This window comes from Lepisosteus platostomus, chromosome 7, assembly GCF_059453375.1.
Source record: "Lepisosteus platostomus isolate fLepPlt1 chromosome 7, fLepPlt1.hap1, whole genome shotgun sequence".
NCBI lineage: Eukaryota > Metazoa > Chordata > Actinopteri > Semionotiformes > Lepisosteidae > Lepisosteus > Lepisosteus platostomus.
The window spans coordinates 54,814,819-54,958,997 of record NC_142617.1 but is presented as its reverse complement, the minus strand read 5'-3'; the positions used below and the strand labels follow the sequence as shown (position 1 = coordinate 54,958,997).

The 144,179-nt window shown below is 35.6% G+C and overlaps 1 protein-coding gene and 1 long non-coding RNA gene across 5 annotated transcripts; one reads left to right on the top strand and one right to left on the bottom strand.

Annotated features, from left to right (window-relative positions):
- Positions 1-26,489: 26,489 nt before the first annotated feature.
- insyn1 (inhibitory synaptic factor 1) lies at positions 26,490-77,429 on the bottom strand. 3 transcript variants are annotated; one of them, XM_088641291.1, is made up of 4 exons: positions 75,782-75,856; positions 58,156-58,201; positions 55,570-55,612; positions 26,490-27,388 (listed from the first exon to the last, which is right to left on the bottom strand). In XM_088641291.1, exons 3-4 carry the CDS (start codon positions 55,603-55,605, stop codon positions 26,657-26,659), a joined length of 768 nt encoding a protein of 255 aa, XP_088497417.1. In that variant the 5' UTR covers positions 55,606-55,612; positions 58,156-58,201; positions 75,782-75,856; the 3' UTR covers positions 26,490-26,656. The 3 variants fall into 3 exon arrangements, with proteins under 3 accessions (XP_088497417.1, XP_088497416.1, XP_088497415.1); XM_088641290.1 differs by lacking the exons at positions 55,570-55,612; positions 58,156-58,201 and adding an exon at positions 77,293-77,429 and having other exon boundaries at positions 75,782-76,708; XM_088641289.1 differs by lacking the exons at positions 55,570-55,612; positions 58,156-58,201 and having other exon boundaries at positions 75,782-77,315.
- LOC148659246 (uncharacterized) lies at positions 48,461-83,234 on the top strand. Of its 2 annotated transcripts, XR_015940378.1 has the most exons (7): positions 48,461-48,557; positions 50,838-50,923; positions 51,836-51,927; positions 77,312-77,425; positions 78,965-79,324; positions 81,328-81,424; positions 82,849-83,234. It is a non-coding gene; the product is annotated as an uncharacterized LOC148659246 (long non-coding RNA). The 2 variants fall into 2 exon arrangements; XR_015940377.1 differs by lacking the exons at positions 51,836-51,927; positions 78,965-79,324; positions 81,328-81,424; positions 82,849-83,234.
- Positions 83,235-144,179: the final 60,945 nt, after the last annotated feature.

Sequence of the window (144,179 nt, the reverse complement as noted above, 5' to 3'; positions counted from 1 at the left end):
GCACCTGTCTTATATCTTGATGTCAGTGTAACACTGAATTGTCATGAATTCATTATGATTGCTTCTCTTTCCTCAGACCTCTGTCTGTAAGTGATACAGACAATGGACTGTTTTTGTCAAATCTGATTGTTTTAATCTGCTTATACTGTATCTCCACAGCATTGGTATAGTTCCTGTGCTTCAGTAGAATTTTTTATTCTGATATAAGAATGAATACTGTTGCTAACAGACTTCCGAGATGCTTGTTTGCCTACACTCTGAAACTACTACTTAATGGTAAAGTGATTAGTTTTGCCTTTTTAAATCTAGTTTGCACTATTTGCCTTTTAATCTAATACCAAAATTTACTAAAATATTTGGTCTCATTTTACCATTGTTTTTTAACAAGCATTGTCAATGCTTTTGCTATTTTAACCTTCTTGAATGAGGTTAATTTTCAAAGTTTTGAGAATTTATGAGGTCTGAAGTAGTGCCAAGACGAGGTCAGTCTCTTGGTTTGAATATTTTATCTGTTGTTTATCATATTGTAATTTTAGAATTGTACTATTTTTTGTTAATATGATTCTCCTTTTTTTGTTTTACATTACTGTTAAATGTCTCATTTTATTTTAACAGGGTGCTCAATTTGAAAAGGTACACTATAATAAATATTGATTGTTCCAGAGTTGTTTTTCAGCCCAACACTTTGAGTGAGTTTTCAATTTCTGTCTAAGCAAAGTAAAATGAACAGAAAATAAAATGAGAGCCAAGTGTAGCAAATCATTCTTGCAATACGGGATTTTTATAATTGGTCATCCTGCAAGGTCTATAAAAGCATAACTTTGAAATTGTAATAAAGCTCTGCATTTTGAGTCTGAACTTTTAAAATCAGAATTGGTGTGTCTCACAGTTAAAATGAGGAGTTTGTTGATTTTCCATCTTTTGAATGGGTGTACAATGTTTATTCCTTAGTGGTTTGTGTTTCTCTTCAATTTCTGAAAGTGGCTTTATTTGTGTGGGAATTTTGCTAAAGGTAGCCTCCAATAGATAATGAGCCAGTCTCAAATTTTCATGAATATATTAAATGTACAGTACAGTAATTACAATTCTGTACAATATTCTACCCCTCACTCAACCTTCAGCAAAAACACTGCGCATGCAGTATTTCTTCATGAGTCACTGAGCTTATTATGATGAGAAATAAAACAGTATTCTTTTTCAAAGTTGTAACATGGGTCTTATTGAATAGTGTATATTGAATATCTACACTATAGCATTTTCAGAAGTCCTTAATGCCAAATAGGTCTTTAGAAGACATTTCCAATATCTACTGTACATTCTGTTTTAAGACTGAAACTGTAACTATTGTTACTGCAGACTTTCTGAAAACAATAAAATACTGTTTTATCCAGTCAGGCAAGATAAAGAATTCTGCTTATTTACAAAATCATATGAAATCATATATATGATTTCTCAGTGTTAAAAACATTATGAATAAGAAATTCATTTAAATCCCAAATAGTTATAATGAAAAAATTATTTGAATACTGTTTTATGTTAAATTATGTTATTTTGTGTCCACAGTATTATGACATGTTTAGTACATCTCTGTACAGAGCGCAACACATTGGACACCATTAACCTATAATATCAACTCTAGGTTATGTGATATTATAAAATGTTTATTCTGCTTTGATGGGTTATGGTTTTGCTCAGAATTTTTGTAGGAGGTTTCAGTCTAATTATAGTTTCTTTTGTTACTACCAAGAGCATGGTGAGAGGAACCCAGCATGAAGCATTTATCTTAAATTCTCACTAAACAGTTTTCACCAATATAATAATAATAATTGCTTACACTTATATAGTGCTTTTCTGGACACTCCACTCAAAGTGCTTTACAGGTAATGGGGACTCCCTTCCACCACCACCAATGTGCAGCATCCACCTGAATGATTTTGACGGCAGCCATAGTGCGCCAGAATGCTCACCACACATCAGCTATTAGTGATAAAAGAGAAGAAAGGAAACACAATGTTTCGGCTGTGGAACCTTCTTCGGGTGTGAAGAAGGGTTGTGTTTCCTTTCTTCTCTTTTCAGCATGGAATAAACCTTTTCTAGTTCCTTAGTGCAATTATAGAAACCAGGTTTAAGGCAAATTGGGGTGTGTGTGGTTCAAAATAATTCACAAAATGGAAACTGCAAATTGCAATTTTATTCAAAGCCCTGAAGGTAAAGATCAAGATCAACTTTAAAATGGAGTAAATTGAGATTGAGTAAATGGAATAAACTGAGATGTGTTTTCTATGTAAATGAAGGCAATTTACTCATTGCTAATGGAGACTTTCTGGTTCAATTTGTACTTTCTAGGTTCTATCCATTCTTACAAATGTGCAAATGGACAGTAGCATTTTCTCATTTTTCATCTGCTAGGTCTTGGATAGTCATTCACCCCTCAAAAACGCATTGTCAGTTTCAATCTAGCTGACAGTTGATAGATGTACTGTCTCTTACCCTTTCTCATCTGTGTGTATTCACTTAATTATTTTAAGTATATTTTCCAATATTTTGCATCGATTTTCTATTATGCTGCTTTTGCAGGAAATTGATCGATTTGAATTACCTTAAGGCAAGCTAATATTACGTAGATGAGTGAACTTAAGTAATAAAGTCCATCAGAGGGCTCAAAATAAATCCCGTTATTTTGGTTTATTTCTTAAAGTATAGTAATAAATAAAATCCTATATTTAATCAAATGGAACATTGAATAGAAAAATATAATAACCAATTAAATCAAAGTGCTTATGGTTGGCTTTTATTTGGAAATGAATAAACCATAAGCCTGGCCATATCTCATCTTGTAAGATGTAATCAATATTCTGTATTTTAAGTGTCTGGTATATGAGCCATTTTATGTGCTTGGAAATCAACTGAAAAGTGATGAATTGAAAAAAAATAAGAAATTGACCTACTGTAAATGTACTGGTAAATATATTTTTGAAAATTAATACAAGACAGGATTAATTCCTGCCTAAAAACTTTAAGAAAGGAGAATTATAAATATTACTACTGTTTTAAATTGATAATGTTCAATTTCATAAACTATTCTTTTCACACTTACCTTGATTTTCTTAAAGGAACACGGAAAGCTGGAATGTATTTTTCACTAACAAAGTTTAATAAGATTCCACAATATAATTAGGCTAAAAAATCAAGATTTATTATTCATAGTATATTATGGATTAAAATAATAATTATACACATCTAATGTAGCAACATTTTTAGTTATTACAGGCATAATTGAGTAGACACAAAAGACAAACTGTGAAATGTTTTAAAGATTTTACTTTCCAATCAGAGACTTGCTTTGCTTATATATATTGTTTTTGGCTTTAAAGAATTTTCCTGGAAGCGGGGGGGGGGGTTCCATCTGTTTTTATATTTTTTTGATCGGAAGTTGCTATGGAAACTGGCATTCAGATTCAAAGGTGTTCCTGTTCTCATCTTGCTAAACTGATGCAGAGACATGGCCTCAAGTTCATGGTTGATGATATTGTTCCAATAGAGAAATATGTACTGTAGTTGAACTAGCAAAAACAATAGGATATGTATTAAATCACTCCACAAAGAAAATAATAGTTTTTTTTTTTTTAGTAGTGATGATCAGATTCAGTGCTTTGTTCAAGAACAGTTAAACATTGCCATAAGATTTTGTGTTGATAGTTGTGACTATGTTGAGTTTGTAACTTCAGAGCTTATGAAATGTCAAGAAGGTGATGTTGTAAAGAACTGTACGAGAAGGGCAAACAGTGAGGTTCACAGTGATGAGTCAGAGGTTGAGGCCTAACCAGAGGCAGATGCAGAAACAGGGCTGTCAACTACTGTTGTGAATAGTAGGAAGGGGAAGTCCAGCAGGGAGCCTATTGTTCATGTGGAGGTCAGAGGTTTAGTAATGCTGGAGAAATTACAGTGCAGGAGTCAAAAAGCCAAACTGCTGAAAAAATAGAATCTGAGAAACTTGTTGAAAGTAGGTTTGTGTAAGCAGAAACTGTTGAGATACAACAGATATGTTCAACATAGCAATTGATCTGTGCAAGCAGTAACTGCTGAGAACAATATTTTAGAAAATAGTGGTAATTTCTCAGGTTGCTGGAAATAGCACAGCAGCCACTGTTACTGTAGAGCAGGACAACAGAGGAGAGAAGAGAGGAGAGCTCAAATTGCTTAAGAGGAAGAACAAATTAAAGCACTCTGAGAGTTCTGCCAAATACAGTTTTATCTCTGAGATGGGCAAAGGTATTAAATTGGTGACTGGTGATGTCCCAAACAGATTTCCACAGAAGTAAACATTGTGTGGGACAACACAGACATAGAAAATAATATGAAATAAACTTGTCCATGAGTTTTAAGCTGGTTTCCAGTCAGCAATTTTAAGCAGAGTACAGTGTCCAGAGTATGTGAGATGTCTTGGAATAAATTAATGTTAAATGGGGAATAAAAATAGTAGGTTATTTTCCTGTTCGGATTGTTTCTTAGTGTTGTGACCCTAAATGTCTAGGGGGTAAAGGGTATAACATTTAGGATAATTTTTGGATGCAGGTGGGTTATGGTGAGGGACTTAGGAAGCGTGATAGCAAGGGTTGGTGCAAAAAGTGATTATTTTAAGGTGAATAAGTGTCTGGTACGTAATAAGACACAGTAACACACAGGGTAAGGGAACTAGAGTGGCGCCAAAGAAAAGAAAACAACAAACAAAATGGAACTGTGTGTAGAATGTACCCAATTCTCCTCTCTTCTCATAACTTGTTTTCCTTTTCTGTGATTTTGCCCCTTCTTTTCTTCTCCTGTAAAGCAAAATTTTCAGGTTGGCACTTTGAATGTCAACAGATGGAGAGTGAAAAGGGCAGCACTTTTTGACTATTACTGAAAAAGATTAGTATATGCCAGCTGTACGTTTCTACAGGAGGCATGTAAAACCAGTTTAAATAAGATCTATTGGTTAAATGAATCAAAAGGCAACAATTTTCTTTGTCAAGGTGTAGATTTTATTACAAGAGTTGTCATTAAATTTCCTTTAAGGTTAATAAACTTTTTAGTTACAGTAATTATAACTGGGTGAGAAATTGTTCGAGCCAGTACAGGAAGTGTGAATTTTATATTGAAAGTACTTTATATGGGAGAGAGTTATTGTTTTTTGTTCACACTCTGCATGGTGCTTTAGATGAATGTGCATCATCAATAGGAGGGGGTTTTAACTGTACTGAAAATTAGTAGTTTGACAGAAACAGCTCGTAGTCTAATCCAAGGACTGTTAGAGAACTGCCCTCATTTCCTTCTACCTACTGTATGATTTAGTGGATGTGTATCAGTCAATTCACATTAATGTCAGCCAATATACTTGGACTAAAAATAATCCTTGGAGGCTCTCCTTAGCTAGGCTTTGTAATGACTGGGCTGGGAGCGGCTTGCATTCCCAATGTTGCCCCAAGTAACCAGTGCATTTGTATGGGCTCCCAGCCTCGCCATGAGCGAACTCGCTGACGACGCATCTTCCAAAGGCCACACATTTTTTAATCAGCTGAATACTCCCTCTAAATCAGGTGATTGAGCTTACCACTTATTTAGTGCTTAAACATTTAAATTAAATTCCATTTATTTTTATATAGCGCTTTTCACAGCAAGGTTGCCCCAAGGTGCTTAAAAGCCTGAGATCTACAATGATCTAAGCTCTTGGTACTAAGCTACGCAGTACTTTAAAAAATAATCCGACAAATACCTTTTTTCCCCTTAATCCATGAACACAGAGAGATCAATCTGTGTTTACTGCTTTTTTCTAGGCTCGGATTTTTCCTATCTTTTTTTTTTCGTTGTTGTCTCCTCCAAAGCTACAGCTCCCCGGTCTTTTCCGTTTCCATTTCCAGACCATCTCATTTGACTGGGTGCCTTTGCATTATTTAGACAGCTTCACTCAAGCCAGCCTTTCCATTGCATCAAGGCAGCCTTTTTTCAACTCAGAATAAATTCAGACAGCTCCATTTTCAATTAGCCTACATTTTTTCATTATTTCTCATTAAGCCTTGCTCCCATCAAGTCTTCCCAAAGAATCCCTAGACTTCAGAGTTAACACACATCAACTATAACGTGTTATGATCTACCTCATATATTCTAGCAGTCTCATATAATCAAACCACATTTATTCTCAGATACAAGTAATTATGCATTTTCTATCATGAACTAAACATTAAACATACGTTTGGAATAATAGTTCAACTCTTGGGAATTATAACGTGAATAAAGAAGTTTATACTCAAAAATATGTTGCCCACATGTCTTTAATAATTTAAACTTCCCCCTGGTAAGACAAACCTTGGAGAATTGAGCTGTGGTCCAACTTTGCCAACTGTTCTGTGCTGGGAGGGTCCCAACTGAGGAAAGAGAGGAAGCTTTGTCTTAAACTGTAACTATAGCCAGCAGCCATATCACCCTGCAACTCACAACTGGCAACCCACTGAAGCTAAGTAAGTGTGAACCTGGTCAGTACCTGGATGGGAGACCTCCTGGGAAAAACTAAGCTTGCTGCTTGAAGAGGTGTTAGTGGGGCCAGCAGGGGGCGCTCACCCTGCGGTCTATGTGGGTCCAAATGCCCCAGTATAGCGATGGGGACATTATACTGTAAACAGGCACCGTCCTTCGGATGAGACGTAAAACTGAGGTCCTGACTCTCTCCCAGGGATTTAATGACCACAAAATCCCAGGGCGTTTCTCAAAAAAAAGTCCCAGAGCATTTCTCAAAAAGAGTAGGGGTGTAACCCCGGCGTCCTGGCCAAATTTCCCATTGCCCCTTACCAATCATGGCCTCCTAATAATCCCCATCTATGAATTGGATTCATTACTCTGCTCTCCCCCCCACTGATAGCTGATGTGTGGTGAGCATTCTGGCGCACTATGGCTGCCGTCGCATCATCCAGGTGGATGCTGCACATTGGTGTTGGTGGAGGGGAGTTCCCATTACCTGTAAAGTTCTTTGAGTGGATTGTCCAAAAAAGCGCTATATAAGTGTAAGCAATTATTATTATTATTATTATTACACTGGTTCTCAGCTCAGCCAAAGTTACCGTGTTGCTGTAATCTGTAATCTCTGTAATCTCTAAAAACTGTGCACAGTTTTTCTTCTTGGGGTCTAGCCACAAGGTAGGCAAAAGGGGAACTTGGTTGATTGGCTATAGCTTTATTCAGGATATTTAGTTGATCAGGTAAAAATAACAGTGGGTTGGCAAATACAAGATTTCTTGTCTTTCACAGAGAATTTCCTGTACAGTATCCTGTGGTTTTCTGACTAACTCCCTCGGCTTGGCATCTTGGAGATGTTTATGTCCTGACTTGCTTGCACTCATATGGTTGGGAAAGTCATATTGCCAGTTCAGTTGGAGAGATTAGAAGCCAGATAATGTACAGTGAAAATGAGGAGGTTCTTGCTTTTAAGGTACAACATCACAAGTTTGTGATTGGCTAAGATGCTATCAGGTTTGGTTCTGGTAACCACCTTGAAGATCTTAATTCCTGGATCTTCCTTTGAGTGGGATAGCGACCTTTGAACTGCAGTTTTGGGAAGAAACAGCCTATTGAGTAGCTGGAGCCCACTGCGCTACATATCATTATACTGTTCAGCCCTTATAGCCATATACCTCTGCAATTTAGACAGAGGCACCAGGGTGGTCAAGGCAGCACAAAGATTCTTAGAAATCTTTAATAACACTAATTGTAACTGAAATAATAGGCCTTATCCCTACATAGATATTCCTTACCTTGACAGAGTTCTAGAGTCATTTAAGGGCTACTGGCAGTTTCTGGATTTTAAAGTTAGAAAACAGTTTAGCAGACTTGTCAAACATACAGATTCAAGAGGCAGTAGTGGGCTCATATTGTTAAGTCTCTCACAGATAGATGCTCAGACAAAGTACTTGGAGAAAGAATATAAATGTGCTGTCTGTAGTCAGGAGCACGCTATCAGGTGTATGAGCCTGCTGAGGCCCAGAAATTGCCTGTGGATTGTACTCTCACTTGTTAAAAGCACAGGCTGTGGATGAGACAATGGTGGACTAAGTTTATCGAAGCCCTTGGCATCGATATACTACCTGTCGCGTTTAACAAAACACCATGACCTCAGATTGAAGGAAATCTACTGTCTTCAGGTAGTGCATAAGAGACAGTGAACACCTGCTTTTTTGCAGAAGAGAAAAAAAACTTACCAATCCAGGGGATTGTTGGTTGGTAGCTTCCTCACGCCCTTCCTCCTCCAGTGCAATGCATAGACAGCAGAGGTCATTAGGCTCTCGAAGCTTCAGTTTTCTGATTTTTTAATTGTCATCTGACCAGTTGTCTTCCACCAACTTGTCTTCAAGTGACTGATGATGGAAGGACATTCCCCAAGCTTCTGCTAAAGTTAACTGGACTAAAACTATGCTTTCCTGATTAGGAACAGGGGAAATAGCAAACTCCCAGACCTGCCTGGAAGACTGCAGTGGACCAGACAGTGATTCCTATACCAGTTTTGGAGGTTTCTTGCTGCTTTTTTGCTACTATACGTGAGGGCCGTGTTCAGTGTGGAGGAGGAGCCTTGGATAAAGGGCAATGCATTGCCTTAGTAGTCACAGCTGTTCTGGTTGCCTGAGGATGAGCCACAGCTGTAAGGGCTCTATAAAAGCACACTGGACACCCCCTGAAGAGAAGAGCAGGGCCACCCCCGGAAGGAGAGGAACATTAAACCAGCAGTCCCAGAGGGGATTGTCTGGATGGCGTGAGGCCATCGTTTTTTCTTCTTTTTCTTTTCTTTTTTTTCTTTTAACCTGTCCTGTATTTCTACCAGTGCAGGCTGACCTTTTTCCACAATTTGAAATTTTTTTTTGGCCTTGCACTCCCTGCTTGCTCTTCCAGACTTGACCCCGCTAAACAGAGTAAGTCCAGTCTGGTCCCCACCACTTTACTTAACGGCACATTTTTCTATTTTTTCCTTTTTGTTTTCTTTCAGTTCTCGCTTACCTCACACCGGTGCCTCCGTGCCCTCAAATGAGGCGTCGACTTTTTCCGGTGTTCGCTGCGGCTCCCCCCACACTCACCTTGTTACACTGTCCAAAGCATTTTCTTAAATAGCCCACCTTTCAAATATTAACAAGAGAGATTGGTAAACAGATTAATGTTTTTTTTTTTTTACAGGGGCTGTCAGCCCTGAGTTAGAATGCCCGGTGTTAAAGCTGCAGGTCACACCATCTGTGGTGCAGAACAGTGACATTTCTGGAAAATATTTGAGATTATTTAAACACACTAATAAGAACATAGGTAAGATCACAATGGATGAATTTGTACTGTGTAAGGCACCACTGCAGAAGGGAGTGGGTGATCTACGTTGGAGAGTGCTACACACTACTGTATATTGGTAGCTTTCTGTGTATCATTCAGTTCCATTTGGCAGATGCATGTTTGTATTTTCATGTCACTTCTCACTCCTTTCTCTTGATTAGGGATATTGTTCAGTGACTGTTTTTATCTTTGAAGTAAAGTGCTGTAGGAACAGAAACAAGAGTGCAGATTGCAAATTCCTTTTGGTCAGGTCAAGCTGTCAATTTTAAAGAGCATAAGGAACAAAGAGACAGAGATTCTTACTGGAGATGATTTAGTGGTTTTTAAACTGCTGATATCTTCATGGGCCTGTTTTGAGCTTACTTATTCCAAATTGGTTAATCATTTACAGATACATTTGATTTTTTTGGGGACATAGGGAATGTTTTGAGAACAGAAATCTAATCTACACATTTTCGTATGAACCGACTGGTTTTTCTATATCCAATTATTCTGTGTAATATAATCATGTAGTCGAGTCAACAGAATTCTGAATTCTGCCTGCATTATCAAACTAGACTTTCTGAAGCGAGTGAATTCACAGGAAAGGTAAGAAAACCTTCTAACAATTACCTTCTTCTTTACTATTATTATTTAGTATTATTATTTACTATTTACTGGATACTTTATATATTGTTTGGAATCATGTTCTAAAAAGGCTAAAACTGTATTTAACAATGAACAATTAAGAGAGCCGAAGCACACTTTCTGAAAAACTTTAGTTCGTCACATGTTAAAAGTTCATTTGAAGCATGAGAGATTTTGGAAACAAGCTAGACATTAAGGTTTGTAAAATATTCCCAAAATTTCCAGTTCCATCTTCTGTCTCTTCCCACTCATTCTACAGAGACATTTTTAAGGCTTGAAAATAACTGAAATTAAGCAGTGGGGAGAAAATAGCTTCAAAATAAAATACTATTTAGTCAAGAGATTGAAAGGGGGACTGAGCATATGGTGTCAGCCAATAGAAAATAGGAATGCAGATTGAAAAATACACAACAAGAAGCTTGACAGATCTTATTTATTGACCCTTTTTTGTAAAAAAAAAACAAGTAACTGTAAATCAAGCCCTCTGGTAATTGGTTTCTTTGTTTCAGGGACAGCTTAGCAAAAACTGGAAGTATTGTGAAGTACCTTCTTTGTAAATGAATTTCAATTAGTATGCACTAAAGAAGAAAATAGTGAGGCAGCATTTAATCAATTATGAATGCTTCATTGCTTTCAACTTAATATTAGACAGTGTTCCCCACTGTGCATTCTAAGTACACTCTGATTTTAAAAATGAAGCTGATTACGATTATTTTCCCACACAATTACAGACGATGAAATCATATTAGACTCACAGAACATGATAAAAAGAAAAAGTGGGCAATTTACTGAAATGATGCATGCCTATATACTGTATGTCTTCCAGAACATTTACAGTACCTGTACATCTATACATCAGCAAAGGCATCCTTTGGTTTACAGGGTCCCCCGCATCCTATTCAGTCCCAGGTTTCCCCCTTCTCAACATGCTACCCCCAGTGTCCATTTAGCCCAGCGTTTTCCCCTCTCAAGCTCTGCTGCTTCTGGTGTCATCTCCTCGGCTCTGGGTTTGTCCAACAACCTACCTCTGGCTTAGACAGCAGGCATCCTGTGATTACACTATCCCCAGCGTCCAATTCGGCCCTGGGTTCTCCCCTCTCAGGGCCCGCTGCTCCTGGTGCCTTTTCGTCTGACTTGGGTCTGTCCAGCATACTACCTCCGGCTCAGTCAGCATGCATGCTGCAGCTTTTATGTCCGCTTTCTCCTTTAACATTATGTCCATATTTCCATGTTCCTTCTCTTTTTCTGCATTTTGCATCGTTTTGGGATTCACTTGCTTCTCTTGGGGTCAGAGCAGCCCTGTGTTCTATCCTCATCCCCTGCTGATTCTAATGTCATATTCTCTGTCCCTGGTTTGTCTAGCTGCCTATATCTGTCTCACTTGCTAGGTGTCCTACAGATTTTAATTTTTGCCTTCTCTTTTTAATTTAATGCCCATTTCTGTACCGTGCCTGTACATTTCTGTACTGTGCCTGTACATTCCTTCCATCCCTGTTTCTGCATTGGTGATTTTTGGGATCACTTGTTTCTTTTTGGGGTTTGAGACTCCTCATCCTATGGCCTTAACCTACCTCTTAACCAAAAAGGTTGAGCCAAAACCTGGCATACTGTACTTAAATACTCAAACACATGCAAAGTATTTGAATCTTGGATGGAGTTGTGCCTTGTGAACTGCTATTTTGTTTTCTTTTTTTGTTCAAGAGAACAGTGTACAAATGTGTATAAAAATCCTACTTAATGCTTGCAATTAAAATACAGTATGACTTTATTTTCTGTAAATCATGAAAGGTAATAGGTTAAGTTTATTTCGATGATCTGACATTCTAACATTGTTGAGGAAACAGAAGAAATTGTACTGCAGATAAAAGGGTTAATCCAGGCAACTATTTGTTTATGTGATTTCTACTGTTCCTGAAGAATATAAAGTTGTAAAACTATTAATGCTTTTTTTCTAATTTTTCAACTTGCAGTAATCGTAAACATATCCTCTACATCTGTGTAAAGCATGTTTCACTAAGTGACTTTACATTCTTAATAAGAGTATGGGTGTCAGATTGATATTGAATAAACATAGTTACTGTATTGCGTTAAAGTTAGTGAATGATAAGGGGATAAACAAATATTGCTCATTTATTTTTATGTGTTTTTGTAGTTATTGGTTTTGGAGAATATACAATATTGTGAACAACAAAATGTTTTTGTTTTGTGATGAGATAAAATTAAGTAAAATAATATAATTCTAAAGAAAATGTTTAAATGTATTTCTATCTGTGAAATAATTTAGTAAACAACAACATCAGTTATTCTTATAGTTATTCCTGATCTGCAAATGTTTCTTACAGGGGCTGTAAATCAAGATATCCAATTCAAAATATACTTTTATTTCTGAATAGTATGTACTGTACATTTGTCATATACTGTTTAGAACAACTTAACAAGCATGCTTTTGATTAGTGAATTTTGACTTATATACAGTATAAATCAAAGATTTGGAAATAGAAAAATACCGCAAAAGCTTTTTGGCTTGCTATCGCATGCTTCCTTTCAGATATGATAAAGTTGATGTCCTTAACCAATTAACAGATATGTTATAATATAAATGAATATTATATGGGAATACAGTAAGTAATAAATTAGCAAGCATAGTACATAGCTTTTATATAACTTCAGTTATTGTCAAGAAAATAAATGTAAAACCTCAACATAAGATAAGAACAAAAAATTATAGTTGCTATGGAAAAATCAGGAACAGCCTTGAAATAGTCCTCTGTGATTTTCTGTATACTTTGTTGTGTGTGCCAAAGTGTACTTGCTGTGGTCCCCTTCATTGAGTGTGATTTCCTCGCTGGCTGTCTCTCAATAAATCACCTCCGGCATAGAAATCTTTCTGTGTTTAATAACACCATTTTGTTTTGACAGTTACAGATATCAGGTGCTATTGTTACTGTCAGCCATTTTCTCCCCATGGGGTTGGCAGTGAAATCCAAGGTACTGAAGTGATTTTTAATTCCCATTGTTGTTTGTGAGGTGGGGGTGGGTGAATCTGACTGAAAACAAATAATGGAGCAAGATAAAACAGAGAAGGAGTAAACCATAAGAGTGAACAAACAGACGTTTTGCAGTTTCGATACACTTCTCTTGCATTCAACTAGCTTTTGTTTCTCCTACGTTCCAGGTCTTCCTAGAGTTACCATGTTTATTTTTTTGTGGATATGTCCACCTTTTTGGGATTCTCATCTCCTTTTGTGGAGGCCAATGTTGACAGAACTGTGATTCTGTCGTGAAAGTAGTGTTGTGCTTGTGCAGATAGCATGTTCAGTAGCTGTATTAATCACTGGAGAGTAAAAGCAGAACCTACAGATCTGTCAGAGCTATATCTGTTACTGCTCAATGTCAAATGATACAGTAAATGAATTGACCATTTTATGAACATTTGAATATGTTCAAAATCTGCTTAGATTAACTGTAGTTTTCTGTGTTAACATTATGTGACAGAAGTTAATCATTCTCTCCCCCCACGCACACACCTCTGCTGAACAATGGTCCAGCATACAACTTTGGGTAGTATTGTCTTTTTAGGATCTAAAATATAGAAAAGACAGAGATGAGCTACTGTACCACTCGTTAAAACCACCTACTGTATTAAAACTAAGCTTGGGTCTGGTTATTGTAAGTTTTTTAGGAAACATACTGTGCATGTTTGAGAGAGTTTTTTGTAATGTAGAAGCCACAGCTTCAATATAAAGACCTGGTTTTCTTAATAAGCGACTTAAAAGCTCATATACAGTGTCACGATTGTATCTGAGCTGTACCCCTCCTCCTTAAGGGCGCTCCAGCTCTTTTCACTTTGGACTTAATCTGTGCACCTGCCCCTTGTCCCAGCCTCCTTCCCGTTTCTCAGATTCGCAGATTCTCAGTCAGTTCCGGCCTCTGCATTTGATTTCTGCATCGTGCGTATCTATTTCGTATCTATTTCGGATTGTGTAGTCCGCATAGGGTCCGGAAAGAACTGTTCCGTTACATACAGTAGCTACAATATAACACACAGAGCCACAAGTAAATTTTTACACCAGCCACAAATAAATGATGTTTGCTCCTATTAGGACAGATTTTCCTTTGTATTAATGCAATAAATCACAGTCTTAAACTTAGAACCACAGCCTCTATACAATACAACTAAAAGACTGGCAAATAAATGAATTAGAGACTGGGGCAAAAAATGTCTTTGGCATGATGCATTGCTTTGCTCACTCTCTCAGTGGGTTGACATATAGACAAATGAGAATATGCCACACACTTCTTCACAACACAAGACAGTATTAATATAGCAACAGGAAGCAATAACTGTAATTCTACTGTGGTAATTACAGTAATTAGGTCAGTCTTTAGTTCCACTGTCCTTTGCTCTCTGAATTATGGGTACAGCAGAGTTAAGAATTCAGAAGCTTTAAGGCGTCCAAATTGTCATGCAGTAAGTGCCAGTCATTAGATGTCACCAGAAATTAGATGACACTATATATTCAAATTCAAATCAAGATATGCAAGTAAACAAATACCTAGTCATTAAAGGAAAAAAGCAAAAGCTGTTGTATTTGGTTATTTAGCTTAATCTATTTACTTGGATTCTGTGTTTATTATGAAGCAATTTTGAAATCATGTTAAAAATGTTGAATTACAAGTTGCCCTATTGATAATGAAGTAACAAAACATTTTCCTTTTTCATGGAGAAAGAAGACTGATATCAGCAAATTATAAATATGTATTTTTGAACAATCTCACTTTCTTGAATGCTCACTTTGAAGCCGCAAAGTAAAAATACATTTAGATTCACAGCCTGTTTCACCTAAATTATACATGCTTTTGTACAATTAAAAAGATTTGGGAAAAGATAATAAAGATAAGAACCATCCATTTCGAATTTTGTTACATTAATTAAAGGCAAGAGGATTAACAATAAAGAACCTTGTAGTGCAATAAACAAGCAGTCACATAGATAATACTGTATATCAGACATCAACAATAGTTATCCAGTTGTCATCTCTGCCATGATATTACAGAACATAATGGGATACTTTATTGCAAGAAACATAAAATACATAATATTTCAATTTCCCACTTTACTAACGTTTCATACAATACAAAGAATTTACCTTTCTGCTGCTGTCATTGTCATGAATGTCTATTTTTATTGTAAAAATGTTTATTGATTTTTAATTATAGTATCATACCACATGAGGAGACTCATAGTAGGAAAACAGGCTTTAAGAAGGGACCAGATTACAGATGCACCCTACAAACAAGTCTGGAAGTTTATGATCAGATAAGATCACTTTATTAGCCATATACAATTGCTTGCATTATGAATTTGTTTTTTTGGCATACCCCAGCTTGCTCTCCATGAGACACACAGACAGGGAGAGAAGCTTGGGGTCAGAGCGCAGGGTCAGCCTTTGTACAGCGCCCCTGGAGCAGTTGGGGTTATAATATAGTGCAATATACTGTAACTCTTATAATAAACTGTAATTCTTATCTAGCTCAGCAACAGGAGTGGCTGATGTCCTGTTTGAGGACATGTGTAGGTAGCCCTAAGGCTACAGTCTAAATCTCTGTGACTATTGGTAAGGTAGCAGCCTGCACTATAAATATGCTGCTGTTACAGTGGTAGCTCAGCTGTTGTTCAGCCCAGAGGTTAGCAGAGTAGCTGTAAGACTGAGATCTATGGGTCCGTGGCCAGAGTGGAAAAAAAAAGAGAAAAATATTGGAAAAAAATAGAACAGCTTGCACTGTGTCAAAGTGGCTCTTGTGTCAACAGTAAAGACTTTCTTCAGCCCGTAGACTTGTAAAGTAGCCGTAAGATGGGGGTTGCTGTTTTGGAAAAAATAGCTTGTGCTGGGCTAAAGTTGTTAAGTTGTTGCTGTGGAAGTAGCAGAGCTACTCGTCAGCCTGGAGGCTGGGATTGTAGCAGTTATAGCTGCAGTTTTCACCTGGAGGCTGGCTCAGCAGTATATCAGCCTGTAAAGGGCAGAGTCTGATGTGGAAGACTAGTGCAATTCATGTGCAGACTTTCCTAATCATCTCCTGGTTTAGCACTCTATTTAGAGAGGCCTGAAGCATAGTGCACAGCCTACTCCGGTAATTGTCGGCATCTCTCATTTTATTTTAAGCAAATAAGATAACAGTCATGTTTTCTATTAATACATTTTTACACAATATTTATATTGTGCTGTAAATCTGTTAAGGGGGAGACAAGGCTAATAGTTTTATAGTAGGCTTATTAAACCTGTCTCATATAAGTTTCATTTTATAAAATAAACTGCCAAACTCAGATTGTAAGCACTTACATTATACACAGTCTCTTTGTAAACACTGTTGTGTAACTTAAATTTAATGTCATTTTGAGTTTCTCATGTAGATACAGTATGCAAAGGGTGAAATAAAATAACTTTATTGGTTGAAAGAACAAAATAGTCATCACTGCTTTGATTCCCTTCACTGTGGTCTTTGATTTTGTACAACCCTGTACAATATTGCTTTTTTTCTGAGTAACATTAACTGCTGCTTGTTTCTCTGCTTTAATGATGAGAACTGATGTGAGGTATTTAGAGAAAGGTCAGTTCCACTTAGAAAAACAAATCCTGCAGACAAAGCAGTGAAAAAGATATTGAACTGCCGCATTTAGAACAGACCAACCATAAGGTCAAAGTATGCGACCTAACCTAATCATTTAAAAATTTTAAATAAACAACCCAATTAAAGAAGAATTGGGAAGACCATCTGAAACATTGTTCAGGAAAAATGTGTTCAAGACTGAATAGGTCAGAGAAAATGGAAGGAAAGGCAGGGGATATAAAGCAAAAGGAAAAAATGGTAAAATAGGAAAATCTACTTTACAATTTTACCATGCAAATATACTGTATATCCCACTGTTACAGGATACATAAGAATTTAACGGCTTCTGAGGTTATGGCATGCAGGTGCATGATGTCATTCAAAATAATCCAGCAGTTTGCAGCAAGGATCTGACCACAATAAACACAGAATTGGTTATGTTCAAATGGGTGTGTCAAATAGCTGCATCAACATGCATAGGAAACAAAGGAACAAGTAAAGACTCATTCCATGCTATAGTATAAAGAAAAGAAATGAGGTACGACAGTTGGCTGTGGAGTGTCTCTTTTCTTTTCAGCATGGAATAAACCATTACCTGTTTCATGTTGGCCTCTTTCCTCCTGCATAGAAAGTTACTGAGTTCTACGATGTGCTACCTCTTACTTAGAGCAATAGATTTTGTCTAATTAGAGTTAATCACACAGTGGTTGCCATAGTAGTTATTTTCTGCACTGCAAGTGTAATTGAAAACACCTGGGTGGTGGCCATTTCATTGAATGTAGCATTAATTTTCTCTTTGATTTAGTGATGGAAAGTAAAATTATATAGTGCTCTAAAGCCATTTGCTTGCAAAGCTTACTATTGAATAATATTAATAAGCTTTCATCCCTCTGCTGCTACTACTGATGGTGTGAGAATGTTTAATATTATTTTTGCAAGCATCCTGACTGAATAAAGGTTAATGCAATAGCATTCCATGCATGTCTTCAATAAGTGGAGTTTATAACAAAAGTTCGGGAGGGACGACAACAACCAAGTTCAATCATACTTAGCTGTCAGTAATTAGCAATCGCTCCCAACATCCATTCCTCTCCCAAAATGCTATAAATACCTACAAGATCCCTATCTCTCTCTGTTGCATGTCTCTTGCATCCCACCTCCACCCCATCTCCACCTCTGAGGTCACCCTGCATGGGGGTCCTGGTAAGGCATAGAAAATTTAAAAGCAAACATGCAATAGCCTGCATCTTGTGAGAATAGTGTTATAGCAATAAATGACAGATTGCGATAAGAGCAGAGTTTTTTTATGTTGAATAATGTTTTGTGTGGAATGCCTCGTTAATATGCAATCCAGGGTATACTACATACTGTACAGACACTAATTCAATGTAACCTGTACTGTTCTATTAATATTTAGAATAATTATTTCAAGAGAACACAATTTTGTGTCCTAATAGACCTACCTTCTGTCAAACGGTGGCTGGGTAAAAGTGTTATTGTACAATGTTGCTTGATTTCCGCTTATGTCACAGTGTGAGGCTATTTAAGGCTAGTTATGGCAACAGTTGTGAGCCAAGAGTGGTTCACAGATATTTGTAGATGTAATCAAAGAAATGTCCCTTGCCTTCCTGGCTGACAAAGCCAGTTTATTTCAAATAAAGTCACTTTTGCTTAATCTACGCATACTCTGCTCATTGTTTAAATAACTAAAATGTTGGGCTGAAAGTTGCTGAACAGATTATTATATTTTAATACCTAAAAAGGAAATGTAATTAATTAACCAAATGTATTACTATAGTCTACTAAATTAATTTCACTTACTATACCTTTAAAGTTGTACTTAATGGTATTCTGAATCTATGAAAATGCATTCCAAAAGGGTCCAGGACTTCACTCATGTTTAGTAATGAATTTGATCAATTTTAAGCATACTGATTTACAGTACTTGGCTATTCATTTTTTTTAAAATGTAAACTTGTTGTCACCTTTTCTGTGACATGATACTGTAGCCTACTTCAGAGCTTGACTAAATTAACAACAGCTGTGTCTCTCCTGGTACTGGCCGACTGATAGTAAACTTCCATTTGGATAAGGTGCAAAGGCATACTGTATCAATAAGGACAGGGGTTGGAATTTAGGGAGATTTTTTTTATAATTAAACATCTATAATCCCATAAGTTATGCAGTAATTCTTATCATTTGTAGGTCATTTAGTTAATTGAAAGCCTTATATACGGTGATTCATTCTGGAAAAAGAAAACAGGATCGAGAATAGTGAAGCATCAATGTACAGTATTTACTACAGGTAAATATAAAAGGAGTTACACATTTGATTCATCTAGCACATTTGGTAGTTAGTATCTAATTGATCCAAGGATCTCATCCATCTTTTTTTATGAAATGAGGGTTTCTGCAGTTTAATCCTCAAACAAAAAAATTGTAGGAATCCAAGGAAATTAATGTAGATTATGAACTGGTTAATGAACCTAACTGGCACAATGGCTTTAAAAAACATTAAATTCACTCAATTAAGCAACTAATGAACTCAATTAATTAAAAAAGAGCTCAGATGGGACCGAAACTAGGAGACCATGTGGGCCTTTACAGAAATAATTCCATATGTTAATTCAAAACTGATGTTTAATTCTGGTTTTCGTAGAACATACTGTATACTTTTAAGCTTACAAAACAATCCCTACATGTTGTTGATTAGTTGCAAAGTGCCTAATTGCCTTAGTGGGTGTCTGTCTTTGTGTAAATTCTGAAGAAAATCATTTCACCAAAAAAACTAATAATTGAAGGGCATGTTTCTCTTTGCATTGAATTTTTCCATATATATTTCAGTTTCAGTTCAAGTGTTTTAGTTTTTAACCATTTAACTATCACTTGCTGGTTTTACTAGAAATTGCTCGCTTTCCCTTGGCCTCTTAAACAATTGCTACAAACAGCATTTAGCAAAAACTAACAGCAAAAACTAAGAGGTTGCCAAAATTGTGTTCATAAACTTGACAGGAATTTCCTAATTTTCAAAATAATATTTATTTAATACTGAAAGAAGGACTTTGTTAAAATCAATTAAATTCATTAAGTTAGTTTGTGAGGAAGGGTACAGTAGGTATAGAAAGTATTTGTATAATACATTACATTACACATTTACAGGAAAATTATTTGAATTGTCTTTATACATAAACCTAGAACCTGTGAAGTGAAAATAAAACTATATTACAGCTGTCTTTCTAAACAGCATATGTTAGAAAGCGAATGCATTGTTGAAGTAATGTACAGTAAATTACTTTTGCTGCTCTTTGGATAATTCCTTTCAAGTACATAAAAGAAAGTGATGCTTTAGTGTCCTTTATTAATTTTTGGTGAATTTGTATTTCTATGTTATTATTATTTCTTTCTGACAGGTATAAACATAACGTTTCTTTAAAAAATGTTTATTCATGCAGAACAGTCATGGGTTCAGTGTAGCTTTCATTACTACCTATATAATCTGTGCTTGCATAGATATAACATTTAATTTTCATAATCTCAGGGGAATACTGGTAGTGGTCCTTTGAGTTTCTTAATAACCTTCATGAAAGTATACATCATTTGAAAATTGTCCTTATAGGTCTACATGTCAGACAGAATTCCAAGAATAATAACTTATTCAGTTAATCACTAAACTCAGAAAGATTCATGTTCTTCTTATTAAATATTAAGCTGACATATGTCAGCTGATTGGGCCATATCATGTGCATACAAATGTTCTCCAACCAACATGGTTCTGTCATTGTGAAAACCTTTTTTTCTAGGTTAGGGATTTCTAATCAGGATCTTAGGGGCCCACAAACCAGATGGATTTTGCTGCAGCTCATCCAGCTGTTACAAATCTGAACCCTTAATTTACTTAATAACTGATTTATTTGAACTGCTATTAGTTCCTAAGCATGTTTGAGGTAGCTTCTTTACTACTGCATTTCATAGGTAAAATAAAATCCCAGACATCCATCAGTTTCCAGCTGCTTCATCGAATTCAGGTTTGCAGTTTACACAGAGCCTATACTGGATAGCAATGGGTGCAAGGTGGGACACACCCTGGATGGGACACTGGTCCATCACAGTATGCACACAGACATGCACACACTCACACTAGAGCCAGCTTTCCCAGACACCAATTAACCTACCAGTACAGTGTGTCCTTGGACCGTGGAAATCCCAAACATTTGGGTAGAAAAGAAAATCTTGCAAATATTCTCATCAACCAACATGTTAGTGTAATTAAGGCTTCAATTAAGATAATTAAGCTTTGCTGTAATGAGAAGCAGCAAGTGTGGTGTTGCAGGATCAGGATTGTGAACCCCTGTTCTTGGTGGCAGCTCCTGTGCACAAATTTAGAATTAACAGTTCTAGAAATAACAATTAACTTGTTGAGTAATTTAGAGAGTTTGTTTCCCATTCATTACTTGTCAATACCCTCCTGCACAGTTAATAATCTGACTTTTGGAATAACATTGAGAGACCTATACAAAATCTAATGGTATACCCTAGATTCAACCCTATGAGCTCGTAACTTATAAATACTTCCTTTACATAACCCAACTTCCTATTTATTTTTATCATAAAACCCTTTAGAATCTATTTTTATTTGCTTATAAAAAATATGTGTTATACTATTTTTTTTGTAAATTGTTATGTGACTGAAAAAAATGCGAAAGAAAGCAAAATCCGGTCACTATTAAATAATGGATGTGGAAACATCCATTAATTGGTTTGCAACTGAATAATGTTTGTACTGAATATGTGTGGTCTACCACACAGTATTGGACAGCTTGATTCATTTTTCCCAAATACATTGTTGGATTTTTTGTCAGTAGGATTGCACACAAATATGTGACAAGAGCTCTTCTCACAAAAAAATCCCATTTCATTCCTCAGAATTGCTTATCAAGGCAAACTCGTTTTAATCTCATCATTAATTATGGAGCACAGACTTCCTAAATAAATGTAGTACTTAAAATACATATCCAAATAAGTTTGTAACCCTGTGAAAAGTCTCCTGTCTGACTTAATGTGAAGCTGCAGAAGATCTGTGCAAACATGTACATTAGCAAATACAAGGTCATGGTATTCTTGCATAAACGTACACCATAAAATGTCTTGAAATTGATGGAGAAATAATGTTTTGCTTTCCCAGTCTTTCTCTTCAAAGACAGTTGGTTTATCAGAGGAGGCATAGTGCATTATTTGGGTTGGAACCATTGTCAATCCCTGTCACTGCGCTCTGTGTGTCCAATGCCATGTAATTGTTGTAGCAGATTACATTTTTTTGAGTAATGTGTGTTCTGTGATTCATTCTTCCAAAAATTATCCGGCCTTTCTTATTACAGAAGAAATTTATTTCCTACCTCAGGAAGAATATTAGTGTTGACCAGAATATTAATAGGAGATTTGTCACTTGAAATGAAACACAAAAATAAACAAGAACAGCTGACGTCTGGTCTGGAGCTGGCCAGATGCTGGTAAATGCCTTTACATCTTTGCTTCGGCGTATACAAGACGAGGGGCTTTGGAGCACAATTTTTTAAAATGAATTAAATTCAATTCTTCTGTAATGGGGGTCAACATAATGGATTGTTTCTATAATACAGTGGTCAGTGGTGGGTGCAATGTGATTGGACTGCGGGACTGGGATTTAAAAGGTCAATTGACCACAGCAGAAAAAAAATGCCTTTTTTCTGTCTGAATGAGTAGAGTCATGCAGCAGAGACAGGACTGCCCCTTTGAAGATTTTCAAAGGATTGTAATGCATTGTTTTTTTTTTACCCCTGAACTCTGTGCCATATGAATTGTTAGTCCTTTACATTAATTTTGTTTCTTAGCTTTCCTTTTCAAAACAGAAGTCCATTAGTATACTGGGACATACATGCCTTGTATATTTGGGTGCAAATGGTGCTTAAAAAGCTTTATTATCCACTATGTGTGCAGCTCAATGTGTTTGTGAGGAGTGGAAAAACTGTTCTACTTCAACAACTTAAGAGTCCAGCAGAATTTAAGCTGTTCTCATTGTCTATTATGATTATTAACTGCAGCATTTTTAAAACATTTACCAAAATCTTTTCCTGATATTCATTCAGCCCAATTTTTTAAATACTGATTTAAATTTGTACTACGAACACATGATGAGGAAGGGTACATACAGTGCCTAGAAGATGTTTGTGAACTCTCAAAGTCTCCTATATGTTATACATGAAACAATTAGACTTCATAAAAGTTTTAATAGAAGATAAAGATACCCTGATTAAACTTATATCTCGATTATTTAATTAAAAAAGCAAGCCAAAAGTAAATATCTTTGTGTATAAGTATATGATTCCTTAGATTCTGTAACTGGTGAACATCCTTAAACAGCAATGACTCCAATTAGTTGTTTCCTGAAATTTTGTTTTTCTTGAACCTTTTGGAAACTCTTTCTATATTTCTTCTCAAAGTATTCTCTAATTATTATTTTTTGCTTCACATACCATTGTGTCTTAAACAATATTGAATAGGTATAAGCCCTTTTAGTTACAGTACTTAAGAAACCAAACCCTTTTGCTCAGCACTGTAGCTCTTGTTGCATATCCATTAGAGATATTCACCTGTAATAAACTACAGGTCTCACATCATATTACAGAAAAGTTAGCCCCAAATTAAGAAACACAGTGTTTCTCATTGAAGTTATTGCAAGACTACATACTGTATGACAGCCAAGTCACACGAGTCATTATTTTGCTCTGAGTTAAGCAGACCTGGACAACTTATCCTATCTTATCTTATCATCCATGATAGTGAAATTGTCATTTCTGTAGCACCTCTTGGAGAATCATGATCACATTCAGGTAGCAGCATAACCCAGGGTCACGTTTTATGTTTACAACTATCTCAAAGGTCTTTATTTTATGCATAAAAATAGTTAATATACGATTTACAACATTCACAAATCATTTGCTACACATTAGTTTTATAGAATTTTAATAAGATTGATTATTTTTTATTATAAGTCACAAAAAGTATCATAATATTTGTAGGTTTTTTATCTATAGTGCTATGTCTTCATTTATACCTGTAGTATATTTATAAGGTGTGTTAAGAGTTTGACTAATTGTATAGACTTTGTTCTGTGAAACCAATGTGAATGTGCAGTAGGTGCTCTTCACATGCACTAAAGAAGCAAAATACCACTTGTTTTTGTTTGAAAGTCATCCAAGTTTTTAAAGTGCATTGTGCAGTTATGTTATGTTGAGAGGTGAGCTTATTTTAGGACTGCAAAATCCTTTGAGTCTATCAGAAAATTGATAAACTAGACATTAACCCATAGTTTTACTTTGTACTGAATTTCTTTATTTTTGTTTTTAAATTAGAAACAAGCTCACGGAGTTCAATTTTCTGCTATTGGTGTGGAAATGCCCTATCCCATAGTAATCTAAACTAATTGGCAGTTTGCATCATAGGAAAACTAGTCTCACAGGTTTCAGGATGTACTGTATATCTTAAAAATACATATGTGTGCACTGGTAAATACAGACCTGATTTTTATTTTAAATAATATATAAATTTATAACACCTGAGATTATTTTTAGCTTAATTTGAAAGGATAAAACCCATTTTTTTCAATACTACCATATAAACTTGAACAAAAGAACTAAAGTAGATTTAGACTGTGCTCTGATCATAAACTATGCCCTGACCTAGTTTTTAAACAGGGCACATGATCTTTAGATTTTTCCAGGACACTATACTCTGAAAAAACTAGTCTCATCCTGAGTGATGCTCTACCTGGCCTCGTCTTCCAACTGCTCAATTTATGGACCTTTGACTATCAATAAAACCCACACAATTGGCTTTTTTACATTCCTTGCCAATGCTCCTTTTCACACGTACTGTACATAGTATCTAATATCAGAACGTGACAAGTAATTCTTTAACTTAAAAAAAACATTAAGGACATTGTAGAAAATAAATGACAAGCAGGTGAACCAATTATCAGTATACTAGTCCATAATGGCAATCAATCAAGTCAATTAATGATTACCACTAGGAAATATCTAACAAAACTATGAAACTATGGGATTTACTTTTCTGATGCATTAAGAATTTGTTTTATAGACACAGAAAAAAATAAATGAAGATGATTATTTTTTAATATTAAAATACAAAACTCATAAACCTCTATTTTATTCAGCTTCTAGCTTATTAGGGGGAATAAGCTGTACTGTATTTTACTATCATTTAACAGTATATTATCCCAGGAAATTGTGGCAATAAACATTTGTTGCATTTCTTAAATTAAAACATAAAGTACCAAATGCTTACCTTCATATTCTTGGGTCCGTATCAGCTCAGCACTGTACCCTCTTATCCTATTTAAAAAATTGATTAGAACCCATACCAGGGTAATTTTATTTCCATGACAAATGTTTAAAGGAATTAGTCCACTTATGCTGGTCCTGCAAAAGAATTGTTCTTGACAAACATTTGAATGCACAGCAATTTCTTTTGAAAACAAACTTTTTATGTATTTATTCAACCCATATTAAATCTTGGGGGAAAAAAACCTTGTTTTCTGTGGCCTGAAATCAGTTTTAGTTCTGTTTTTCAAGGGTACACACCAAAGCTCTGTAGCATATTTGGACCAAGATGTTTGGGGGGCATTTTATAGAACATCTTCTTGTGAGGGTAGCTTTGTCATGAGTCAGCAGTGATCTGAGGATGTTATTGCAATGATTTATCCAAGTGTATACAGGATTAATTAAGAACAATCTGTCTCTAGGTGGTGCTTTCTCTCTGTTTGCCCTTCGGCAGGCATTCCATTTCCATTAATGTATTGTTTTTTCCACAGTCTAAATATAGAAAGCCCTGACTGAGTGGATGTGTTCATGGGCTTCAAGATGAGTGTGCTGTGCATACGTGGAGAGACCCCTTGAAACCTTTTCACCACCTAAATTGATGACCGTAGTGTTCTTACTGTATACTGTGCAATTGAATTGAGTTGAGCTCCCTACAAATGGGAAGCTGGAAACCTTGCTTTGTTTATGAGCACTCTGCCTGAAGTTGCATCACCTCTAACAACCTTGCCTCTTCAGAGATATGCTACTGAGAAACATCGGCAGAAACAAAAATAATGTATGCAAGTAAGTTGCCAAGATAAAATATCTGTAAGAAATGTGTTAGTCTCTGCAGGACAAGGTATGATAAGAAGGAACCCTTTACTGACACCATTAAAGAATTAAGGGAAGTTAAACCATAAGGTCACCCTTGCCCCTTTGAAGTACAGAACAGAATCCTTCACATCATTTTTATTTAAAGTACACCCTGTCAGACTTTGTTTCAAGGGGAAAAAAACTACTGAATGTGGGGGGGGGGTTTGAATATAAAAGTTGTTTTGCCATCAGTTGTGGGATTATTAGTGACATCTAAATATGAATCCATTATAAATATATATTTATAAAATAGGTGTTATAGAGAGCATCAGAGAGTGCATTAAGAATAAAAAGAAAACATATCAATATGTTCCCAAATTAAACAGACAACCAAGATATAGGATCCTAAAATAGGATAAGAGATATTAAAAATTACATTATTGCACAGATCCATTAGAATTTACAGATGAAATTATATGAATTTCACCCCATTATTAAAGGGGGTAGGCATTAAAAGAACCTTATCTTGAAGTATATTTACATTCCTAGATAAAAATCTAGATCCCACTACATCAGCCTACACACAGCAATTATTTCCTACAGACATATACTGGAAGGAGGTGAAAAGAGTTTACTGTGTATTTGCCTAAATGGCACATAGTATTTTGCCTCAGCAAAATGAGCTTTGTCTGACACCTCCACCCACCTTGATTTTAGCACTGTTTTAAGAACTGCTCTTTGCTTTCAGTAAAATATTGTAATAGTAATCTTTATTTCCCTGAGCCTCAGAATGATGGTAGTCAAGCAAATTTCTCATATAATATTTATTTATTTTTGTTGGTGTATTAATCTATTTATCTATGTATTTTATTTTTAAATAGTACACAGTCCTTTTTTCTTTTCTTTTTTGGATGGTTTTTCTAGTTCTGGTCCTTTGTTTTCTGTTTTGCTGGGACATAGGGCAGTACTGTTTGGGTGCTTTTGTCTGCGACAGTCTGTGTGCTGCTGTTTCGTAGCACTTTTTTCCGGGAGCTAGGGTTGAGACCTTTTTTCTCAGCTGCTGATACTCCTGATGATGCCCCTCCTCCCCCAGGTGAGGAAGAGGCGTGACAGTTGTAGAGAGTCTGGCCAGAGGAAGGGGGAGTTGGTGAGGCTGTTGGTGGGCTAGGCTCACTGTCCGTCTCTGGTGTCGGCCCGCTTTCTAGCTCTTCCTCCTCATCATCGTCATCATCACAGCAAAGAGCATGGTAGAGGATTTTATCACTGAAGCGTACCCTCTCCCTCGTCCCTGGTGTTCGAGAGTTCTTGTGACTATGTGTGGAACTGACTGCCTCTTCACTTGAGGAATCTGGTGTAACTATCACAGGCCCATTGGGAATGATTCCTCCATTCATCTGAGCATAGGACGCCTGTTCAGAGCTACCTAGCTCCTCCGCTGGCTTCTCAGTAGTAGTTGGGGAAGGAGTCTCCAGGAAGCTGCAGAATTCCCAGCTGTCAGAGAGCACATCTGGGTTCAGGAAATCCAGACGGCCAAAAGCATCTCCCAGCCCCCTCTCACTGCTGGATGTGCTGCTCATGGTTGCCACAGTCCAGTCATCAGGTTCGAGGTCGAAATCAAAGTCTGATGTCAACTTGTCTATCTGCCCCACCACCTAAGAGACAGAAGAGTAAACACTGAGACTGAGGCCAAGACTGTTGAATCAACAGCTGCAAGAAGATTGAAGGGGAAATCATAACTCTTTCCTTTATTAAAAATGAAACTTTGTGCATTCAAGTTTCATTTCACATTTCACCAGAGTCCACTAGCTGCAGCCATTGTTCCTGATGGCAGGCATGCTGGCTTCATCAATAAAATAACCTATTTGTCATGGACTGTCAGATCAGGGTTGTGGGTGGTCTAGTGGGCTCCAAAGGTATTGTATTAGTCATTTTGTTTTCACTAGTGGTATTATGTTGCCAGATGCTTACATTTGAATCATTGTATGTTGCAAACTATATTTCACACAATGGTTGGTGTTATTATTTTTGACATACAATATGTTTTGAAAAAAAAACAGTAAAAACTAAAAATGAGTAGTGGAAGTATAAGGACCTATTCCAAATAAATGACCAAAAACACAGCATATCTATGTTGTATCATATTGTAATGAGGTGATGAACTCTTCCTCACTTGTTGCTAGAAGTGAGAAAATAACATATTTATAAAAATACAGCTTTATTATAGAATTATTATCATAGAATTGAAATGAAAACCTGTACCTTCATCTAAGCCTGAAAAAATAATATATTTTTCCTCTGAATGCTTTAGTTTTTATACTGATGCACTTTACATTGTGCAGTTTGCATATACAAAAAAATAAGAACTTTTCGAGGTTTTATCAAGAATTTCTTTTTTATTAGTAACTTCATAAAGGTCAGTGAGCTAAAGGTGAGCTTTAAGAGTAAGGATTAAATCATAATCTTGTAATATGAAATGAAAGAATGTTAATGAATATGTACATTCTGTATCTTTCGAATGTCAGATAGTGTTATTGTTGTATAAAAGCATGACGACTAGAGCTGATATATTATCATTGATTTATAAATAATGCTTCCTACCATTGTCATGATCGTCATCCCTCCTCTTAAAGGCACTCCGACCCTTCTGTATTTTAGTTGATTACGTGCACCTGCCCACTGTTTTGCCTATTATTATTTAAGCCTGGTGTACCCTCTATTCCTGGCTCAGCAATTGAAGATGGACGCCTTGAAGCCTGCATACAAGTGGATTCAGGAGAGACCTGACGGCATAGGCTTCAAAACGGCATCCTGGCCATCTGAGTCTGGGGCTCGGAGCGCCATGCCTCACTACCCTGTTTTTAACTCCTTGTTCCTTTTCCGGATCTTGGTTCTTGGATGGTTCTCCCGGTACCTGGACCCTGGACTGCACCCTGGATTTCACCCTTGGACTCTTTGGACTTGTTTGCCTGCGCCACTCCCCCTAGCACCGGATCACCATTGTCACACCTGTACTGATCCTCATCGTGTTTTCCGTGTTGTCCTTCTCCACTTACTTCCGGATTATACCATCTGCATAGGGTCCTAAACTACGCTTCAGGGAGCCTGGACCAGCTCCCGTTACACCCATCTTTACCAGGTTATGAGCATTGCCTGGTTGCAAAGTATTTTTTGGATTCCACCCACCTCCTTACTACACCCCATCATCAACTAACATTTTAGTACACATTTTGCATTCTCCTGATGAGATGTGTTTGTGCTTTTAAGCCTTCTGTTGTCTCAGGTCTCGTGAGAGAATTCAAATGAAGCATCAGGGATTAAATCCAGACTCATTCTTCCAGCACATCACCAGAAAAAGAACATTTAAATAAGAATCTCAGAAATCCCAGAGACTACAGTAGAGATAAAAACAGCAGATGTTCTGATTGATTATGCAGGGGCTTTCTAGCAGAGAGAAATACTCTACGTCACACTGCCTTCATATTGTCTCTGAAAAGCTTCACCATACACCAATTTATTAACAAGACACAGATCTCTAAAAACCATACTGTACATATATCTACCAGATCAGACAGTGAAATACACAAATAAAGAAAGGTTAGAAATGGCATACAATTCATAAAACAGTATTTACTCTTTTTTGTTATTATTTGCACATTGATTAGATATAGTGGCATGGCTCTTGAATAGGCTTTTGGTTGTCCTAGGGATAACAGCCATGAGGCAGTAGACTGGGCAGTTAGAGCTCATTGCACTTAAAAAATGGTATTAGTATTTCTAAAGTATCACATTTTAAAATTATAATTTACAATATCATGTATTAAAATATATAGATGAACTATGCCCATTAAAATAATTAAGGTAATTATTTTTCAGAAAGTGATTGATTTAAACTGTGTTGGAATATACAGGTAAATTGTGTAACAGGTAGCATTCTATGTAAAAATACTGTCCAGTAGATGGCTCTGTTATCTGAGTGGTGTAGCCTGTTAAAACCTGTATGCTTTCAAATGGTCACAATAGTAATATCTGCTTGTGATAAGAGTTTGTTTTTAGGGCTTGTGTTAATCCATTGGTGGTACTGTAATACATAGGTTCGACACTGCATTTTATCAAATCTTATATAAAGATTTCCCACATATTTTCTATATTCCCTACATGACTAATTGAGGATACCTGTGTCATACTGTAATTGTGTATTGTGATCGTGGTTGTACTGTAGAAAAGATTAAGATTAAGGAGATACTTTACATACCGAATTGTCAGGAATTTTCACCAACTGTTTGTGCTACCTTTTAATACACTGTTTAAGCATACTCACACACAACAGACTTACACAACTATGAAAATGACCATAATCAGATAAATTAAACATTTTTGTAGGGGTTGGGCCTACTTGGAGAAAGTCTTCCAAAGATACATAGTGACACCTTGAATTTTCAGCCAACCTTCTTGATTGATGCAAAAACACAAACATTTTTTTAACTTATTCAGAAAATTATTCTTTTTTTAATTTTCAATTTTGTTTGTGCACTTTCAGCTAAATGTGTTTTTCAGTTACAGTAATTAGTGTCACTATCTACAATCAAATGTATATGGTGGCACTAATTACTGTCTTACAGAATCACATGAAAGGGATGAGGAATTTTATTCTAAGCATCTTTCAGTAGAAAAGTGTTATTTCTTGTGGGTGTATTACTTGGCAAAAAATGATTCATAGAAAATCGCATTCAAATAATTAAGGCTATGCTTTGAATTTAGGCTGAGAGAAACATATTGGAGACTTGCAAAAAATTACAGGTCATATAAAATCACATTTTGTTTTATAACGCTTTTAAAAAGAAGTAGAATATTCATTTATAAGTAGCTTTACGGGAAATTCTTTATGAAACACTTAATTTAATCATAGGGTTAGGAAATTGTTTTTTTCAGTTAAATGCATAGTAGTCATTTGAATAACAAAATTTTCCAAAATACACCTGTAATCAAACCTTTAATAATAACGTGTCTCATAAAACATTAAAATGTAAGATAATTTAATTAAGATGTATTTTATACAAACATTTCAGCAGAAAGTCCTTCTTTTTTAAAAGGACTCATTTGAGTTCTTTTTAGATTCAAACCATAGTTATTGAAGTTGCGTAAACCCCATTCATTTTAATATAATCTTGTAAATGCATCAAGAAGCTATCTAAACAGAATTGATATAATACACAAAGAATAATAATTTGTTTCAATAATCATTTGTTGCATATTTATATTAAATGGGAACGGGAACACAGTCTGATAGCAAAGCTGTATAGGATAATGTGAAATTCTGAATTATAATGTCTTTTTCATAACTCTGATATACAGTATAACTGTCTGCTGCATACTTGGTATCTTAGAAAACTACACAATTCAAACTATACATTTTCTTGTTACAAACTATCCATCAAAGTCTACAGCTTTTTGCAGTCAAGTGGAGATGGTCCATCACATCATTCATCCATGACAGTCAAAAAACAGGGGAAAAGAAACCAGAAACTACGAAATTCTGCAGGAAAAAAAAAAAGAATAACGCAAGCTGTTTTGCAGTACACATAATTTAATACACTATCCTTGTGGTCATGCTGGCTTCTTTTGAAGTGAGTAGTCTGGTAAAGAATTGCATCTGGGGACTGGATTTGTTAATTTGGGAGTGAATTGAACTCTCGGTGCACGATTATAAGCATGAAGAAAAGTGGTTGTGAGTGTAGCCTAGAGGTGCAATCAATACTCTGTTTAAGCCATGTGAAAACAGTATTTGTGATGGTGAAGCATTATATTGCATATCCACTTCAACAGTTTCTCCCCTAAGCTTCCCCAACATTTTACTAATGTTAAACAATAAATAATTTTAACACTTACCCAGCAGGAAGGATATTTTTGAAATGTGTACTGACCTGTGAAATATCAACACTCAATATTTTGTTATCATGGTTATATTTATGAATAACAAACTGAATTTGAAAGTTTAATCTCATCTCTATATAGGTCACTATAAAATAATCACATCTGTAAATATTAGTTTTAAGCCCATGCTGACATTAGAGCAGTGTTTACCTTCTGGCTGAATATATATGCTAATGCTTAAACACTTCTCAATCGAAAAAGTAGAATTTAAACAAAAAAGGAAGCTACTGTAGGTGGGTGTCAGAAATAAATTCTTTTTTTAAAAATTATATTATGACATTGGAAATTGTCATTCCTATTTTAACCAAATACTGTACATTTGACTGTTCAAGTGTGTATTGGAAGCATAGTCCTGCAGCATCCTGTAAATGTCATAGGCCTTCAGTGATTATTTTACTAGAAATTCATAAAACATTGCAAGTGGTTCCAAAAATATATTACTTGAGTACTGGCATAATCAGACAAGATCCTATAAGTACATTTTAGAACAACATGTTGAAAGTTTGTTTAGGCGTAACTCAAAAAAACAGTTACCACCATTATACAATTTATTTTCAGATCAACACATGACAATTAACGAGTTGGGACTTCTGGGCGTCCTTCCATATGAATCTAATACCCACATGTACTCAATTCTAAACTAAAAGTTTAGAACTAAAAGTTTGCAAATGTCTAATGTACCGCATTTAGCTAATGCACATTTTCCTCTCGTCTTAACTGAGTGCTCTTCCAATCAATTTACTTCTCTTTGGGTATCTTTGTGGGGTAGTATGTATCATCCCAATGCTTGCATCAAATCCCTGCAAAATGGATTAGTCATTTTAATCTTCAAGAGTTTTTCATTTGAAAGTAATTTTCATCTATTTTGTAAGAGGGTGATTTCACTTCTCATTTACCTTCATGTCAGAACACTTTTGGTCTAATTTTCCACCCTATCAAAAAAGGTCATCATAAAGATATTTTATAGCTTTTTTGATTAAGCAGATCTCCATGTCTTCCTGGTGCGACAGAGTACACAGTTATAAAAAATTACAAACGGGATTTTGCATTCCAAAGCTGAACCGTTTTCCACGCATCTGTGGTATTGTGGGAAGGATTTTTGCTTTAGGCGGCAAACTTAGGTTTGTGCTGATATGCTGGATGTGTATTAAATGCAACTACCATTTACCCAGTTTCACAGATTTCACATCCTTTTAATGTGGCTTTTTCAACTAAGTTATAGGAAATCTATGTTTATTAGTATAATTAAGAAAATAAAAGTGATGTCTAAACTGACAAAGCAGCTTGCATGGAAGAATTTAATTCACACTGTGTATTCTGTGTATTCAATGGTGTTTCTAATTGCTGCAATTCCTTGCTTTTGAGATGAAGAACCTATTAATGTTAATAGCAACAGATAATTAAAATGATATAAAATATTCATCTATAATACTAGGACATTTTGCTCATTATAAATGACCAAGTAAATCACAGGAATTCGTAGTACAATCACTCATTGCACTAAAATATTTCAGTGTTACTGTAATCATTCCCCACACCCACACAGACACAAATGCATACACTCACAAAAGGACTATTTTATATTCTTTGTTAGTAATTGCTATGCTTGTTTGCATAGATTCAAACATGAGCAATAAGTATTAAACTGAGTAAATCCTGAGTGTAGAAGAAAAAACATTACATTTTAAGAAGATGCAGACTGCTAAAGATTTTATTATTGTGAAGACTCTACAAAAATGGATAATTGCTACATTAGGATTACTATTATTATTGTTGTGTATTAATATATTAATTATAATAATATTTACCTTCTTGCTCATGATACCTGTATTCTGTATTATGTACATAATACAGAACAAGATTACCCATAATCTTGACTGTTCTTCCTTTTCCATTTAGCATGGCTTTGTACTTAATATGTAATTTGTCAAGTTAGGAGGCATATCAGTCAAGAAATTGCTTAACTGATCTGATTATAAGCACCATTGACTCAGTATGTAATAATCTTGAACCAAAATAGAGCGGGGCATAACTGCTGCGTGATAGTCTTACTTGAACATGAACTTAAATTTCTGTCAATTTGAGCCAGAACACATTTTTTGGATAAAAGATACAAAACTGTTTCCAGACAAATCCCATTCAGATTAATGACAATACACTCTGGGTACAACATAGATTGTGTCACAGGGTCATCTTATAGCATGACCAAAGAAACTCCCATAGAGTTTCCCTAAGACTGAAAAAGACTGAATCTTTAAGTCTGAATTTACTGACATACAGTATAATGTCAATCAATCTTTGTTTTACTGGAGCGATTTAAGTTAAGACCAAATTCTTATTTTCAGTTATGAACTGGTCATCAGGCTTTAGTCTGTACCATATGGTCTACAAATACAATTTAACAAAAGTCAGAAACATAAATCAATAAGGATTTTATCCTGCTTTTGAAAAAGCCTATTTAAAACATTTTTTGTAGCTGTTTCTTTTGCTGTAACATGTTTCAGGCAAGCTGCAAAGAATTATGACCAATATCCAAAGAGCCTTTAGGTTTAGTGAATCTTAATAGGTCATATTATCCTAGATTGTAAACTGAAGTACAGTGCTGTAGCTGTTATGAGTTATGAGGGACTTAATCAATGCATTGACCTGCAAATTAATAAGTACCGATGAGAAATATGTCTTTTGTGTAAAGGGGGCCAAGCAAAGATTGAATAAAGGTCACTGTGGTGTGAATCGAAAGGAGCTCAAGTCCTAAACCGTTTTGCTGAGTGGTACAAAATATTAAGTTCCCAAGAGTGTACTTTGAAACCTTTCTACAAATGACATCCCCACACTCAAAAATGGGAAGGACAGATGTCTGAATAAAAGTGTAAATCAAACAATAAAGATCGGTTAAAAATCCTCACACCCTGGGTTAATCTTAGGTTCAGCAGTTCAATCAAACTCTAAGGAGGAGATGATTTGAAAAGTGTCATCATTGTAGTCCCTCCTCCTTAAGGGCACTCCGGCTCTTTCACTTTGGACCTAAGTTTGTGCACCTGCCCCTTGTTCCAGACTCCTTCCCGTCCCCCTTAAAAGCCAGACACTCAGTCAGTTTAGGGCTCTGCATCTGATTCCCATATCGCGCGAGTCCAGGACCTGTAATCGCCTGGCTCCGTTATGTTTTTAAGTTTCTATTCCTGTTCCCCTTGCCGGTTCCAACCCGGTTCCTGTTTTTAACCTGTCTGTTCTCGGATGGACTGCCTGGCTTTGGACTTTCCCTGTCTGGATTACTACTGGATTGTTTACCTTGGCCACACCTCCCCCGAACACTAGCGCACTTTGGACATGCCCCCCCGTATTCATTCCCGATTCCTGCATGACTTTTTCCTAGTGTTTCCTCACTCCACTCCAGATTGTGTTGTCCGCATTGGGTCTAGAAAGAACTGTTCCGTTACAAAAAGTGAACTTGGAGCAATTCACCTGGCTGAGGAAAACAACAAATCGCCCATAAGGACAAGGCTGTTGGAAACCCATCCACATCCCTTTAATGAGAGATTAGACAGTGAGAACTGCAAGGATGAAGGTGGGGTGTTGAAAGGGGTATGAAAATAAAACATGCAAGTGAGTCAGCAAGAAGCATAATATTTATATGTAGGTAACAAGAAATGGACAAGGCTATTTTTTTACTTTCTCCCAAACATCTATTCACATCTCCGTTCATTGTCAAGTCAAATTTGAAGGTTTTTGTGTAACTCTCCTCCATGTTTATTTGTCAAGTTTCTACTTAAGATACTAAAGGTTTCAGTAAACATATCACTGTGCCTGTTTTACAATTGAATACCATAAATTTAATTCTAACTTAGAATTTATCTAATTTTACTCCCTCTTACCAAGCTGTTATTGGCTGAAATATTTTTCAATAGAGGCCATAGGTTTCCTTAGGATAATTGTATTAATAAACCTTATGTAGACTTGACACCTGAAGAAGGCTCCACAGCCGAAACGTTGTGTTTTTTCTTCCCTTTTCAGCATGGAATAAATCTATTACTAGTTCCTTTGCAGCCTACGCATGCTGACGCAGCTACCCATCTGAACTACTTATGTAGACTTAGTTTTTCTTAGTTTATTGGGACTAATTCCTTCAACAGAAATCTGTGAGAATCTGTGCAACTTTATGTGGTATCCATTAATTTATTTAATGTAGGAAAGCCATATGGCAAGGAAAGAGGGACTTAATCAGACAGCAACAAGCACTCCACTGCAAATTACTTGCAATGCAATTTAAAAACACTGATAATCTATCAGAATAAGCCAAAGGCAAGATCAATAATTCAGCAGGTAACAATGGCAAGGTTATTTTCTTAGTAATGTTCTTAGTAATGTAGCTTCAAATACCTTTTTTTGTTAAAATTTTTATAATAAACCACACCTTTGGAGTCAACAACATGTAGATAAATTTAAATTAATGATTAGGAAATGCAATTTGAGTAAAATGAATGTAAAAGACAAAAATATAACTGCTCATTCAAATCCCAAATTGAAATGGAGTGCAAATGTATACATATACAATATGTGTGTTCAGTTCAGTTTATTTGTTATATGCAATATTGCAAGTGCAATGAAAAGCTTATTTGGATGTGTGCTCCTATACAGAGACAACCAAAAACATAAACACAGAAGAGCAGCAGCAACAACAACCAGTTAAATAACATATACTGTAACTTAAAAAAAGTCAGTCAAGCAGTGTGAAAAGAAAAAAATGCATCAGTGTTTGCCAGTGGTAGGGGTAGAGTTCAGTTATCTGACAGCTTGTGGGAAGAAGCTGTCTCTGAATCTGGACATTCGTGCCTTTATGCTCCTGTAACACTTACCAGAGGGAAAGGGGGGAGGGGGGGAGAAACCAGAATGATTGTTGTCCTTAGCGACACTTCCAGCCTTCCCGAGACAGCAATTTGTAAAAATGTCCACAATACAGGGGAGCTATACTCCAATGATGGACTGGGCTGACCTGATCACCCCTTCTAACACCATCCAGTCAGACAACGAGCTGCTGCCAAACCACACTGTAATACCACATGTGAGCACACTCTCAACAGTGCACATGTAAAATGTGATAAGGACAGTTGAAGACAGACCACATTTTTTCAACTCTCTGAGGAAGTAAAGGTGCTGTTGTGCCTTCTTTGTAGCTCCAGTTACAGGCTGGGACCACATTAAATCTTTATTAATGAAGGTGTCCAGGAACTTGAAACTGCTTACCCTGCTAACTACAGCCACCCCATTGATGTGAATAGTTGTGTTTTCAAAAGTCGATGACCAGCTCTTTGGTTTTGCTGACGTTGAGGGACAGATTATTGTCAAGGCACCACTCCACCAGGTTTCTGACCTCATCCCTGTAGACTGTCTCATAATTACCAGTGATTTGGCCAATGATGGTAGTGTCATCAGCATATTTGTAGATGGAGTTGGAGCTGTGTCTGACCAAACAATTGTGGGTAAACAATGAAAACAGCAGGGGCCTAAACACACAGCCCTGAGGGGCACCTATATTGACTGTCAAAATGGTAAAAAAACGATGAAAGCTTTCCATCCATTTCCATCCATTATAGTCAGGAAATCTACTGTATAATTCAGCTGCATAAAGAGGTGTTAATACCCAGGTCATTAAGCTTTCTGACCTGTCTGGATGGAGCTTTAGTGTTAAATGCGGAGCTGTATTCAATGAATAGCATTCTGACGTATGTGTCTTTATCATCTAAATGAGCCAACTAAGCCAGAGAAATGGCATAGTTGACCTGTTACGCCTGTATGCAAACTGCCAGGGGTCTAAGCACCCAGATACCATTGTGTTAAAGTATTTCATGTCCAGCATTTCATTACGGTAGATGTGAGCGCTACCAGTCTGTAATCATTCTTTAGCACTGGTATAATGGTAGTTTTTTTGTGAAAGATTAAAAATATCCATAAAAACCATTGCCAGAAGATTCCCTTCTCAAACCAAGCGTAATGGGCATGCAGCTTATCCAGGAGAGAGAAATCAGTATCAGTGGATGTAACATTCCTGACTTTAGTTTTATTGTTTGTTATTGTCTGAATACCCCACCACTTTTGGTGCACTTTGCTGTTTAGTGTCCCTGATAGCTCTCTGCAGGTCATACCTTGCCATCTTATAAAGGGCCAAATTGCCAGATTTAAAGGCCTTCAACCGTGCCCACAACTTATTACGGATATCTTTATTAAACTATGGTTTCTGGTTAGGAAAAAAGTTAACTGTCTTTGCAGGCACACAGTCATCCGTGCATTGCTAATAAAGTCAGTGATGACTGTAGTGTACTCGTACAGGTTAGCTGATGAATTTGTAAACACGGCCAAATGCTCAAATTCAAAGCAGTTCTGTGGTACCTAATCTGTCTCCTCCGTCCAGTGTTGTACCGTTCATGTCGACTCATTATCCTGCATCAACTACAACTTGTAAGCCGGCTGGAGAAGCATCAACAGACTGTCCGAAATGCGGGTGAGGGATAGAGCAGTAAGCATCTTTGATGGTGGTATAACAGTGATCAAGAGTATTCACACCAGTTGTTGGGCAGGAGACATGCTGGTAATAATTCAGATTATATTATATAACCTCTTTCCACAGGTTGGCAGGATTAAAGTCCCCCGCAACAATAGATAGAGCACCAGGATAATCAGTTTCATAGCTGTTAATGGTGACATATAATTCACAGAATGTTGCTTTCATGTAGCCTGGGGTGTAATATACCCCACAGACATAATGACAGATGAAAATTCTCTTGGTAGATAGAAAAGACGACATTTTACAATCTCATATTCCATGTCCGGATGGCAAAATCGGTTCGGAATTTTCACGTCCGAACACCAAAGGCTGTTTATCATAAGACATACACCACCGCCTTTTTTACTTACTAGCCGAAACAGAACGATCCATATGATAGGTGGAAAATCCGTCAAGCTGAACGGCTGAGTCAGGTGGCTTTACGCGTGGAGCGGTGGCTTTACGGGCGTAGCGTTGGCTCTGTGGCTAAGGATCTGAGCCTGTGGCTGGAAGGTTGCCGGTTCAAATCCCGAAGAGGAATCCTACTCTGTTGGGCCCCTTAACCTCAACTGCTCCAGGGGCGCTGTACAATGGCTGACCCTGCACTCTGACCCCAAGCTTCTCTCCCTGTCTGTGTGTCTGTGTCTCATGGAGAGCAAGCTGGGGTATGCAAAAAGACAAATTCCTAACGCAAGAAATTGTACAGGGTAATAAAGTGATAAAGTTATGTTACGTTAGGTGTCAGGATCAGCCAGGTCTTGGTCAGACAGAGAATACAGCAATCCGTGATGTCCTGCTCAAGGCTTAACCTTCCCCTTAGCTCATCCAACTTGTTTCACTATTGCTTGAAGTCCTCCCCATCTACCATGCTTCCGCGTCCGTCGCGTTCACCGCAGGTGGGGGGTCCGTATGCAGAGGCACCCGAGATAGTTGATTTAAATTCAAATAAGATATATCTGTGTTTAAGTCAATTTTAATCCAATGTCCAAGAGCACTTGTCAAATGTTAATAATTGCTAAAAAGACAGACTAGGTACAAAGAGCCCACAACACGAAACAGACAAGGATATATCCGATGCCATGTTTCATGCTAAACAAATATTTACACTGAAATTCATGTGCATGAAGCAATATTAAAAACATCCAATCCCCCAATCCTTACTTGCTGTGATGGTGAAGCCTGTAGATCTTCTCTGCATTACTGTACAGTACCTCACCATTGCTTACCCCCTATTCATCTGAACACACCCTTTATTAAAATAAAACACAATAGGAAGTAAAGGAACAAGTACATCCCATGCTTAAAAGAGAAGAGAAGAAATAACGTTTCGGCTGTGGAGCCTTCTTCGGGTGTCAAGAAGACCACTACCTACCTACTTGAACTACTTCACCATAGGAAGTGCTAAATGGGCATTAGGGAAGTGAGAATCTGTTGAAGGTAGGAAAAACTTTTCTTTATTGAGATAGTTTTTTTAGTAGAGGTTTATGGGAGAAAATCACTCCAGCATATGTTGCAGCAGTTAATCATCTGTTGATTCATGGCGATATTTTAGATTTTTTCATACTTCTCTCTTCTGAAACATATTTTATTCTGCAGTGTCTCGGGTTTGTGATGTCAAGTCAAGTTACAAAATTGAGCTTATGTACATATCCCATTTTCTGATTTAGGAAATGAGTCTGTAACCGATCTTTGTTATTTCTTTCCATATTTATGCAAGCCAGTGTGCTTCATACAGAACTGGAGGATTGTAAATGGATTGGAAGATCTGTATGGAGACCCTTTGTGATGGTAACAAGATGGAGATCATCAGGGACACTGCAACACTACATTCAAGTAGAGTTGAGTTTAACAGTGATCTCTGGGGAACAGAGAGCAATTAATCTTCCATCTTACCTCAACTTTATAATTCCAGGAAACAGAATTTAATCAGCCCAGGATAAATTATAGTACATTTTCACAGAATGCATTAGGGTGGCTTGTGTCTCAAAAGGTTACTCATTTTCACAAAAGGGTTGTACATTCGAAATGCTCCTTGTGTTCAGATCTACTATTACCTCAAGGCATTTTGTAGGTTGGAGAGGAATTGTCTTTTAAAATAACTGGCTTTGAAGGACAAACTAACTGGCCAGCTTGGGATTTATGATCAATATTCTCCTGAAATCTTTAGATTTCCAAAGCATTCTGTATGCAGTAGTATTTTAGAAACCGTTATTTGGTTTTATAGTGAAATCCATATTTTTAGTTTGAATTAAATATTATATATTTATTATATATCTTATATATTCAGAATTTGTATACATTCAAAAGAAGCACACAAAATTACATTATATTCAGTGCTTCCATCCATTAAAATAATAATATAAAAAGTGGCAAAGTGATAAGGTCACAATAGTTATTCCAGTCTTTTAATGCATATACAGTATGATCTAGATACAGGTATTTAAAAAGGGAATAAATATGTTTCCCATAGGAAGGAAAAAATAGTGAAGGCTCCATGCATTTTGAATGGAATATCATTTTGGTTTAAGTCGGTATCAGAGATGTAATGCTTTTATAAAAAAAAGACACCAATGATCTGTCATTACAAAACGGCAGACATTTGCTGATTTTCCTGGGTATTAACAATGCTGTCAAATTATATACTTATGTATCAAAAACTCTTTCAGGCAACATGTATTTCTTTTAAATAAAGAGGAAAATGTCCCTATTTCAACTGAGCACTGTTGCAACCTGCTAATCTATTTCTCATTGTTGGATTAATAGCAGGTTGTAATTGTTCATTTGTAAAATGAAAGGCAAATTACAATCGCTACATACAAAGAAAAAACATCTGTCAGGTTTTAAAAAAAATTATTATGTAGTTCTGTTTAAGTGAAATAATTTCGGGAACACTCAAATATAAAAGTGGCAGGAGCAAATTAATGTAATATATGTAGCTATTTTAAGCAATCTGAGAAATCCCTTGTGACTATCTTTTCAGTATTCATACTCTTACTGTACTGTACATTCACAGTGCATTGCTACTGATAATGGAAGTGGTACTGTACTTTACATCACGTTTTAGAAAATGCTTTCTATTACTTGGCATTTTATTTCACATAACCAAATACTTTGACTGAGCTACTTTTTCATTTCACTCTCATAGTCAGCACGCAGAATGTCAAGGAAGTAAGGGCAGTGATAACCTCTGACACCTATTGGCAAAGAGGGAGATTTTTGAGTTGATAAAGAAGTCTGTCTCAACTTTTTGTCTTAACTTGCAAGATGTTGTCTCTCCAAAGTATTTGGATTGTGGGCAACCAAAACTAAAGTAAGACCTAAGAACTGAAAGAGTACAGCATTTAACCAAATAGTTCAAGCTGTGAAGATAACGTTTTGGGTGCAGGTTATGGATTTCCGGTCACTGATTTGAGACAAGGCTATTTACCGAAACCTGGCTTGACCCATCTATACTGGACTCTGCTATCCTCCCGGGTGAATTTCTATCCACCGCCAGGACCTATACCTATGCACATTTTGCACATATTTTATTGTTTTTCACAGTGACTATGATCATATTTTGCACACACCTATGTATTTTTATTTATTTATTTTATTTTATATTTATTTTGTATTACTGTACATATTCTAATTTTTCGTCTATTCTGATGTCTGTTTTTTTGCTTGTCTTGGGCTGCACTGCTGTAACACATCAATTTCCTTTCAGGATCAATAAAGTCTTATCTATCATCTATCGACAGAACAATGGATTCGGGTAAAAACAAGGGCAGCGGGGTATGCTTCATGATAAACAACTCCTGGTGCACAGACGTGGCGATTATCATACCTCGTACCTTGAAAACCTGACACTAAAATGTCGCCCTCTCTATCTACAGAGGAAGTTCACGTCAGTAGTTCTCACTGTGGTGTATATTCCGCCACAGGCAAATACAACAAGGGCACTGGATGAATTACACGGACACCTAAAGAGACATGAGAATACACACCCTTCATCACAGCTGGTGGTTTCAACAGCGCAAACTTGAAGAAAACAATGCCTAATCTGCATCAACATATCAACTGCCCTACACGCGGAACAAACACGTAGGATAATGTTTACACTCTCTTCTGGGATTGTTACAAAGCCCTCCCCCGACCTACTTTCGGCAAATCCAATTACACTTCCAACCTCAGAAAAGCCATCAAAATAGCTTAATACAACTATAGAGTTAAATTAGAGTCATATTATCACAGCTGCAACACCTGGAACATACAGTATGGAGTGGAATATGCACCATTGCAGACTACGAAGCGAAACTCAGCTATATCACATAACAGTCTGCCTTTTTTCCTGATGAGCTAAATTCATTCTATGCTTGGTTTGTGTTCAATAACATAGATCATATCCAGCGCGGGTGTGTGTAAAGTTTTTAACAAGACTAATTTACACAAGGCTCCTGGCCCTAATGCTGTCCCTGGCCGTGTTTTGAAGGCATGTGCAGACCAGCACGCAGATGTCTTCTTGGACATATTGAACCTTTCTCTTGCTCAGTCTATAGTTCCTTCCTGCTTTAAGAAAACCACCATAGTTCCTATTCCTAAGAAACCCAGAGTTAGTTGCCTGAATGACTGCTGCCCAGTTGCACTCACATCAGTTATCATGAAGTGCTTTGAGCGGTTGGTCAAAACATACATCACCTCTTAATTGCCTGACTCCCTGGATCCACTACAATTTGCATATTGCCAGAAGAGATCAACAGATGATGCTATTGCCACTGCCTTCCATACTACCCTTTCACACGGATAAGAAAAGAACTTATGTGAGAATGCTGTTTGTTGATGTTACGACCCCATGGGTCTAGGGGTAAAGAGCAGTAACATTTATGATGGATTTGGATGCAGGTGGGTTTCTGGTGAGGGACTTAGGAAGTGTGACAATAAATTTGGTGCAAAAGTGACTTATTTTTAAAATTGAATAAGTGACTAATACGTACATAGGACAAAATAATACACAGGGATAAGAAACTTGAGCAGTGGCAAAGGAAAGAAAATAACAAACAAAATGGAGCTAGCTAATAAAGTGAGGGAAAGCTGACCTAACTACAAAACAAAAACCTGAAACACTCGGTCTTCTGCGTCTTCTAATGCCCTAGCTTAACCTTCACTAACTACCCAAAACCATACAAGACAAAAGCCACTCACCTGTCCTAAACTAGTGTTACAAATACAAAGACCAACTATGTGTGCACAATGTACCTGACAACCTTAACTAACCCTTTACACAAAAGTTCACACAAATACACAAGTGAACCACGAATACTAATAAGGGAAAACGAGAGTAGACACAAGGAACAGGGTACAAGAGAGCACAGAGGTTGATATAACACGTTTGGGCAAGGTAATGGCAAAATAAAGGATAATACAAACAAACGAAAGCACAAGGAGGCGAACACAAACCAACAAAGCCAAAGCTATACAAAAAAACACACGAAGCAAAACAAATGAAAACGAAGAGAGACGAAGCCGAAGCAAAACGAAGCAAAGCAAAATCGGAGCCGAGTTGAGCTAAACCAAAGTCGAGCGAGAAGGCCCCCTCATTCTGATAACCTCCATGTTAAATACTGAAGAAGATGAGTTCTGATTGGTAGAGAGTTGATTGAAGATGATGTCACAATGGCAATGATGGTGTAGTGATGGACCAATGTGGGGGGGTAGCTGAAACAGGAAGTGGAAAAACAAAATAAAACATACAGACACACACGGGGTCGAAACAGTCGATTACAGCTCAGCATTTAACACCAGGACCTTGGTAATTGGATCCGGGACGTCCACAGGTGGTGAGGGTGGGCACTAACATATCCTCTACGCTGACTCTAAACACTGGAGTCCCCCAAGGCCTCTACTCCTTATTTACCCATGATTGTGTCGCCAGGCTTAACTCAAACTCCATCGTTAAGTTTGCAGACGATAAAACGGTCATTGGTCTGATCACAAATGGTGAGGAGTCTGCATACAGGGAAGAGGTTGAAACCCTGGCAGCATGATGCCAGGATAACAACATCTTTCTGACCATCGGTAAGACTAAGGAGATGATTGTGGATTATAGAAAACATCAGGGAGGAGGTCACACACCTATCTACATTAATGGGAATGAAGTGGAGGGAGACAGCAGATTTAAGTTCCTGGGAGTTAACATCACAGAGGACTTAACCCAGTCTCACCACACCAACATCGTGGTCAAAACAGCACGGCAGTGCCTACTGTATTTCCGCAGGTTAGAGGCGTGCCATCACATATCCAGGCCAACTTCACAGGTGCACTATTGAGAGTATCCTGACTGGCTGCATCACTGCAAGGTATGGAAGCTGTTTTCTCTCCTACCGTCTGGTAAAAGGTAACGAAGCATTCAGTCAAAGACCAAGAGTTTACGGAACAGCTTCTACCTCCAGACAATAAGACTGTTAAAAAACACCTTCAGCAACCACACTAATGGTCTTTGTTAAATAGTCAGGTTCAAGTTCACGTTTATTTGTCATTCCAGCCATATATAAGTATACAGTGGCATGAAATATCGTTCCTCCTGGTCCATGGTGCAAATACAGACAGGACAGACAGGACACTGATATAGTGCAAATTACAAGGCAATACATAGTACAATATGCACAACACACTGGGGGGATTTAAACCTTGTTTCTGGAATCGGAGTGGGTGCAAGTAGATTCCAGGGTGTTGAGGAGCCTGACAGCCTGTGGGAAAAAGCTGGTACGGAGTCTGGTGGAGCTAGCCCGTACACTGTGATATCTTTTCCTAGGTGGTAGGAGGGCAAAGAGTTTATGGGAGGGGTGGGAGGGGTCATCTACTATACTGGAGGCCCTGTGTATGCAGCGTTTGTGATAGGTGACAGAAATGGAGGGGAGGGAGGGAGGCTCCAATGATCTTGTCAGCTGTTTCCACAATTCATTGCAGGGTCTTGCGGTCTGAAGCGTTGCAATTCCCAAACCAAACAGTGATCCAGCTGGTCAAGGTGCTCTCAATGGTGCTTCTGTAGAGAGTGGTAAGAATGGGCAGGGGAAGGTTTGCCCTCCTCAGTCGCCGCAGGAAATAGAGTCACTGCTGTGCTTTCTTGGCTAGGGAGGTGTTATTGAGGGACCAAGTGAGGTCATCTGTAATGTGCACTCCATGAAACTTGGTATTTCTAACTGTCTCCACAGGGAAGCCGTTGATGTACAGTGTGGAGTGATCAGCGTGGGCTCTTCTGAAGTTCATGATTATCTCTTTTGTTTTGTTTACATAAAGAGATAGGTTGTTGTTTGTGCACCAGTCCACTAGTTGCTCCACCTCCTCTCTGTATGGTGACACGGTCAGGTTACATGGTGAGGTGATCCAGGTCAGGTTACATGGACATACAGTTTTCTATTGTATTTGGCACACTGCATGTTGTACTATTTGGACATAATGTATTGCATACACCCTGGATATATAGCAGTTCTATTTATATTGAGTCTTTTTTTATTTTTATTGCACTATTATTATGTAACTTGATTCTGTAACTTTAATTTTGTGATGTTTATTTTTATTTCCCTCTGTTGAGCTCACAGAAAAGACATTTCATTGCCAGCAATTACTGCTGCACGCTGTATTGTTGTGCATTTGATAAATAAACTTTGATTGATTAATTACCTTGGATTTCCCTCAATTGGTGGACACAGCCGGCGGTGTGTAGTTAGAGTTATATGGATTTGCATCATGAGTACTTTGCATATGAAAGTGCATAGTATAAAAGTACAGTATGCAGTACCCTCATATTGTTTTTACAATAAGATGAAATTATAACAGTTGGCAATTCCAGACTATGGCTGTATGAAAAGAAAGTTAAATTGGAAAGTTCTAATTAAAGAAAACAAAAGGTTGAAAAGCAGGTCAAGATCTTTTCCCTCAGTTTTACAAAGGTGTTTGTTCCTGAAGTGAATCAGAACTGTTAGCCGTTTTATGGTTCTAAGTTCAGGTATTTGGTTAACCTACTTGATTAGGTTGATTCAGCTCTTAATAGGCATCATTACTGTACTAAACATCCTTGATTCAATTCAGTGATAACTTTTGCTTAAGAGGAAAGGATTGCTATTCTATGAAAGAGACTAATTATTGACACTTGGCAGATAGGTTAAGTCAAGTTTATTTGCCAATTAGCTTATTTTAACTTATTTGTCTCCGTGCAATAGTTGGAAACTGCTGTCTTCATAGACTATAACTGATTCCCCATTAGAAACTACTGTATAGTTATGGAAGTTGTGGACCTTAGTTGCTTTTGCCACTATGCCAGAGTACACATACAGCTCTCTCCTTGGCACTGAGAACATGCTGCTGAGATGGTCTGATGTCTCAGTGACAGACCACACCAATGATTCAGTGCACCCGCAGTGACTGACTCAGTTCTGCTGAACACCCACCATCGCCATTTAAGTTAATACATTACAAGCAATAGTTACTATGACTGATGTGTAAAGAAGTTACAGTAGATACAGAATTCAACCTACATTTATTACTTTAATAGCTAGAGCTTTAAAAAAATAGACATAAGACTATATAAACCTATTCGTTTTTTTTTAATTCTCCTTTGTAAATCATACTGAATAAGGAAATCAAAATAGTATGCATACTGTTATGTTGAAAATATAATGTAAAAAAAAAGTGATATGTTATAGGCTGTACACTATTTGTATTTGTGTAATTGGTTGTATTTACCTTATTTTATTTTGGAACACTGTTTTCTAATGTAATATAGAGTGCATTACACTGCTTTATATTCAAGTAATACATCGTTTTCTTTTTGTTCTGGTTGTAGTGGTTAGACACTATATACCTCTTTTGTACAGTTAATGTAGGCTAGGAGAGGGATTCATTTTTGGTGATAGTCTGTGATTTTGGTTTTTAACAAGTTCAGAGGGTGTGCTGTAGTTGAAATTGGAAAAATAAATTTATTCGGGTTTTCCCAATGTAGCTCTTACTCTTAGGTAATTAACAGCTTGCCTAATTTAATCTTTTATGAGACTACATTACAAAGTACTATAAACACATTGAAGCAATATCAACAATATCAATGATGCTTATTTTGTTAAGTCAAGATTGAAACTGTGTTTTAACAACTTTTTAGACTGATTTTGGTTGTTTGTATTTTCTTCCTTCTTAAAGACACTCAAAAAACTATTTTTCATTTATATCCAAAGCAATTCATTAGAATAATTATTGTTTGGATAAGGTTTTGAAATGAAATATTTTTTTTGAAAATTTTGAAATCTTTTTTAAATTATTCACAAAGTGAAAGTCAGCTAATGGCACAAGTAATTAGGTTGAATTAAGCTATGTCTTTCATATTTTAATTTATACCAATTGCTTTGACATAAATTATGGAAATATCATTTACTCTACATTTTCTCTCTTAAACATTGACATTCATGTGCTTTCACAGTCACTGTATGATTTTCCAACTAATTGAGAAAAAAAATCTAAAATCTTCATATTGTTTCTGGAAAACTCTCCAATGGGAATGGTGGGACTTTGAATATACAGTTTAATGTGCCTATATGTAAAGGTCAGTTGAACTAAAGATTAAATCTACCATTTAGGTGATTTTATTTATGGTTTATAGACAGGGGTATTTTTGTAATTTCTTGAATTGGAATTAATATTCTAAACAAATGTCAGGAGGAACAATGTTTTTAATTTCTCAGTTACAGTACCAGTGTCACCGTCTCCTCCTTGAAGAGTTTAGAGGTGTGGATGGAATGCAGCAATAATGGCACAGCCACAATTGCAAAGATGTGCAATGGTGTTTATTAAAAGGAACTGTGTTCCCAAAGTCCACACCCCAGAAACAAAGTAAAAAATACAAACTAACCAAGGGGGAAAAAACATAAAGCTATAGTACAATAATATATATATATTAACTGATGTAAAAGAAAATAGATTATTGTAGGCAGCTCCTATTCTACCCCACAACCAACTTTCTCGTACCTCCCCCTTCCTATCTTGAAGAGCTCCTTTTCTAGGTTAAACTCCTCCCCCTAGAATATTCCATTATAAAGCAAAAATTATTTTACAAAATAATAATCAGAATTCTGAAATACACATTTCTCCATTGAGTACACAACTAAATAATGAACATATTATTACCAAAAATAAAATATCATACTCCTTTTATGTACATAAATGTTGTTTAAGAAAATACTACCCCCTCTTAACGGCATCTTCTTACAAATCAATCCACGCATGCGCAACTCTGAAACAGGCAGTTTGAAACAAAGTTTGTGTTCTACAGGTTGTGGGAGAAACCATTTTACGGTGAGAAATCCAAACAACTTATTTATTTGAAACCGGTGAGTTGATCATCATTTTGCTTCATCTCACTTCTAAAACAAAGGAAAACGGTGTTTGGTTTTAGTTAATGTTTAATTTTGATAATACGGGAACAACCTTACTTTACTCTGTGTGTGCACCCACAGAGCAAGTATACTGTAGCTATCCCCAGAATTCCAAACCAGTTTGTTTACGTAGGAAACCAGAGTTATCGCCTTTGTTTAGATAGCGAAAGGTTTGCATTTCTGTACATGTGGATACCTCACGAGTGCCAGGTGATCTGGAAACGGAGTCTCTAGGCACAACAAGACTGACTAGGAACCTTTGGACAGGACATTTCTTTGTATTTGATATTCTTCAGCAAGTACTGCTGAACTTCTGTCACTGACTGTGAGTTATGTTTTATGTGACATGCAGAGACAGTGAATATGTGTATACTGTACATATAGATTTGTGTAGATGTTGAGATTGTCCATGTAATGGATCAACGGTAATGTCTACATTATCTTTCCTCCTTTCTGTCAACACTGTGAGCTTGCAACATCTATAAAAAAGGAATGAAATGATTGGAAAGATTATCAGGGAATGAGTGCATGGAGTCTTCTCAACGGCACTACTTTTCATAAGCAGAGCCGACAGACATCCACAGACCACCAGCTGTGACCAACCAGTTATGACAGATTGGTTGCCCAAGTTCTCAAGTGATATTTATTTTTTTTAACATATTTGGACCATTCTCAACTGCTCCCTTTAAATATTTCAACAAGCCTTCTATGGGAGAACTGTGACTTAAAAAAAAAACTAGCCTGGAAAAATGTTAAGGACAATAAAGGGATTAGCATCACAAAGGACACCTCCAATGTCATACAGTATATCACCTCCAAAATGATATTTTGATACTTTCCGTTTGATGAACAAATGAGTGAGGACACATTTATTTTGATTTTTACAAATGTCTTGAAGATTAATAATCAAAGTTGTAAATTTCCTTTTTCCTAGATTTGTTGGTTAGAAAGTTACCCCTACACATGTTACCGAAAGGAGTATACAGATATTCCAGGTTTCCAACTCTAGACCTCCAGATCTGGATTCCAGTAGGTTTTCTGTCTCACTTTAAATTGTCAGCATCTTAAGGCTGCAGGGAAGGGATAAACTGGTTCAGTTAAACCTTAATTGGATCAATTTAACACTCCCAGTTGAAGAGCTACTGTATATAGAACTTAAGGAGAGATAGAAAACCTGGTGTATTCTAGACTGTAGTTGGGAATCCCTTTACACAGATTTATTTAATTTGCTTCCACTCACTTTGTGAGTGCTTTACTTTAGTCCTGTTTTAATCTGAGTTCTGCATTCACAGTTGCAGGATCTCTTGCGAGACCAAAAGGGATTAGAGATGCTCCAGTGCTGCTTTGTCTTTGTGAACCATCTTAGATACCTGATTGATTTTCAAACCTTAGGAATGGAACACTACCAAGGAAATGGACCCACTAGAATAAGACAGTACTTACTCACCTCACATTACCTATTCAAGGTCAAAAGTTTCTTATCAGGCTTTTCAAGAGAAAATTGAATGTACTGTATATAGTACAGTTTTTACGTATGCTGCACCTAAATGCCAATTAAAATGTGAAAATAAACATTACTTCATAAAAGATTTTTTCACCTTCAGAAGATGTTCGAACTCCACAGGGCAGGGCAAATATAGTATTACAGATGAAAAATCATCCCTGTTTTTCTGTAACCATTGCTAATACATGATTTGCCATATTCAGGAAAAATATTGAAGTGGATGTTTAAAAATGGAAATAAGAATTAAGAGAATATGCTATTGAGCATGGTGCTGCAAGATGGCGCAATGGTTAGCGTTGCTATGTTGCAGTACTGGGCCCAGGATTCAATTCCTGGGGTGGTATCTACATGGGGTTTGTATGTCTTTCCCTTGTTTGCGTAGGTTTTCTCTGCATACTGCAGTTTCCTCCCACAGTCCACAGGCATACTGGTAGGCTAATGGGTAAATTGGTCCTAGGTGTGTGTGTGTGCATTTCTGTGTCTGTATGTCTGCCTTGTATTTAATTCAGGGTGTATCCTGTTTTGTACCCATTGCTTGCTGGGTTCAGCTCCAACTCTCCCGTGACCCTAAACTGTACGAAGCAATTAGAAAATGGATGCATATACTGTAAGGCACTTTACAAATTAATGTAATGTTAAAGTTACAGAGAAGCTATAACAACAACAATAGTTGTAGTAGAATTTTTTGAATGTCATGTACCTTATCTCAATTCCCATTTGTCCATTTTCAGTTTTGTAAGAGGCCTTCCCACCCTGTTTCTTCCACCATGTAAGATGGAGGCAGAATCCTGAATGTTGTACCATATCCCCATCCCAGGTGAGCCAGAGAAATTTTCACAGCCATTACAGCCTGAGAACATTTGCCTGCAACCACTACAGTAGAGATAAACATAATAGCACTTTGAAATATACAATTCCCTCACTATAATACGTGGTACAACCTCTTGTGAAACAGGTGTTGCTGCTTTAATACTACACACATAATCATCTTTTTTAAACTTATTCTCATGTTTATCATATTATTTACACCTCATGCAAGGAGATAAACAGGTAGGACTCTGGATCAAAGCTCTTTATGTATCCATTCAACAGGTACATCTACTGTACTACATACTGTAAGCTTCACTACATTGCCTTGCCAATACCTCTCCCTAGAGGGACCACTAACTTGGGTTAAATTTGGATGTGTGCTTATTGATTATGGTCTGTCTTCCTTAGACAGCAAAGCCTAATTGTGCAACAGTATATTCCTTTTTTTCTACAGAGGTCTGAGACAATTTTAGGATATGTGAACCATGCAAATTTCCTTAACATAAGAGAATAATGTCATGGCTAAATCATGCCACTGAAATGGAGTGCTCACTTCCACTTTTGTACATGACCACAAGCAGTAGAAGCCACAGCACAGTTGAGCCATCTCAGCTAACACAAAGAGGACTTGCAGAAAACACCATGCTGACAAAGGAATAGTTAATCAATCTAATTTAGAATGCTATTTGTGTACAGAATTCCACACATTTTTACAAAATCAACAAAATCACTTGTCAGTAGTTCAATTAGGAAAAAATAAGACAGATACAAATAAAACAATTACAGTAGCAATGCGTTACAGTAACTTGCAACTAAAACACACACAGTAATGTGATTAAAAATACCACAGTACAGTATTTAAACCAAGACTTTACAAAACCAATTCATACATAGTTGTTCTTAATTTCTTTTTCACTAGGAAAAACTGACCTAAGTTCAGGTTCCTGCACTTCAGTTAAAGTGCATTGTGGCCTAGGATACTATTACTGAATCTGTCCCAACAAAGATAAAGTGAATACTCATATTATCAACATATCAAACATTACTTCTCATTTTTAAATAGCCAGTAGTAATGTCTGCAGGCAGCAGCATAGCCCTGACAGCCTCTCCCCTATTGCGTTCTCCCACTATTTGACACATTTTTTTTTTATTTATTTCTTCTTGTCTGGTAGTCTCTATGTGGCAGCCTGTCCCTGGGGCTGTTGTCAGTTCCATTTCACTGCCACATGTATAAAAAAGTGATTTATGAGGTTTACTGTCAAACATCCTCTTTATGTCTCTGTTAAATATCTCTAATGTTAATTTTTTTCCTTTCTTCTTTTTCGGTATTCAGGGTAACATGTCTTCATCTTGACATTTTTAGTATTTTCAAAACAACTTCTTAGACTTGGCTGTGTTTCAAACCATATTACTTGTGTCTGAATGATTCTTTCTTGCATTCATGCCAGTTCTGTTTAGTTTTGGATACACAATCTACCAGACAAAATATAAATTAGGATTAGAAATGCTTAGTTTGAATACCATGTTATTTTAAGTACAAGCAACACAAAAGTCCAGTGTGGACCCTGACATAAGCATATTATCAATTCTGTACAAGCATTCATGTTCACCACACCTGCTGCTACAAGCACTAAAGCACTAAAAATGGCAATTTCAAGAGATTAGAATAATGTGACATAATAAAAGTGGATATCCAAGCCACTACAAAATCATTTTGTGTCACTGCACTAATGCTGTGCTTATTTGCTGTATTGAGACAATCTAATTGAAAGTATTTGAATCATAATAAAGTACAAAGGGGAAAATAAAACTTTTTCTCAAACCTTAACTTTCATGTTACTGAAATCATCCATAATCTATTGCAACTACCTACTGTTCCATCTTGCACGTAAGCAGGTATTTGTGTTTAGAATAGTATAACCTTTATCTGCAATGCAGATACAGCATACAGCAAACACACAGATAGACACCTTATGTGGAATGACATAGCACATCTTACCAGAATGTAAGAAATCAATTTTTCATTTTTTATATCACTTTATTTGTACACTGATTTCCCTTGTAACATCTTATGAGGTTGGATCATAATTGTTAAATGCAGATGATAATGCACTTCATGCATTGGCACACTTCATGCCACCTATGCTCAATTTAATTGTTGCTCCTGCTGCTAGTACAGAAACAGAGGGGAAAAAAGGGGTGTGCATAAAGATTAGTGTTGCTTGGATTTGGAAGGAGATTTTTTGAAACGTTGTTCATTTAATATTTGAAATGTAAGGAGGAGGAGTAAACTTCAAAAGACAAAGAAATTAATGAGAAAGGCTTAGGTAGAAAGGCTTTCTGCCAATTGATTCCGAGATCAAGCTACAGTTCTTTACCCTGTGTTAACATGGATTTCAGAGTTGCTGACTACAGCTGGTCTTTACAACTTTTTACACTGCATCTCCTTTTCCTTCTGGAATTGATAGAACATCAAGATATAGATTTTTTTTGTTGCAAAGTTGCTGCTGACAAAAAAAGAAACTTTTTTCCTAAGTATGTCATGAGTCACATATTATGTGACTTTATTAAAATTCTAATTTGTTGTCTGGCAAAACACCACCTTTACCACAAATTTTAAAAAGGAAAACTATTCCTTTTTTATTTTTATTTAAGCTGAAAAAAAGAGCTTAAAACTACAATGTTTAAAATGGTCAATAAAACAAGGAAAATATCTCCTTTAATGATTAATTCATTTTAGACCATACCATTGCTAGATGTATTCATAGAAAAAAACCTGGAAAGGCAGATACAGTAGAGATGATGAAAATCTATCTGTGCGGGAACATGTACAGTACACACCTGATACATGACAGAGTGGCACCAGGAGAATGAAGAAAGCTTATAAAAATGATTTAATAATATATCAGCATATCCTTCAATGCCAAATCCAGCTCTAACATACAGAAAAAGTGCAGTCTGACATATGCACTAAGCACAGCTCTTTAGTCCATGTTTGCTCTGCAAACAAGTACTAATATTTCTTTCAGATCTTTTTATGTTTGACAGACATTCAGTTAATATACATTTTATCCCATTTATTTTTTCTCTTATCCCATACCTTGTTTTTCTGTATTACAATATATGTCTTTGTGCATGGTACTATACTATATGTGTATAGACATCTATTAAAAACTTAAGCCACCTCGTAGAGTTTCTTGGATCTACCATTGACGGAATTAGACAGATTAATAACGTAGTTCAAGTAGGTAGCTACTACAGTAAGTCTGCATGCGTAAGCTGCAAAGGAACAAGCAAAATTTTATTCCATTCACCCGAAGAAGGCTCCACAGCCAAAACATTGTGTTTCTTTTCTTCTCTTTTCAGCATGAAATAAACCTTAAATGGACCTGATATAATAAAAGATGTGTTGCTTATATGGTCTTATTGAGAAGAAATATAAATGTTTTTTTCTTCTCCTTGAGAGCTGATTAGAAAATCACAGGGTGTATTCTTATTAAAAGCTTACTGTAAGTACACCGTTTTGGGGTTAGCCTGCTGTGAATGTATGACCACCAGCAATTCATCTTTATTGGAAAACGTAGGTTATATGTGAAATTAAGCAACCAGATTCTTATCCCATAGAGGTCTTCTAGCTAAATCATGAACATTGTAAATAAATACTGTAGCAGTATCCCCCCCAGAGGGGGGAAAGCAGTACAATATGGGTAAACCCATAAATAGAACATGGCTAAAGAGTACAAAGGACCTTATAATATTGAGTGAACTGTAAATGCTGTCAATTCATTTACATTCACTTAAAACCTGATTAAACCTGATTTTGTAATAAAAGCTGAATCATCATGACATTTTCAGGAAATATTTACTCCACCTCAAATTTAAGAAACTTCCTTTGAGCTCCAGAGTTAAACAGCAGAGGTTTTACAAGGCTACTATAAAATGACTTGTGCAGCACAGTTTAGAGGTTTTAGATTCCTTACAAAGTTTACTGCCTCTCACTACATGGTAGTCACTAACACTCCCTGTAGGTATGATTAACTACCCAACACTCTCTTCTGTTCAAGAATAAAAATGGTCACTGTCACCTGTAAAGGTCCATGACCCTCAGGTAGAGTCTATTTATTAAATGGGGTTTGGGGATTCAAGGACATATGCTCGGACCTCTGAGACTGGAAGGTATTTTAATAACTTCAGTAGAATTTATAAATCACTGTAGAGAGCACAACCCCTGAAAAGACAGCTAGGACACACTATCTACTGTCAGAACACGAAAACAAATGAGTACTTTATAGCAAGGCGCTTTGAATTCCCACGAGAAAAGCTTTTTTTTGTGACTGTTTTTTTTTTATTTTATTTTAAATTTATTATAAATTTACATAGAATTCCAAAGTAGTGCTAGTATAATTCTAGTCAACTGGAGGAAATGGCAGATTAGATTGTAGTTAAACTAATTGTAGGTCAAACTGGATGGTATTTCAGGCAATTCAAGGACCTCAATTGAACACACACCTTCTAGCACAAGCATGTAGTTAAGGTAGGTTATATTTAGTAGATCTATTTTTACAAGATCTCGTTTTAGACATGGTCTGATCTAGAAATATATACACATGTATCCAATATATGTGTAAATCATATTCTACATATATACACTACCCAATATACTGGCTGCTCTGCAGTCCTAATTGGCATCCCATCTCTGCACAAAAATACAGGTCTAAATATAGAAAATAAAAACATTAAACCACCTCTCCCTTGTACTCCATCACTTGGATAAAAGTTCAACTTTGAAAAACCAGCAGGTTTCCTTATTGGGAATTAATGTGTTTTTTTTTTCAAATAATTAATGGCAAAGTTATGGTCCTGCATATAGTATGTAATTTCCTTTTGATTGACCCATTGGTGCTAAAAAAGTGAAATCTTAGTAGAATTCTTGTGATCTTTTTAAAAAAAAATATTAGGATCAAAGAGTTTAAATATATCCACCTTTATTATTTTGTCTTTCAGCATTAGTACCCCAGCAGAGTGAAGTTAGTTGTAATTACTTCAACAAAGTCTAGACCTTTCCACACTATTATTTCAATTTAAAATCTTAAAGTTTCAGAAAGGTTTTAAAAAAGGAGATGTACTGTGTTTTCTTTTTTTGCTGTGTTTGCAAAAACATGAATTAAGAAAACATTGATGTAACTGCTCAGCAAATTCATAAATGCATCCTTAAATGTCTAAGATGGAACAATAATACAAAAGTTACAACAGAAATTGCTATAGAAAAGACACACTTATATATACATTTTAAAAAGTTGTGCCAGTGTGCAATAAATTCAGAATAAACACTCAAACATATTAGATTGTGTTTGCAAAATATTAATAAAAACCTTCACATTTTACTTTTATTGAAAAGTATTATTAAATACACATTAAATTAAAAACGTTAAGTTTTTATATAAATATATAAATAAATACGTCTGAAACGTATATTGTATACATTTCTAAAAGTTTGGCTTCTGCAAACTTTTTCTAGTTTTCTCATATCACTAAATATAAAGTTTAATAAGGTCATACATTGTAATACAATGTTGTTTTCAGAATGAATATCCATGCATCCTCATATTCTATAACGTGTCATTATTTTGGTCATGTATATATGACCTATTACTGGATAAAAAAGAGAAAAGCCTTCTCCATGAATAACAGGAGATTGATTGCTTGTTTGAGTCCATATCTTTACATTGTAATGGCATCAGTTTCCAATACTGAATCCCACCCTTTGGTCATCAGTATTTTCTAAATGCATTCTTAAAAGCATTGAAGAACAAAATAGGAAAGCTATTGAGGGGGAAAAAATTAAGCTATAATTTAAATTTGTGGGTAGCTATTGAAACCTGTAAAGCTGAAATGGTTTGCATTTTTTATCTTTTGCTCTTGCAGTGGCTTAATTTTTCAGATAAAAAATGCCTCGGGCACTAAACTGTTTTCTCATTGAATTTTCTGGCTGTTGGATGGTCATTCCCTGAGCACTGCTGTATTTATAGTTGTTGGCATCCAAGTATTAAAATCACCATATTGAACATACCGGCTTAAAGTTTCCAGTATTGAACATATTGAAGGTGCTAGCTCTGCAGTCCCTAAAGAGACAATTTTGTTAAATTGACAAGTCTCTGTCATCCAAGTACTATCTTTCACATATTGGATTTGCTGGCACTACAGTTTTACAGTTGATTGTACCAGATTTACAGCCTGTAGGTTTCCAAAACAGAATTCAGCTCAATGTATATGTTGAATTACTGAATCTTGATGTACATTTTCTTTGTTACTATTTCATTTTGTTAGTATTCCTGCCTGTCTGATTGAGTTCCATTACATTAAGATACACAATTGTGTCTGACAATTAATTACTGTTATTTAAGGTTTGAAACCAATATTTGGAGGTTTCACAGAATTTTCAAATATTTTTATTAATTTTATAAAACAAAATATGTATAGTTTGTGTCCTTTTGAGGAAAATGTAAACTTTAAAAGTTCTGTTTAAAAACACCATGTGAAATCTTTTGAATTTGACATTCCCCCATGACATGAAGGAATCATTACTAGCTTGTTTTTTAAACTGCAGACAGGTATTCCATTTTTAATTTCTGCAAAGTAATTAATCATATATGCCTTTGTAGAGAAACAGCATTAATACCCTGGCATTCATGGAATTCATGTAAATATTTATGTGAACATAATTTCCATCTGTTTTTTTTCCAAAATAGTTAAAATTCAGATTATAGAAGTTGTAATTGAGACGTACCTGTAGCTTAAAGTAGACTATCCCTATTATTTTGATTGGACGTTCCTATTACAATGGTATTATAATACCTCCTGTATAGTTTGCTCAATATCTCTAACCATTTGGGAAAAATCATACTGGAACATACAAATGCCAGCAGCAAATCTGTTAGCAGGTTTTTATAAAAGGAGGTCTCAAATTAAATTAGGTGGACAACTAGGTCCACTCCATGATTGTTGTGGTAGGTACTTGTATTGGTTTAATGTTAGCTTTACTTACCCACAGGTACTTTTTAAAGTGTTAATTCTTTACCATGCATAGAGATTTTATTTTAAAAAAATGTTTCTTACCACTTAGGGCAAGTGCTTCTGCAAAAGAACATAACAACTAGATATTTAAGTTATCGCCCGATGAGAGTGTCACACTGCATGTGGAAAACAGTTCTTACAACTGTTGTTGGACCACCTACTTACCAAAGAATGTTGCTTAACCCTTCTGGTGACTGCACAATATGAAATCCTAAGAGAGGGTGAAAATGACCCTCAACTAAATGACCTCTCTGTTAATTTGAAACATTTCTCAATTGATTTATGAAATTACGGATGAAGTCTAGCTTCTGCTTGAGGAAATTTGTTATTCCTCCAGGATGTGTTCTGCAGTAGTTTTTAGGATCAATAACTCCATCTCCTATCTCTAACAGCTGTAGAGACAAAACTCTTTGTGAATTCACAGACTAAATTCATTAAGTTATCCTTATGAATCAAGTGGGACAATAAATTGGATAATATTACTATTAGCATTACTATTATTACTTATTTTTGTATTAAGCATAGCACAGTTAGAATCCACATTTAAGACAAGATAGACAATGATAGGAAAGTCAAGAATTACTTGTACCCTTTAGTCCAGATACTGCGTAAGGCACACATAGCTGAGATATTTTATCCAAACTCATATCCAGTAAAATCTACTGACTTGCAACCTAGTTATGAGAGCTGGTATAGCCCTTCATAATCATATATGATTAGTTCTTATTTTATAAGGTTTAGAGGAAGAGATGTGATAGTTGTGGAGATAGGTTCAGAGATCAAATAAAAAACAGTCTTTGTTGGAGGATTTAAATTAACTAATCTACTTAATTAATTATAGGAAGCTTTGTTTTTCTCTTTTCTCCTTAGAAAACAAAGAGTTGCTAAGCAGTGAGGTTACTGCCTCATGAATATAATCCGTGATCATCTAAATAATTTCTTACTGGTAACAGAACATTTTTTTTTGCCGTTTCTGTCTCTTGGAGAGTGGAAACCATATTGCGCAATCAAATCATAAATTCAAAGGCAAAAATAAAAAGCGGTATAGCAGTGCTAAAAGTAACATTAGAGTGAACTAATTGTCTGTCAGCAAAGAGCTTGCTATTAATAGGCTGGGCAAACGATTTTTAAATTTTAAAAAAAATAAATAATGAGATATAATGATGTGTTCCTGCTTAACTTAGACATTGCACGACTTTAAAACATATAAAAACAGGTTTAGAGAGTTAAAAACCACTTTTTATGCGCGAAAAATGGGTGATTTGTCTTCCTCGTGATCAGCTCAGAGTCTTTGTGTACGCTGTAAGGTTTTTACTTCTTAATTAAACGTTTAAAATACACGAATTTCATAAAGACAACACACGTTTCGAAGAGAAAAAATCCCATTCTTTTCTCTTCCTGGTGTGTGAAACTGATCAGCAGGTCTTTTTTTCCCAATCAGAGGCTCTGAAAATAGCGTACCGCCCACTGCGCTCCGTCAGAGAGGGGCGCGGCACCGAGAGAGGGAGGAGGCCCGGAGCTCAGCAGTACAGAACGAACGTTCTACTGCCTGGAGCGCTTATGGCAGCGATCGCGTCTGCATTTATAACTTAGTTTTTAAAATTAATCAAGCAATATGAACCATCTCTTTTTACTTTTAAGTCACTTAATTATCATTAAGCGTACTATTAATATTCAATGCAAGACAATGTTGTAAATAGGGGCTACATTGTTCTGCTTATTTACTAATGATTCCGCTTTTCGAGAAGCCACTCCCTTTTCCCTTTTCAGTCTGAGATAAGAAACATAGAGAGTGAATTCGATTTTTTTCCTATTTTATTACTTGCAAATTCTGTTATTGTATTACAGACACATTGTTAGCTTATATACATATTTCTTTCCAACACTGTGACTAGATTAGAGAGGATGCCAATGTCATAAGGTGACTTTTCTGCCAAGCCACATTCTATTACTCTTTCTCTATCTTGAAGTGACTAAATATTCTATACAGACTCTAGACACGAATGTGATAAAGTAGTATGAGAGTTTGTGGATGCACTGAAAACTGTAAATCGCCTGAAAGAACTGGTTAAGCTGCCAAGAGGTCCCTGGAATATTTGCCTGGAATTAATTAGTTCTACAGTATGACAGAAACACGGAGGTGCTGTCCAACAAGTCACACATACAAAGTTTTACATGTCGAGTAAAGAAAAGTGGTCCAAAACACTGCAGCATGGATATATATGAATAACATTGGCAGAAGAGTATTGCTACTTATTTAATTTCTATTGTTTTGTGAACATTTACAAACAAACTTTTTATGTAGCATAACATGAAGAAAATAACTTCATTTATTTTGATAATGTACATTTTCATATTTCCCATGGTATTCACAAGCATTTTAAAATGGTTTACATATATGAAGAGACAATACTGTTTTGAAGGACTTGGCAGTTCCTTCACCTTCATGTTAACAGGCAATGAACTGTGAGCTTCCATAAACTGAGTTTGATTAATTCAACTATTTTATCGAAGGAGATCATAAAAACTGCACAGTATTTAGTCTACTTTATTTTCCCCCTGTACACAAATGACCTATACTTGAAGAAAGGCATCAGAACGATGTCTTGAGCGTCATGGAGGAAGACATAGCCGGCTGTTCCTGCATAAGCTAATGAACAACATCAGTACGCATATAAGTGGTCGTGATAATCCTACAGTTCTTTACATATTAATATTAATCTCACCTCCTGCTTTCATAGTTTCCAGTTCCAGTTTCTCTCCTTTAACTGCTGTTAATGCTGCTAACATGTGACTAAGCTAGTAACTAAAATGAGACTTACTACCTATGCCTTGGATTCTGTTGCTTCCCAAAGCTACCTTCTCTGCTTTTTCTGTTACTTCATGAATTAAACCAAATATCTCACCAAACATGTCTCGGGATAATCTAAACAATTTTTATCCTATATCCAACCTAACCTTTCTTGCTAAAATTTTAGAACAAGCTGTCTCAATTTAATTAAATAATCATCATTGTAAATAACCTCATCATACCCCCTCCAATCTAGTTTCAGACAATTACACAGCACAGAACCTGCCCTGGTTAAAGTCACTAACAATCTTGTTATGGTTTCTGGTTCCTATTAAAATATCCATCCTTATTCTTCCATACCTCAGTGCTGTTTTTGACAGTCTTAACTATGACATCTTACTTTCTCTTCTTTAGAGTTTTTTTTAGAGTTCCCGACATTGCTCTTAAATGGTTCAGCTCTTACCTTACTGATTGTCAACACTTTGTCTCTCTTGGTGGGTTTAGCTCTGAAATCGGACTCATTAAGTCTGGTGTTCCTCAGGACTCGATACTGAGCCCCATACTATTCAGTATTTACTGTGCATGTTCCAATTGTCAGCTATTAAGATTACATGGTCTGAATTATCATTTCTATGCTGAATATACTCAGATCTACATTCACGCTATGTCTGCACTTTCTAATTGCACTATGACATAAAAACCTGGATGATTCATTTTCCTTCCTTTAAATTGCGACAAGACTAAAGTCATCACTCTTGTCACTTCCCATCAACTACTGTATATAAAGACAGTGCAATAACTGTGGATGGCACTGTACTTGAATTTCAAATTAAATCTATACTACACAAACTTCAGTATGTCCAGGATTCGGCCGCTAGAACCTGGACAGGTTGTGTGCAAGTGATCACATTACTACTTTCCTGGAGTCCTTGCACTGGCTTCCTGTCGGGTTTTGATTTTTACTTCGGAATCCTCATACTCACCTGTAAGGCTCTACATGGCTTGGCGTCTTAGTACTTATTAAAATTATTATCTTCCTACTCTCAACCTTGCAACTATTGTTCATCTGAATGTGGTCTCCTGTATGTCTCCCAGGTTTGTCCATATACAGTATTTTGAATGACAGATCCTTCTCTTCTTATGACCCAAAGCTCTGGAATTATAATCCCAAAGATATCAGAGAGTCACCTTCCCAGAGTGCTTTCAAATCCAGACTCAAAATCTTCAGAAGGCTTTTATTTAATTGATGCCTTTGTCTGCCCCTTTGAATCTTCTACTGCATTGTAAACCCTTGTTTTTGATTGTTCTTATTCTGTTATCTCCTCTTCTTGTTTTATTGTCTTATTGTAAAGCGCTTTGAGACACTACTTTTAATTACTTTTATTAGTATTAATCCTTTAAATCTGGCCTTTGTCATGTAGGCTTGAATTGTGCTGTGCGGACCTCCAAGTACTTAACAATTACTAACACACTTCAAGTTAGCCTTTTTTCACAAAAATTGTGGATCAGACTGTGACTGCTGAAATTAATCTTCTGTCTCAAGAGCACTTTTTTTTGTCAGTATTTAGACAAAGACTCTGTATTGAACCAGTCCTTGCTAAGATCATTAATGAATATGCCTCTTACTCTGGGGCATTTATTTTTTTTCTCTCTTTCTGCACTTAAGTATAGCCTTTTATATGATCTATGGTTGGATGTTTTAAATCTGATGTTGTACCAGCTGCTCAAGGTGTTCCACAGGGTTAGGTGCTAGGACCTTTAGTAGTATTTGCACTTTGCCTCTTGGTCACATTGTTGCCATGATGTCCTTTGTATTCACTGCTATGCTTATTGTGTATCCTCTTGAAGACCATATCAGATACTATTTTTGCGTTTTCTGCACTTAAGAGACGTAGGTCTGAAATTATTATAAGTATCCAAAAGGACTTTCTTAAGATAAAAGGTGAGTAGTCTGAAGAAGTACACTGCATATAACACCCATCTTCTGTAAATATCACAGTGAAAATGAATGGACTTTTAGGTTCTCTTGCTCACATTCTGTATGCGACACTAAATGATCAGTTAAGGTTCACCTATGCATGTATAAATAGTCAAATTCAAGTACTTAAGGACACAAGTATGAAAATACTTGTGTCCTTAAGTACTTACTCACATTAAGTACCTTAACGTACCTTAAAGTACCTTAATGTGAGATATGCAGATTCAAGGTCTTCTTACTGTTAAAGACCAGGATCCATATGCAACAGATAACTCTTAGGCACAGCATCATGTCTGTGGAACTGCCCAAATTCATTAGAGGCTCAGCAAGTGTTGACTCAAGTTTTAAAACATGCTTAAAGAGAATCTTTACAGTATGTATAATGTAATCAGTTAATGTATAATTTAGTTATACTGTTGATTTAACTGGGTCAGTTTTTTATGCTTTTCATTTTCATCTTTTAAATACTTCTGTTATGTCTTATATGGGTGTGCTGTTGCATAGCAACGTTGAGTTTCTTTCAAAAGCATTTTGTTGCATTATTGATTGTTTTAATTGTAGTGTTCATATTGTTTTGTCTTTCTTTTACTGCAAGACCACTGAACCACCGAAACCATGAACTGCTTTATGAATAGAGTAAAAATAATATAAAAAATGATTATTAAACCAATTTAATGGTTTAAACTTCAATTTGAGCAGTTCCAATTGCCAGTCCCTCTTCCTGTGTTGCTAGAGATAATTCCACATTACATCAGCTTTGTGGGGGTCTAGGCAAAATTTTGGAAAGATGCCCTTCCAGATAACAATTTGCACATACACTACTACTATTCTCACCTTCCAACACAACCTTATTTTACTATTTGGAACAATTAAATAGATTAATTATATAGCTATAAAACTTTTATTAACCAGCTTTGAAGAACACATAATAAGTAACTTACTGTACAAGCAAGCGCAAGAAGTATCCATTTTACAAAGATAACATGTACAGTATTTTAACATTGCAAGTAATAACCTGAAACATGAATCTATTGGCTTCTAGTAAAAACTCCTCAAGTAGTCTACATGTCTAGCTAGAAAATGAGAATTATCTACCATTCACTGATTACATGGATCTGACAGACCCAAACCCAGTTCAAATACAAATGCATTATTACAATGACTTGATGTGGAGTACCTCTTTTAGATGGCTTATCCCTGTCTCCTGTTCTGGACTTCCCTTTCTCAGTTCCAAATAGGTATGTCATTTTGGAAGAGGACGTGTGTCTATCAGTTGCAACTACACGATTTTAATTTTAAACTATCACAACATAGTTTGCAAGGCAAGTAAAGGTGCAATGTTTCATTTAATGTAAGATGTAAGGAAAAATCAGTACAATTTATCACACCATTTACTGAGTGAAATGAATAGCATTCAAGGTGAGATACATTTACTGTATTAACAGTTAAACTACTACACTTACACTCACAACTGGGGGTATTTTGTTGGCTCATATTTGAGCAGTTGCAGATTAACGAACAATTGTTGTGTTGCACATTGAGGGACCCTAATGGTGGCCTCAGGGCCCTAGACAGTCACCCAGATTGCCTGAGTCACTATAGAAATGTAATAAAAAAGCATCAGATATGTTAATTATTGTCACAGGAGACAGAATGAAAAGTCTTAACAATAACACTAAAGTACTGTATATGAAAGGGAAAAAAGAGAGGATTAGTTAGACTTGTATAGGGTCTTCAACGTTTTTGGAGAAGCTAAAGGAAATAAAATGGTTGATCGTACAACTGAAAGGTGTAACTTACATTAAAGCTAAATTTTAAACACAAAGATTCTGCAAAGCACAAACGGCTGCTTTATATGGAACAGGACGACTGCATGACTGCTGCGGGGAAGAATATAACATTCATCATAAAATGTAGCTGCTCATGGAAGTGGAAGATTTCAATTTTTGCTTCAGATTTGATTTTGTATGTTACAGGCCAGGGCTTTCCTCTACCAATCTATAAAGTTTCTGTAAGTTCATTGCAGAGAGATAATATGTTTTAATTGTTTCAGTAAAAATAAGCAAAATATGTAAAAGAAAAAATGAATATCATTAGAGTTCTAATTTTGTACTCAAACTTTTGAAGAAAGAATCTGGCTTTTAAATAGTAACTATTTTAATACTTTGCATTTTTTCTTATCCATAATAAACAATATTGGCAGTACCAGGTCTTTCATGTTTATGAAAGGAGCATTACTTCTGTCATCCACTAGGTGTCTCAATGGCAACTAAACACTATTGGTGGGGAAAAAAAAGGTTGTAAATTTGTCAAGGAGCTTCAGCCAGTTTCCCACAGTTTTGCATCCGCCTTTCAATTCCTTTCATGCTGTTTACCTTTTTTTCCATTCTTAACATCCCAAATGAGGACAGAGGAATGCCTTTTAGTTTGCAGCTATACCAGAAATGCAACTGTTTTTGTCTGTAGTTTCATGACCTTGACTGTAATTGTGGAGGTCACTGTCTTAGCCTTTCCCACATCTTTTGCATCTTTGAGCCAAAGGAGAACATGCAGTAAAGTTGTTGCCAGTTAGTCATAATTTTCCTTTTGGCTGTAACAAAAGCACACAGCGTTAATAATGCACTGAAGTTCACTGATTCCATAACGTGGAATGCAGATCTTACCAGAAAGAGATATAGGTGTACAGCACTAAGAACAGACACAAATCCAACAATGCAGTGACCCATGGCTTATTTCTTTTCACACATCATGCTTTTGATCTGTTTTACTCTTTTGTTTCCTTCGTTTTTATCGTTTCTTTTTATTTATAACAAAGATTTTAATGAAGTGACACACAAAAAGGGTTTGAATGATTTACATACGATATGAATATTTAATGCTAACAGGGTAGAACACTCTTTCTCTTCTGACTGAATGGTAATGATGGGATGTACTAGTGATTCTTCTGCAAAAGACAGCAACAGCTGTTTTTGTTTCATTTTCTTTCATTGCATATCGCCACATTTTTCTATTTCATGTAATTTTTATTTATTGAATATTACTAATAGGAATATTAGAAGAGAAAAAAGAAAATGTATTACCATTGCCAGCTTATATATATACTGTATATATGCTTTTGGCATGTTGTCAGTAAATTTACACTCAAAGAATATTAGAGCAGACAGTGTTTGTGTGCAAGCCTTAACTTCAGTTTCAATATCTGATCTTCTTTAAAGATCTAAATAAAATAGAAAATTTATAAAATTTCTTTTTTTAAGTCTGCTACTTCAGTATTAACGACAATATGGGCCACTTGCATTAGCAATGCCAATGTAAAATATGGATTAAATGAAAATGTTCTATTTTATGGCAACTAAATTACTAAATTAAAACAAATAGCAAACACTTTTTGCAGTGACAAAGGACATACTTGTTTCTTATGATGATTTAAAATAGTCTGACTGTAGCTCACAACAAGTCAAAAACAGATTGTATATATTTGGTTCTATTCTATGTCTTAGCACTTCTCCTTAAAATGAGGTACTGCAGAAGGGAAAACAGTCTACCTGTACCCTTGTGGCTCATGCATAATCTGCAATATTTATGCGAAGGACATTCAAGGTAAAATCTTGGGAAATAAAACAAAAGTGGACTAATTTATTCTTCAGATCTATGCTTGATATTATCTTAATTATGAGTTTATTTTTGCAGATCAATAATAAAATTGACTTGTGTTTTCCTTGGAATTTGTACATAAAAGCAGAGAAAGTACTGTAAGTTAACTCAATCATAAGACTGAGTTGTTGGACTGTTACTGGGTTCACAGTAAATTTTGGTCAAAAGAACAATGGGAAATCTAGTCTCAGTCCTCCACATAAGAAAATACTGTACAGTAGCTTTCACTTCTACACAACACTTTTGCCAAGACTCAGTAGTAGGTCAGGACTGTGGTATACTTGTAAACATATGATATAAGCCTCTTATTGTGATGTACTGCATGACAGCTGGGTCTGTATCTGTTCACAGCAAGCCCTGTTGTCCCTAAAGTTTTATTGTCATTGGTAAGTCATTTCATTCACTCGATAAAAAGAAAAAGAGTTGGGGTAACATTTTGAGTCAGAGGTTTAAAATACTATGAATAATTCCTTAACAAACAAGCTATTACTACCCACAATTACATATTATTAACACTTCTACATTATAAAACAACATGATGGTTGTTTATGAACATATCAGTAAAGGTCAGTTTGTACCAGATACAGATCCTGTGATCAATTAGCTATTAACTGCTTAACTCATCATTAATTGCATGTTTGCTAACAAAAGACCAATTATTCCCACACATAAGAGCTTTGTTAGTAATATTTGAGTGTTTATAGCTTGTTATGGATTTAGTCATTTGTAATTAAAACATAAAAATGTCATTGTACTTAACATTTCTTCACTCTCCCTCCATTTCAGATGAAATGACATAATCATACTGTACTTGTTTGTGTGAATCTTTCCTCAAATGACAAATGTTAAGTCAGTCTGGTCAAAAAATATAAACACATGCAGCACGTGACCTCTGAGGGGCAAATGTAAAGGTCATCATTTCATATTCTGTATGGCTAAATGTTGACAGCCAGCTCATAGTGCAAAGAAAGCTTTCTTCCAGTAGCATACTTCCATAACAACTAAGATTGTTTTAGTTTGTTTCACTGATCTCAGACATTTAAGGAGCAGGGAATTTGTGTTTATGTAGAAAATACAGTAGTTCTGCAATGTAATAATGTTTGCTTGGCTATTTTGTGGAAATATAATGTATACTGTGTTAACAAGAAATACATTGAGAATGAAGTACAGCTGTAAGCATGAAAATATAGTATAACATTGCATGATTCAAATGGCATATGGCATCAAGCTGTGTATTCAATGCATAATGCAGCTTAATAAATCCGTGCTTCTGAAAAAAGTCCACCTTGTGATTGGAAAAATAAGAAACATGATAAAAATTCATCTTTAATAAATTGTGAGTGCTTTGAGCTTCAACACAGCTTCAACATGCAAAAGTTTTTGGAATTGAGAGCCTATATATAAGTATCATTTTGATGTCAAATTCAAATAGTTTCTTTTAAAGAAGAATGTATTTATTTTGAGGAGAATAAGTAGAAATGAAAAACTAAGACATTAAACAGTTTAGAGATGGTTAGCAGCCCCAAAACATAAGCTCTTAACATTGTTTTGGGCAGCTAGGGCTATTAATCACTAAAACAGGATTACCTCATAAAACAAGAACAAAATTAATCTGAGTCTGATGTATATGTATACAGTATGATCACTTATACCCACAAATGTCTGGTTGTACACTAGAACTTCAGAACAGACCACAGATACAGCAATAGATATGTTCCTGTATAGGATAACATTAATTCAGTTACTATATAGTTTGTATGTGGGATATGGCTCTAAGAATAGGTGCCCACTGTGTGTATAAAAATAACTTAATTATATTCAAAGTGGTTATCCATTACTTGGAGCAGGATGCTGTGCATTAACCTTTGCACAAGTGTTTTTTGCAGTTCATTTTGTGAAGCAAATGGTACAATGTGATATCAAACTATTCTATAAATTGTTTACACCAGTGGCAATAAAATGTATGTTCACTTGAAAAACATTACAAAGATAATCCTGTTATTTCAGCATGTTAAATATCGATATGTAGAATTAACCAAACTATCAAGTTTAAAGAAAAACTGTTACAGTTGTTGCCAGCTTTTGTGTCTTAAAGTGCTGCCTACTGGTTTTAGTCATAGCAAAAAGATACAAAAATAAATGCAAATACTCCCATGAGAATTATTGCAACAATTGATTGAAGTTAAAATACTTCATCCATCACAGGAATGGCAAAGTAACCCTTTTACACTGAACTGCTCAAAACTGCATCAAATTGAGAAAAACACAAGCTGTCATTTTTGAACAACTTCATTCTCAGCCCTTGTTCTTTACAAAAAATTGTGGCAAGCATGTTATGTTTTAAAAACAATTTTGTTCATATGACAGATAGTAACCTGGTGAGGCACAGCTTCTCGAATGCCATTTATTGTTATTAAACTGTTAACAGCATTACTTTTGCATATGCACATTTCAGTGGATAAACATGATCCATATAACAAACTAAAAAGCTGCATTTTGTGAAACAAGGAAGAAAAACAACAAGTAATGTATTTGTAATGATAAATATTAATTAATTCATAATGAATAAATGAAAGATATGCATAACTTATGAAAACACTGTAACTTGATATGAGCTCCATAAGCAATAAGATATTACTTCATACGTAACAACATTAAAATATGGACACTCAAACTGAAGTGTTATCAGTGAAGGACATTAATATTAATGTTTGTGATTTTTGTTAGCTTGTCTGTCATGTCTCTAAAATGAAATCATCATTAATATGTGACTGCAATAGAGGGCCTACTAATCCAATGGGTTTTACAGGAATGATGCAAAAGTCAATAATACACTGCATATTTTTCTCTCTTAATGGAGCTGTTATTTTCTAGCCTTTTATCAAAAAGCTCAGGGGGATTACATGCTTGTTGCTATTTACAGTACCTTCAGGTGCACAGCTCACAAGGTTAAAAGTTATTTATTTGTAGAAGCAAGCAACAATGAACTCATTCACTGAGATACTAAACTACAGGGTCATTGTAGTTGAAGGGAGATGTAGTATGTCAAACTCCAATTTACAGGTAAATGTCCTGCTTGACATCTGCTGATCATGTCTCTGTGTCAACAGTTCCTGCCATTGCATTGTCATGACACATTTCTATTATGGAACACAATGATATAATAAAGGACATAAATGTGGAAGAAACGGAAATAGGATAAGTTAACATTTAGATTTTACTGTGCAAATATTTGGTCCTGTAAAATTATACAAAACCTATCCTAGCAAACATTATTCAGTGAAAGAAAAACTGTGCCTTTGTTAGATTTGTCTGTATAATAGTGTTTTGTTGACAGTGATTGTGGTTTCATGAAAGGGTGCTAGGAATGAATTGTACAGTATATGGCCTTCAAACAAGGTTCAGCAGTTTTTCTAGAGGATTGTTTAGTCCTTGGTTATGTCATTCTACCCTCACCATAAGCCTGTGAAGTTTTCTGCATACTGTGCAATCATAAGCATGCAAGGAGTTTTCTAGCATTATAAAATCCCCTCCTAATCTCCAGTAAATTGACTGTTTTCAGTGGTGACTTCACTCAATCCAACATGGTTGGATCAAAGCTGAGCCCCTGCAAGGTGCTGTTCACTTCATGCATTAACTCATTACGTAGTTAGGCATTATTCTTGATCAGGAGGCCATCTTGCACTGTTTAAGACTAATGATTTTAAAGTGATGCTGAATAGTTCTATTTTTGTCAACTTTAATCTTTTATTAAATAATTTCTATCCCTTTATTTTGTTCTGTTGATGCATATTTTTGCACATAACCTGTTACCTTTTTGTTGTTTTGCACATTGCCTATTTTTTTTGCACATCGTCTGTTGTTGTTTTTTTGCACACTGCCCGTTGTCTCTGTCTTTCTTTTGCTACACAATTGTATTGTTGTTGTTGTTGTTGTTGTTGTTTTCTCTTTGTACTACTTATGTCCGAGAGCTAGCTAAATAGCATTTTGTTATACCATATACCATGTATATGAGTGTAATGACAATAAACTTGAACTTGAACTTAAATACATTTACATGGTAAATTAGACATTTCACAAAACAGAATTGACCCTTTAAGTCAATGAACAATCCAATGCTTGGCAAAATCTACTTTAGAGGAAAGGGAAGAGTTGAAACTGAAGGAAACTGAAGCTGAAAGTGCCATTGCTATGGATGCTTGGCATTCAAAAGCCAATTATCTCTGTAGTAACTTTTTTTATGCTTCCTGCTTAGACCTCAAAAAGCCAGAAGGATTATGAGGCTTCATTCTCATGGTCTGTATTCTTAGTGAGATGAAATGAGGATCAAGTGAGCTTTTGCCCTTCTGTCCCTCAGGAGGCTTCTGTCCTCCCTGAGCTTCCTTTATGACATCGACTTTACAATTTGATTCCCAGAAATAACTTTCAAGCAAAACAAAATTAAATATTTTATTCACTCCATACACTCTGGTGAAATGATTGGTGTAGGATCCGTCATCACAGTCACTAGTGCTGCCTGCAATAGGATTTTAACCTGAAATGCCGTGACTGTTAAAAAATAATGTTCAGCTTGTGAAACATTCACCAATTGGATTAATGGGACCCAAACAGCATTCTTAACTAGATGATTGAAATATTTGACTTGGTGCAGAAAAGATGAGAGTTTTTTTTTTTAAATATTGAAGCATAAAAGCACAAAGATTATCGTAAGGCTTCATATAGGGTAATATATAAAGAAATTCTGCAGATCCTATTCTATGATGTTTTTTTTCCTAATTTCTCTAAGAAATGTAATGTCAGTATTAGTATCAACCCCAAAATGTGACATATTTAGGGGAAGGAACTGACTAAAGATTTATTTCCTTCCAAGAGTATAGCTGTGAATAATAAGATTGCCATGTTACAAAAATTGACCTTTAGTTTCACTGTTATCTTTTGTTGCAGTACAATACATCTGTCAGGAATGGTTAAAGTAATATCACTACATTTCTTTTGAGAAATATGTGAGTTTAATATTGGTGACTAATTGAACACATCTACTGTATATTGAGATGGGAATTTATAAAAATGTGAAAATGATCTTACCATGGCCCATTTGAAATAATAATTTCTGAGGATGAATAACGTGAAAGTAATCTTTTGTATATTATAATGCACAGAGGATTAATTGAGAATGAAATTATTGCACCATGCTAAGTTTTTTAATAAAAATTAAAAGGTGGGAGATAGCTTTTTTCTTTATGATTTCTGTGCAGTGCTTAAAGTTATTTAAAAAAATACATTCAAGATTAAAGTAAAAATCTCAGACTTAAAAGCAATAAAAAAATTCTCTAATATTTTTTACACCTTTGCTTGGTGTCTCCTCTTAAAATGAGCTATGTTAAAATATTGTAAATCTAGGAAATAAATTGATGGTAATACAAACTGGTAAAAACAATCAATGATTGTATTTCATCACTATTCTGTAATGGACTGGCAACCCAAGGTATATAAATTAAAATGTTAACAATCATAATTATGTTTCAATACAAAAAGATGTCAAAAGCACAGTTAAGGCAGCTCTTATGTGTTTGACTCCATTCATCCTCCAGTTGTTACATAGTCAAACATGTATAGCAACATATTCATAAAAGCATACTTGGTACAAATAAATTGATTGGAAACTAAAGAAAACACCATTCTTAAGGCTTTGATTTTTGTCATACTGTATGTTATGCTATTTGAGACTTTTCAGTCCCAAAACCTTCATCAAAGAAACTTACAGATTCGACTGAGGATTCAGTTCCTCAAATGACTATAGTTCATTTCTTACAGACCTACAGTATACTACAGTACTTGTGCAAGTACTTTGGTGATTATCAGCCAAATCAGCCTTATACAGCCAAAAAAATATGCAAAAAATATCACAGACCCTTCTTCTAGTTTGCTGTAGCATGTATGGCTGCATTGTGTTTCTCTCCCACATTATTAGAAGGGAGGATTAGTGGGCGTTGAGATGCCTCACCACACCATAGCAACCCAAACAGATGCCAAAGTGGTTAGTTGTAGTTCCCTCAGCTCTGAGGTCAGTAACTCATCAGGAACTGATGAAATGTGTCCTCCCCCTTCATGTGTGGTCCACAGCACAGACGTGGTATGTGAGAAAAGAATCTCAAATTGCAAAAAATAAAAATGGCACTGATATACAGTATCATTTTAGTTGAAGGGTTTCTTAACATTTGTGAGGCCAAAAGAAATATTAGTCAGATGAATTATGTTGAAAGAAGCACCTTAGCATTGAAATCTGACAAATTGTACAACCAAAATGTTAATCCATTCCAAGAATTGTTTTTGGAGTCAAGGTAAATCATAAGGTTGTGAAAACTATCACTTTGCAAGACTATGGTGAGAAGAAGCTTGATGTCCATCAATTGCTATAAAAATATCCAAAGTGGTATTATTGGTTAATTTACAATAAAGAGCAGATTTTGCTGTGGTTCAAACAATTTGGAATAGAAGGATTTGTTTCCTTTCATAAATGCATCCATGTTCTTCATGACTTTGTAATAAAAGCATCCCATACATCTGAAAATACGGATATGCCTAGTAGAATATTAATCTGATTTTGTATAGTTTTTCAATATTTTTCACATTATATTTCTAAATGGGAAGTGGTATCAATTTAAAATGAACTGGACTTTTCAAGCCCTTTTAACTATTGGGTAGGATTTATGCTATATTGTTTATTTCAGTCCAACATTAACAATGCTGTTAAATATACATTTTCCAGTTTAATGAAATACGCTTCGATAATCTCACCCAGACCTTACAAAGTTATGTGATTTACGGAACATAAATTGATTTTGTGCAGCCTTAAAAACCTCTAGCCCGATCTCAACTGGCTGAAGTAAAAAAGCTGAACTGTAAACTTCCACCAGTGTTGCACTTGTGTGGGTAATCCAGTATTATTAGTCATTTTGTTAAGAGCAATTCAAAGTATTTTGTATTGTTTAAAGAATATGCGTGCCCTTAAAAAACCTTTTTTCGTATGTTTTAATTTTACCAAGTCATCTTTTAGTTTTGTCATATTTTAATGTTTTGTGTGATCTTTTTGTTTTAGGAGCTGGATTGTGTAATGTTAGGCTCTACAGAGTAAGACATTACTAGCAGAACAAGGATGTCTATCAATCTTCATAAGAAATTAAAGTGTACTTTACTTTAACAGTCTTTTCATATGTAATATCAACAAGAAACTTAATAGGGTTTCTAAGTAGTGTTTCTCAGTTCACAGTTCTGAGTTGGCAAATTAAAAATCTGAATTTATCTTTTCAAAAATGAAACAAAATGTTTGATGAACCCCTAATATTAACTTCAAGTATGAGACATAAAATGTTACCAAGATGAAATAGGAATAGGGAATAGGGATAAGCAGTCATCAAAGGAGAACAGAGTCAGGGCCATGTAGCAATACACATCAGGACCTAGTTTTAGTAGTAAGCTAAAATGTATGCTCATTTTTTGGATCACAAAAGATCACTAAATAAAGAAGTCTTAATGTGGTTAAGAGAATAGCATTCCTAAAGCACATGTACAATAGATACAGTATGTTTCATACATAGAAATAAATTTGAAAAAAAAAAACCTAATTTGCAGTAATTTGTAGTTATGGTGCAGTTGCTGCAGAATACGCACCAATAAAACTCAGACTTACTTCGAATAGCGTCTCTGACAGAAAATGCCTTGTTAAAAATAACAAGTAATTATCCACTCTTATAATATTTTAAATAATGTTATTATACAAACGGTCAGAACAGGAGCTCACCAGATTCAATTTTTATTTTCTTAAGGAGCAGACACTGGTTATATATTGCTATTATTGTTGTTGTGCATTTAACTGACATATTGCCTTGTTTCCTAAAATAAGCAATGCGTTCTTCATCAAAAAGCTTGCATACAACTTTAATGAGCATTCCATTATCCCATTATCACTGCATACAGCAGTATTTGCTTTCATGTACAACCACTGAGCAGCACATATAACGTGATTCTAAATTTCATCCGTGATAACCACTGTGTAAGCTGGATGCCAAAACCTGTAATGAATTCTATTAAAGTCTAGTAATTATAGCAATTATACTGGTTTCTTCTTCAACTCAGTCAAGATTTCTCCAGCCTCACCCTATCATCCTTATTACTTGAGAGGAGTTAATACTTAACACACCTTTGACAGGCTCTAACACCATGATCAGATGGATAGCTGGAGTTAAAAACTGGCTAACAGCATGCTTGAGCTGGAAGGAAAGTGCAAAAGGGGGAGGGCACCATGAGGGCAAAGAATAAGCTAACACAAAGCTGTAAGGAGATCCTCTGGACATAACAATTAATTAGTGAAGCTTTCATGCTTTTGAGGATTTATCCAACTTACAGGGAATGACAGGAGTCTCCGGGGTAGGATATGACCTAAAATCCTTGTTACATCTTCGAGAAAAATACAGTATATTTGGCACCTTGAAAAAAATGCACTGTAGATTAGTCGCAGCAAGATTCCCCAAGGGCCAAGTTCTCATTTAAATGTACCTTAGTGTATTGAATGGCTAATGGACTAAAATAAGCGCCTCAATAGTTGAACCTCTACTGCTCTGGTAGAAACTTTTCAATAGGCAAGTGTATTTCAGTCCAATGAGTGGCCAGGCGAGTGCTGCATTAATACCCCAGAGGTGGGGAGATAACCTTTAATCAATCTCCTTGTGTTCTGATATGAACTTCCACAACCATCTTAACCTCTTCAGCAAAGTCAAACATTTGGACAAATAAGCAGACAAACTCCCTCAGATTTGCTTAATCAGACACTTTTGGTGATAAACATGAAGATTTGTAGCAACACAGGCTGTATACAATGATGTATCACAGTCATGCAACCATTACAATAATAAAATACATCTCAATTTTACGTCTAATACATCTAATATTTAAAAGTACTGTAGTTAAAATGTTCCCTTGGAGGTTTAGCACTGCTGAATTTGTTGATTTGCAAGGCTGTGAACAGAGGTATTAATTTTGATCTCTTTAACAAAATTTCTCTCTTTCCAAAGCTGTTTTAAAGAATCCATGTTGACACGTTGGTTATGTAATTTATGTGGTGTCGTCTCCTGTTTTATAATTTAACATTAATTTGCATATTGTGAAACTGTATCTTATCATACAGAATGGAAAGAAATGTTACTTATTTAACATAAATGCATAGGTATTAGCAGTAAACTCATTTTTGTGATCTTAGTATACGAAGATGCTCAATATAGTTTTGAACTAAATAAAACAATGCATAAGTCTAAGGCAGTGAAAGTGCAGAACTGCAACCCTCACTCCTCCCCAACCCCCCTTCCTCTTACCTCTCGGAGTTCCCTTGCCACCTCCTTCAGCTCCCTCAGAATCCCCTCTAGCTGGTCAATCACCATCTTCATACGGTTACGAATGTGCTCTCTCTGGCTGGGGGTCTCAGTGCTGTCCCGGGCCTGCTCTCTGCTGAGGGACATCCTTCAAAAGGCGGCAGAGGCGTTGGGGGCAGCCGAGGGGTCCATTTCTCTCGCCGTGAGCCGCGCTGATCCAAACGGGAGCCCCGGCAGCGCAGGGAGATCTCAACATCTTAAAGCTCTTGCCGCAAAGCTTACAAATCCATGTCCTCAACAACATCCAGAGTCTTCGCACTAGTCCAGATCCCCACCATGATATAAAACAATTCAGGAATGCCAAAAGCAATAACAGAAATCCGTTCACTTATGTATGTAGACGTGTCTGTATGTGGAAATCACCAAAATCGGCTTAGTGAAGTTGCCATTTTGTTTACATTGCTATAAGATCATCCTTAAATGTGATAACTTTATTTATGGTGTTTAGCTTAAAAAAGTAAGAACATTCATATTTATTGACTTGAATAAGGAGTTCATTTTGACCCCCTTTGTAGCCTTACCATATTCCAGTTTATTGTAAAAATATATAGCCTAAAGATTCTGCTTTGATTTTTTTTTTTACATTATTATAATGTTTCACTCCTTCTAGCATATATAATTTCTTCTGATAAAAAACATATACCTGGCAGCAAACAAAATGCTTCCAGGGTCCTGTGCACTATATCTTTTTTTTTCCACGATTTGTATTTAAAAAAAATATGTATTTTTTAAAATAAAATGACCAATACAGTATGTTCTATTCAAATAATGTTTCCTTATTGGAGCTCAACATATGTGTCATTCATTTCCAAGCAATACAGCAGGAATCTACAACCCGTTCTTCACCATTGCTTTGTTCCATGTTAGGTGCTAAAAAGAAATGGATAGATAAAAACAGTGAGAGATGCAAACATGCCAGCATTATGCATGATCAGAATTTGCTGCAAAGAAAAAGGAATCCACAGACTGACATCAGAGAGACTTTACTGTCCTTTTCGTGCCTGCTATGCGCATCTTCATGTTTGCTCAGAGCCCTTCGATTTTTCTCGGATGTCAATGACAGAGAAAATTGAATGAACTAAACAGAAAATAAGGGTGTCAGAAACCTGCCTTAGTTGCTAAGGGAATCCAGTCTGGGGTGCGTGCTTCTTCAGGAAGGCAAGTATTGACGGTGCTCAAAAAAAAAAATCCGGACTGAGCCCAAGGGGGTAAATCCCATAACTGTTTCCTTAAATCAAGGGGAAAAAAAGCTGTGTGGAGGAAAGGAAAGAAGAACATTGATCCCACAGTGATGTTAAAGAAAAGAATAGTGATTCCTGCATGGCACTTGAAGATCAGGCAGAGATTTTCTACTTATTTCTTTGTGCTGCAAATACAACAGGAGAAAGACGCATAAAGATCTGTTTTTAACTTGAAAAAAATTGTGTTTGTTAAAATATTTCCCTCGTCCTCACCTTTGTCCTCTGTCTGCAGACCTTGGTCTACATAAGCAGCTGTATCCAGGTTTGCTTCTTCCAGGTCCACATCCTACTGCTGATGAATGGAATGACGAGCTGCATGGGAAGCTGCAAAGCTATAGACATCCTGGTAGTTCTGTTGCAATCTCAATTTCTGTATCCTTCATGCATGCTCCCTGTGTGTCTCTTTCTTACTTGCTGTCTGTTCCCAGACAAAGCTGCTTCAGTCAGGAATAGATTTAATTCAGTGCAGCTTATGGAATTAGGAAGGATGAGGACAGATAGTGATGATTAAAATATAAATATATCCATTTGCGGCTGTTTTTGCTGTAATTCTGCTCTCACAAGCTGTCATCAGGAAGGTGAGCTTGGATTGCCATTGCAGTGACACCTTTGATATTAATGTGGCTGGGAATGCACCAGGCAGGCAGTGTCAGTTGCCTCGCAGACTTGTCATGTGCTGTGTCTCCCCCTCTGCCCTTGCAGCCTGAAGCATCCTTGCTGACTGCCTAGAGAGGGAGGCTGTTGCTCGAGTTAAAGGGGCTCAGCTCTGTTTGCTGCTCCACTGCTTGCGGAGGAGGAGCTTGCTACTTTAAAGGGACAGGGTTGTTGAATTGAAACTGCCTGCTGTCTGTGGATCCCTTGTACAGCACATTAAATAAGAAAGGCAACTGTACTGTATGTAACAGGTTATTAAATAGAATAGAGTCTTGTTTCTCCCATTACAGCGTCTTGCAACAAACTAGCCTACAAATGACAGGGATTATTTAAGATTTAGGTAAATAAATAAAGATATTACTCCGGGGTGATTACCAGAATCTGCTGTATATGAAAAAGACATCCCAGTTATTTCGGAAAATTGTCAGCAACTGATTAGAGCATACCCTAAGGCAATAATTAAATATGGTCTGTAACAGTTTACCTTTAATAGTTCTTATCTGTTTCTATGAAGATAGTATATTAACACTGCTATTAGGTTTAGCCATTTAATAAGATGAGTACACTATTAAAGTATAATGAATTGTGTGCATAATTATTTCCAAAACCACTCAGTTGCCAGGGATTTTAAAGTAGTGCCATCAAAATGTATATAACAATGCTGATTTTGTTTAGGCTACTTTGTTTTGGATCTTGTTTAATAATATCACTCGTGTTTTTTTAAAATACATCCAAAAATTGTAATTTGAGTAGGCTTTTCGATGAGAAGCAGGGAAACTAAAACTTATCATTTAGGTGATATCATCACGCACCTCAATAATTTAAAGAATATCTGTTTAATTGCTGAACTCTATTTAATGTGTTTTTGCAGTGCTCTTTGTAGTGGGCCCTAGATAATAAGGTTTGATAACCCACAGTTCTGAGTAGGCACAGATATAGGATGAGTCTGAACTTCCAAACCCACGTTTGTAGGAAGAATGCTGAAGGCATTAGTGCACCAGTGATCATCATTTCATAACTTACAAAAGATTTTAGTAGAAAGCATGATGATTAATGAAGTGTAGGGGCTTTCACCACCCATGGCTTATCAACATATTAGTTGCAGAACATCTATACTACTGTACCTTACTTTATCATCGCATCCTTATAACCATCCAACAAACTCCTGAATTAGAGCATAACTAATTTTAATATGTGGTTTTCAATTTAATAACAGTTTTCATCCCAACAGCTCCAGATCACTTTACATTGAGAAAAGTCTCAATTCTCCCACTACTGAAGTGCAGCACCCACTCAGGTAATCTGTGCTTGGCAGCCACTATGCACCATCAGATGTACTACAGAACAGATGAGGTGGGGCAGTTTGATATTACTTCAGAAACTGATTTAAATGAGGCCAGATTGTGAACATCCAAAGTGCAAATAAGCCGGAAGGATAGAACTTCTTATGGCTGTGTCCCCAGCCACCATATTGGAATGCTGGATTGAAAATGTTGGTTCAGAGGAAAGAGAGGCACCTACTGGACCACTAACAACACCTACAACAGAAACACAGTTTTCCTGGGGAGTCTCCCAGTCCAGTACTGACCAGGTACAGTTTTGCTTAGCTTGTGACATCTGATGAAATCAAGCTAGAAGGTTGTAATTCTGCTGTATATACTGTGGTCTTTATTGGTTACTTGCAGCAGGAAACCGATAAATAAAGTTTTTATTAGGAGCTCTACTAATGCTTTCTTAAGTGTTTGGCGAAAGAATATTCAAAGACCTTTTACTTCTTACATACTGTTCTTACATGGTTCCATTGAGGAAGAGTGGCTGTCTTTTAGTAATATGTAAATAGTGTCCATACATTTCCTAAAAACTATAATGAAATTAATGAGTGTGTAATTTTGTTTTTGGTTGATGTATAGTCAACCAGTGGTAAATCTATTTTTTGCTATTCATAAATAATTCAGACTCATTTTCTGCATCAATTATAGTTTAATTGACTGAAATTGCTAACATTATTTTAGAGCCAAATCCTGCATTAAATTAATACCTCAGTCCCACTGGTGATCTCTAACTACGAACCAAATCTTTGATTAGTAGGTTAAACTTGTGTGGGAGTAAGAGACAGCATTAAAAAATATTGTTAATGTTTTATTACCATTTTTATAATCTAGTGCGTGTGTCAAAGTTTTGATTTAATATAATCCACTGACCTTCAACAGTCTACAACAGTTGAATAACAAAACTAATACATTGTTGTATGTAATGAAGATATTATTAAAATATCTAGAATGTTTTACACAGCTAGATGTGTAAAAAAATGGTTCCATGAAAATAACATCAGCCTGACCACAAGGGAGAGAATTTCCAGGGAAATTTTTACGTCAGAACTTATAAATCTGGCCTCCAAATTAGCCTAGTCATGCATATATGTTGATAACAGTTTCTTCACCTGAGCTCTTGAGTTTTGTGGCTCCATTTAGAAGCTTTGGCATTATTATGCTTAGCACTGATGATATCTTTTTGGTTTAATCGTTTGGGACATTACATTCACTAGGAAGCCAGAAAAGGTCTGCACATACTGTATGGTGTGTTGTGTTTTAGAACATTTATAGATTTTACCGTTTCCCTGTTGTGTATTTGGGGAAATAATTTAATTTGTAAATTTTGATTTTGTCTGAATTATAATATTTTCCTGAACATAACAAAAGAAAATAAGCAATTCTGATCAAATTTTGAGCAGAACTACAGTATTTGCTAAAAGCATAATACTCTAACCAGTTTTAAGTACTGTATTTATGTTCAGGTACTGTACATATCTGATAATTATAGATATATTTATTCTATTTTAGAAAACTTGGTCTATTTTATTTTAGAAATATAATTTGTGAATGTATGTATTATTTTCTGAAAGATATTATCCACATCCATGGTGGCTGCCTTATTTTGTGAACAAATAGGTATTTTAATAATAAGACAGTAACAAAAAGACAAAGGCTTTTTTCACTCACTGACAGTTGATTTTGTGGAACTTTAAATGCAGCTGAAACAAAAACAGATTACCATTGGAACTATTACTTATTTTCAGGTGAATTCTTCAGAGAAAAACATTTATCTATGATCATACAGATGGAAATAAAAATGAAGTGCTAAAATATGGAATTGGCCAATGTGTATTAAAGATATAGAACTTGGTAATTTAGCCAGTGTTCAGTTTGTGTTCTTTGTTTGTTATATACTGTATGTAAGAGAAGGGTATGTAGTATGTATGAAGGAATAAAGGGACATGCAAACTGTAAATGAAGGAATAATGTTACAGTATGATATGTAGTATTAGTGAAGGGACATTCATTGAAGGGATGAAGTGGGTCACTTGCCATACTTCAAAGAAGAAGTATAGTACCAAACTTAAACCCACAAAAAATGAAACATTTTGAAATCTGACAAATTTGAAGATTATTTCTGATAATAAATATAAGTTTGAATAAAGTGCTAAGTAAACTTTATGAACTGCAGTATGTTGCTCAGCTGACATTAAAAAAAGAAAGTGAAGTGAAGTATGTAATACAGCCTTCTCAAAAAACCAGTCCAATCTGTTTCATTCAGGCGGCAAGGGGAGGATGTATGGGCATGATGTCCTTGATGTTAGCAATGGCAGTTTTGTAAAATCTACAGTTAATTTCAGAAGAAAAACTAAATAGAGGTACGTAGGCAACTGTTATTTTTTCTTTAATGTTATAACTTGACTCTAGAAGGAAATTTAAGGGATAAATTATCTGTATAAGCATTTAAAAATTTATAATGGATATTTTTAGTAGTTACTATAAAGACATTGAAAAAAGCAATTAAATAGCTCCCCATCTGCATGTTAATGTTTGTGGCAGATATTACCTACACTTTTAAAATATTTTTAAATATGAGGGAATATAATATAATATTAATTATCTTAATTTAATATATAAGCTGGTTTTGATTTGTGTACTTTTGTGCAATTGTTGCTGTAAATCTTATTTTCAAAGGCTAAATAGATTGTACTGACACCTTTCTATTTATGCTTCCTGTGGCTACATCTATAAAGGATGGATCAATGCCATATTGCAAGTTTTAAACATATTGTCATTTGTATGATAATGGCATACTGCAAAATGTGATGAAACTTTATTAAGGTATAATGAAAATGCATCTTGTTTAGATATAAATTAAGTCCTAACTTTAATATCACTGTGTATCAGGTACTGTAGATAGATCAGTTTTATCAGTAGTATATCAAACATTTGTTGACATGGTGTTCACAGCCAAGCTTCAAAATTGTGCAACATGTTTCCTTAATGTCCACAAAGTGGCACTGTGGTGTAGTTAAGTAACTACTCTATGCTTCTGTTTTAAGAGATGGAAAATGTGCAATAGTGGTTTGCAAACTATGGGAACAGCCAACAGCCACGAATTGTGCTTCATGGTCTCAAAAATACAAACGTTGTTGTGGGTAGTACTTTTTCACTTTAGCTAAATTTAATTTTAGTAGTTCTATTTGGCAGTGGATATGCTTTCTTTTAATAGGCTTTAGTGATGTTTTAATAGGCAACTACAGTATATATTTTCAATGTCCCTGTTTATATATACAGTATTATTATCCTTTGCCATGCATTTCCAACTCTGAAAACAAAAGGCTTTCTTAGTTGAGGTTTGAATTTCATTAAAAACAGACCTTTCTCACAAGAAATTAATAAAAACGATCACCTTAAGCTTACATTGTTCGCTGTATATAATAAATGTGTAGTGTTTTGATTGAGAGGCATACCTGACAAATTTAATGAGATGATTTCAATGAGTATATGATTGTTCCTTCACTTTTCAATAGCTCTAGTAAAAAAAATGAATTACTGTAGGCTTCTTTGCTATGGTATATTTTTAGGGAGTGATGACTGATGAAGTGTGAAAATTGCATACAGTATCTACTGGCATAAATGAAAGCACAAAATACTGAGCAGTCATTTTGAAGCTCTCTGTTTACACTTTCATAAAGTGATTCATGAATGCCATTCTGCTACATTAAAATAATTAAGGACATGGGAAAACTATTGATGAGATAAGATCACTTTATTGACCATATACAATTTCTTTTATTAGGAATCTGTCTTTTCGGATACCCCAAATTGCTCTCCAAGAGACACACAGACAGGGAGAGAAGCTTGGGGTCAGAGCGCAGGGTCAGCCATTTATATGGCACCCCTGGAGCAGCTGGGGTTAAGGGCCTTGCTCAGGGGCCCAATGGAGTAGGATTCCTCTGCCAGCCACGGGATACAAACCGGCAACCTTCCAGCCACAGGCGCAGATCCTTAGCCGCATCGCCCCTGAACAGTCACTATATTTTATATATTTTATATTTTTTAATAATCATTAAAATCACAACAAATGTTATTGATTCTAATACTAATTTTTGTTGTTTTTAAGGATATTAAAATTATCTGCTAAAATACGAAATTGGCCAGTGTATATTAAAGATGTAGAACTTAGCCAGTGTTCGGTTCGTGTTCTTTTTTTGTTATATGCTGCACAACCAGGAGAGTCCTTTTTTAACTGAATGATTCTTTACACAGGAAATCAGAGTTCCCTAAAAACCACAGAATCACAAGTTCTCCTAACAGGGTTCAAATATTTAGCTCCAAGCTGATGTTGCTAGGCGAACTGGAGCTGGAGCTCTCACCTTCCCTCTTCTCTTGTATTCTCTTTCCTCTTCCTCTCTCCTCTTCCCCTTTTCTCCAGTTGGCTCCCTGTTATAAGCTGTGTTCCTGGACTGTTGATTGACACTTAATCATTTGCCCAGGACTTAATTAACTAAAGGTAAACCAAGGTAAACATTACGATTGCTTTGATCACTTCATCTGAGACCACTGCATCTCAGCAAACATCCCCTTGCTTTGGAGCTAGAAGCATTCACGCCAGGTATTCCCCATTGTATCTACATTCACTTCATGAAAATATTGTATAAATAAAATATTTTATTGTAGAGTAAAAATGTTTTTTAAAATGTTAAACCTTATAAAGGACAAACAAGCTAGTATATTAAGAATGGAAAGGAACAAGTAATAGGTTTATTCCGTGCTGAAAATAAAGAAAACACTGTTTCGGCTGAGTGAGTGTTCTGCACACCTGAAGAAGGCTCCACGGCCGAAATGTTGTGTTTTCTTTCTTCTGTTTTTAGCTTGGAATAAACCTATTACTTGTTCCTTTGCAGCCTACACATGCTGACGCAGCTACCCACCTAACTATTAAGAATGAATGTGATGTCAAAGGAATCCATGTCTGTTATACTATTGTAGGTCTAAATAACATTTAGTATTTTTAATTTAATATTTGTAGCATTTTTGTGAGAACAAACGAATCTGTTTTTTACTGCAAAATAAATATAATCTAGACATTTTCATGAATTTAACTAATTACCTGGACTGAATTAGATAGCCCTGTGAGTTACTGTAGAAGCCAAGATTGATTTTATGCATTTACAGTATAACTAAGCATATATAATTTTAATGTTCATACAGAACATTTTAAGAAAATGTCTTTAAATAATATCAGCTTTTTTAAAGAGATAATAAAATCAGTTTCATTTGTGTTATGAGAGTTGGTGTATAGAATGTTTTGTTGAGAAGAGAAGCATTCATTTTTTACATAAAATTATGACGAAATGAATACATTGCCTTGTTTTCCATATAAGACAACATGTGGCAAACATAAGAAAATTGCTCATAAATATAGCACGAATCAGAGGCACATACTAAGAACATTAATTGCTTTAGCTTAGCGACCATTTGTTATTTTAAATATAGTACTGCAGTACAGTCCTGTATATGATGGATCACAGCAAATTCTCAGTAAACTAGCTCTCTGGGACTATTTTCCTCTAGATATCTTTATTATAAGACAAGTTAAAAATATGTATTTATTTTAAGAATGTGAAAAATATTTTATTTACACGTGAATAGAGGTAAACATACTGAGATAAAAACATTGTCACAAAGAAAATGCTGACCTTACTAGACTGGTTATGTTCAAAATAGAATTTGCAATAGATAATTCTCAAATCTTGCCATGTGTTCAAACTGCTTATAATTATATTTTGTATTCTATGATGAATAGAATGGTACTACACAATTATACAATTCATAAATTCTGTCTTAGTTGCATTTGTCACATGGCAAGCAAGAAAGGCATCAAAAGGCAACTTTCTAAATTGTAATGCCAAGAGTATACAGTGTGATACCCATGCACTTGTAAGTCAGTCTCTGGGGATCACAGTGATTTCAAGTCAATTGGTTCACAATGTGCCTGTGCCACAGCAATTAAAATTAAACAATTGGTGTCTAGTGATATATTTTCTGAATAACGTAAAAAAGATCATTGTGCACAGTCATTTTGCCTTTTTGATTCTCGTTTTTCTTAATGTTAAGACAAATGTACCCATTGTTTGGGAATTTCTTTCAAGTTACATTTTTACCCTATTAGCTGTTAATCTTTTCTCATGCACAGAAACAACAGTTTATTTTTTATTGCTCAATGTATTTATTCAATTACTTTTCTCATACCCCCTTCTTTCTTTTTCTGTCTCCCTTCTCCTTACAGATGCTAAGCATACACTGTTACTCAGCGCCCTGCCTCAGTGCTGATGTATATTTGGGTAGCATTTGCCAAGAGCAATAAACAAATGTAATAGAATTGCAGAGGGTTAGAGATAGCAGACTGCACATCCCTGATTACCCTGCAATGCCACCAGAGTGCTAACAAGCCTGGGCTGCTTCATTGTGTATTCGGCGCAAGTGCCACCAATGTAGGTCATCCCTGCAACAGCCACCACTTTCCGAGGCATGTATTATCCAACCAGTTTTTATTTTTTCACTTGGGTCTGGTGTCACATCTTAAAGAAGCACCCGCCTTGTTCCAAATGTGGATAGGTGGGACTGACATGCATGTGTTTACAGGTTTCTATGGCTGGGCACAGATAAGGTAAAAGTATTTCTAGAAACACGTGATTGGTACTAATTGGAGGTAGACACATTTTGTAGAGAAGGAACTTTGTAATTACTTTACCCCCATGATTGTAATCAGCAGGTTAAATCAATACTTCTCCTGGATAAATGTGTTTATCTATGACCTCATAGATTATAGCTAAATTATCCTATTGGACATTTGATTTGCTATGTACAGTATGCTATACAGAATATGCTTAAGTGTGCCTCTATAGTCAGGTTTTCACTTTAAGATGGTTTAAACTGTGGAAAAAGCTGGACAGGCTGAAGTATCCACGTGCTTGATCCCAGTGAAGGCTAGAGGAGAGAGGAGAGCTGGGGAAATCGCTGTGTAGAGTGACATAGATTTCTGAACAGGCAATGCGCTATGTATTGGACTGATCAGACAGTGAAGGTTCAGCGTAGCTAAACAGGGCATGGCAGGACAGGGGAGTTGTGTCCAAGCAAAGCTGAAGGACTGACATGTGGCATAATGCCGCTGGTCTGGTTCAATGTTGAGCCGGAGTAGTGACTGGAGACAGACGGGAAGCTGGCTGGCAGTGCGGTTCAGAATCACAATCATACAGACAGGCTGAACCTGGCAGATAATCCTTCACTAGGCATGCTGGTTGAGCTGAGAGCACATCCCTGGCATAGAAGAAAGCTTAATGACAGAGTCTCTGGACTGTAGGCTGATCAGGGTTTACAGTAAATATTTATACTGTAAACTATAGTGATGATAGTCATATACAGTAGTGATATAGTGAGCTACCTGTATAGTGATGATTACCCAGCAAGTGGGGGCAGGTGCCTGGGACGGCTCCCTGCATGAGTCCTCATGGCACCGGGAGGAGACCTAGGGCTCTGAGCTCTGGTCACCCAGGCGTAACAATATGTCAAGACAAGTTTGTTCGATCTGTGTACATTAAGCATAAAGCTGAAAATCTATAATATACGTACATATTTCAATTAATATATCTAAAAAGTCTGTTTTACTAAACTTTCTGTATCTTTTTCAATCAATCCTTCTCAATCCACCACCCTCTTTTCTTAATTTACTATATTAAAGAAAGCATTCACAGATTTTATTGTGAATAATAAATGTCCCAGACAATAGGTTATCTCTATTGTACTTAACACATGATCAGGGAGGGCTATGACTATCAAATTTTAAGTAGTATTACTGGGCACCCTAAATTCGAGCTGCTACAGTATGTTCTACTTTAACAGAGATTGTACATCTTCCTTGATGCCAAATGAATCGCATTCAATATCTAAGGTTTTCCTGAATCTATACATTTATTCCTCTGACAGCTGGAAATGGGAAAAAAAGTACAAAAATATCTTTCTTAACAACACATTATCTTTCTGCCATGAGGCCGGAGATTTTCATCCCAGGAGATCTGATCCCAGATTCAAATTGTGGTCAAGGTAAGGCATTAGCCAGGTACTAGATCTTAGAAACACTTAGAACATTCCATGAACCATTTTTTAAGTATGATAAACTAAGAAATTATATTCTGACAGGACATAAACACTCACTGTACCAACTTCCTTTATCCAGCTCAGAGAATCTTGCCTCAAAATATTCAAACAGATTTTGTACTTGTGTACAGTATAGTGTACTGCTTGGAAAATCGAAAGAATCATTTGACTATAGGCTTCAGTCTTGGAAGACAGACCTACAGGAAGACATCTCTGAGGAGGACTGGAAAGCAACTTGTTTAAAATTCAGACAGAAACTGCTAATTCTAACCTAAAGCTTTTACAGTATAAGTGAAATGGAAGATTATATATCACACCATATAAACTTAATCAATTCAATCCTAATATTCCTGACTTTTGTATAAAATGATTGCCAGCAGCCATATCACCCTGCACGTTACAACTGGCAAACCACTGAAGCTGAGCAGGTGTGAGCCTGGCCTGTGTGTGGATGGAGACCTGGGAGAGTTAAGGTTGCAGCTGGAAGAGACGTTAGTATGGTCAGTAGGGGGCGCTCACCCTGTGGTCTATGTGGGTCCTAATGCCCCAGTATAGTGACGGGGACACTAACTGTAAAAATATGCCATCCTCCAGATGAGATGTATAACTGAGTTCCTGACTCTCTGTGGTCATTGAAAGTCCCAGGATGCCTCTTGAAAAGAGTAGGGGTGTTACCCTGCCATCCTGACCAAATTACCCATTGGCCTTTACTAATCATGGCTTCCTAATACTCCCCGTCCATGAATTGGCTTCGTCATTCTGTTTTTCTTGGCACTGATAGCTGGTGTGTGTACCGGCAGACTATGGCTGCCATCTCATCATCCTGGTGGATCCTGCACATTGGTAGTGGTGGAGGGAAGTACCTGTAAAGCACTTTGAGTGGAGTGTCCAGAAAAGACTTCTTTGGGTGTCTATTCTTATTCTTATTATTATTAAAGCAAAGATGACAAAGTCACATTAATTAATTTCATATGGAAATGTCAAAAAGTTGGTGTTTTGGGGGAAAGGTATTGCATACAGTTTCACAGACTATTATTAATAACCCCAAGTTATACAAACATAATATACTGTATAAACAGAAGAAATAAATGACTAATGATGACTAAAAAAGACTTCATTGGTAGCAAAATGGGTCTGTCCAAGATAACTTATTTCCTCAAATTAAAAAAATGGGAATATAGAGAAATTCGGAATACATTCCTAATTTTTCTAGAGAATCACAAGGGTAAAATCCTGGGGGAAGGAAAGTAATGGTCTATAATAAGGGAACTAATTTCTGTAATGTAATATACAGTAGTATTACAGTGGATACTGCACATGGATGGTGATTACAGTAATTTAAGTATTGTACACAAAATATTTATGTTAAAGAAAAATAAACATCAGTACAACTTGTCATTATCATTACCAATGTACAGTATGTGCTATTTGTAACTGGTCAAACTACTTAGATTTTCTATCACATTACCCTTTTATTTTCTTATTCTTTTTTTCAGTATTTATACGAACCAATAAAGATATTGTTTTTTTTTAAATACAACTGTCCTTAAAGAATTCAAGTGGCTCAAATGAACCAACAGATACATGCTCACCGAGTTCCCAAATCATTAATATCTTTGTAAAACCACCTTGAAGAGGTTCTCTTCCTGACTTTGAAAACAGGGGTTGGATTCTGAAAGGACAATCCACCATTTGTTTAAATAAATGTTATCATGAAATCGTAGGAATATGGAGCATGCCAAATTCCCTATTCCAATCCTGATCCTTTGTTTGGTCTCCCACCTCCTTTGCCTCTCCCTGGCAGTGTGCCTCATCCAGCAGGAAGGAGGCACTGAGTGCCAGTTGATCAGTCTGCCGCCTGCATTTTCATTTAGCCCTTTATTGTTTATTCATTTGAAACACCATTGTTCTTTCCAACAGCTGAGGGGTGACACAGCCCATGCAATAATGCATAACATCAAGGATTAACACAAATATAAAACATTTGTTTGCAGGTATAAACTGCCACAGACTCAGATGATTGTTCAGATTCATTCGAATGAATGTGAAGCAGCGGATGCTTACTTTCTCTTTTCTCCGCTCATCCTCTGGTTTGTGTTCCTGTTGGCATCTGGAAAGTGTAGGAGCTTCGTTCACTTGGTTGTCTGTGTGTTTTTTTTGTTCTATGTGGGAAACATCTGAGGAAAACCAGGCAGCTACTGTCCATGGTGTTGTTGGTAGTCTTCCGTCTCAGAGACGATCAGGAAAATGTTCTTCTTGGGTCAAAATGAAAGTATGCTGATTTTGCAGGGATGTGTGATAAGGTGAGCTATAACAATAACTAAGACATATAGAAGTCAGTGCTTTTCTTGCCCCTTTCTCATTAAATATTTTAGCTAGTACAGTTTTTCCAGTATTCTCCATAGTTTGACCCTGACAGGAATGACTTACACAGATACAGATGCATTAAAACATATTAATTGCCTGAAGAAGTCCCATGCCTGTTCAATTAGGATTCTTCTATCAATTCCCTGTTGAGAACTGACACCAATAATAAACCGTCTTTAGACAATCTTAATTACGGTAATTCACTTTTCTGACTAGCTTACATATTTTCTCTGCTCACTGCACCATATCTGAAAATCTGTGCTTTCAATGCTTTTTTACAGGCATTACATGATACATAACGGATCTGATTGCATTTTGAGTTAAAGTAAATTAATTTTTGTATAGGGCATTATATATTTGTTCTTTTGATGCAGCTGGACTGGTATACATTAGTTCAATAAATACGTACCAGTACTGGTCAGGTTTACGTTAACCCAACATTCACAAATACTATGTGAAATAAACATTTTACTACCCTTTTACCACAATTGCATAGCACCTAACCAGACATTATGAATTTGTGGAAAATAATTTTTTTTTTGAATTATGTATTTTAATTAATTTACTATTTTATCTGTCCTCATATTGTTAAGTGTGTTTGATAGAGAATGCATTATTAATTAAGTCATTTTAGGTTAAAAAGAATGAAAATGAATATATTTACTGTATAATTGGAAAAATGTTAATTACAACTAGCTGAAGCAGTTGTAGATTGTATATCGCTTTATAACATGCAGTACTTTAAAGTTTTGTTAGTGCATTAGAGTTACTTGAGTGCTAAAAATTATAAATTATCTATTTTAATACATTATTTCTGTTGCTTGTTTAAAGAACTCTACAATATATTTAGGCAAGACTTAACTGTACAGTCTAGAAATTGTTTTTTGCCATATTGAATACTGCTTGAAGCACTTTTTATATACAGTATGTGTTAGTTAATATTTACTAGATGCATTTCATTTTGTATACAGTAGCTTTCTGTTGTAAGTAACAGATATATTAAAAATTAAATATATTCTTTGATAATAATCTGCAACATCATTCATTCAGTGTGTTGCCTGTCGCTGTCATTCAGTTACTCTACAGTCCATGACAGAGGAGAAACTGTCAAATGCAAAAGTCAGTAATTGATGAGCATATGATAGTTCAAACATTTGCAGCTTTTCTTGAAAAAAACTATTTGCTGTATAAGTTATGTCCAATTCAAAAGCTGTGTTTGACACAGTCAGATGTTTATTAGTTTATTAGATGGTTATTAGAACAGTATTTGCCAAATATAATATAATTAATATACTTGTTTAACTCTTGAAATTCGTGAAATTATTAGCTTGGGAGGGATAGCACTGTAAATAAGCAGTTATCAGGTTAATATAATCATATTCGTGGCATGTCAGTTCATAAACATGTAAAGGTTTATTCCATGCTGAAAAGAAACACAACATTTCGGCTATGGAGCGCACTTTGGATGTGTACACATTGTGACGTAGCTACCTACTCGAACAAGTCCATAAATATGTCTTATATAGCCTGACTATGATGGCTATTTCCATGCATTTTCAGTGAATAGATAGCTATTTGTCAATTCTGTTGTCACGTGTCTACATATCTGGTTGAAACTAGAAATTTCAGTGGGTTTCCAGGAAGTAGCCTGCCAAAGCCAGAAGTGCCTCAGTAGGCTTAGGAGATGGTACAAAAAATATAGAGAAAGCAGAGTAACTGAGTTTCTTAATGGAGCACTCCTTTTTATAAAAAAAACCAACGCATGTTACAGTGGATATACATGTACAAAAAAAAAAATCCCTGCCACAGAGAGGCTTGTAGCTGTTCCTATTTGTGCTGTGTTTATCAGTTCTATTAAGTTTTTGTCGAGACTGCAACAAGGCTTTTAATTTATATGGCATGACTCAGTATACAGTATGTGAGTGAGAGAGTGTATATATAAGAGTGGCAGGTGATTTTAAGTTTATTACAGTTCAAAATCCAGTGGAAAAGAACTACTTTTCTGTGGATATTATTGTAATACGGCAAGTCATCTATGAGAAATGGGTCCATTTTCCACGTTCCTGCTATTGACTTGTAACTGCTTCTAAATATCTGTCATTTCTGCCATCTCTCCTTACTTTTTGGCCATTGGTGGTTTGCCATGTCAATTTCTATAGAGAAAGAAATCATATTCAGGACAGATAACTTTATTAAAGCAACTCTTTGCTGTCTTTGGAAAATTTTGATTTAATTTGAAGGAAGTTCTCTAGACCCCTTTTTAAAACATCAAACTAGTTCTAGCACAATTCGCTCTTCTGAAAAATGTCTGATGTGGTATTGCAAACTTGCAATTGTAAGATTTGTTCTGAAAAAGATGTAACCAAAAAAGAAAAAAAAACTCAAAAACAGTATCACATCAAACTGCTGGCAAGAAGGAAAGTTGCATGAGAATGAAATGCTTGTCTTAAAAAAGAAAAAAGACAAGATTTTGTTTCAAGAAGGAGTTTAACATTTTCTTTCCAGTTAAATGTTCTTTGTAGCCTCTAGAGTAATGGCTCATCCCTGTAGAAGGGAGGTCTTCATGTTGCTAGGGCTGTGCAGACAGATAAGAAGGCTGTTGAGTCAATCCTGTTTCACAAGGCCAGGTGTTGATTCAGGGCCATTCATCAGTCACACACAGGAAAACACTTCGGCCCTCAGGTACAGGCATTTTGGAAATCCTTGTACCAAGGACAAGCACGCAAAGCAACACAGGACTATAGCAGAATGAGATTTTGCAAACATACTGTATATTTATGTATATTGTATGTAATACTTACAACTTAAAGCTAGATTTCCATTGTTCTGCATTCTGCTTTTAGTGCTGTGGTGATGGAAAACAGTGCTTGTGTTAGTTTGACTATTAGGGGTGAAAGACAGTAAATGTGAGCTAAAACTAAAGGTAAAGCTAAAAATGTGAGCAAAAAAAAACAACAAAAACAACTGTGTTGAAGGCATGAGCAAAATCTACAAGGAGTCCTGGTATTGAAGTAATACCAAGTATTGAAAATCCTCAAAGCCATCGACAAGGTCAACCCAGTGGACTTCTTCAGAACAGGGAAACACAAACAAGAATGCAAGTGGAAACTATGTGGAACTGCAAAACCTGAGAATACAAAGCACTTTATGCAAAGGATTGTGGCATTATTGAACAAGCTATTCAGTCACATTGTTGAAGTCGATACCTCGGTTCTTTGATCAGTTAGCTACTACCTATGAAATAGACTAGATAGACTGCATAGCCCCCGTTCTGTTGTCACCTTTCTTATATTTTCATGCTCTTGGAAAGATACAAAATTATAGTATTTTGGGCAGAAGGTAAAAGTATTGGAGAAATTACTGTAGATACCAGAGGTGATCTCAAGATAACACAAGCTGAACACTTGTTCAGTCTAGGTATTATTAAAAGAGAAGATATGAACCTACTTCTGCACATGAAAAGCTATGTAATTTGACAGTGTTCATATAAAATGATTGCATTCCTGAGGTGATTCCACTGCGTGCATTGATATATTCTACATAAAAACTACAGATATACTTTTAGAACCTATATCAATTACAGGATTTCACACATGTTGTTTATGTTATACAGTATATTACCCATTTCGTGGTTTCTAAGTTCTGGAATTGTCTGACACAATTTTAACAAGTTTTAGTCAAAGATTTGTAAGGAAAAATTATACTGTTTCATGCATGGTGATGTCATTGGCTTACTTTTTATATATTTTAAGCACCATTTAAAATCACCAGGGGAACATTGTGTGCTGCATGAGATTTCACATACAGTATGTTGTATGTGAGCTCTTGTATTCTCTCAGTGATTGTATCCACTTAATTAAGGCAGGTTTCTGTGGTGGTGTGGCACTGCCTTACTGCTTTTAGATCCAATGTTGGATTGCAGCCTGGGGTTTCTTCTGTGTTGAGATTGTGTATTCATGTAGATTTTTCTTACCAGTTTCTAAACACCTCCAAATACATGTGCTCTAGGTTTGTCTGTCTTTTCTAACATTTTGCATTTCTTCATGGCCATACATTGGACTGGTGTCTCATCCAAGGCAAGAGCAGTCACTTGTCTCATGTGTCACACCTGCATGCACTGACCCTCACCAGGAGAAATAACTTTCTGATAATGTATGGATGAATTATCGCAGTCAATTAGTATTTTAAATTAGTCAAGGTCAGAAAAGCTAGGCATTAATCAGTTAAGAGAATGGAGTCAGCCATTACCTTATAGAAACCTCTTGAGAGCATTATAGCCTCAGCTTTTTATACTGTCAGCTCATCCCTTGTGGGGCTAGTAAACATGGTGACAGTGTGTGCTACTTGTGACTGTCAGATTCTGTTCTATTCACAATTGAAATGTTTCCCTTTTTGAAGATCACATGAAAGAAGCAGGGTGATTATAACTAAAAAATTGGGGCTTCAATGTAATATCTCCTATCTGGTGTGTGAAAATACATTCTCAAAATTAAATTAACAAAAGTTTTGACTATATATTAACTCTGAAGGTGGGCAACTGTCACTAAGAATTGAAAGAACAACACTTCACCATTATCACAATAAATGTTCCCTAACACTAAACATCATACAGTAAATACAGAAGGTTTTTGAAACATACCAATTGACCAATAACACAACAGAAACAAGACAAAGCATGTCAAAGAAGTGTCATTGTTTTTTCATGAATAATAAAAAAGCATTATTAATGGAAAAGGTGTTGAAAAAAGAACGAAACTATATGTGCCATATGACAAAATATATTATTGAAAATTAATACTTTAGGTGAATGTTCCCAGAGTGAGATAATGACAATAGTGCATCACTTATGTGAGTTTTTTTATTGTTTGTTTTATTATTAAATTAAAGTTAATAAAAACATAATGTTGTATAGGATAGTAGAAAATATGAAAACTTTATGAATGAGCTTTGTCAGTTAAACTCACTGTTCAAAAGTGAAGCATTCTCGGCAAAGACCCCATATAAGAAACTCAGAGATCTAGGCCTAGAGGACGCATTCACCTGTGTAGAAACAGTATTTGTCTTTGCATGGAGCTGGATTTAGCCATTTCAAACTGCTCTCTTTATCAAAAGTTGTTATCTTTATTGAATTATTTTAAATCTTACCTGAGCTCAATGTGGAAGGAAAATAATCTTCCACATAGTGTTTGCATTGAGTAGGCATCAATATTTAAGAGGAAGTTTAGTCCAGATTCATACCCTCGAATTCCTTTTAGAAGACATAAACTGTTAGATGTCATGAAACTGTGTAAAAAGTATGATTAACCTGCACGCATATTTTGGAACTTTTGACAAAGTATCAAAATACTATGTCAATACAAAATACTACTATACTGTATATACTGTATGTTGATTGGATGGAGACCCAAGAAAATTCTTTGCCTTGAGTCCACCAAAGCCTTAATCCAATCCTGCTCAGAACTAATATAAAGAAGAAGGCTCCACAGTTGAAATGTTGTGTCTCTCTTCTTCCTTTTTCAGCACGAAATAAACCTTTACTTGTTCCTTTGTTAAGATTTGTTAAGCTACTCGCTTGAACTAATATAAACATTATACTAGTGGGGTGTTCTCTCTATGAATTGCAGTTGATCTTGGTTGTGGCTAAAATCTGACCATAAACCATTGACCTGTTGAGAGCCATATATGCTTTTTGGCCACGCAAATGGAATCAAATAAAGAAATCAGTACAATAAGTACAAGATAAAGCCAATTTTAAACTGAATGTTGATCTGGTGCCTTTTTATAACTGCAAGCATCATGAAAGGCAGCGCAAACTACTTGAAACATGGAAACTTGGGCCAGCAGCATACAGAGCCAGTGTATTTGCACATTGCTTACCAAGAAAGGCCACAGATCCCCTGCGAGCCTGTATTGGATAAAGCAGCTAGAAAATGGATAGATGGATATTTGTTATAATATAAATGCTTGTTCTCAAAATCTTTATTTTAAATTTTTGCCACAGGTGGTACAGTGATGGTACAGTTGGCATGTTGGCTTATAACACCAGTGATTTGATTCTAGGTGTCTGTCTGTGTTGAGTTTACATATATCCATAAGCTCACTTGGGTTTTCATGAGGTACTGTAGTCTTAAACCTTACAGACACTTGCATGTTAGGACTGATCAGCTACTTTGAATTAACATATGGATGTTTGAGGGGGATTCATATATGAAGGGTTTGCTCCTAGCACTACCATTACTGCCTATGTGACTATAGAGAAATAGAATCGATGGGTTAGAATGAGGTGAATGGCCTCCTGTCATGTGTAGCTTTGTTTTCTGATGTAACCAACATTAAAATGCGGAGTTCTGAGCAAAGGTCAAGTAAAGGAACATTTTCTTACTCAGAGAGGTTCTATTTTAACTTACTCATCAGTCTTAATCACAAAATATCTGTTCTATCTGTAGACATACAGAAAAATAAGAAATAATGCTCTGTCATCTGGTTTTAAACTCAATTTATGCATAACGCATCCTTCAGACCCCAGGAGAGCAGTTTTAGTTCTGTTTACCCATTGAAGATGAATTAAGCATAAACAATGTTTTCTATGCATTTAGTTAACATACAAATCACCCTTCTGCTGAAATGTAACCAGTCTTCCTAAGCTGACAATCTTTTTCACTTCCCTGGACATGAAATGAGGATGTGAACAGTATAGACTGAGCTTTAAACACACATTCTCAGAAGAGCCTTTGGGTACACCATCACCAAGGACAAGATATAAATAAAACATGGGTATGTAAAATGAGACACTTCGTACTGCAGGCCATCACACAGTAAGGAAGATTAAAGAAGTGAAAGAAAGAAATCATCTGTAATAATGAGGAAAGATTAACACATTACAGTAGAAACAGAGGTCTTTCTCTGCTTCTTCTTTTCCTCGTTTTTCTCATTACTGTACGTGCCTGAGAAAATTGTCCTTTTGATAAGAATAGCTGCAGTTTTTAGTTGATCTACTGTACTCTAACACAGGCATAATCAGCAACTGTCAAGCCTTTAGCGGATTTTTGCACTTGAAGAAAATAAATTTCAAATTTCTTTGGAATTAATTAATTGATTCATTCACCAAATTATCATATATCCTTACCGTAATCACTATCTTGTTTGTATTAGGGGGCAATTCAACTGAATACAGCCATTTTTGCAGTACTTTTCTAATTTTTTTCCGCCAAAACACACTTTTATGTGTAGTGAGCACATTGTTTTCCTTATTTTTCTATAACTGGCTTATTTGAATAAAAGTCAACTTTAAGTGCAGAATTACAACCTGGAAAATGCCAAGTACAAAAGTTAGCCTTAACCTTTGTTTTGCTGCCTTCTGAATTGGAATTGCTTACCTCACAAAATCTCTTATGTTCAGAGTTTGACCTGAGGGTTTTATGTTATGTCAGAGGGGGACTGGTTCTGCAGTACAATTGTTGAGGAAAATGAAAGGATGAAGGGACTCCTGACAGAAGGGAAAGAAGGGAAAGAAAATCTCCACTCTCTCAAATCATAACGTTAGTTTAAAATTGCTTAGCATGCAGGGTTTTCAATTTTTGTGAGCAGGCTGTGCATGTACAGGGTACGTAAAGAAAAGCCTCTTGATATCTCAAGGTTGTTATGGCGATAAGGTATGTAGCTGGTTGTCTTGGAAATAAAAGGCCTTTAGAAAACGCTAATGATAAATACAGAACCAGAAATACACTTTAGAATGGGCTCCCAATGGCACTTGCATAAGTACTTTTTTTTTGTGTGTGGGCAGAACCCCAATGAAAAGTAATGAGGGCAGAAGCTGCAGGAGTCTGCCTGAGATCACATATGTTTATTCATTTGTGAATATTGAAGAGAAACGGTAAGCCTTGCAGCTTTCCTTTTTTTCTGTTACATTTTGACTGTTTTTTGAAAGATGAATTTATTTGTGTTAACCCTTTGACTGTCACATAACATAAATATGTAACTAGGGAGAAAGAAAAGCTTAGAAATTGTAAATAATGCTTTTACCAGTAACAAAAGACGGCCACATAGGAAATACAATTTTTATAGGAAATTGTAAGCTTCAAGCTGGCTTTTTTATCTTTCTGGTATAAAAGACTGATAAAAAGCACAGACACCTGTTGCAGAGTTTAACATAAAGCTTTGGGGAAAATAAACTGAATGATCAGTGAACACTACCATGGTCTGTAAATAATCTTGTGATAGGAAACGACAAAAGCAAATTGTTACAGTTTCTGTTTGCGATTCTCAGTGCACGCAATTCCCGTGAACAAGAATTCGTTAAATTATTAGACTGGAATTTGCTTTATTACAGACAGTAGTACTTAATTTGGAATTTGCAAATTGATAATTACAGGTGAGAAAATATCTCAACTTAAATTTTGCTCCTCTTCATTAAAGATACCTCTAATTTTTATCTATAAAATATATTGTATGTGTTCTCTCAGAACAAAAGCACTTTACAACACACATAAATGTTTTTCAGTTGTTTCAAAGGCTTGAAGATACTGTACTGTGGAGTTCGTAAAATATTACCTAATTAAAATGTATCACTTTAGGATACTGTACCAACCATAGAAAGATCTTAAATCATGAATGTTTTTTCGTCGCCAAAACACATTATACATCCACTTAGCTATCTACTTTAGCTAATACAAGGTAGTAGATCCTATCCCAGCAAGCAATGGGTGCAAGACAGGATAGGGTTCAATTCCATTACAGGACACAATCAAACACAAACATGCACACACTCACACAAGGGCCAATTTTCCCATAAGCCAATTTACCTTACAGTATGTCTTTGGACTATGAGTGGAAAAACTGGAGCACCCAGAGGAAACCCATGCAAACATATAAGAAGAAGACAAATTCCATGTAATGCAGATAGCACCCCAGATCCGGAACTGAACCAAGGGCCCAAACAACACACTTGTTTATGAGAAAAATGTATGTCAGAAGTAAACTAAGCATTTTTTTTAATAATAATAAACTACTGGAAGCTCATTCATTATATCCTTGATTCCTAGGTGTCCACGACTTGCCGACAGCTAGGGGTGCCAATCAGTGTATTCTGTCAGCATTTGCTCACAGTAATCCTGAGATACTTTCCTTGTTGAGTTTACATCCTGCAGTAGACGTCCAGTGCTTGTCATGCTTGGGTATTTTCCAGGAGTGATCAGCAGAACAGACCAGTCTCATTAGCATTATACGGTTGGGATAATATAATACTTTGATCTTGAATTTATTTATTCAATTTCTTATTGAACAATACTACTGGATGTCTTCAGTGGGTACACTCAACAAAGGTTTGCGATCTTTTACTTACTAAACCGCAACATTAACAAAATTGCCAAAGCTGTCCATCACTGCATTTGGAAACTCAGTTTCATGTGTTTGGCCAGTGAATTGGAAGCAGTTCACAATTCAACATCACAGGCATCCCTTCGGAGGATAAACCCCTCCATTACCACAATTTGTTCATTAAATCTGACATCTGTTAAAGTAAAGTCTGTTAAAACGAGGGTTTGTTGTAATGTCATGAAATATCATCCTTGGCTAAAACCAAATTAAAAGGTCATGTAAATTTTTGGTTTAAATACCAGAACATATACAGTATACTGACTTTCTCTGCTGTTGAATTTTTTTAAAAATACATTTACGCAGAAAACTAAGATGTTATGAACGTATAAACTGTTGTTTTCTATTTTGTACTGGTGGGACTATTTTATTTCATTTAAACACCAATACATAGTCAGGATTTTTAGACTCTTTTGTTAGATATTAATAATATTATTATTAATAATAATAATAATAATAATAATAATTGCTTACACTTATATAGCGCTTTTCTGGACACTCCACTCAAAGCGATTTACAGGTAATGGGGACTCCCCTCCAACACCACCAATGTGCAGCATCCACCTGGATGATGCGACGGCATCTTCGGTTGCATCTTCGGTTGCATCTTCTATTGCATCTTCGGTTTTAACAGAGGTATTATCTTCACACTCCACACTTAGTTGATTTTGCTTAATTTGGCTCAAGAAAAGCTCACTGAACTTTGACTAGTTTCATATAGTCATATTTATTTGACGCTGATTGCTATTCTCTCACTCGTCCATTCTGGTTAAAGTTGTTTCTCTAGCTTTTCTGTGAATGCTCCACTAATGCTTCCTTAACTAAATACTTTATTAAAAAATATAGAATGGGCAGAGTCATTGTCATGCCGATATAGTAATCTTTTTTAAACATGCTACGCACATGCAAGTCAAGAAGTTTACCTAGGCTTTTATTTAGCTAAGAAAAGTAATTTTTGAAAGAATCCACTGTATCTTGAGCATTTTTTCCTGTATTAAATTGGGCCTTGGTAAGAGCAGAGTGAGAACAGTTTTTTTCACACATCAGAGTAAAAGTGTACCGTTTATTTTGCAAATGTTCCAAAACTCAGAAAACCTAAATTCATTTAAGGTGTGACAGTAGTTAAGATATCAGAAACCAGAAGATATTCCCAAGTGTAGAAGTGGCAAGATCACAGGAAAGACTTACTCTATTAAACAAAGAATAATGTGGAAATGAAACTAGGCCATGCCAGAGGGCAACATCTATGGTGATAGACATGAAAGACATCTTTGTAATATGATTGAATGACTTATGTACTGTATTTAAATGTAATAGGTAGTATTTTGCATATCTACAATTCAGAAAATAAAGGAAGAAGGAAGATCTTGTCACTTAATACTTGATTATTTAGGATAGTAGAAGACATTCATTTCTGTATTGAACAAAAATCCAATTTTAAAGTTGTTGCAAGGCCTACGAAGTAGACAAAACCTTTGGCAATCCAAAAGTTCTTATTTAATAATATATCTTTGCTTTGCCCAGTGAAAACCTTGACAGACTTATTCACCTTATTGCTTCTCCCTCTTGTTTGAATTTAAAAAACAACAACAGCATAAGTACCTAATGTTATTTTCTCTGATATGGTTTGGACTAACGTGAAAATTTCTGGTGAAACTCCTCTACATAAAACGTAAAACATTTTTGCAGATGCATTGCCTTTCCCTACTGTTCAGACTGACAGACTCATCTCTAGGGACTATAACAGTGCTGCCTAAACTAATCGGACATGAAATGTTATTAAGCTGTGAGTCGGTGATCCCCATGTGGATTGGATCAGTCTGTTTAGATTGTCAGGAGCTGAATCCAATCTGCGCTGACAGCGTGCTGTACGCAATTACTGGATTCTGGCAAACTGTCATCTGCTTTACCTTCTTGACCTGGCATTTTGTATTTGTGGAATATGATTCCCTTCACCCTAGGCTGCAATATCTCAACTATAGGAAGAAGAATCCTTTAAACCGACACTAATGATAACAGAAACTGAAAAATGCAGTGCATTCCAGTCCTTACAGTTCCTCACTGAAGCTTGTGCTGGATAGGTAACCCTCCTATCTCTCTGAACCTACTACTGTATATTAAATTATGCTTTTCGTGACATGATTTTCAACACTGCACATATACAGTAGTACCAGTAGGTGACAGTCTTGTGAGCTTTATTTTATCTGTATACAGTATATGGGACAGGGGGGACAACAATTCATACAATTGTTTATTATGTTCATAGAAACCACAAACTTGAAAGGGCTTTCTTGTATGTTTATGTATAAGAGCAATGAACCCTCTAGGTCATGCCAGCTGTAACAATTGCTAAAGATATAACAGACATTGTGACATTTTACGAAAGACACCTCATATCCCACCTAATGCATTGAATAATTAGGTGATTTTAGAACAGTCATGTTTTATTTCTATTTCTTCTATTTTTAGTGTGAAATATAAAAAGTCTAAATGTGAATAAGAATATATTTTGTTCAGTACATTTGTTTTGTATGTCATCAATCATTGCTAATTGATTATATCTTGTTATATAATCTCATAATTGTAAAAACTGTGGTTTTTCTTCGTTAACCTCTACTAGGTCCTTGGTAGGTCACACACTGCTCTGGTTCCCCAGACAAGATCTCCCTCTGCCATAACTGTAACACTATTAAGCCTTAAAGAGTTCAAGCAAAATCTCTTTGTCTTTTAGATAAGATGGAAACAATTAATGAACATCCTTCGAATTGTAAATTTGGATTGTAATTCTTGTGAGATGTGATACCCCTACCTTACTGTACCGTACTGGCCTATACAGTATGTACAGAGGGTCTGCTGCTTAAGTGATGGGGAATATCTACTGATAGAGAGCCTAGAACAACTAATTGTATACTTATTATATAATTGTTTAGGTGTGAGAGTGTATCCTAAGTCAACTATGTCAGTAAAACCTTGATTTGCAAATAGATAATTTAAACTTTGTAAAGCCACATCAAATCTTTTTAGAAATATCAAATTTGTTCTTCTGGTATTTTGTAGGTATCTAACAACAAAAGCTAAAGCATTACAGACCAAAAACCTCTAAGCCTCTTTATTTTAATGGGTTTAACAAAAAAAAACAAGAAACAAAAGATCAGGTACGGTACACTAAAGGATTGTGCCGGTTGGGGTTGTATGGGTCCTACAATTGTCACAAATTAAATATTCAACTTAAGGGAAAAGAATCTGTATTTAACATGATACGTAAATTTGTAAGACGATGTATCCAACTAACACTAACTGCAATACATTTATTTCAGTTTCAGTGCATATAGAGTATAGTTATTTCTGAATTTATTCAAACATGTAAATTTAAGCAGAGCTGTTGAAAGCCTCAGGTGTTTTCAAATACAAAAAATTATCAGGTGAAAGTTCCTTTATTTTTTCATTATAGAGCTGGTTTTGCTTACACTTCCATTTAACACATTGTAAATTCCTACACACTGCATGGTAGGATGAGCACTACTGTTACAAAGGTGATGTAATGATTCCTCAATAAGAAGAGTTTGCAAACTATACTGCCAAGACAGGCTCTGTCTTAGCCAGGAATAAGCTGCTTTCTGTTAGATCAGTATAAAACTCAAATAATTTGTCTCAAATTATTTATACATCCAAAGTTCAGTGCTCAGAGATATACTATTCCTGAAGTAAACAATATATTTTTTCAAACATGACTTTAAAAGCTATAGGACAGGGAGTCATTAGATCTTTCAAGTTAGACTGATTTAGGTCTTCTGCTGGTTTTAATGAGCATCACCTTGCTGATGAACAGAACCACATTGTTTGTAGTTTTACACTGTACTGTCTGACTGCTACTGAAGCTTGAATTTATTTCAGATGTACTGTATCTGTAATAAATGGCATCCAGTACCATAACTAATGTAAGTGTTCGATGATGGAGTGCAGTGCTTTATCTAGGTTACATGTATTAAAATGTATTTGGTGATAATAGAATAACTCAGACACTGTGTTAAATAATTATCTATTAATAATGAAAACACAGTGAAGAACACACAATTTAACCATACAATGTACAACTTATGCTGAAAGCCCCAGACAGCTACCAAGTGTTCAAATTCTACATAATTCCTACATGAGTCCAACAGAAGAAATAAATGCCAGAAGACATAAGATACTTTTAACCTAAACAGAATATGACCTATAGTTTAATGTCCCTCTCTATATACTGTATTGCAAAGTTACAAAGTAAACAGGAACCTATCTCCTTATCTAAACATGCATCCACAGCCCAGGATAGTCTGTTTTTAACCTAAGGATTCTCTATGTAGGAAATCAAAGTTTCCTAAAAACAAAAGGGAAGCTGTCTTAACAAAGTTCAAATACTTTACTTGAATTTGGTCTTAAAGGCTGATTAGAACAAGGAGCTTCTGCCTTCTGTCTTCTGTCTTCCTCTCTTCTCTCCTGTCTCTCTTGCTTCTCCTCTTCTGTTTTCCTCTCTTCTCCCCTCCTTCTCCTGCATCTCCCATTCTTTCTCTCTCCTTCCTCTTCTCTGTCTGTCTACTTGCCTTTTTTATGCTGTGTTCCTGGGCTGTTGATAACACACAACCCAGAACTTAATTAAGGAAAGTAAATTAAACAATTCCTTTGATCATTTTGTCTCAGACCTAATAAACCACTCAGTAAACACCCCAGGTCCTTTCTTGCTTTGAAGCACCCTGAGAACTGTAAATATTGACTCTAGCCAGGTGTTAGTTATAGTCTCTAGATTCTTAAGATAGTCACTTCCAATAACTGTAACAATATTAATCAGGATCAGAGGATTAGATGTAAAATATGTGTCAGTTTTTAATTGTTAAGCATCCATTAAGAGATATCACATGCATGTAAAGGTGAATCAGACCCAAATGCTCTGCATTTCCATTATCTAAATATAAATCTTATTGTCTTCTCAGTTTCACAGACCAAACAATCTCACAAATGTGCTGTTGTACACTTTTAAATAACTCTCCTGTTCTAGCTATTTCTTTCTGTGTCCCTTTGTGGCAATTTCATTATCCCTGTGTTAAATATATTGCTACCAACAGTGCCAAAGGAGTTGGTTTACTATGATATGAAAATCTGACCTCATCTTGGAAAGGTCACTGGCAATAAACAGAAGACAAGGAGGGTGACTTGAAGTTGTAGAAATTTTAATCTTCTTTTCACCTTCACCCGGCTTGGGGTGTCTGTAGGTCATTTTTTTAATGTGAGAAATGCGAGTGACTTATATTTTCTCATTTGTAATGCTGAATTTATTGACACTGACTTTTCTTAAAATAATCATGCAGCTCCAGAACAACTGGTGTGATGTGTTTTATCAATTACATGCCCTTCAAAAATCAATTAGAATTGAAGGTGGTAATAATTGGAAGATTTCTTAAAATCAAACACAATTTGTTGTTCATATTTAAAATCTGCTCCAAAAAAATTTAATGTAAAACTAAATTAATAAAATTCAGTGACATGACTACATTATGCAAATAATATCAAATTTAGTTAATAATACACAAAAAGTGCTAGGACACGAGGTGAAAATGTAGTATGGTGTATGTGTGTGTTTGGCAGTGAGACCTAAGTGTTACGGTACAGCATCTTTTTTATGACAAATTGGTCAAAACACATAATAAAATATTCATACTCAATATAAATTTTTCACACTACCACCATTTTTAAATGAAATTGCAAAGCACTCAAAACAAAAAATTAAGCCTGAAAGTTTCTTCTTTTTTTGGAGGAGTGTAACAGCCTCCAAATTTTTTGGTGTTTGGTAGAGCATTCCATAGCCTTGGATCATAACAAAAACCATCTCCTCCAAATGGTTCTGGTCTACATTCTGAAACAGGCAGCAATCCAACAAGTTGTTCACAGACTGAATCCAGGAATGTAGGTTACGAGCTAATGAGAAGCTAGCCTGTTGAATTCCTTATGAACCACGGTCTTGATCTTGAAATCACTATGAAAAAGATGCCCCCTTGGTATTAAATTCCCATTTCTGAAGTTCTGGCAATAAGCCTACCATTCACTTTCTGAAACAGTTCTGTTGCAATAGTACCAGGTCATTTACCCTTCAAGCTGGAGGGAGATAACTATGAAACGTATCTAATGTAGTACTTTTTCTTTGTAAAATCGTATGACTCATGGGCTTCATAAACTGGAGCTGTGATACATCAAAAAGATTTGTGATATAAGTGAATTAAGCTATGGTATTTTTAAGTCACTCTTTGGAAGCCTAATCGGATTTACTTTTTCGAGCTGCATTTGAGCTGGGTCAGGTGGAAGCAGAAGCTGGGAATTTTCTTGCGAAGGGTGGAAGGGGAAGGTTGCACTGAGAGGATGGAGAAGGGCGTTGTTCCACTTAAAAGGAAAAATGTTCATTGTTCCTAGCCTGCTCTGAATATAGAGCTTATTCTTCACTGTTCCTGATTGTACAAACTGACATTCAAGTTGTGCAAATTGCACTATTTAAAACAATTAATCAAGGCAGTCCCGCTTGGGGAACAGGGAGAGTAATAATGCATGTAAAAATATGCCACTCAAGTTTATATGCATGTCATATCTTACACTTTCCTAGGAAAACTTACAGTATGAAGAACAAGACAGTGTACATTGATGAGCAAAATGCCTTAATTGCTAAAGTTAAACTTGTTTCAGAGTAAAGTTTGGTTTAATTATATTAGGATACTGCAGCACAACATAACCACAGAACAAATTCATGTGTTAACAGGTTTATTATTACACATTGCAACATTTGTTATATTAAACATAAGCTTAGATTTGAAACAAGGCTTTTACTTATATGAACATAGTTATTGACAAAAGCTAAGATTCGTTACTTCTAATTTTACTACCTGTATTAACAACATAAAACAACAGCTAAGATGTCTATATTTTCCACCATGTATTGTTAAATGGTTTCAATATACAGTGATTCTACTTCGTCTGTTTTTATTAATTATTTCTTGCATTCACTGTCACAATCGTAAACCCCTCCTCTTAAGGACACTCCAGTCCATCCTTGTTTATTCTTTATCTCCTGCACCTGCCTCCAGTTCCTGCCCCTGTCCTATAAAAGCCAAAAGTTCCTGCCAATCTGTGCTCAGCTATGGAAGATGAATGCCCAGAAGCACACCTACCAGGGAGTCCAGGAGCGACTCGACGGCATAAGCTTCACAACGGTGTCCTGACCATCTGGGTCTGGGACTGGAAGTGCCTGGCCCCCTGGCCCTGACCCTTCGCTGGATCCCGCTCGGGTTATCAACTTTGGTTTTCTGTGTCAGGATGGATCACCTGGCTTTGGACATTGGCTTTCCCAGGATACTCTCACGGTCTTCCTTGGACTTGTTTGCCCTGGACACACCCCCACAAGCACCAGCACACCTTGGACAGGCCCCATGTTATTCTTCTAGCCCCTATCCTAGTCTTTTTCCCCATATTTTCTCAGTCCTCTCCAGATTGTGCTGTCTGCATAGGGACCTGAAAATCATCAGGTTATAATCCTTTCTAATTGGCATGAGGGATTTCTTAAAACACAGGAATGACAATAAAACCTTCAGTCCAGAGAATATTTTCTAACTAGTGCATATCATCCATAATAAAAAGCAACGTGTTGTATTATGTAGCAGGATTGTCTGTAGTCAGGGGTGGCTCAATGGTGTGACAATTAGCACTACTGCCTCAGGTATCTTGAAGTTTTCATGCTATCCTTGTGTTTTAACATATTTTCATTGGCTGTTCTAGATTCTTCCCATCTTACAAAGATGTTATTGCAGCTTTTACAATAGCAGTGTTCTCAGAGACATTTTTCAAATCCAATCTTTCCAATACCATAAAATGATTGCACAAAACTAGTAATCCAAATTATTTGAGTTCTGCCAACTGTGATTGTTTGACAAGGACACTCTTAACAACAATGCATTGTTCCATCACATCCTGTTCTTAGTACCCTCTCTCAATCACAGGTCCATTCAAAGCTGTTTGCAACCCTACACATTAACCAAGAATGGAGTGGTAACTGCTCATCTTAAGAGGCCCTTTGATCAGGGCAGGAAAAGGTAAGGAGGAAACCCTAAAGCACAAAACTACATCAACACTAGGGCGTCACTGGCTCACCAGTGTGACTTAACATCAATACAGCCCTCGACATCAGATTCCCAAACACCCATTCTTTTCATTCTTTGACAGTTGTATCTTTCTAAGAATATAAATGATGGAACCATGAGTTTTGCACAAGCCTTTGGGGAAGCAAAAGCAAACAATTTATGTTCATTTAATATTCTTCAGAAGTCATTGCGTTTCTACCAGTGGCTCTTAGAGAGAGAGCTAAAGAAATAGAGTACAATTTTAGAATTGTATCAAAATGTAAAACATGCAATCAAAAATGTAAATTTTGTTAAACATAAGTATAACCTAAAGTTAAACAACCAAACCAATTGTAATAGTTTCCAGCATTGTAAGCAAACAGCTGCATAAACCCCCCACAATAAAAAAATCTATTTACACAAAAGTATTATTATTATAATAATAATAATAATAATAATAATTATTATTATTATTATTATTATTATTATTATTATTATTATTATTATTAAATAAATAAAGTCTTGGTCCTTGTATTACAGTATGTGCATTTTTGTTAAAGTGTTCCCTTTAACATTAATTGGTCTCCCTCTTTCTCCATGACTAGTTATCTCCTCAGTGATTTGTTGTACCACTTTACTGTTGTGCAGCTGTGCATTCTTTTCTGTTATTCTTTTTAGCACATTACATTGTGATTCACACTGAAATAAATTGGGCTTGCCACCGACAAAGACTTTTAGTACACGCAGTCTTCCTGCAAAGAATTACCACCTAGTGTTGAACCCAGGTTTACTGCTTAGGAGGTTACCATGACCTTGTCACTGGTGAATTCAGTCAGGGAAGTTAAAATAGGTATTCTTAACACCATTTCCTAAATTAAAATGAGCACTGTTTGTTCAGGAGTGACAGGTCCCGATTTAAACTTTTCGTGGCTTTTCGAAAGTAGATGAAATCTGCACTAACTTAGATCAAATAAATGGATCTTTTACACACATTATCACATCTGTTCATATACAAGAACATTTATGGCAGTTTTTGTCACGTAACTAGTGTCACACCATACAAAATCTCTGAGCAGCTGGTTCACAAATTGATGGATATAGAAACTGTCCAATCTGGGAAATTTGGAAGTTATCCATCAGTTTAGAAAATCTGCTGGGCCTTTTTTATTTTTTGTAGACTTGGCCAACTCTTCTAAATTGCCAAATGTTCTTTCAAATTATTATTTTTTGGGAGAATGGATTTTTCAAAGTATTTAATTTATTCTGCAAGGTTGCTATTAGAATACATTTTTATTTTAAATATAAAATAAATATATATATTATTTTATAAATAAAAAAATATATAAATACATATTATATAATTTATATTAATTGAACCTTGTAGACCTTACTCTTTTGAGTAATTGTACATGTTCTTCAATCAACACTGTCTTATAAAAATAAAGTATATTTTTTCTTCATTATTTTTAACAAATGGGCCTTCATTCAACAAAAGTCTAGTTCCTATAGTAATTGTATCCAAACATAATCAGTCCAGATACTGTTACAATGTCATCACCATTTTACTGTATTTTCTAAGGGAAACATTTAAGAGCATTATAGAAGATTTAAGAGAAAAGCTGATATTTTGTGTTTTTGTGATATTGGTTGTGTTTCTTAGTATACTGGAGCTTGTGTGTTTTATTCTGAAGTCTGTGGAAGACTGTTTTAGTGCTTACTAACCATACAAGCTTATCACCATTCCTTTAATTTAATATTTTCCATTCCTTTTAAATATATTGTGACTTTTTTAATCATCTTTGATTTATTCATATTATAAATATGGATTTTTTAAAATAATAGTTTTTTGTAGTATTTGTAGTATTTTTTGTTCTTTTTGAAATACAAGAAAACCTTTCTGGTAGACCTTTAATCCTTTGCAGCCTCAAGTCGCGCTGTTGCTTGGCATTGCCAGAGGACTGAAAGTCTAACTGCTGTTATCCCTCAACTTTTCTAAACACTACAAATCAATACATCACCACAGCTGTCCTGACTTTGTGTACTTTGTGGGTGCTCAAGGGGCAACAAGAGCTGTTTTCAAAAGCTTTACTTTATTGAACACAGTGCTCCACAAGCTAAATGCTAGTTTCTTTTTCATCCTTGTTATTCTATACCTTCAATCCATGAAACTGTAGTCATAGTTTTGTTTTCTTTGATTAATAAGCAAACATTCCTGACACTGTGATTTAATTATTGTAGTGGATTGCAGTATTACTGTAGTTTAACATTGTCACACCTGCATTATTGTAATTACAAGACATCAAATCATTTACTACAGAAAGGCAGTTTTGGTAATACCTAGGAGCCATACATTTGTAAATGCTGTTAATTAGCCTCAGAGACACCCCAACTGTATTAACCATGATGAATGAATTGTTGGAAAAAGTGTGAAAAGTAATTCTGTAAAAAGTCCTCATAATCTCAGGGGTGTATGGTCTGCCTAAACAGCCAAATGACAAGGGAAGTGGACCCTGTGCAGGAACCAACAGACCAGGAACTAAAGTAACAATCAGAAAACTAAATCCACAGACAAAGTCCAAGAACAGGCCAAAATCAGAACAAACAAGGAAGTCAATCCAAGGAAAAATAACACAAAAAGTGAAGGAACAGAAACACAGAGGAACCAGAAGAAAACAATGGAAGAAAGAAGAACAAAATTGGATAAAGAACTTGAACAGGACAAGAGTAAGGAGTAAAGCAAAAAAAAAGGGAATACAAAAATCAGAAAAAAAACAATTAATTGATAGTCCAAGCTCAAACCATTGGTTATGACATTTAGCCCTGAAGTGAATGAGAGCACTGAATACATAAAGGCAGGAAAGGAGCCGTGGAGTCCTTGGTACACTGGTCAGTCTGTGATTGGCCAATAGTTAATGCAGCCATCTGTGTACCTCTGCATAAGGCGCCCTCTGGCAGCTAGGAGGTGGAATTGCAACACATGGTGGATTACAAAAAATATGAGAAAGCTGAAAGGATTTTAGTAATATGAGTCATTACTTAATTGAGTAATAAAAATAGTATTTAATCCAGTAAAATAAAGTCATCTTTGTGCTAAATGTATTGTATTTGTCTTGTGTTACAATTTAATGCCAATCAAATTCATATGACTCAATTTAAGACTATATTGAATATCAATGTCTCAAACAAAATAATACTACAAGTGTTATGTGTCTTTAAGCAATAACCTTATGTGATTGACGGGAGTGGCAGAACACTGCTAAAGAAATGTTAATTCTTGTGATTACAAGGGTTAGTAGAGTGTTATTAACCTAGCAGGATTTGTAGAAACTATCAAATTCACACTGTTCTTATAATATAAACTGATTTATTAATAGATACTGCAGTGTTAATAGGTTTATGAGTTTATAAAGTGTCAATTGCAGACACTAAAGTGTTACCTATTTTTATGAAATTACAGTTAAAATGTAATGGTTACGTTACCTTTTAGTATAATTCAGACTGCTGCATGATTGTAACAGTAATTGTTTTTGAAGAAAATCTCATTGTACAGTAACTGTAATGCCAATTTCAGCTAATGATACTACTGCTGTAGATTTAATGGTAACTAAACACTGGTAAATACAGTAATCATTATTTGGTAATTAAAGGTCACAGTGCCTTCCTGTATCTTTTATTTCAGTATGAATATGTTCTAATTTGCAGGGCACATGCTATCATCTACAGTGTATGTAATCTGTACGATGAACCAGATTACCACTCTGCATCACATTGGAGAGACTTATTGTTGATGTGTGGAGAAAGAACCTTATGAACTGCCCTTTGATTTCTATCTCCTATACAGGGGTATGGCATCAATGTTCTGAAAATGTTTTATTCAGAGATTTGCAAGGATCCTTTAAAATAAGTGACTGCATATAATATATCAACTACTGGCTCATTTTCTTTCGCTGTTTTGGAGAAAAAGTACAGTAGTTATTGTTCTATATATAATTTTTTTTCCTGCGACTGTGCTGTTCCTTGTCCCATCTGCATTCTAACTCATCAGTTTTTTTTCTGATTGGAAAGTAAATTTCCTTCATTCTCATGCTAATGCACCATTTCCCACAGATAATTCCCTCTTGGATCAAGTGCTTAAAACATGTTACAGAACAAATCACACAGCGTTTACTTGGGACTTAAAGAGACACAGAGAGAAGAAATTCAAATGAGAAAATAAAGGTGCAGGCAGTGTAACAAATGCCAGCAAAGCTAGAAGGCTTTTTTTCTGGTGTACAGTTTTTAACATCTCTACAGATACGTTTGTCACCCCTACTGTACAAAAACAACTCTACCTGCTAATTTACATGCTAATTTGGTCAGAAAACAAGAAAAAGATTAGCGTTTTATAAATCAGTAAACCCACTGTGTAAATGTATGTTTTTTGTGTTGTTCATAAATTTTTTAGGACTTGATTGGCAAACACAATAAATTTATATTTGAATTAATTTTAAGATTATATTATTCAGCAGGGATGTCAGATAAGCTAAAGCAGGAGCAATAAAGTTATGAATATGAGCTTTGTTGTAATTTATTAATAAACAGTAGAACAGTTTAACAGTCCCTGGAATTAAATACTGTATGTATTCAAACACATTAATTCTTCATATTCTCACTTGAAATTATTACCTGTTTGTGTAGTGTTTTAGTGGAAAAATATTTGACAACGCCCAATTAACTTTTTTATATAAACTTTGCAGCTTCAGAACCTTGAACTTTATCATAACAAAGCTCTGTCCCAATAAGGAAAAAAATGTTTTTCCCTTGGAATGACGTCCTCAGAATGTGTAAATCTCATGTTAAAGTGAAAGGTGATAAACTACGGAAGCGCATTGCTGCCACTAAGGGAAAACAAATTATCTCGGAATTATGAGATAGCAATGCTTACGTCAGTGTATGTACTGAATGCATGTAGAAGCTAGGGTGAACTTGGCTGGCACTTTTGGTTTAATGATTGTGTCCAGCGCTGCAGAATTTGTACAGATTTCGACTGGGGCTTAGTCATAATGAAATCTTGCAATTTTAAGCAAATATGAACTGAATCATTTCAAGCATGAGGACCAGGTTTTGGGGATTTAGAAATCAAAGCAATGATGGTTTTGTTATGAACAGTTACACATTCAATCGCTTCCACTGCTTAAAACTGTAAGTCCGCACGTGGCGATATAGGTATTGTAACGGACACGACCGACATTACAGGTTGTGCGAGCCGGTTGCCAGTGCGGTGACGTAAACGCCCTTTCCTGTGAAAGGACCTCAGCCGCCGGGCTGAGGGGAGATCTGAGCCGACTGGCTCTCTGTTGAGTGACGCCGGAGACCCGCATTTGAGCCCCAGCAGTGGAGGGCCGACCTGAGGTTGGAGCCGCGAGGGCGCGAGCCCACGAGAACCTGAAAGCGCTATAGTATCAAAGGAATAAATTAAAGGTTTATTCCATGCATGAAAAGAGAAGAAAAGAAACACGTTTTGGCTGTAAAAAAGCCAAAAAGCTGTTTCTTTTCTTCTCTTTTCAGCATTGAATAAACCTTTAATGTGTTCCTTTGCAGCCTATGCATGCTGATGTAGCTACCTACTTGATATAGGTATTATACGACAATTGTGCTTTCACGTGACCACATAAAGTACACGAGAATCACTTAATCGTAATTACAAGATCATTTTCTTGTAATTATGAGATATGTTTCTCGTAATTACGAGATAAGGGTGAGATTTTTTTTTTCCCTTGGTGGCAGCAATGCACTTCTGTAATAAACTGATACAGGAAGAATCTTTCTTGAACATTTCTGGAGAATTTCACATGAGGTTTACAATAGCTAAAGAAACAATTAATTGCAGTTGAATCCTTTGCTCATCTAACTATCAAAAACACAAAACTAAGTGTGTCACTTTGAATTGTATACTGTATGTGGTACTGAATTGCTAAATAAGAGTTGCAGTAAAGATGTGAAGGATAGAGCTAAAGTTTAACACATTTTACAATTAACTTCAAGATTATGATGTAGACAACTGCCTTACATGATAAAGAAACAAGAAATGCAAAAAATAATTTGCTGTTAGCATCATTCTAGCTACTATACATTTAAGTTTATAGCAAGTTTCAGCTATTCTATGCTTTCACCTTTAACTTGTAGAAAACAAGATGATTATTTTTATTTTATAATTTATTTATTAGCCCTATTTGTGATTTGTAAGAAATATTGTGTTAGTACAGGAAGCAAATATACTGTATATAATATCTAGCTTTCAAAAGCAAATCAAGTTTTGTAAATCTTTGGAACTGGAAAACTAAACCTACCCTTCTGACTGAGCAGAAATATGTTATACATTACCTATATAGTATGCACACTTTTGTAAATAATTTATGCTTATTTTAAAGTTAATGTATATCTCATATATTTATATGTATATTATTGAAAATTGTAGGATAATCTGTGACTCAATCTAGATTGATTTGTTTTTTATGAAAAAAAACATATAAGTATAGATGACATACTGTATACTGTAGGTTTCTACAGAAATGACCTTTATTTCTATATTGGATGACACCCTGTATATAATTTTTCACACACATTGAATGCATCACACACACTGGACTGTTATCAAACAGGGTATCTTAGGGTCTCTCTGATTGACATAATTTTCAGATTTGTTTTCCAAGAACTAGGAAAATTGTATTCCAAGAGTTTCCCTATGACAGCCTAATCCACAAATGTGCAAAATAAGACAAAAATACTCAATTGTCCTACCAAAGCATTTTAGTGTTGCATGCTGTATTATTCATTATTTCTGAGAATCATCTAAATAACTAAATTCCTTGTCAATTTTAATAGCCTTTATTTTGCGAGATTCTCCTGTGTGTCTATCATTAATTTGCAATGTCAATACTGAGTAAAAATTTAACATCAAGCCATAATATTCTTGGCAGCCTGACTTAACTTTGGGATGTCTCCCCAGGTACTCACAATTCAATACTTATGGTATGTATCATCTGTATGTACTGCATCGGATATGAGTTACTATAAATGGATTCTGCCGTGAAGCAGGTGTTCATGAAATTGAATCTGTTCATTTTTATTGCAAATTGTGAATGCAGGAAGCTTTAACAGAGCTCACTATAAGGGTTGATTGGAAGCTCAGGCTTGAAAATATCAAAAATATGTTTAGAAATTCTATTATGAAAATAAATTAGTTATGAAACATTATAGAATTGCAACATATGACTTTGCCACCAATTATCAACTACACAAAGTATGATATTGTGGATTTCTGTTATATACCTGTAGAAAATGTAAGCACTAGTGTTTCCTCTTTAGGCTCCTCAATATAAAATTAACAAACGAAGCACAACATTTCATATGTGGTATGAAATTAGTGTTTGTGATTTTGCACTTGCCAAACAATTGTTCTCACATATAAAAGGAACACAGATCCAGGTCCTGGAAGGCGAGCATTTTTGCAGGTTTTTAAGATCTATAAAGCTGCAGCAACCAAGGCTTTTGGAAGCCCTGTTAAATTGGCACAGTTAAGCCAGTAACCAGCAGGTGCTGCTGATTAAGATTGAATTGGAAAATTACAACCACTCTAGGACCAGGACTGGACCTCTCTTATGTAGCGAGTTCTTGCTTTCTGTGAATCAGAAATAATGTTTTAGATTTTTTACTACCATTTTAAAGTTGGTTATACTTAGCTGAGCTATCATTTGCTGCTAGAATCCCAATTTCTCAGACGGTTAGGCACTTCCATTTTCTGACATGTTAAAGGCTCCTATTAGCAGCAGCAAAGCACACAAAAAAACTGCCCATCTTTCGCTTTTTGATGTCTTGTACTTTCTGTTTTTGTATTGTATTATACACTCTTTATTGGCTGGCTATATACAGTTTAAGGATTTTAGAGCAAAATGGCCTGAGATTTTCAGCTACTGTACCTGCTTTTTGTCAAATGGTAAACACTGGTTTAATTTAATCATCAAAAGAGACTCATCACTTCAGTTTTGCAGATATGTTTTTATAATAGTAAAGTATAAAGATTTTAGATATTAATTTATTTTTTTTGTTCAATTATGATTAATTGATTAATTTATGACTGTGATTTATTTAGTGACGTTCCTGTTGACTCATCTTGATGTAATAACATTCTAGCAGACCATCATTATGCTGTCTATGTAACATCAGCTTTGTTGCATGAGGAAAATGCAACTGTTATGCTTTGAATGTCAAGTTCACTAGATCTGAGTCCCATTGAACATTTTTGGGATAAACTGGAATGAGATGTGGCATCTAAGGTACAGAGATCAGTGAATAAGGACAGTTTCATCTTGACTCTACAAAAACAATGTCATAGCATCCCCCAAGGCAGTATATTCAACCTAGTGAAAAGCATGTATCATGTACAGTTTGTATAGCTCCCAAAGGTGGCCACATGCATAAATAAAGTGATGAGTTCAGATACACAAAAGAGAATAGTTATTGAAAATGAAAAATACCAAGTGATAATATTCCCGAGGACTAGCATTTACTATTTGTAGTAAATTTTAGTAGAGTGGAGTTCTTTTTATTTAAAAAAATGTTTTAAATCTTTTCAGGTGTGAACTTAATACTACACAAATAATGTTTATGGTGCATAATGTTATTAATTAGATGAATGATTGCATTTAGAACACTCAGATATTTCATCTTGAAGTACACTATTTCGTGTTTTCAATGCCTCTAAAGTACCGCCTTCTTGACCTGCCAGTTCATTGGCACTTGCAGCTTGGGAATATTTTTTTTATTTCCATTTTGATGGTGATCAAAATAGATCTGAGTGCAATGCCTCAGGTAACATAGCTTTCTGAGCATTTGCATTTCCTCACAGCACAATGTGCTATAGAGCTCAAAGGAAAACCCTATTCATATTCAAATTATATGTGATGGGATAGTCTATGGTGATCCGAAGTAAGAATAATTCACTCAATAATACCTATCTCTTTTTATGCATAAATAGCATTTTCTTTAGAATACAATATTAACCATATCAGACATCAGTACCTTTTCTATTCCTCTTTAGGTTTATGTACCTGCATCTGCCTTCACGTGTTTGCATAGATAAAGTAATCTTCAATCAGTTTCAGGTGAAATTGCATTGTCCTGAATTGCCTTTTTGAAGATATTTGTGGTATATTTGTGCAGTTTATTTTTTTTTTCATTGCATCTTTTTCAGCTTCAGATGTTTTTCAAATAACATGCAAGAGTGAAGTTGTGATCTTCAGGTTTAATTGCTTACCTGTTTAGGAGGATCTCTAATATGATTTGACAAGGTCAGTTTCAGTTACATACTGCTGCTTCATATTGATTAATGATTCCATCTGCAACATTTGGTCATGATAGCGATCTTACACAAATAACATCTAAAATAGACACTAGTGCTTCAGTATTATGTGGTCTAGTGGCACATAACAGAATTTCTAAATGAAGTTTGAGATAAAATGGCTAGCCAGATCAAATTGGACATTTGCTATGTCCAATCATATTTATAGATTAAAGAGAATAAATGTACCTTAAACGATTAACTAAAACATTAAGGTAATCAGCTGTGATTGTTTTTAAAATTTTAATTGTTAAATGTACTGTATCTCATCTAATAATGTAAAGGTTAGAAAAAAGGTCCTTAAAATGTGGTAGGCTCAAGCCAAAAATATATATGCTTAAAAGAATTAGACTAAATTAAATTATAGTATCATGTCAACATAAATATCACAAATATTTATTATATTATCTAGAAATGACATGATAACATCTATAAACGTGAACTGTACATTAATTTTGAATTAATGAGGAAATGAGAGTTTCATGCACAACTGATTACATAGATACACAAGTCTGTAAGAGGTTACGTAGCTATTATTCAGTCCCAGTTTTTCAAAGGGCCTTTTCTCTTTTGGTACTAATTTGGTTTGCTTTAATTTTTTGCGACTGTTGTAATTCTACATTATTTTAAAATTGAGAAAAAAAATTACGGTCCTACTTTGTATGTGACTGTACATTTACATTTTGAGAGCATGTTAAATGCAAATGATTAAAACGATTCTGAATCAATTTGTAATTTTCCACTGGTACAGTGAACCCACTTTTAACCCTGTTATCAAGATATTCCTTTGAAAAGAATCAAACTATTCCAAATGTTCCCCTCCCCCATTAGAACTACTGTACATTTCCATCTGCCTATAAATTATATGTTGGAATGCTGTATTATTCATTATTTCTGAATTTAACCCCAGAGTCCCAGTTTGCATTACAAACTCGTGTTGTTTTTTCCATAGTTTGAGTTTACATTAGCAGTGGGATTTTTTCCCATAAAATTCATTAACCATAAAAATCCTATGTCTGCAAGAAAAGGTTAAAGGCAGTCATAAGTTAAGAATTCATGTAGCTGAGAATTCCCTCTTTATGTCTTTGCCACATGCATTTCTTTTACTTTGCGTTTGTTAAACTTACAGTATATTTTCATGTTCTTTATATATTTGGTGTTGTGCAGTTCAGATTATTAGGGCAAGTGAGTCATCATTGGGCATTGCTGTTTTAAGATAATATCAGACAGATGAGGCTCTGTAGTTGTATCGATCTCTTAAATACATTGTGAACGTTAGACTAAATTAGTTTTCCTTTCAAAGGAATTTTAATAACTGTAGGGCTGGATAGGAACTTAAAGTGTATGGGCAAGGTCCTTTCACAGGTCATTAGAAAAGTGAAAGTGAATGACAAGCTGTAAGATCATGGGAGCGTTACGATTGTAGTCCCTCCTCCTTAAGGGCGATCCGGCTCTTCCTTGTTTGCCTTATTCCCCGCACCTGTTCCTTGTTTTAGCTTCCTTCCAGCTTCCCTTTAAAGCCAGACGCTGACGTTAATCTGGGCTCTGCATCTGATTTCCATATCGTGCGAGCCCGGGACCTGGTTGCGCCTGGCTCAGTTATGTTTTTAAGTTTCTAAGCCTGTTCCTGTTCCCCTTGCCGGTTACGATCCGGTTCTTGATTTTAATCTCCTGTTTCGGATGGATCGCCTGGCTATGGACTCTAGCTTGTTTTTGGATTCCCCGTCTGGATTATTTTTGGATTGTTTGTCTCGGCCACACCTCCCCCGTGCACCAGCGCACTTTGGACACGCCCCCCTGTTTTCATCCCTGTATTCCTGGATGACTTTTTCCCCAGTGTTTCCTCACTATTTTGGATTGTGTCGTGTGCATAGGGTCCGGAAAGAACTGTTTTGTTACAGGGTGCCTAGAAAGTCCTATTGATGCCATTGATGCCATGACTGAAGTAACTCAAGCCAACCCAAGAGGTATCTGGGTGATATTCAGCTTATTAGACAGCTCATACAAAAACCAGCAATGCCCCAGCTCTAGGGCTGTACAAGTGTTGGAATGTTTGGAGAGGACACTTTTACAGGTTGGCTAACTTGAGAAGCTAAAGGATTGGGACATTTAACAATGAAGACAGCTGAGTACACGACCTTTGAAAAAGGGAATAAAATAACAAATCAAACCAAATGTATTTTTTGAGAACAGAATACCATCGGTTTGCTATTTTTTTGCAGAATCACTAGGTCTTCTAACCTAGTAGCCAGGCATAGATTATTTTCTTACAACCAAATTAATGAGCATTTGCCTCGGAACATGCCCCTTAAAAGTGGAAGAATCCTGTAAAATATTGAATAACTGACCTTGACACATATTGGATAGACCTCTCTGTCCAAGGGATGTGGAACTTTGGTATGCAAATAATTGTGTTGTGTGTCTCACCCCTGTTACTTAGTTTGCTGTGTGTTTGAGTTTGTCAATACAGCAGCCCCTCGGTCTCCCCCTGTGTCTGCATTCATGTTTGTGCTGGTTATTTTTCTGGGAAGCAAGCTGTATTTCTCTTTTATTCAACGTTCTGTTCAATAAAGTCAGTTTTCTCCCCTGAGCTTTGGTTCTGCATTCAAGGTGATGGAAATTACTTTTCTAAAAAAAACGTATTCTCTTTTTGCTTCCTAACTCATAGCTAAAAGCCTACATTTCTGCCCATTTTATCAGATTTATCACTTTTAAGAACTAAATCGGTACCTAAATGTTATATACATTTTTGCACAGCTGAGGAACACTGTTCAAGAACCGTTATTTTGTGAATCTGTTCCTGCCCATCCTTCGGCATGTTTAATTCAAAGTCAAGACAATGAAATATTCCTCCACATTTCTTTCAGCCCCTTCAATCTCAGTGTCTGCAGAGGGAAAGCACTGCATTGTCTCACCTTGTAAAAAAGGTATCCATTTTGGAAACAACTTGCTATTGTTTGTGAAACACTGAAAGAAAAACATATGCAGTGCAACGAAAATCTTGTCAAGAACGGACTTCTCTCTGATGTCCCTAGGGTTTGATCTTTGTAATGTGCAGAATAAGATAGAAAACATGTTTTAAAGTAATTAGCCCAGTTTGTTTGAAAATCCACCTGGGGCCTGTATACACAGTCAGCAGATTCGTGATTTCATTTCAAATCAGTTTCTGTTCCTTTACGGACCATTGTTATCCCTCCCCCTCAACACTGCAGTTACTCCTGTGTGTATTACACCAACCCTGATAGGCTTCACAAATCCATTTTTAATCTACTCACTGAAAAGTATGGAAATGAAAAAGAGAGTATACTGTAAATGTGCTTGTCTTCTTGTATATGCGGCTCACTTTTTACTTGCAAGAATGGTGCAATAAATAGAATATTTCAGTGCTTCTCTTTGAAAATTAGGTCATTTCTAGCAAATCCATCCATCCATATTCTAATCACTTTATCCAACAGCAGGCACAAGCCAGGATATACCTTGGATTGCACACACAGACGCAAGCATGCAAACACTCACACCAGGGGCAATTTTTCCCAGAAGCCATTTAACCTACTGTACCAGTATGTCTTTGGACTGTAGAGGAAACCAGAGCACCTGGAGAAAACCCACGCAAACACAGGAATTGAATGCAGGGCCCCAAGGCCATGAGGCAGCAATGCTCATCTCAGTGCCACCATGCAAATCACTCTATCTATTATGTGATAAGTTAACATAACAAGCTCTGTTTCCCAACCACCTGAATAAACTTCTAATTCTGATTTGCAGGACTGCAACATTTGCAAAGAAAACTGACCGAAAACTGTTTCACCCTTATCAGCACGGTATAGCCCAACTTTGTCCAGTGAAATAGGTTTAAATATGAATTTGGGGTTCTCATTATTACGGTTATGGTGTTTTGTATGAAATGTCTGGTTCTACTTTCTAACATGCAACTGTCATGTTCTCTGTCATAACATTTACATTTCTAATTTTATTTATAAAGTGATTTTCCTGGTAACTGTTGAAATATATTGTGCAATAAAAAATATGTCAGAATTATGAAAACCCTATGAAAACTAATTTTTGACAAAGCCATATTAGAAGGTTTTTTATATTTGTATTTAAACACACAGTTAAACACTATTAGACACATTTAATTTTTTCCTTGTTTAAATGGAATGTCCATATCTGTCATATAATACGGAAACGTTTTTATTGGTGAGACAGATAAGGTGAAGTTCCCAACATTATTCCCCTAAACTGGGAGCTATAGTAGATGTGCATCAGATAAGTCTGTGCAATGACTTTGAATGATGTTACACAGCACTTAGATGCTCCCTTGGAGCCACTCTTTATCAAATAAAAAATAACATCGATACATTAGCGTGCATTGGTACCTTCATTTCAGCTAGCCAGCTTGTCTGTTGATTTATTTTTTTATCCAGTGTTACTTGTCTGTTTTCATCATGTTGTTTTTCAGTCCATTTGTCTTTATTCAATTTGTGTATTCATTCAACTACTCCACACAGTGGCCAGAGATAAAGACATAGAGATACAGTAGCAATAAATTTGACTCTTGAAAATTTTCTGTTGGCTGAAATTACGTTTTTGACATGGATATACAAATGCTTACATTTGAATTTTGTATGTATGAATAAAAGAAACATTATACCAATTCATAACTGCATAAAATAGGTAGGTAATTGTCGTATTGCACAGAAATAAAATTAAGTCCATAGTTTTAAAATTTAAAACAGAATTTAAAGTTTATTATTTTTATTTATTTTTATTAATACTCTTACATTCTAAGAAATGTTATTTTAATCATGATAGTGTGACAAACTGTATTAACAACGACTGTACCAATCTAACATGGGAAATTAAAATATAGATTAATGCTTTATTACTTGAACACAGCATACTTTAAAACTCACTCTTATGTAATGTAGGCAATGTATTTTGAATACATGCTACATCCTGTCTAATACATCCATTAGGCTGTAATTTGCTTATTAAGCTGAACCCCTTACACTCGGTAAATAACCGGTCCTTCATTAAATAACAGATGGGATTCTCTGACATTTTTAAGCAATTACATAGTTCCAGTAAAGCCATACAGTAGGTGTATGTAGTCAGATGTGTAACTGTGCAGTAATTACAATTCTGTCTAGAAGTTTCTGTATCTATCTGTACACCAGTTTTCCAACATTGATGATGCGGTATTCTCAACAAAATGGCCAGTATTGACAATGGAGTTAGTAAATAATAGCGATTTGTAGTTCACTCACAGCTTATCAGTTAAATTTAAACCATAATTATAGAGTTCATTACTGGAGAAACTGTCCTCTTAAAATGTAAATACTGTATATAAGTCTAAATATGAAAATGAAAAAAGCTTGCTCCTTCCATAAAAAGAAGCCAACAGTTATTTTAATATAACTGAAGTCCAAGTCATATGTACATAAGAATGAGTGGTTTTATTACAACAGCCATGAAGGTAAAATAGCTTTTGTCTGGGCAAATGGCTAGAAGAAGAGATCAGTGCTGATGCCAAAGAAATTCTGTGCAGGATCCCAAGAGACCAGAGAAGACTAACAGGAAGGCTTTGGCAAAGATGGGAGGATTAAAATAAGACATTTGCTGGAGTAACATAACTGCAAGGATTCCAACATCGAGATCTGTAGAGAGACTCTGGGCCAGCCTTCATCCATCAGTGGATTGAAAATATTTAGTGATGATGATGAGCATTACAAGTTCAAATTCAAATAAATGAATAAAATTCTGATCCATTATGTTTTGCATCTTTACCTACTCAAACATATGTTTGAGTTGCTTTTTAGATCATCAGATTTATTTAATAAAATGTAATTTGTCCTTTTGTATCTTAAAAGACATGTATTTACTGACAGTCTGGTGTAAATAACTTTAATCTATATGTAGTTTTCAAGATTAGGTATTTTTAAAGAACGTTTAGGGTTTTGATTGACATACTACATAATGTATTGATATCTTGACTTTTTTAAAAAGCCTATGGACACATTATAGCTTGGAAGTGAGATGTTGAAGATGCAGTACAAGCATAAAGCAATGCTGGAATATATCTTGCAACTTCTCTTGATTAGATAAAATTTGTATTTGTATTCATGATCATCATATTAACTAAAAGGAAAATTCTTGATGGTCAACAAGCGACTGACAGAACATTTTTACCTGTACTATATTGCGGTTTTCTATTGGTGTATGGGAAAAAATGCAGGAGGCTTATATACAGTAGGTTCTTCATTTATATCTTGTTGTAAATAAGATTATTTTACTTTAAAGATTACTTTAAATATTATTGTTTAAGTCTGATTGGCAGTGTCCACATTTTTGTCCATGACGGTAACATACTGAATAACTAAAACAATAGCATACTGTTTAGTTTTAATAAAGATCTGTGAAGGTCACTAAAAATGAAAAATAAAATCAATGACTACCTCAGAGAACCTCTGCTTATTTTTTAAAATCTTTTTGGTTTGGCAAACATGTAATTGATTAACAGGTACTGAAACACTTAGTTATTTAGTTTTGTAGGTAAACCACAGATTACGGTGATGAACCAAGAAAACACAATATCTTTCAGATGTTGTCTCTGCTGACAGTAGAGTAGACCCAGCACCTCATCTAACCTCTCCAAATGGTTATGGTTCAATTTGTGATGGTACAGATGGCAGTAGTCTCTACTTCCACAGGCAACAAAATCCTGTAGAGAGATTTTGAACTTTAGATGAAAGAAAGGCTTCAGGGCATGCTACAAATGGGTAACTGCTGCAAATGTAGAGAGAGTAATAGACAAAAGAACTGATGAATAAAATATGCCAGTTTAGAAAGACACTTAAAAAGAAATTCAGAGGCATAAATTAACCAAATGCATCAGTTTTAGCTCATTGAGCTGCTGGATAAAACGGACATCACAGGAGCACAAGCAGAAGCTTTTGTCATGGGCCAACACTAACTTAGGACATTTGGAACCTGACTATGAATTGGACCATTTCTGGAATACTTAGTGCAGAGATGTATCAAAACATAAAAATAACAAATACTTTAGTCTTTGGCCTTTTAATGCCACTTAGTATCTATTCTAATGCTTTGACGATTAGTCACCAGGTGTAAAAGAAGCAAAATGCAAATGCTGTAAGCTTATGTTTTTAATAAAATCTAATAAAGAAGATGAAAACTGTACAGATGTATTATTACTTTTAGAGTAATAGACGTGTTCAATGCATCATTTAAACATTTTCAAAATATTGTAATAAATGAGGAAAGATGATGTTTTATGTAAATAAATAAGGAATTGTTTAAAGGAGAAGGTCCATTCCAACACCTGCTTGTATAGAAAGCAAATTTATGAAAGATAATAACACTTTCCCCTACAGTCAGGAAATAGCATTGTCACATGGTTTCTTAGCTCCTTGGCACAGCATGGTTTCAGCATAAATGAACAGGCATTAACCGAGAATCAAATTATTTACAAAAGCATGAGTACCTGGATCCAGACTTTTACAAAACCAAAACGTATTCATCTGAGTCTCTCGGTAACAGAGTCAGCACACAAATTAAGTAATAGAAATGTGAAACCATGCTTATGACATGAGAGGCCCTACTGAGGACAAAACTCAGAAGGAACATTTCTCTCTAAATCAAATAATGTATAAAGATACAACACAGAGAGGTTTCTCTTACATGGTGGACACCACAAAAAGGAAATACATATTTCCACAGCTATAAGAAAATGGTTCAAATAGTTCTAAATATAAATTTCAGATCTTAAATACAGGACCTTTCTCTCTTTTGGGGAGAAATGAGCTGGATGTCTTTTGCACTTGCAGTGGCAGTGAAAACCATTCTTGTTCAGTCTTTTCCTGATGGTAGAATCATCAGTGTAAAGATACAGCAAAGATCTTTCTCACAGGTCTCCACCGTTTTATTCTACCCTTCAAAGGGGGGTTGAGTTTATACAGCTAGCTGTACCTTCGCCTCCAGTTCTCCTTTGTCTAAGCCTGACTAAAACTCATCTGTATACAGTAGATGTGATTGTTGGCAAGAATGTTCAGAAGATACAATACAATAATCCCTATAGGTATCCTTCACACCCTTGTGGCATATTTAAATACAAAATCATATAAGGAACTACATTGTCTGTTAATGATGATGACTAAAACAGATCTTATAAAGGTTCCTGGTAAAATGTTCTAAGAGTATTTGTTACTATAGTACTAAACTTTTTTATGTTTTGCATTTCATATCAGTAACAGTTAAATTAATTCCAGATAAATTGTTTCCAGGGCTATTCACTGATTTTAAAACAAAGGTCTGAGCCTTTGAACACCTTGATTTACCCTGCCCCAGTGTCTCCTTTGTTCCAGGTAGGGAGGGCCATTTCTTGTAATATGTCTGTACATGGAATAGCTTTCAAATCTGGTAAACATTTATATTGTTGGGCGTTCTTTTGTTTATTTCATTTATTGCATTATGTGCAGTGATGTGAAAAAGAAAGTAGCCCCTCTTAAGATTATTTTGTTTTATATATTAAGACATATCTAACCTTGATCTAAGTCTGGAACATTGTGGAAACACATCATGCCTAGATATTTGTGACAGTCCCAGAGAAAGAATTGTTGCTACTCATCAGTCTGAGAAGGGTTATAAAGCCATTTCCAAACAATATGAAGTCTATCATTCCACAGTGAGAAAGATAATTTACAAATGGTTGCCAGTCTACCCAGTAGCGGACGTCCCAGCAAATTCACCCCAAGGTCACACTGTATGATGTTCGTAGAGATTGCAAAGGACACCATAGCTACTGTACATCCAGGGATCTACAGGCTTTTGTCAATACAGTAAATGTTAGAGTTCAAGATGCCACCATTAGTAAAAGACTGAACAAGAATGGCTTTCATGGAACTGTAGCCAGGTGAAAACCCCTACTATCCAAAAAGAACATTGCTGCACAGCTCACAGTAGGTTTACAAAATATCACCAGAATGAGCCACAAGACTTCTGGAACTATGACCGCTGGACAGATGAGACCAAAGAGTTGTTTTTGGCCGTAATGAAAAACAACATGTTTGGTGAAAACCAAATGCTGCACATCACCACAAGAACCTCATTCCAGCCATCAAGCATGGTGTTGGAGTGGTGATGATTTAAGCCTGCTTTGCAGTCACAGGACCTGGACACCTCACCATAAATTCCTTTCAATACCAGCACATTCTAGAGGAAAATGTTAGACCAACTGTCTAACAGCTAAAGCATATGCGAAAGTGCATAAAACAACAGCACAATGATCCAAAATACACCAACAAATCTAGAACTGAATGGCTGAATAGAAAAGAATCAGGATTTTGTAATGGCCAAGTCCAGACCCCAACCCCATTGAGATGCTATGGCAGGACTTAAAGAGAGCTGTGCATAAAGGAGGAATGCCTTTGAACATTACAGAGCTGAAGCAGTTTTGTAAGGAGGAGTGGGTCACTACTCCTCCCAGTCAATGTGTTACTGAATCACAGGGTGCACTTACTTTTTACACAAGGCTACTGAATTTTGCCCGATTTTTTTGTTTAATAAGTAATGACAAAGTAAAATCTGTGTTTTTTATTGTTATGTAAGGCTAGATTTATATATTAAGGTTATTTTAGTTACCAAAATGGTACATAAGATGTGATCATCTCCCTTTTGATAAACAATGTTTTTTTTTTATCCACTCCCTGTACTGCTTAGGTGTGTTTATTAATGAGTCAGCAGAACTCATTCTTTTCTATGATTCAATGTGTACAGTATATTACATCATGCATGCTTATTACATCTAGGATTTAATGGCTTTTAGAAACAAGGATGTTAAAATATTTGCAATATTATGTTCAATTGTAATCACCAAATATAAAAAGATATTGCTCTCTGGAATAATTCAAGAGATCAGATGGGTACATCCCTAGGATTAAAAGATCATCCTAGACTGATTCTAAACTGAATCTTTAGAATAATCTTCATCAGAGAACACTGAGGTGACTAGATTCTAATATTTGAAAACCTCTAAGACATTGTCAAAACCAACCCTATTGACAAATTCAAAATCAACAGTGAAATAAGAAGCACAGGAGACAAGTAGAAACTATGAAAAATACATTTATAACATAGAACATATGACACTTTTTTACTCAAGGGGTTGTAAGAGTAAATATCAAGCTGAAATACACTATGCATTTATGTTGTCAAAGCTGATGCTCTGGCTTCTTTCAAGAAACAGCAGAATGAAATCCTTGGATCATTTAATGGCGAGCAGTCAAACAAGCTAGATGAGATGAATGGCCTCCTCTCTGATATAATCTTTCTTATAATTCTTCAGAGCATTTGTTATTTCTCTACTTCATCTTTGGGGTTAATCAGAAAATCAGCAGTTCATCTTGCTCTGGGGATTGGTATTAACACATTTCTAATTCAACTTTTCAAATGTTAAAATCTTGAACTGAAAGCTGTATTTGTGCTTCTAAAGATTTGAATGGGCAATGTTACCTTAATCCATAGTTTTCAACTGTTAAACAGCATCTGTTTTAAAACTTTAATACAATGGCAGCACAATATTCTAATGATAACATGATTTACAGCAGCAATAACCCATTCAAAATACATCCATTCCTGGCAGTTAATGACCTTTTGGTTTGACATTAATGTCATCTGACTTTGTCTCATGGCATTAGCGGACAATGTGGTCATTAACTGCAGTAGCAAGAATTGACCTACTTCTGAGGAATTATTACTTAATTATTACTTTATTCTCAATCATAAGACAAAAATATTTCCAATGAGGCAATTTTAAACTCCTTAGACATACCCTGCAAGTTCAAAGCAGACGGGTAATGAAGTCATTATAATACAATGCATACTACATCAAACATAGGCATTCATTCTACCTGGAAGTTCCCTAACAGAAAAAAATGAAATATAGATATATCTCTGAGGGCTTTATGTCCATACATTTTTATGAAAATGAAAATGTATAACGCTGCTTGTTATTTTTGGTTTCCTCCCTCCATCCCCTGTGATCATACCTACAGACGCCTATTAACGCCATGGAGAATAAATAAATAACTCTTTTATACAAGATAGCATCTCGTTTGCACGAGAAAAGTAGCTCGTTAATACAAGAAAAGTAGTTCATTTATATAAGAAAATTATTCAGTTTAAACACAATGGTTAATTTGTGAACAGTGTTGCCTATTATATTAAAACTGTATATTGCATTGTACTGTATATGCAATAATATTGTCCCATGCAAAGTAACATTGACTTTAACAACAGTAGAATATCATCACACTCCCCTTTTGTGAAAAATAACAAATCTAAAGGAAAATATGTTCTGTTTTTGTATACATTAAGTACAACACGTGACAGCAAGCATTCCCCGGTTAAACACGTATTGTTTTTCTCTGTGGCACTAATAAGTTTCCATACATACCACAATGAATTGAATGCATATTTTTGTTTGGTCAAATTCTCGTAATGAAACAAGTTGAAGGTTATCCATCTTTAACTTGCCTGGCTTAACAAATGACAATGCCGTTCGGAAATCAGTGCTGTCACATCCCTTCTCGCTTCTGAGAAATGAGAAAGGGAGAAAATTCTGCTGGGGTGGAGGGAGGGATGATAGAAAGATGTGTTCAGCGTAGTGAACTTTTATACAAAGGGAAGTGGAATTGCAATTTAACCCTATTAATCCAATTGCTTCATCATCAATGGCATCCTTCACATACTACACTATTATTTCACTCTTGTATTAAATGCAGTTGTGTACATCCGATGTTTGGTGAGTTACTTCATTGATCACTTACAAAGATGTAACACAAGACTTTGAATTCCAATGAGAGAGGTACAATTTTTATACATTTCCTAACTTGACATTCCTGTAAACACCCTTTATTCATGTCTGTGGATTAATTCTAAAGCTTGGTTGTTGCAAATCTGAAGCCAGACTAATGTATTTGGTACATTCATTATGGCTACAATTCTTTGGTTATGTTCAAATGATATATTGTCAGAGATGGGCTGGAAGGCTACATTTAGAATCATCATCTCACTGTGCTTTAGCAATACCTGGTGCAGATAAAATCCATGCTGGAGGCTTTTGAGTCTGCAGGAGGAGTCATGACTATTCTCCTTTTTCAAAGTCATGATACATAGACAAGAGACAAAAGTGTCTAGACAAGTATCATACAATACTTCTTACAACAAACCACCACCAGTCTCTGAAGTCACAGAATATTAGGAAGCACAACACATGAGAATCATGTATTTGTTTTAAATATATACATTATTGCACAGCTTTATAAATAGCAGCTACTTTCGTTACAAAAATGTATGCATAAACAAATAAATAAACATAGACTAGATTTCATAGCTTTACATAACTCAACCAATGTAGATCAAAATGCGGATGAAGCTTTCTAAATGAATTTAATGCTTAGTGTGAGGACACTCTGTGAGATCTATCCTAAATCAATATCAAATAAACATGAATAAAAAATACCTTGCTTTCCAAACAGTTTGTCATGCTTAGAACAAGAGGAAAAAAGTGCTTTTTACAAAAATTCAGAACCCAGCACCCTTCATATCCAAGGGCTTTTGTACAATCAGCTGCCAGGTCCTGTACGTCAGAGGGAAGATTAAACTACTGCTTCCCCTCAGGATGGTGTTCACTAAGATTAAGGCACTGAATCTCTAGCCAGAGACACTGAATCATCATCAGACGCAAAAGACAACAGCGAGAGGAAATAAATACCCAGCTCTTATAATGAGTCGTCCAGGTTTTTAAATTATGTAAAATGCAAGGGAAAGAGTGCAGAGGCAAGCCCCTTAGGGCTTGTTTGTGAGAGCAATTTAGCTGTTCAAGCAAAATCTTGCCCTTTCAGGGGTCATAGAAAGATGACAATTAGACATTACTGGTGCTATAACGTGCTGAAACTTAGCTTTATTCTGTCTGGGATGAGCTTTTTTCTAAGTGAATGAAAATCAAAGAAGGAGTCTTGAAGAGGCAATATATTTCCCTTTGCCTTTCATCTACTCATCTGTTTCATGCACTCTTGCTTATTTTCTTTCTGGTGTTGGGATAATTGAAGGAATAACACATTATTATTACTTATTCATTTATTACATAGCATTTTTTGTGATTTCTTGTGAAGTGATCCAAATATTCACCAGTATACTAAAATTAAGAATTAGTTATTAACTGATCCGACTAGCCTGAAGTTCTGTAAAGAGATATTTGTTAAACCCTTCCAACTAAATTTACATAAGAAATAACAACATGAACACATCAACCACTGACTAATCAAAAATGTGTTCCACAATGAAGAACAGTTACAATGGTTATACAACTGATTCTTATAAATGATAAGTGTAACTGAAAACTTATTGTTTTAAGAAGTGGATGAACCTACAAAACTACAGCACTTTACTTCACAGATTGCACACAGCAGTACCCATCTGCTGTTTTGCACACTGATAGGAATAATTTATTTGGTACAACTATTTATATTTGGACCACTCACATAAAAAGCTACAGCCAATATAGCTGGAATGAAGGAACAGGTAGAGGTTAATTCCAATTTCTACTTTAAAATTAAAAAGAAATAAAAAAAACATTTTCTGCAGCCTTCCTGTAGTGAGTCATCTTTTCTTTTGATTTTCAAGTAGCTGTTGAAATTAGCCTCTACTTGTTCCTTTGCAACTCATATACTGACATAGTTCCCCACTCTTATCTGGACTATAGTTAATTCCAATGTTACAGGCATTTATTTGGTACTTAGCTTCTCCCAGGAAAAACTACATCGCCCAAAGGTTAAACTACATTCCAGAAATTCCTGCATCCCTTACAGCAAATTACAAGCAATTTCTTGAACAAATTACATGAAATGGAAGTACTTTGCTCAAAAAGGAGAGACTTCAGAATGTTAAAAAATATCTCATGTCAGTAGCAGATTCAGTATCTACTAGCATACATTGAGAAAAAAAAACTTAGTTATTTTTTCAGAGGGGCAGCATGGTGGAGTAATGGTTAACATTGCTGCCTTTCAGTGCTGGACCCTGGGTTAATTTCCTGTGGTGCTATCTATGTGGATTTTGTGTGTTCTCCTCGTGTTCATGTGAGTTTCCTCTGAGACCCCCAAGTTCATCTCACAGTCCAAAGACATGTTGGTAGACTAACTGGCCCTGGTGTAAGTGTGTGCTCATTTGTGTATGTCCGTTTCAGTTTCACAGCGAGAGTTGCAAGAGCAATGCTTTCACGGATGTTCTTCTGCATTGTGTCCAGGAGTTGTCAAATTCATCCTTACAGTGTGGCTGCCAACTTTGTCATCCAGGCAAGCTACGTCAAATATACTCTGCACACAGACATGTTGTCTCTCTCTCGCATTTATTAGGATCTAACTGAGCTACTGAAATCAAGGTTTTGTGTAGAGCATCCTGACACTCATGTCAGTGAGTCTGAGGCTGATGTACAGTATAGAACAATATACTGATTGTTGAGTACAAAAGATCAATTGATTGGGAGACACAAGTGTAATGGGCTGGCATATTTGTTTTGTTGTTACAGGATACAAATGTGTGTTTGACGGCAATCTGACTGCACTGTGCTACTATGATCCAGTCATGGTTGTCCAGTCAACGTGACATGACGGCATTCTAGAAGGACAACACGTGTACACATTCTGCATCTCCAATCTGGTGTGAGCATGCCTCACAGATGTACAGTACAGCTTGTACAGCTTTCAATGGTGCCCCCCCCCACACATGCCACTAGCCTGTGACTTTCATCAGATTTCCTGTTAATCAACCTTGATGATGACAAATGTTAATCAGTATAACACATTTACAGAATTTACATTTGTCATGTCTGTTCAATAAAATGTAATTGCATCTATTACAACAGTTTTTGTAATTTTCCTGTTAATCTTGCAGATTTGATGTGGTTTTAAGTGTTGATCTTCTTTTGATGCTCACTATACAGTGTAAATAGTGAACAAAGATCTCTAATTAAATCTATACATCATTTGAGATTAATTATATTGCAATAAACTAGGGGCTTGGATTTTTTGGACATACTGTATTTAAAAAAGGTGTTTTTCACCAACAAAGCACAAGTATGTCCATAAAGATATGATTATATTCCCATGTTCCCAATTCCCAATAATAATTCTGTTCCCATGTCCTACGTCTAATCAAGGTTTTCTCTTCAACATAACCATGTTCCTCAGCCAGTGAAAATTTTAGCCATTTTCAAATGCTTTCTGTCACTGTCCTTATCCATCCAAAGTCAAATTCTGGTGTACCTTAAACCTCCTCCTTAAAAACCTGAACCTGAGTTTTCTTCTAGGTGTATCAGATCCCCTTAATTGTTAAATCTTTCCAAGCCTCACAGGGGCCTCTGGAATTTGTAATTTCATAGCCTTCTGTATCTGAACCTCCTTTAATTTTATATTGAGAATGTGCCTGTTTTATACGGTAACTCTTCCCCTCAGGGTGTTACAATACTCACAGGGATACAAGGGTCAAATAAATTGCAGTCTTCAAAAATTTTCTACTCCTTTCAACGTGTAATAATTAGATCATCTTTTCTCCAAGTTGTAAAAATTAAGTAAAGCAATGATTAATTTATGATTACTGAGTGCTTTGCTTACCATAAAGCCTAGATTGACATATCCTATCTATATGGCTAATTTAAAAACAAATGCATAGCTAGAGTGAAAAAAAACCCAGACAGATAATCAACATTTATAACCAGCAATGAATCTTTAATGTGTTAAAGATTCTATGTTAATAGTTACTCACGGTTATTATGAATTAATTAAAAATGCTGAAAAAGCACTTGCAGTGTATTATAAGGTCATCTAAGAACATCAAATGAAATACATACTGCATGAAACTTTGCAAGCCACTCTTTATTTTTCCTACCTAGCATTTCTCATTTCTGCATTTGAAAGAGCTACTTTTTACATCCATTAACCTTTTTTCCTTGAAATGGAGGTCGGACAAAGAATTCTTACTCTGTTATCCTTTGTACAGAGACATTTAAAATATAAGGAAATATCATATCTAAAAGGAAGTGTTGTAATTAGAAAAAAGATGGCTCAAATACAGCTGTTCATAAAGTTAGTTCTGTCTCCTTGTCAGCCTTAAGACATTGAGAAACATTAACTCTGTTAATGCTAAACCATTAGTGTAATATATAAATATATGAAGACTGCTGTGGCAGAAGTTAAATGTTATGTATTGTAGGCTGAATACATAGTGTACATTCTAATCTGAGTTATGAAAGTAAAGGCATACTGTATATAATGTGTTCTTTCACATTCATTTTCCAAACTAGGCTTTTACATCTACTGAACTTAAAAGATTTAAACATATAAATTAATTTAGATAAAGGCACTAGCTGTACAGCTACTGTACTTATGTATATATGAATTATCCACAAATTCAGAGTTTTTCAGAGACATGGTAATAAGTTTTAATGCAACATGAACTTGACCTGCAACAGCTCTAAATAAGGAAATAAATAATAGCAGTAATAATGCTATTAATAATGCTACTAGTAATAATAGTAGCAGTAATAATGTTTGCAGGATCCTGTATAATTCAATTCCATTACAGGACCCTTCCAATAGCAAATGTTTTAATTGATGCTTAACCCTGGTGCTGAAGATGACTTTGGTAATTAAGAGATAGAATAAAGCATTGCAATGCTATGGGATGAACGTTCTAAAAATGCCTGCTCTTGGCCTAAGTGTTAAAACCTTTTTGATTCAGGCAGAACTGTAAGTGAGGGACGTCAGTGATGTCAATGCCTCAAAATATCTTTCTTTATTTTCACCTGACAGCTAGAATCTTTAACTGGATTTCCATGAGTTATGACTTCGTAAGATAGAGTAGGTTCTGAGTCAAAAACTGGAGTTCCTCTTTATCCACCATAGTGAATCTTGTGCACACAGGCCTTTCATTGCATGCATGTATTTTGTTTCACGTGCTATATAGAAGATTTCAAGTCGTCCTTTAGTGTTTAAATTTTCATGAGCTCTGTATTAAACATTAATCGTAAAAGTTCAAAAGCTTCTCTTAGCAAAACATCAGCTCAGCACATTGAAAAAAAAACATTTTACTTCTACCAGTTATTAATCTAATTGATAATACACACATGATGCATTTGAAGATCTAAAGGTAATGGTAACTAATATAAATATAACAATAAGATTGTAAAATCATCTAAATTAATGCACTGTAATTCAAATAAATAGGGATCATAAATGAATGACAAATTGTGATTTTTTCTTTTTGCTTCTTTACTTTCAATAACACTTGATTTTTTTATTTTTTTTCCCAAAAGAATATAGCCTTTCACTGTCTAAGAAAAGATAATAACATATGGGTATATATAGTATTTCTCATATAATTTCTTTATTGAAGCTACAATTTCCTTTGAACATAAAATATCCAGCATATTTGTTTAGGTTTCTATTATTACACTAATTTGTAACAGTGGTTTTGTATTTATAGACTTTTTATGTTTAAAGAAACTGTATGTGATGTTGACACGAAAGGACTATGGGGTCAACTAATTTTAATAAATGATCGAGAGCATAGTGTAATCAAGGGAAGGTTTTGGGGTTGTCAATAATTGTCAAAATATGCACTGTCTGCAAAAACAAATGCTGAAATGGAGCACCATTGGCTTGTTGAAGGTATGTTAACTGCAACCTTAAAACTGCAGCGAATACTGTAATTATCCAACTAACAACCTGCACACATGCATAGATTTTAGGACACTTTACCGTGTAAAACCATTGCTAGCACATTGGCTCGGGGCAGTAAAAATGTTTTGAATACTGGTGGCGTTAGTTCAGATCTATCCAGGATTTTGTAGTTGTGAGGAGAATTTAGAGTGGATCTCTGTTTTAATTGCATTGACCTGAGTAGACCCTCACGCTACATAAACTACAGAGAAATCCGAGCGAACATGATACAATAAACGGAATACTTTCATTCCACAACAGATGGTTCACTTTAAGAATAGTTTAAAGCTTGCTGCAGCACATACAGCCATGCTAAAACTGAAAAAAAATAATTTTCTCTTGTGACAACGTTTTTGGCAAGGTTGAAAATTTCAGCATTCTAGTTGTGTCACAGTAACATATTTTTTTTATTTGGGATTTTTCTAGTGACTTCTCAAATGTTTTTGTGATGCAATGTATTTCATTGAAAACTTTTCACATTATCTTAGATTTTCACCTTCAAATTACCCTCTAAGACCTGAATGCCTTATATTTAATAAATATCTGTGTTTTAGACATGTAGACGACTATGTCACTATCTGGAAAACACATCCTAGCACTATTGGAAGTGTAAAGATTAATGATTTTGTCCAAGCAAGGGTGGTGCAGTATTTTGTCTCACGATTTTGAGCTCCAAAAATGCTTAAAATATCTGTTCTTTCTTTTGCAATGCATACCTTCCCTAGACAGTTCCTATTGTCATACATTTGGTTATAAAGGGGAATTATTTATATTATAACATTTAACTTTGCAAATTTCCTTAACTTGATTAATCACATTACACATTAACTATTCTATTTGTTTCTTGGGAAAACTAGGTCATGTTCTGAAGCCTTTGTCCTTATGAAGTAACAACCAGAATGGTATATTTAAATAAGTGATGAGAGTTTGTTGGAAGATATATTCAAATGTAGCAGTATCTTCTCTATTTGTATAGTAGAGAGTAGAGTAGAGGAGTTTATTGCCATATGTAAATGAACATTGGAATACTTATTCGCACTGATCTCTCTGGACATACACAGTACAGCAGATGACACAATACAACAGACAACACCACACAATGTAGACAGTACATTATGACATTATAATAATACAACCAGAGCACTAAATATGTAGTGGTGAAAGAAAAAAAAAAACATGGTAGACCATGCAAAAAGTGCATAGTGAGACATTGCAGTTCGATGTTAAAGATGAGCACTGCAGTGGGATAGAAGATGTTCTTAAGTCTAGTGTTCCATGCTTTGATAGTGCGGTACCGCCTGCCAGAGTGCAGGAGGGAGAACAGTTTGTGACCAGCTTGGGACTCTGAATTATGGATTATGTTTTATTGCGACAGCAGGTGGTGTGAACCTCACCGATTGATGGTAAATCACATCCTATAATCCTCTGTCCCACTGACAAAGACCCTTAGTAGAGTGCCTTTGTCTTGCACTCTGGTATTGCTGTACCACACAGAGATACTACTAGTGATGACACTTTCTATGGTGCTGCAGTAAAAGTTGATGAGTAGCTGCTTCCCCATACTGCATTTCTTTAAGCACCATAGAAAGTGCAGGCACTGTTGTGCCTTTTTCAGACCGGCTACAGTGTTGAAAGACCAAGCCAAGTTAGACTGAGAAACCTAAAGCAATTGACAGTTTCCACTGCTGTGTCATTAATGCTGAATGGGGCTTGACTCACTCTGGGTCTCCTTGTTGACATTTAGGGCCAGATTGCTGTCAAAGCACCATCTTGTAAGAAACTCCACCTCACACCTGTATGGGGACTCATCATTGTTGCTGATCAGCCCGATAACTGTGGTGTCATATGCAATCTTAATAAGGTGGTTGCTGCTGTAAGTGGCTTTACAGTCATAGGTGAACAAGGAGTACAGCCTAGGACTGAGACAGTAGTTTTGTGGAGCTCCAGTGTTTAGGATCACGGTAGAGGAGATATTGTTGCCAATTCTTTGGTGTAAGAGTGATCCAGTGTGTTATTGCCTCTAGTGGGAACAAAGACGTGTTAAAAGTACTTTGGTAATACTTTTTTAAGGCTGCAGTGGTTACAATCCCCCGCCACGATAAAGACAGCTTCCAAATGCGTGTTTTCATGTTTGCTGAGTCCTGCTTCAGCATTAGCATGCAGGTGAATGTACACAGTGATCATAATAACAGTCGTAAATTCCCTCAGTAGGTAAAAAAGGGGGTATATTTTATAGTGAGGTATTCAGGTATTCCAGATTAGATGAGCAAGATCTGTAGAAAATGTCTGCGTCAGTGAAACAAAGGTTATTAATCATGAAACACACTCCACCTCCTTCCTCTTGCCGGTGTAATGTGCGGTCCATTCTATAAAGCATGAATCCGATGGGTTGACCAGCATTTCGGAAATGCTGGGTTTCAGCCAAGTGTCAGTGAAACAGAAGACGCAAATTTATATTTGTGAGATCTGTGTGAGAAAAGTGATCTTTATATTTAAAATATATATCAAATTCATTGAGTCTGAAGATATATTTTTGTGCTGCGTTCCCTAAACCTATATTGATCAGATGCATCTCATTAGTTCTTGTGCAGACATGGAATAAAAACTCTGGAAAAGAGTCTGTGCCTACTTGGTGTAAGATGTTTCCCTAAAAATGGAAACTTACATTTAATAATATTGTAGCGCTCTCGCCAGTGCCGCCTCAGGTTGGCCCCCCACCCCACCCCTGGGGACTCTAACCCGGGCCTCCGGCGTCACTCAACAGGGACCCAGCCAGTTAAGCTAAAGAGAAATCTCCCATCAGTCTGACGACTGTGGTCCCTGCTATTCACAGGGAAGGGCGGTGACATCATCGCGCTGGTAAGCCGGCTCGCACAACCTGTAATGTCGGCCGTTTGCATTACAATATGCAATAAAACGTGAATACTGATGATGTACTTATAATATGGTTGCTGTCAGTCTATCTTGTAATCTTTATATAAATCTTAATGGAAATCTGTCTTCATCTGAAAAATGTAAAACAGCACATTATACTGATTCCATATTCAAGTACCTTACCTTCTATGTATGTGTAGTGTGTTTCAATCAACGAAAACATGCTACCAAAATGTAAATGATAAAATAAAACCAGCCCTATTTGATGGTATTTAGAACAAACTGTTCACATGCTTACATTTTGCTTAATTATCAACACACAGGATAGTTTTCTTTTTTTAATTTTTAGAATACTGTTCTTGTTACTTCCCATGCTTGTGTGTTTAAGGCCTCATTGAGCTTTAAGAATCAGCTCAGAGCATGCATAAGCTTATCATCAATGTGCCTCGTGTAACCCCAGCAGCAATTCATAAGTGACTGAGAAATCTATTATACTGCTTCACAGTCACATAGCTGACTGGGGCACTATCTATGGTCTAGCAAGCTTTAATTGTATCTTGGGAACCATGTAATGTACATTTGTTCCGCAAATGGAGTCCATCAGCCATAATGTATATATTAATGAAAGTGAGAATGGAATTAGCTACTCTTATGGTGGAGGTAATAAATATGCAACAGAATATTAGATAGCAAGAACTTTGACTCAAAATGCAAATAATTTTGCAGTTTCAGCACTTAAAAGATCTTGTGTTGTTGAAATATGCAGGCATTTGCAATCTGGACATTAACTCTTAAAGATGTATAGAGTATTAGTACAGTAGAAGAACGCTAATTAAGGAGAAACTTGGAGTGTTCAACCATTAGAGATATTCGCTCAAAGTACAGACTGAGCTCTGTTATTCAGACATTGCTAGTTAAAGGTGTAACATGTCCGCAGCCAACTTTCACTGTGACTCCACAATAGACAGAGTGGTGTTTGTATAGAGAGAGCATTAGCTGGCCTAGATCCTCTTGACTTTGATTAAAACTGCTCCTGTGAATCCTGAGATCAAAAGCTTCACCACTATGTTATACAGTACCACACTCAATGGCACAGTGTGATTGGTAGTATGACAGTGGTCAAGAATGCCATCTGCTTGTTGACTTCAAGCAGAATCATGGTTTTCTTAAAGGTCTTCCGCCCCAGTATTTGCTAGTCCCATCCTTACTTAGCTTCTGAGAACTGAGAATATTTTGTATGTGCATATTTGCTTAATATATTTTGCATTATGTATTCACATTTCTCTTTTACCATCCATATATCAAACATTGTGCATACAGTACATAGCATGAATAGCATTAGATTGAGAAGCTTTTTAGGGTCACAATGTGATGTGGCACACTCTTCTATCTGCTTTATCACAGCAACTTATTTTTTTCTCTGGCTGAATGCACTTGCAGCAAGCTTTACTCTCTACAAAACATTAAATGGTGGTGGAAAACACATTCAGATTCAATTAATTTTATTAAATGCTGATCACAGTATACACTGTATTCTTTATAGTGCTCAGAACACAATAGCTACTTCTGCTTCTTCTCTCTACTTCCAAATCCTAATTCTGAGCTCCACTCACAAATTTCTTCCTGGCAATAGATTGTCTTACCCCTTTAGGCCAATAATTAATGCACTTAAAAGATCTTTTCTGCTTGCCTGTAAGTTGACATGTTGGCTACAGAGATCTGAGAAGCAAGGATTGTTAATTCTAACCTGACATAGTAATTCAAAATAAATTAGATTAAATAATTTAGATATATTAATAATTAATGTTTTGATGTCTGATTATTTAACCGAGAAAGTGAACTTCATTCATGGTGAAACCTAGGTCTTTGTGATAAACTGAGCCAAAGTAGATCACGCACTGTATAATGTGTTTGAAAAAGCAGTAGAACAAAATGAGACAATGGTATTCTTAGATCAGGCTGTGTCTTTGAAATGAATGACCCACTGCTTCAGCTTTTTCATATACAGTAAATGATGAAACACATGAAAGTCTAAAAGTAATTGTCAGTAAACTAATCCCCAGACCATACAAATGAGTAATTAAAAGTAGTCATCAAAGCCAAAAGTAATTAATTTCTATACAACTTCAAGTCAAGTCTCATGATTTCAGGGGATGGAGATATCCCTAAACTAACAGTTAGAACTGGACAGAGATCTTTTAATTAGGTATCTTGAGACCCACTATCAGCTAAGTATCAATCTTAAAAACTTTGTACATTCCTATTTTAGCCAGAAGTATTAATTCTGTACATTGTTGTTCACCCCAGTTGAAAGAAATAAAAAAAACAATATTAAAGATAAAAAAGTAAAACTTTCTAACACAAAATTGTTTTCGGTTGTATACAGTATATTATATATAAGACAGTGTTGAGGCAATTTACTTTTAAGCTATCCTTAATATATAAAGGAATCCTAAAATGTTTCAGTTAGTACTGAGTAGAGAAAATAGTAATACAGAAAATATCTGATGTATTGGACAGCAAGGTATTCTTAGGTATTGTTTTAGGCAAATATTCTGGTTTTGAATAGATCAATGATATGTACTGTATTGTAGAATTAAAAAAACAATTAGGAACCCATGTTAGACTACAATCAGTTTTATTAAGTAAATCTTATGTCTCACATCATAATATTTAATTTTTAAAAAACAATATTATTCTAAACAAGAAGCAGAATACCTTCTAAAGGAAATATGAAATGTGGAAACAGGTGGGATTAAATTTGGAGCACACTGGTTGTTGAACTCTGGAACTTTACAAGTACATATCAGACTATACTCAGTGGACAGCGCAACAGATACAAACATAAAAAACGATAATAGTCTACACAGTCTGGTCTGTCTTCACTCTTGTTCTTTAGTTTCTTTGTTCTAACTAGCATTCCAAGAACAAAAAATGTTGCCTTTATATATACAGTAGTGATGGTACTTGCCCAAAGAAGGCAGACACACTTCCAAGGAGGTCAATAATCCATGTAGCAGGCCCAAGAAAAACACTACTTCACCAATTAAGAAATCAGTGGGGCAGTAATTACACCTGTCACAGTGGTTAAAGTAACTATCCTGGTAAGGCCTGGGCACAGAACTTCGACCTGTCTGCCTATTAGCAATTCAGATCTCATTGCCTTTCTTTTGGGTGGGTGCAGGAAACCTCTGACAAACAGAAAGCTGCCCTGTAGCCAGCATGTTAAATGTATCTATACTGTTTACCTCTCTCAAACAAATGCTGCAACTTTGAACTGCTCAGTAAATATCAGTTTTCCAGCACCAAAGCAAACACAGCAGAAAACAACTTCAGCTATGGAAGAGTTGCACGATATACTGTATGGTATAAGGTTAATGATGTGTGTAAGAAACAACTATGATTTTTGCAGTGGTATTATGTTACTGTTTGTTATTTTTGCACTCATTGGTGATGTGGCAATTAAATATCGAGAATCTGATTCTGAAGGCTGTATAATCTAGATTGTTATCACTGTTGTTTTTACAGCTCACAATCAATTCTACCTGTTGTTTTCTTAACTACTAGTGGTAATATGTGGCAACTGTAAATGTTAATACTTAGGCAGAGAGATGAGATAAGTCTAAAATAAAATTTAGTTATTGATATTTACTGCACACATAATATGCAGTGGGCATTGTAAGCTTTCTAAAACTCTGAAACTGACAGCAAAATGTGGGTCAGTCAAGTCACCGTGGATGGACAGGTGAGGTTAATTTAGAAGCAGTTAGTTAGATAATCTTTATTTACAGTACTGTATGGTAATGCTTGTCTATACCGTATTGTTGTGTGAAATGTACCCATCTGTGGTCTATCTAATTTTATTTACCTCAGTTTCAGGCAAATCCATCCTTATATAAAAACCTTTTTCAAAAGTGCGGCTTTAGTATAAATTCAAATACGTCAATGACCAGAGACTAGAAGATGAAAAAAGTTTTTTTTCTTGTATTTATTTCTAGTGATTCAGGTGATTCACAAATCGAACACAGTGTACATCACAATTGGATACAATAAAATTAATTTATAATTAAGCTAGATTCTCTTGCTTATGCATTTTTTAAAATTAATTTCATTCATTTATTAATTTAGCTCCATTGGAGCATTTATTTCCAATGGAGGTCATTGCTGATGTACATTGTACATCTACAGAAGGTTTACAATCCAAATTGGAAGGGGTGTGCTTCTGTAATCAGAAGACACAGATTTTGAAATACACTAGGGAACCAAAAAGCCTTAATATTTCAGTGCACATATGCTGTTGTTGCATTATTTTAATTGGCTTCATTTAGAACTATGTGCACCCCAATTTAGCTCTCATCTTGAAGCCTGTGTTGGATTCGAGAATTTCTAAATTTAGGTTGCTGCCAAAAATGAAAAGCATGCAACAAAAAAGTAGAACACGCACAAAATGTGTGCATCATCAATGTATAAAAAATTGGCTGTGATGTTTACGATTATTTTCATCTTACGGTATATTTCAAGGTGAAAGCAAAATTAATATTGGAGCTAATTCCTGGTATTAAAATCTCAATACTGTATTTGAGAACCAGAGCTGCAGATTTGCTAAGTAAATGCACTATAAAATGTGAAAATGGTCTAAGAATAATTGTGGTAAATATATGTTTATTTTGCACATATTTTTAATTTGGTCACTACCATATTTATTTGGCTTAATTCTTTTTTTAGTCATAATAGAATGTAGGTGTATGCTCTATGGAAGAAAGTTGTCAGATGGAACTTCTAATGTATACAGTGCGTTTTTCTCCTAATAGAATTGTGTTTTCGTATTGATTCAATCAAACGAAATCAATATTTTCTATTTTCTAAATTTTTCCTCTTTGCTTTCATTAAATGTCTATTATTATTCAGTTTAATTTTGTTTTATTTAACAACAAAACTAAACTTTTCCAAATAAATAATCATTTAGTCATGCAATCAAAAGTCAATTACCATATTTTATGTGCACTGTATAGGCAGATAAGTGGAAGAGAAATTTCATATAATTTCTCTGCTGACTGAAACCTCTGAGCTATTGAAACTATTTCTACCTGCAAATAGCACTGAAGTTTCAAACACTAGTACTACCACAACTCAAGACTGCAGAAAACACAATTATTGTTATTTTGTAACTTTAATATACTGTAACACTTCGGGGTTAACGTGGGCACCCTTGCCGCTGCCGCATCAGGTCGGCCCCCCACCGTCAGGGACTCGAACCCGGGCCTTCGGCATCACTCAACAGGGACCAAGTCTGTTGAGCTAAAGAGAGATCTCCCTTCAGCCCAGCGGCTGTAGCCCCTGCTATCACAGGGAAGGGCAGTGACGTCACCGCTCTGGTAAGCTGGCTCTTACACACTCACTGGTGTCTGTAAGCGTTACAATATTTTCAATATAGCAAACAGAGGCATGTTGTTAGCATTTCTGCCTTGACCTGGGTTCAGTTCCAGACCTAGGGTGCTATCGGCATTAAGTTTGTATGTTCTCACTGTGTTCATGTGGGTTTTCCTCCTGACACTTCAGTTTCCTCCCACTGTCCAAAGACAGATTAGATAGATGAACTCTTCTGGGAAAACTGGCAACGATGTCAGTGTGTGTGGGTCTGTGTGAGCCCTGCAAAAGACTTGTGTCCTGTCCGGGGTGTGCTCCACCTTGTGCCCGGTGCTTGCCAAGATAGATCCCCAGCTTCTTCACAACCCTGAGTTGGATGAACCGGTTAGAAAATGGATGGATGGATGGATACTGAGGTGAAGCATATGGTAGTGGTCAAGAATCTATGCCTATAACTGAAAGGTTGTTGTTTCAAGATGCCATATGGGGCACTTGAAATTTCAAGAACCCCTTGTTCAATAAAAGCAAGGTCTCTTGTTCCAATTGTGTCAGTCCACTCTGCTGTACAATTGGAAGCTATCTTTGCTGGAGGGGGTTATTTGATTGATTACTCTTGGCTCTTGGCCTTGAATACCATCACAATTATTTTGTAGATTTAAATTTGGATTTAAATCTAACTTTATTTTAACCTAACTTTAAAAATAAAAAAACCAAAAACTATAATCTTTCTGTCGGGAAAGTGCCTTTCCACATTTTCCTTCAAAAAGATCAAAAATACATTTTAAGTGGAAAAATTGCAATGGGTTAAAAATTGAACTTTTTTATATTTAGACATTTTCAAAAACCAAAATGGTCAAGAAAAAAAAGCCTTGCATAGCCTTTTTGAGTGCCAAATGGAAAGATTATTTCAGGTCAGCATTTGCGGCACCAAGAATTATAGTTCATATCTGTGGAACAGCATTCAGTTTGTCTTTGTATTCAATTCTTGTTCTGATTCCTTTATCTTTTAATATACCTATTTTTCTCATTGTCTAACTCTGGAAAAAAATAAGGCAGCAGCTAGACAGTAAATCAAGATATGCTTCAATGTTTTGCATTGTATTTATTAGTCCATTTATGTAGGCATACACATTTTCTGCTAGTAGACACCATTTATTTTTGGATGTGATGAAAGAGATAAAATTAAAAAATCATATAATAAGACATAAATTAAAATTCAACATAAGTTAAACTTATGTTTAGCTCATACTGTAGTTTAGCTCATTCCGTAAAACAGAAAGAAAATTAAGACTACCCAAAGTGTACTGCCACCATACGACAGAAATGGAGAAAACTAAATACATGTTTCCCAGTTTGTAATTCCAGGTTGCTTTGAGTTTCAAGTTGAGGTAGCTTGACTTGACCAAAAGTGCTTTCCTGTTGGTAAAGGGGAAAAAATGTTTTTGTTATTTTTTAAATAAGGGTTAAGCAGTGATAATAAATTATGGTACTGCTTAGTCAAATTATTTGCTCCATGTGTAAAATTAAATTAGGCATTGAGTACAACTATTAATCTTGCTTGATGCATATGTATATAATATATAAATTAACCAGCTTTTTAATTTCACATTATATTGTTTTATGATTCATTTATATCAGCATTAGATTAACAAAACTCTCTGAAGCAGAAATTCCATGAGTC

Bases quoted from the DNA above. Each gene is read 5' to 3' on its own strand.
- insyn1 (XM_088641290.1), bottom strand. From the start codon at position 75,925: ATGTCCCTCAGCAGAGAGCAGGCCCGGGACAGCACTGAGACCCCCAGC. The intron at 27,389-75,781 runs GTAAGAGGAAGG...TCTGTCTCTTAG, and splicing joins TGGCAAGGGAACTCCGAGAG to GTGGTGGGGCAGATAGACAA.